The sequence below is a fragment of the Suncus etruscus genome, chromosome 12 (assembly GCF_024139225.1).
Source record: "Suncus etruscus isolate mSunEtr1 chromosome 12, mSunEtr1.pri.cur, whole genome shotgun sequence".
Lineage (NCBI taxonomy): Eukaryota > Metazoa > Chordata > Mammalia > Eulipotyphla > Soricidae > Suncus > Suncus etruscus.
Genome location: NC_064859.1, coordinates 60,318,030 through 60,462,208, shown reverse-complemented (window position 1 = coordinate 60,462,208; position 144,179 = coordinate 60,318,030).

The following is a 144,179-nucleotide window of genomic DNA, read 5'->3' as shown; positions in this document are numbered from 1 at the left end:
AATATCCAAAATATACAGGGCACTGACAGAACTTTACAAGAAAAAAACATCTAATCCCATTAAAAACTGGAGAGAAGAATTGAACAGACACTTTGATAAAAAGAAATGCAAATGGCCAAAAGGCACATAAAAAATGCTCCTCGTCACTAGTCATCAGGGAGATGCAAATCAAAACAATGATAAGATACCACCTCACATAGCAGAGATTGGCGCACATCACAAAGAATGAGAACAATCAGTGCTGGCAGGGATGTGGAGAGAAAGGAACTCTTATCCACTGCTGTGGGAATGCCATCTACTACAGCCTCTATGGAAAGTGATATGGAGGTTCCTTCAAAATCTGGAAATTGAGCTCCCATTTGACCCAGCTATTCCACTCCTAGGGATATACCCTAAGAACACAAGAATACAATACAAAAACCCCTTCCTCACACCTATATTTATTGCAGCACTGTTCACAATAGCCAGGCTCTGGAAACAACCAAGATGCCCTTCCATAGACGAATGGCTAAAGAAACTGTGGTACATATACACAATGAAATATTATGCAGCCGTCAGGAGAGATGAAGTCATGACATTTTCCTATACATGGATGTACATGGAATTTATAATGCTGAGTGAAATAAGTCAAAGGGAGAGAGACGCAGAATAGTCTCACTCATCTATGGGTTTTAAGAAAAATAAAAGTCATTTTTGTAACAATCCTCAGAGACAATGAGAGGAGGGCTGGAACACCAGCTCACTCCATTAAGCTCACCACAAAGAGTGGTGAGTACAGCTATATAAATAACTACACAGAGAACTACCATAATCAAGTGAATGAATGAGGGAAGTGGAAAGCCTGTTTGGAGTACAGGTGGGGGTGGGGTGAGATGGAGGGAGATTTGGGATATTGGTGGTGGGAATGTTGCAGTGGTGAAGGGGGTGTTCTTTACATGACTGAAACCTAATCACAATTATTTATGTAATCAAGATGTTCAAATAAAGTAGAAAAAAAAAGCTTGGCACAGACTTTAGATTTAAAATGGCTGTAAGTGACAAAAATGGACATTTCTCAACTTTAGAATTAAAAAGGTTATAAGGGACAGAAATGAACATTTCTCAATAATGAAAGAATATGTACAATAGGAAAAAAAATCACACTCCTAAACAATTACCAGCCCAATGAGGGAGCAGCAAAATATTTAAAACAATCGGTCATAGATTTTAAGGAGATATCAGTAGTAACACAATAATAGTGGGAGACTTCAACACTGCTTTTTCATCCCCTCAATAAGTGAAGCCGGGTAAAACCCAACAGGAATATACTGGCTCTGAAGGAAAAAATGGAAAAGAGTGGCTTAGTATATAAACATAGATGTATAAACATATATACTTGAAAACTAGATATTTTTTTCCAAACCATATAGGTAATTCTCTAAGATTATGTGCTAGACCATAAAACACAACTTCATAAAATCAAGAGGATAGAAATTGTACAAACTACAGTCTCAGATGATGATGCACTGAAAATAGAAGTAAATTAAAAATATACATAGAAAAAAACCTTTAGCATCTGGAAATTAAACAGGTCACTACTATCATAGACCAAATCAAACTATTCTTCATAACAAACAAGTACGAAGAAAAATAATTATTAGAAATTTTGACACACTACAAAAATGGTACTAAGAGAAAAATTTAAAGTTTTGCAAGCATTTGTCAGAAAGGAAAAAGATACCTACATAAATAATTAAATGGCACAGCTTATAAAATTGAAAAGTGATCAACAAAATGAACCCAAAATAGGTAGATAGAAGGAAATAATAAAACTCAGAGCAGAAATCCAAAAATTCATTTGAAAGCCCAATGAAAACGAAATTTGATTCTTTGAATAAAAAATAAACAAGATAAATAACTATTTGCAAATCTCACAAAGAAAGGGAGAAAGAAATTTAACCTAATAAATGAAAATGGTGAGGTTACTCAGATACTACAGAAACTCGAAGGAAAATTAGACATTACTTTGAGAAACTATGACACAAAACAAAAGAACCTGAAAGAATGATAAATTTTTGGAATCCTATAACCTCCTATTTTTGAAACAAGATGATCTTGCATATCTGAATAGATCTATCATTATTGAGAAAATTAAAATGGTAATCAAAAGTCTTTTCAGGGGCTGGAGAGGTAGCACAGTGATAGGGTATTTGCCTTGCGCATGGCCAACCCAGGACAGAGGTGGTTCAATTCCTGGCATTCCATATGGTCCCCTACCCATGCCATGCCAGGAGCGACTTCTGAGCACAGAGCCAGTAGTAACCCCTGAGCGCCTCTGGGTGTTACCCCCCCCCCCACCACCACCAGAAAAAGTCTTTCTAAAACAAAAGTCCATGCCCAGATGGATTCACTAGTGAATTCTTTCAAATCGTTCAGGGGAATGTACTGTGAATCCTTTATAGGCTCTTCCACAAAATTAAAGAAACAAAATCATTGCAAATATTTTTTTACAAAGCTAACATCATACTAGTGTCAAAAGTAAACAGAGATGCAACAAAAAGAGTTGTGACCAATATTATCCTTGATGAATACAGATGCAAAGACCATCAATAAATTCTAGCAAATAAGATCCAACTTTTCATCAAGAAGGACATATACCATGACTAATAGAATTCATTCCAGATATGCAAGGATGATTTAACATATGCAAGTCAATCAACATAATACACAATATCAGTAAAAGGAAAAGGAAAAACTATATGATCATAACAATAGATGCATGGAAAACACTTGTTCAAGATAAAATACTCATTCAGTTCATGATACTCATTCATGATAAAAGCTTTCAACAAGATGGGAATAGAAAGAATTATTTCCAATATAGTCAAGCCCATTTACCTAAAGCCCATGTCAAATATACTCAATAGGGAAAATTTGAAAGCCTTTTCTCTAAAATCTGGCACAAGACAAGTCTGCCTCCCTCTCTCAACACTCCTATTTAACATAGTACTGGAAGTACTTGCCATAGTAATGAGGCAAGAAAAAGATACCATGGGCATTCAGATAGAACAATGAAGTCAAGCTGTCACTGTTTGCAAATGACATGACATTTTATTTAGAAAATCCTAAATACTACCAAAAAATTTTAGAAACAATAGCAAAGTGGCAGGTTACAAAACTAACAGATAAAGTTAAACATCCTTCTTATAGATAAGTAATAATAGAGAAGGAATAGACATTAAAAAATAACTACTACTGGGGCCGGCGAGGTGGTGCTAGAGGTAAGGTGTCTGCCTTGCAAGCGCTAGCCAAGGAAAGATCACGGTTTGATCCCCCGGAGCCCCATATGGTTCCCCCAAGCCAGGGGCAATTTCTGAGCGCTTAACCAGGAGTAACCCCTAAGCATCAAATGGGTGTGGCCCAAAAACCAAAAAAAAATAAATTAATAACTAGGCCTATTCATAAGTACCACAGAAATTCAAATACCTTAGAGTCAACTTAGTAAAGAGGTAGAGGACATACACAAAGAAAACTACAAAACACTGCTTCAAGAAATAAAGAGAAATGGGGCCGGAGCGGTGGCGCTAGATTTAAGGTGTCTGCCTTACAAGCATTAGCCAAGGAAGGACCGCAGTTCAATCTCCCGGCGTCCCATATGGTCCCCGCAAGCCAGTGGCAATTTCTGAGCGCTTAGCCAGGAGTAACTGCTGATCATCAAATGGGTGTGGCCTGAAAAACCAAAATAAATAAATAAATAAATAAAGAGGACAAAAAGAAATGGAGACATATACCCTGTTCATGAATTGGGAGGAGAAACATAATCAAAATGGACATAGTCCCCAAAGCACTATACAGATTTAATTCAATCCCTTTAAGGAGACATGATATTCTTTAAAGAAGATCAAAAACTTTGAAAATATATTTAGAACAATATCCACAAATAGCTAAATCAACACTTAGGGGAAAAAGATGGGGAGGCATCATTTCACCCAACTTTAAATTCTACTACAAAGCAATAGTAATTAAAACATCATGCTATTGGAATAAAGGCAAACCTTCAGTATAATGGAATATACTTAAGTATTTGGAGATAGACCCCAAGGCAAATAATCCATTAATCTTTGATCGAGGGGCAAGAAAAAAATAGCAAAATGCAAAATAGAAAGGAAAGTCTCATCAACAAGTGATATTGGGACAGCTGGTCAGCCGCATGGTTAAAAGTGAACTTAGACCTCTCTTTAAAACCATGCATAAAGGTCAAATCAAAATGGATTTAAAAAAAAGGCAGGAGTGATAGCATAGTGGTAGGGCTTTTGCCCACCCTGAAGGGACCTTGGTTCTATCCACAGTGTCCCATATGGTCTCCGAGTAAGGAGCGATTCCTGAGCACATAGCCAGGAGTAATCCCTGAGCGTCATAGGGTGTGGCCCAAAAAGCAAAGATAGATAGATAGATAGATAGATAGATAGATAGATAGATAGATAGATAGATAGATAGATAGATAGATAGATAGATAGATAGATAGATAGATAGATAGATTAAAGACCTTGACATTAGACTTAAAACTATGAGGTATATGGAAGAAAACATAGGCAAAAAAACTCCACGACATTGAGGCTAAAGGCATCTTCAAGGAGGAAACACCACTGTCCAAGAAAGTGGAAGCAAAGATAAACAAATTCAAGTACACTAATATGAGAAGCTTTTGCTCCCTAGAGGAAATAGTGACTAGAATACAAAGGCCACATATGGAATGGGAGAAACTATTCACCCAAACCCATCTGATAAGGAGCTAATATCCAAGGTATATAAAGTAATGACAGAACTTAACAGAAAAAAATCATCTAACTACATGCATAAATGGGGAGAAGATAGGAACAGACAATTCCACCAAAAAGAAATACATATGGCCAAAAGGCACAAGAAGAAAATATGTTCTACTTCACTAATCCTTAGGGAGCTGCATATCAAAACAAAAAGGTATCATCATACACCAGAGAGAATGGTACACATCACAAAGAAAAGAACAACCAGTGCGGGTTTAGATATGAGGAGAAAAGGACTCATTCACTGCTGGGAGGAATGCTGTCTAGTCCAACCTATCTGGAAAACAATATGGATTTTCCTTAAAAGAAAATACTGGAAGTTGAACTCCCATATGATCCAGCAATGCTACTCCTAGGGATATATCCTAGGAACACTAAAGCATAAAACAAAAATGTCCTCTTCACTCCTATCTTCATTGCAGTACTATATTATTATTATTGCTCCAACACCTATGTTAGTTCTTTATGATGTGTTAGAGTTTCTTTAAATTTTAATTATTCTCATTTGTTTATTCTTGCTTTTGTTTCATTTGCCCCCAAATTAATTCCCAAACAACATCTTAGATATTGAGGTCATGGTTTCACCTACATTTTCTTCTATGTATTTCTTTTTCTTTTTTTCTTTTTTCTTTTTTTTGGTTTTTGGGCCACACCCGGCAGTGTTCAGGGGTCACTCCTGGCTGTCTGCTCAGAAATAGCTTCTGGCAGGCACGGGGGACCATATGGGACACCGGGATTCGAACCAACCACCTTAGGTCCTGGATTGGCTGCTTGCAAGGCAAACACCGTTGTGCTATCCCTCCGGGCCCTCTTCTATGTATTTCTTGACTTAAGGTCAAATTTACAAATCTTTAATCTGTTGTGAGTTAAATTTTGTCTCTAGTTTTATTTTTCTTTTAAGTTTCTGTTTAATTTTGTCAAGGCTGTCTGTTGAAGGCACTTCATTTTTTTTTTTTCCATGTATGATGTTGGTTCCCTTAATTCAGTTTTAAGGCCATGTGTTTTGCTTTATTTCAGAAATCTTTGTTGTTTTTCATTACTTATTTTTCCAGTTCCATGGTTATTTTATCACTGTTTCTTTGTAAATTAGTTTGTAACAAGGGGCATGGTGTTCCCATTTTTTTTTCTTTTCTTGTGAAGGGTCCATATCTGGTTATTCTCAAGGCTTATTTATGGCTCTGAGCTCGGGAATTATTCCTGGAGAGGATCAGGAATGATATAAGGTTTGAACCCAGCTCAGGCACTTGCACAACCCTACTTGCTGTGCTCTGGATCTGAGTCCTAGTTTTCTTTACTCTTCAAATTTGTTTGGCTCTCTGGTTTGCTTCAATATAAATTTTAGAATTGTTTTACTATTTTTTATTAAAAACTGTCATTGGTATTTTGGGAAATATTTGTTTAACTTACATATTGCTTTATGTAAGAAGATAAAATGAATGTACTAACTCAATTTCTTTGTATCTTCTATTTCTTCTAGTAAGTTCTTATATTTTCTTTTCTTTTTTTTTACAGTCACACCTGGCTGTGCTCCTGGCTTACCCCTGATTTTACACTCCGAGTTTGTAACTGGCTAGGTTTTGGGGATTCAACTTGTGTGAGACAAGTGTGTTACGCATTGTACTATCGCTGCAGCCTCATAATTTTCAATGTTACAGGTCTTTTACCTCTTTGTTGGATCTACACATGGATCTACCTTTATGTTGATGCTATTGCAAATAGTATATTTTCTTAATTTCATTTTCTTCCAAATCATTTGCATAGAGAAATCAAGCTGTTTATGTGTACTGTGTCCTTGAAGATAAATCTTGTGTTTTTATCTATATATCTATATATATATACCTATATATATATAGGTATATATATAGATATATATCTATATATCTCTTGGAATTATTTTTAGATTTATTTTTCTTCATACTCTTAAATTCCATATCTACATAAAACTTCATTTTTCTTTATATTCAGTTATTTAAATTGAAAATATTAAAGGTTAATTTTATGTTACATTAAAATACTTTAAAATATTTGCCTTTTTTCAGGTTTGGGTTCTCTAAATTTAGGGGATAAATTTAAGGGAGTATGTTAGATCTTTTCTGCCCATTTCTATTATTTTTCTAACTTCCTTAATTGCTGCTGTACTCACTGTATTAATAAAATCATCTCAAGGCTTTCCTTTAAATTAGATGTCTATGTTTACAGTCATGCATGTCTATTTTGTTACAAATTATTTCTGATTTTTCTTTGCTCCTTTCTTCTTTTTCTTTTTAGCTAAATGCAGTACCTTTACATATTTTCTATTGTTACGAAGATTGTAATTTGTGTGTTCTCTATTTGACTTTACAGAGGAATATCCTGGAGTCTGAAGCTAGGTTGTACACATCTTTGTTCTCAATCTATCTAGGACATTTCACTCTCTGGATTTCTTAATTTATTTCTGACAGAGTTAGTCCCAAGAGTTCGAGGTTATTCCACTTTGGCCTTCAACTGATTCTCACATGTAATAGACTTAAAATACATCTTGCTGATTTTAAAGTCCTATATATTTTTCTAATACACTCAGGAAGTCAGAAAGACTTTTATTTTTTTCCCCCAATTTCACCTGATAATTGCTTATAGTACTAGTCATCACTCTTATTCACTCTCTGGGTTGAGGAGTCACATTTCTAAGAAATGCCATTGCATCAACTTCTTTCCTCATTCTTCTCCTGGCAGGAACTGTGTGAAGAAATTTTCTGTGTTTTGTGAGGTCATGTTGGATTCTCTTGTGTTTGATTGTTTGTTTGTGTTTTTTTATCTTTTAAAGATGATGTGAGGTAATATCTAATGTTTTATATTGGTGTTAATATTTTTTATATTTTTGTTGCTTTACTCTTGTTTTTATTGTCTCATTGAGCAATAGAAGTTTTCAGCCCAGTGTGACTCCTGAGGGTGCACAGTCCATTGTGAGTTGCTCCTGAGGTTTAGCTCACTGTGTGAACCAGGGCTACACATGCTCTACCATGAAGGATAGTTCTTTTATGTTATGCTTAAAATTTCATATGATTTATAAAATTATCGTAAGTCTCATGTTTTAGGAGACTGTCATCACAGATAATAGGGAACCGACTTATGAAGCCTATTAGAAAATCATCTCACACCCTCAAGAGACATTTGGCTTCATTTCAATATTAAAACACCCTTCTGGGGTGGAAACTTAAAATACTAATAAAAAGTGCATTGATGTCCACATTCATGCTCCATCCCTCTTCCAGCAGTTATAAAAGTAAGCCTATAAATCCCCCAGGAAATAGATTTTTATGAAGCTAGTTAACTGTTCGGCCATTGAATAAAGATTTTGCTGCTCTAAATTTTCTTTTCTGTAATCCAAAATTTGGCTGGGAAATATCCAAATTATAATCAAGTTTCCTTTAACATGAACACAATTTAACCTATTCTACCTTACAAGATAATTATAATATATTAATAATACTTAATAATCATGAATAACAATTAAGAATTTATAGTTATTAATTATTCGTTCTACTCAAAATACTTAATACTCAGGAATTTTTATTTTAACTTATAATAACTGGTTAATTTATAGGTTTACTGTTCTTACTTTGTGTATTGTTGATCCACCCATCCTTGAACAAACTTTTTGGGTTTTGGTTTTGAGCATACATGAAGATGTTCTGGGGTTACTACTGGCTCTGTTCCTGGCGAGACTCGGGGGCCTAATGGGATGTGAAGGATTCAACCTCAGGTCAGCCATGTGCAAGGCAAGCTCCTTACCCACTGTACTCTTGTTCTATCTCTAGTATAAATTTCCTATGTGTAACTTCCCAGAAATCAGAAGTACTTAAATGCTAAGTAAAATGTTGCCATTCAAGTTGAGTTAAGGCCTGTATCCACAAAATGAGTTCTAGTTACAAAAGGAAACTTAATTAAAAAGAAAAGAAGTTTCTTGTTGCTATAATAAAATTCGGTTTCAAAACTTACAAAGACTAAAAAAATTTTTTTCTTCTGAAAAATCCAATAGTCAAATAATGGGTAAAATTATCACAGGATGTCTGTTCTGCCTTTATGCTATTATTTATTTATTTATTGCCTTTCAAAACTAGAGGTTATAAAATTGAGAGTAAAATTAAATTATGCCTGTTGTGTCTTAATTAACTAAATCTTGGCACATTTCTATTTGTGTATTCCAGCTGCGCACATCAACAATCAAACATTTGAGTCTATAAGCTTGTTTCTTGGCACAAGTCTTAAAGATCTGACTGGTTCATAGCTCTCTGAACTCTTTCTTGATCTGTCACGCTGTTTTTTAAAAGTCAAGTAAAGGGCCTCAATGTGAATTTTTGAATAAAATGTGAAAAATGGTCCTTGAGGGATATGACTGAACTGAAAGATTCATATCTGATGGCTTACAGATGTTCAGAGAATTGCTACAATGATTAAAATTCAGATGATGGTAAATTTTTATAAGTAGTAAAATTTTTATGCTTTCTAGAAATAATGGATACTCTATTATTCAACACTAAGATGGAAAATATGCTCGAATTTTGTAACATTTTGGTTAGGTTTTTGATAAAAAATAAGACTTTAGAAAGCATAAATTCTTCATCTCTTTCTATAGAAAGTGCTGTTTAGAAATAAGTATATGAGGAGCCAGTGTGATAATACAGCAGCAGGGCACTTGCCTTGCATGAGAATGATCTTGGTTCAATGCTCAGAACCCCATATGGTTCCCTGAGCACTTCTGGGAATTATCCCCAGTACTGAGTTAAGAGCAAGGCAAGTGGCCTAAAAATCAACACCCCAATAGTCCCTATACCCCTGCAAATTAAAATTACTTTAGGCAAACTATTAAGACCTGGGTCTTTGTACTGAGATCCTGCCTCCTGCAAGACTTAGGATTTTATTTGCATGTCAAATTTCGAATGTAAAGAGAAATAAACTGAGCTTGCTTCATTCTAGTGACCTTTGTATCAACACATTCTCACGAGTAGATTAGATGCCTGGATAGGCAGTTATATCTGGAGATAATTTTAGGGAAGAAATTGTTGGGAGTGAGTCACCTCATTTTATTTTACTCAAAAAACACTTCTATATTATTAGTTCTAATTTCTTCATAAAATAAAAAGTTTAAGCTATACAGTGATTTATAGTTTGTGAATTACACCTTTATTCCCATTATCTCTACCTCACAAAAAAGTATGGGTTAGATTTCTGTGGCAGGAATTTTATTTACTAAGAATTATTGCTTTTTTTCTTTATTATCCTAGTCTTGGCAATGATAATGTGTGTCCTCCTTATTTCCAGTGCCTAGATCTCAGGGGATGAGTCCTGCTAACCTGAAGCAGTTAGGTAAAGCCATTTCCTCTTCTTATCTAGGTGTGTTTGTGTTTGTGTGTGTGTGTGTGTGTGTGTGTGTGTGTGTGTGTGAGAGAGAGAGAGAGAGAGAGAGAGAGAGAGAGAGAGAGAGAGAGAGAGAGAGAGAGAAATGATGGTCTGGTTGTGGTACACAGTCCAAGCCATATTATATGGACAAAGACATTAAAAACTGAAGAAATATACTTTCCTATTATAAATGTAAAATAATACAAGAAGATTTTGCCCATCAATTTTGTTTAAAACATTAGTTTGAGTACTGAAAGACTGAAGTTCTGACACTGTAGAAGGTATTTGATGATGGCTATATGGATTCTTCTAACCTCCTGAATGACAAAGATGAAAAAGATACAGTTTGCCTAGTCTGGAAATACCTTCATCCTCATGTCTGGTTAAATGTAACAGGAGGCATTATATAAGCTATCTTTAGCGAAGTTCACTACTGTCAGCGATTGCAGTCATTAATTTTAACAGGTTCTTTAGATTGGAGTGCTAAGATTATTAAAGCAGGCAAAATGCCTGATGGTGTCAGCTGCTAGATGGCATATTCTTAATCCATCTTTGGATGCCATATCTCCTTTCAGAATGCAGTGACATTTTTATGAAGTCACAACAGCTTTCTAACTTGGCTAATATTTGATCCCAGGTAAGCTCCTCATTCATTTATAAATGTCATTCCCTGCCCTGCATGTGTGTTATAACGATTTGCAGAAAGCAGGTGCTTAGTAGCAGAAAACTGATGAAAAGTTCACGTTTGGTGCTTTTTTCTCCTTTTTTCCTACCACATCCACAACCACACTTCTACTTTTACACAGTTATCAAACCACTTATTGATTCTCGCTGTCTGACTTCTTATAGGATTTTTGAATTCTTGGGAGTTTAGGTGGTCATTTCCAACTGTTCTCTTTGCTCAGCATGATGAAGTTTGATTCACTTCACATTAAGTACAGCTTACTATGACTGAATCTGATGTTAAAGGAAATACGAAGTCAAGTGTAGAAGGCAGCTTGTGGGAGTAAGGGAGACCATTTGCAGAGCTGTAAGTGGTCTGAGTCTATGTCCTGGAACCACTACAGAAATTTACTAGGCAAGTCACAAATTTCTCTTGTTAGTTTAATTGGACTACATTATTATCTTTCACAGTTGACTTAGTGATTCTATTAACTTAGGCCTAATTTTATTAATTATTTATTATAATAAGCAGTGATTAAATGCCTATTGTTTGACCGAGACTAGGAAATTCTCTTGAAGAGAGTGAGTTCATTGAAGAATAAGAATGTCAACAAATAAATTTGATAGCAATAACAATCTAACCAATCTATGTGATAGAACAGAATAGCAGAGGAGAAGTTTTGATAATTATTCACATGGTACAACCTGAATTTCTGTGTACTTCACAAGGATTTGATGACTTCCTTTAGAAATCACAAAAATGCAGGTCACCAAAATAAATCAATATTTCCATATCAAGAGAATATCAATTAGCGTAAAAATTATGAAAGCCTGTCTCTAATATAGGCAGCGGGTATGGGAGGAAAGAGATGGGGGTATTGGTGATGGGAAGGTTGCACAGATGAAGGGGTTTTCTTCTTATGACTGAAACCCAACTACAATTATTTTTGTAATCACAGTGTTTAAATAAAGAAATAATTAAAAAAATTAAATTTAATTAAAAAAACTAAAAAAAATGTATGTCACCAAAATAAAGCAATATTTTCATATTAAGAAAAATATCAATTAGTGTAAAAATTATGGCAATTTAAAATTTGGATTGAGAAAATTTTCTATATAAAATTAGAATAACTGGTAAAATAACATCACTGAAAATATTACTGTAAAATTCGTTAAACCATGAAACATTTTCTTATTAATAATAATATTTGGGAAAGTTTATAGTAACTCAAATCTCACTCGATGCAGTTATTATCCTTACTAATATATTTATGTATTAAGTTATTTATATGTGAAGAGATTTCATATGAGGATTAAATATGATGTTAGGAGCAATCATGTCTCAAAAGTCATCTGAATATCCCTCATCTTGTTTAAGATTAGCCTGCATTGCCATTAGCAGTGAATAAAAGTCTTTTTTTTTTTCACAATGCCAACACTGGTTGTTCTTGTTCTTTGTGTTGTGTTTTTGTTCTTTGTGGTGTGAGATTATATTCCATTGTTGTTTTGATTTGCATCTCTCTGATGATTACTGATGTGAAGTATTTTTTTCATGTGCCTTTTGGCCATCTGTATTTCTTTGTTGAGGAAATGTCTGTTTATTACTTCTCCCCATTTTATGATGGGGTTAGTTTTTTTTTTCTGAGTTCTAATGGTGCCTTGTCATTCTCAGATCTCAATATCTTTTCAAATATGTGAATAGTTTCTTTCATTCCCTAGTTTGTATTTGTATCCTAGTCAGTTTTTTTGAGGTATAGAAGTTTCTCCATTTAATGTGGTCCATTTGCTTCCACTGTCTTGGCCAGTGCTGTTTCCTCCTTGAAGATGCCTTTAGCTTCAATGCCATGGAGTATTTTGCTTACATTATCCTCTCTATACCTATGGGTTCAAATCTTATAGCATGATATTTAGTCCATTTTGCTTTGACTTTTATGCACAGTATTAAATAGAGGTCTGAGTTTGCCATTTTTGCATGTTGCTGACCAGTTTTTCCAACATCACTTGTTAAAGAGGATTTCCTTGCTCTACTTTGTATTTCATGCCCATTTATGAAAGATTAATAGATTGTATACTTGCAGGTCCATCTATAGACCCATTGTTCAATCATATACCTACAGGGATATTCAAGTTTACTTCATTGGTCTGAGAGTCTGCCCTTTTTTCAGTATCATGCTATTTTAATGACTATGGCTTTATAGTATAATTTAAGGTTGAGAAAAGTGATTCCTCCCATCTTCTTAGCTATTTGTGACAATTCTATCCAAATTTCAGGAGTGTTTATTTTAATTCTCTGAAAAGTCTCATGAGTATTCTTATAGGATTAAGAATAGCATTAAATCTGTACAATGCTTTGAGAAATGTTGTCATTTTAATGATGTAAATCCTACCAGTTCATGGGCAAGGCATATGTTTCCATTTCCTTGTGTTCTTTCTTTTATTTCTTGAAATATTGTTTTGTAATTTCCTTTGTATAGGTCTTTCACTGTAGTTAAATTGACGCCTAGATACTTGATTTTTTGAGGCATAATTGTTAATGGTAGGTCCAAATACAATGAGAGCATATATATTAAACAAAGGAAGGGGGTTGTGTTCTGAGGCCTTTAGAAGAGACTCACATAATGAAAGTAGGTGATTTATATTACAAGTGATATCAGATGTTTTTTCATTAGATGCCTCTTCTGTCATATAGTATTTCTTGCTAAAAATCCATATTTAATACAAATCTGTACTTCTGAATAATACCTCCTGCTTATTGACAAACTAAAAAATATAACTATAGCTCCAAATATATGTTTTTGTGTACAAATAGTTTTAGATCTGTGTCCCAATGGAGAAGCAGAGGTGTTTTTTAGTGTGTTAGTTTGAATCACAGTGAATGACCAAGTTATAAAGTTATTTGTGGCAATAGACTTGAAAAACCTAGGTAAAATTTAGAACTAACTTTCATTTTCTGGAGGAAATACTTTCTTACTCCTGACTGGGTTCCATGGCTCCCTGAGAAATCTAGTAGCAAGGATCATCTGCCACACCTAGCAGAGCAAATTGGGACCTAGGTGCAGTTTTATGATAACAACCCAGTGGGGCTGATGAGATGTAATATCTGTACTTTGCAGAAGCTCATTGCAGACTCACTAGTTCTATATTTCCCAGATATATTCCCAAGTAATAGATATGGGTAGAGAGGAAAGCTTTAGATTTTCTTATTGAGGATACATCCTCTCTTCCCCCCCCCCCCCATTCACATAATCCACCCAGAAAACCCTACTCCTCTACTGAGTAAGGGTAGAGTCTCCTTTGGAACATGTAATCACCTTAGATCATGGAAAACAATCTTATTTTAAGTTGTTCAAAAAGTATATGATTGGAGGTAATAAAAACAAAGTAAAAATATTTTTGGAGGGGGTTTAAGTCTTTGGTCTTTCCTCTGACTCTCTGCTGTCTCTTCATGGATCATTGAACTTTTCCATGTCTATGCTTATAAATCACCAAAACTGACCTTGCTAAATGTAGTCTTAGAAAATATTGCCATAATATATTAATGAAGTTCATTTAAATCTTCTCATATTTCTTTGCAGAAATTGATTATTAAAATACAAATGTGATTAAGATCAAATATGTAATTTTATATTGAATATTTCTATGGATATAAAGACAAAAGATTTCAATTTTGTCATTTAAATTTAACACAATCCTATATTATTGAATTGCTTCCTAGGAATAATTACTAATTTTTTTTATCTGTTCACTTATATTCCTTCATAATTGCATGTTTTTATTTTCAAATATTCAGAAGTGCAATATTTTTTGTTAAGAACTAGTAAGCTTTGGGGGTTAGATTTATAATAGAGTGGGTAGGGCTCGTGCCTTATGGAAACCTGGATTCAATCCAAAACACCTCATACGGATCTGTGCCCCCTATACTCCAGCTTACCAGAAGTGATATTTGAATGCAGAGCCAAGAGTAAGCTCTAAGCACTGCTGAGTGAATCCCAAAAGCTAAAAATTCAAAAAAAAGAGAGAGAGAGATAAAGAAATAGTTAGCTCTTGTATCCTGGGCACTATTTCCTTTAAGGTGCAGAAGCTTCTCAGCTTAATATATTCCCATCTGATTATCTCTGCTTCCACTTGTTTGGAGAGTGCTGTTTCCTCCTTAAAGATGCCTTTAGTCTCAATGTCATGGAGTATTTTACCTACATGTTGTTCTATATACCATATGATTTCAGGTCTGATATCAAGGTCTTTAATCCATTTGGATATTACCTTCGTACATGGTGTTAGCTGGGAGTTTGAGTTTGCTTTTTTGCAAGTGGCTAACCAGTTGTGACAACACCCACCTGGATACAAGAGCCACCACTGAGTGGGAGAAACTATTCACCTAATACCCATCAGATAAGGGGCTAATATCCAAAGTACACAAGGCAATGACATAACTTTACAAGAAAAAAATCTAATCCCATCAAAAAATTGAGAGAAGAAATGGACAGACACTTTGACAAAGAAGAAATACAAATGGCCAAAAGGCACATGAAAAAATGCCCACATCACTAATCATCAGGGAGAGGCAAATCAAAATAACTATGAGGTACCATCTCATGCCACAGAGATTGGAGCACATCACAAAGAATGAGAACGAGCAGTGTTGACGAGGATGTGAAGAGAAAGGAACTCTTATTCACTGCTGGTGGGAATGCAATCTAGTCCAACCTTATGGAAAGCGATTTGGACTCTCCAAAACCTGGAAATTGAGCTCCCATACGATCCAGCTATACCACTCCTAGGGATATGCTCTAGGAACACAAAAATACAATACAAAAATTCCTTCCTCACACCTATATTCATTGCAGTGCTATTTACAATAGACAGACTCTGGAAACAAGCAAGATGCCATCAACAGATGAATGGCTAAAAAACTGTGGTACATATACACAATGGAATATTATGCAGCCATCAGGAGAGATGAAGTCATGAAATTTTCCTATACATGGAAGTGGATGGAATCTATTATGCTGAGTGAAATAAATCAGAGGGAGAGAGATAGACACAGAATAGCCTCTCATCTATGAGTTTTAAGAAAAATAAAAGACATGTTTGCAATAATCCTCAGAGACAAAGAGAGGAGGGCTAGAAGGTTCAGCTCACAACATGAAGCTCACCACAAAGAGTAGTGAGTGGAGTTAGAGAAATAATTACACTGAGAACTATCATAACAATTTGAATGAATGAGGGAAGTGGAAAGTCTATCTAGAGTACAGATGTGGGTGGGGTGGGGAGGAGGGAGATTTGGGACATTGGTGGTGGGAATATTGCACTGGTGAAAGGGGGGTGTTTTTTACATGACTGAAACCCAACTACAATCATATTGATAATAAAGGTGTTTAAATAAAGATATTAATAAAAAAGAAATAGTTAGCTTTTGGTGTTTAAAGAAAAAAAATAAACTTATTTTGTTTATAGTCCAAAACTGAGAGAGGAAGGGTTTCTTTTTTCCTAAATATCTGTCTATGTAGGGAGGAAATATTAAGTCTTAAAATGTCAAGTGTAGTTTACTATAAAAATACATACTCTAACACTTATTGTTTTGATTAATCTAGTGAATAATTTATTACATCCATCCATTACTTTATATCAAAAATAGCTAAATAATTCTAAGAAAAATGTCTATTTTTCAATAAAATTTTATAAGTATTTAGGGAGGTTGGGAAACTTGAATTTAAACTTACAGTTTCTATTTGATTACTATAATTATTTGGGTAGACACAACACAGTTTCTTTTCATGGCTAACAAAACAGACTTTCATTTTCCTGGAGATTTCAAATCTATTCTTAAACACACTCTCATAAAGAGCTTATACTTATCTGAAAAGCACTTTCTATTGGTCCTATAGAGGGGATTATAGAAAATCAATTTTTGTTTGGCATTAAGTACTAACATTAAGTTGGACTTAATTACATTTAATTTCATTTGACCTTTTAGAGAGTTAGTGGTTAAATTATAAGATAAACCTTATATTTGTTGCGCTTGAGATTTAAATTTATAAGTAAAAGGAAATGCACAGTTTTTTCTCTGTTCAAATGCAGCTATCTTTGATGATTTTTATGATAGTCTAAAATACAAAATATTCTCAGTCTTTGAAAACCAGCTCTTAATGCAAACCATGTATTTCATTTCCATCTCTGATAAATGTATCCTATACTGATATGTGTTATATTTTGTCTTCATATACTTTCATTGTCCTCTAGTTAGTGTCTATATAGTTTATAAAAATACTGACCAGTTGTCATTTCTACCAGAAGTGGATGAAAGTTTATTTTCCTCACTTGTCCTCAACATTGGTTCTTTTGTGTGTATATGTGTTGGTGATGTATGCATCACAGTAATAGCTCACTGTTGTTTACTTTGATGCTTACTGGCACTGAACATTTTATATGCTATTTGACCATTCCTTTATCTATCCTTTGAGGAAGATTCCGCTCATTTTTTCCCATTTTTTTCTTGTAAATATTTTAATGTTATATATGTTGAATGTTAAGTTTTTGTCAGATAAACATTGAGAAAAGATTTTCTTTGAGGATGTAGTTTCTTTATTTTTCTTCTGGTCACCATTTCCTTTGTAGTGCAAAAGAAGGCTCTTAGTTTGATGTAGACCCTTTTGTTTATTTTTGCTTTTGTTCACTGGGTTCATGGCACTGAATCATTGAATCTGCATCTAGATCAAATGTCTTGAGGTGTCCTACCTATATATTTCTCAATATAATTTCTGGATTATAGTTTAATATCAAAATATTTTATACATTTTGACTTGACTTTTGTGCATGGTGTTCTAATAGAGTTCTAATAGAGTTCCTCATGTGACAGACACATTTACCTAGTACCTTGCTTCACTTCATGCTTTTTTGTTCCTTTTAAGTATTAAGTATCCATTTCCCTAAAGTATTAAGTATCCATTTCCCTAAAGGTCTGGCTCAATTTTATTCATGGTATGAAAGTTGATTCTTATTCAAGTATCACATTGTTTGATTCCTATTTATATAATTTTACTTTGGGGAAGAAGAAAGCCATTTTTACTATGCTCTGTTTTGACTATTCTGAAAGTTTTATTATTCCATACAAATTTTAACAGATTTTGATATATCTTAAAATGTCATAATTATTTTTATTGTGATTGAATTAAATCTATATAATATTTTGGACAAATTTACCACTTTAATGACATTGATATTTACAATCAATAAACATACCTTTTTTCATTTCCTTTTGAACACTTTGATTTCTTGCAGTAGTGATTTACAATTTACCTAGTAAAATTTTTTTACCTTTTAAATACTTTCCTAGGTATTTAATTTTCTGAGTACAACTATGAATGGAATTCTTTAAATGATTCACTCTCTTGTACTTGATTATTTACATGTATAAAAGCTAGACAATTTGTGCATTGATTTTGCAGTTTCCACTTTATGTCTGCTTATGTTTCTATACATATAATGTTTCCAAGAACTTTTTACATAGGAAAGGTGAGATAAAGTCTGTACCATACAAGTTATCAGAGCAGACTCTCATCAGCTTTTAACTTCCCTGGACATCTCAAGTAGAAATGTAGAGAGGAAATCAGTTAGAATCTCCTCTTGATGATGTGTATCTTCTCCCTACTTCACATGAGCCACCAAAGAACCCTACTTTTTCAAGAAGGGGTCATATTTTCCACACATAACAAAAAATATCATTCTACTCAATACAACATTTTTTTATGTTGGCAGAAGTATTTATTGTATAAAATTCAACTTGGCACACTTTATCTTACATGCTGACCGCAACACACACAACATTGGATGTAAAATAAAGCATTTTTTAGATCATGTTATTTCTTTATTTTTTTCTGAATAAAACACATTTTTGATCATAATGACTTACATATCTTTCACAGTAGTATTTTAGGTACATATTAACATTGAATCAGGGGAATATCCATCACCACCAGTGTTGTCCTCCCTTCACTCCTGTTCCCAAGCATATATCCCTTTCTCCATCCTTTATCCCCCAGAATGCTAGTGTAACTAAAAGCATATATGTTAACACTAATGTAAACCATTTTTTTTTGCAGTTCCAGATATTTTTACTAGTCATTTCTTAAAGGTTTAGAGTCAAAAGAGCACTGTATAAACAATGTTAGAATGGCAATTATCGTTTGCATGGGTCCACCAAAGTATGGGGGTCATAGAAAGGAAAAACTTTTGGCCTAAGTACAAGGAGACCTTACCCCTGAAGTTTCCTGACATAGACCATTTTTAGGCTCCAAGAAAACTAGTTTGTCCAATTCCGGTCATTGTCTGTAGTGCCCATACAGTTATATTTTTCACAGTCTCTATTGTTGGTATCCTCTTTCTGTACTGAAGGTTCTGGAATCTGTATATTCTACATTGAAATCAGGATGGTGCCAAGCGGCGTCTAATTTCAACTCAGAATTAAAGGGCAATGCAGAAAGCCCTGTCCAGTATGCAGGTCGTTGTTGTTTAAATCTTCTCAGTGTTAAGGGAAGACTCTTTTGAGTAAATCGATGTCAGAGCAGCAGTAGGTTCTTCCCTGGTAGAGAATTGCTTCCAGGTGATGTCATAGACAACTTTGGATGTTTCATAGATGGCTTCCCTGGTTCAGGGGTGACTGGAAAATGCCCAAACCTCTGAGGCCTGTGCCAGGTCATCATGTCAATGTTCAGAGTGTAAGATTCCATTGCACCACTAGATTTGTGTGTTCCTATCTCTATTAGATAAGAACTTATTTGTATGTATAGTAGAAAATAAAGCATTTTTAATCTAGAATCTGGCTCTTCATTCTTAAAACTTTTAGATGCTTGAGAAATAATAAAGCTGTTTTCTATGAGCTTCTACTTTTCCAAACCTTTAAACTAGATATTATATTTACTCCATTATAACTTTCTTTGTAAATATGCCAAGGTTTATATTTCTATTATGAATTCATACCCACTCATACCTCTAGACTCCCTAATCTGTAAGTGTTCCTGTGAGTTATCTTCCTTTTATACATACTACTTTTTACATACAACTTCTATCCCTAAAACACACTCATAGCATGTGCAAACAGATCCTTAAATATTTGTGTATTTTCTTCTTACTTTTTTTAAAATGATCATTTCTTACAGGAAAATAGATATAAAATCTTCAATAAATCCAAGGAATAAGCTACAACAATCATTAGATGTATCAGACCTCATAACCAAATGAGATTTATCTCAGGGATTTAAGGATGAACCAATGTGTAAAAACCAATTAATGTGATAAAACATTAATTAAAAAAAGACAAAAAAACACACCTTGTATCTTATTGTAAAATTTTAACATAGAAAATTCAGATCTAACATTTTTACAGGGAAAGCTAAGGTAATTGTGCTAAGTAAAATAAATAGAATTAAAAATTATTACTGACTTTTCAGTAACCAAATAATCAAATATATCTAATTTTTCAGGAGAAATTTCTTCCCACTATCCTGCTGAAAAAGTCTTGTACCTCTTTAAGAGGACACACCTTTGTGATATCCTCAACTATTCTTTCGTCTCCTGTACCTAATCCCCTCCCATGTTTTATATTGATGGGTCAATATCAGGAAAAGAAGGTATAACTGGCCCTTCACTGACCACAATAATTCATACTAATTACAAGTCTGCCCAACACGTGGACATTTATTTTTATTTTACAGAATATGAACAGCTAAATCAAATATCCTGACAAACCAGAAAACTAACACATAGAATTTGTAAGAAGTATGGTGGTGGAGCAGGAGAGATAACATAGTGATAAGGTGTTTGCCTTGCATGCAGCCAATCCAGGATGGACAGTGGTCCGAATCTCGGCATCCCATATGGTCCCCTATACCAGGAACTTTTTCTGAGTTCAGAGCCAGGAGTAACCCCTGAGCACCCCCAGGTGTGACCCAAAAACAACAACAACAACCAAAAAAAGAAGTACGGTGGTGACAGTAGAAAACGCATCAGATGAATAACTAAAGGGATTTATTTTATTAGTGTGATAATCACTGAAACCTTGATGATTTTTTCTGTATGAAAAACATAAATGTGTAAAGCTAAACTCAATGAATTTAATATTATCTTGAACTAATTACCAATCCAATGAAAGTATAACAAAAAATTAGATCAAAATTTTACAACATGATGTCAACATGATGAATTCATATCATATCATAAGGATCCCCCTAGCCTATTTTCAATTGAGTGATAAAAATTCCTAATGTGTTGTGCCTTTTAGTGTCTGAATATTGTCTAAGTTTTTCACTAATGCTAACTATTTAATCTGATCCATAAAACAATCTTTACCCATGACCTTTAATAGAACATTTGTTATAGTACTTGTGATATTCATTACATGTTTCCACTCATCTATTTTATTTATTACTCATAGTATTCTGTCTTTATCAATGAGCCCTTAGATGTCAGAAAATAAATCTTACTGGACTTGGAGTTTTGATATAATTGCTAAAAATGTAAAGGTGTTTAGTATGTTCATAATTGATTTACTTATAATATTATAACTGATGACAAAGCTGTGAATATATACTTGCCTTACTAAAACACATTTTCCTTTATATTTTCATGTGTCATTTTTCAAAGAAGACATCCAAATTATTCTGACAGATTTTTTTCTTTATGATTGAAAATTCACTCACATTTTCTTAGATAAAAAAAAGCAAAATAAGTATCAAAGAACATTCCCAGCACACCTGTGTTGGCAGACTGTCAAAATCTCCATCCCTGACATTAATTGGATTATCTATTGAATGGAGGAACTGAAGAAAAATACAATGAGAGAAGATGACTGGGAGAGAATAAATGCTTTCCTGCCTATCAGCAATGATAAAAATGACACCTGAACAGTTATCTTTTCTTATATACAGATTACATCAGATAAGGTAACCTATGTATTGCCATATTTCTAACATTCACTTCTAAACACTTAGGCTTTCTTGAAAAGTGAAAAACAAAAAGAAGAATAAACATTTAAGCTATAAAAAAAACTTTCTGGTGGAAGGGGTTAAAAGCCACTAAATAGAAAGCTATTTCCAAAGATTTTAAATGCATGCTGCTTCTATATGAAAGGCATTTTTATCAGGGGTGATATAAAATATACTCCAATTTCTTCTTTCTAGTATTTGAATAAGGTAAAGATAAGAATGGCAAAGAAAATCACCCGTATCACTTCAAATGTTATTATAATCAATGTTCAAGTGAATTCCTATTTAGGTTTATACAGTCATTAAGAAAAATGTGACTAAAATGTGCTCTAATGTTTGCTTAATATGATATAAATTTGTGAAAAATGATAAATATTAACTACCATTTTAAATAGATTTTCCTGGTTTTGTAAATCAATCATGTACAACATATTTTATATAGTTATTCTTCATTTACAATTTTAGTCAATTACATTAAAAGTAAAATTATATTCAGTCATGCAAGCACATCTTTATTTGAAATTCTCAAGGTATATAAGAATTGGACATATGTTTTCATTTATGTTTTTGGTAAAAAAAATTTGTTGCTAGCTTGAATCCCAAGTTAAATCATGAAATTAAATACAGAATAAAGATATTTAAAAAGACAAATTTATTCTGTATCAAATAAGCTTAAAGGAGAAAGATATTGATAATGATGGTGTTTGTGTGATTATATCTGATAGAATGATCAAGGTGAGTATTTAGGAAGGAAGGAGATAAGATTGTTATGAAGTTCTACTATAAACTAATCCATTTTCATATATAGATATTACTGACAAAATGCTACTATCAAAGATGCATTAAAATAAGTCGGAAAAAATAAGAATATTTTTACAGGGCAAGAAAGTTGGCTAAGTTCAGTCTATTTGAAAAATGGTGATATCCCTAATGGATAAGGAAAGAGAGAAGAACATGAAGACTTTCTCAGATTATTTCTGAAGAAGATTCCACTGGTCTTAATATGGTAGGAAGATTTGTATGAAGAGAGAACATAAAGATTATCCAAAAGAACTCTAATGTTCCTCAGGAAGTTAAGGACTGCCAATATCTTGACATTTTAATCTATCTAAAGCATGCTTCTTAGTTGAAGAGTGCTTTGGCTTTACAACTAGGGTGGAAACTTGTTTGTCTGTATATCATATAGTCTTTCAAGAAAGCATCTCTTTATAAGCATTATTAATATATGTGATTTTTAAAAGTCATAAAAAACAATGAGCAGTAAGTCTTAAGAGATATTTCTTATCTGTTTTGTTTTTGGGGGGGCCACACCTAGCAGTACTCAGGGTTACTCTTAACTCTGAGCTCTGGAATCTGGAATCACACCTAGTGAATAAAAGATATTTCTATAGAGAATATGCAACTAAAGATGAACTTATATTGAAGTTCTAAAAAATGAGAAAAAATTCCATTTTTGAAAAGCTGAACTCATATTTAAAAATGTCATTGAATGTCTTTAAAGTAACATATCAAAATACTATGTTGTAATAGAGATAAACTTATTTTGATTTTAGAGGATTAAATCATTTTATTCTAATTTTCTCAAAGAGAAGTACACAGAATTATTATTAATCTCAATGATTCATTTATATATAAGCCTGATCTCTTATAAAATGGTTTTTAAAAGGAAGATAGTTAGAAATGAAAATGTATAAAATACTCTGGCATTTTTTTAGGTTTTACAGATCTTATCTGTATATTATATAAACTCCCTATGAAATCATAAAAAATAAAAATATAGCATCCTTATGGTAATAAAATAATACAGTTCAAAACCTGTTTAAGGTACTCTACATAAAATGAAATAACATGAAATTATTTTATCATCTCATTTAGATGATTAATTCTAAGTGATACAATTGCCTTTCTGTCAGAACATTCAAGACCCTTGATCGACTTAAATTATAATTAATACCTTTAGTTGACACTTGTTTGGCTCATAAACTACATTAAAGACTTTTACTTGACTCAGAACTCCTCATATCAGCATGCCATAATTCTATTATTTACTCACTTTTATCTCCTCCAGAATGCTTCCATGCGTTATTTGATACATCTTCTGGGTATTCATTATAGCGCTTACTTGATTCTGATTTTTAGTAGAGTTGTCATGTTTCTATTCTATGAAATAGAAATTGTTCTTGAATCAACAAAATGTTCATATTTCAAGAAATTTACTTAGGGAAACTGTGGAGGGCATGGTATGGTTTTATGTGGTGTGTGTGAGAAAGAAGATTATATGGATTTCTGCAGAATGAATAGAGGCATGCAATAGCATTTTTTGAACAGCATTTGGGGGCTTTAAGGTTCATGGCCAAACTGGAATTGTTGGGCATTTGGAAACTCAATTTTTAGTTTTTAAAAAAGTGCCCTATTATTTTACAAAAAGGTGAACCAGTCAGCATTCCCATCACCTGGATACTGTCAGAGGTATCCTTTTGCCGCATATCAATACTGATTGTTTTTGTGTTTTCTGATGTGAGCTTGTCTCATTGGCATCAGTTATCTCATTGTTTTTATTTTCATTTCTATGGTTACAAGTGAAACAAAATATTTTCACATATATGTTAGACATTATTGCTTTATTAAATGAGTGTTGAGAGAATATATTCTACCAGTCTATTGGGTGTCTTTTAAATATGGTCATCATTTCTTTGATGGAATAGAAGCCTCTATATTTGATATAGTTCTTTTTATCTATTTTCTTTTCCTTTTTATATATCTTTATTTAAGCATCTTGATTACAAACATGATTGTGATTAGATTTCAGTCATGTAAAGAGCACCCCCCTTCACTAGTGCAACATCCTCACCACCAATGTCCCAAATCTCTGTCCATCCCACCCCACTCCCACCAGTACTCTAAACAGGCTTTCCAGTTTCCTCATTAATTCACATGGTTATGATAGTTCTCAGTGTAGTTATTTCCTAACTGCACTCACCACTCTTTGTGGTGAGCTTCATAAAGTGAGCCGGAAGTTACAAATGTCATTTAATAATTGAAGGTAACTTTACAATGAATCTTGTGAAGTGTTCTAGCTATGTTTTTCTTAATATATTTTGTATTCGTGTCTGATATCAAAACTTTTAAACCATATTAATTTTGTTTTGTGTATGGTTTAGAAAGGACTCATATTATTTTATTGTGCAATCAATTTAATTTTTGAACACTTGTTCAAGAAAATTCCTTGCTCTACTCCTGCTTATTGCTTTTTTATCAAAGATCAAATGTTTATATACTCCATAATATGTCTCCATACTTTCATTTCTTTCTATTGGTTGGAAAGTTTATACTTATTCACACTGTTTTGTATACTATAGCTTTATATTATATTTATATTTATATAATAGCTTTAAATTGGGGAAAGAGATGCTTTTTATCTTATTCCAAGAACTACTTTAAAAGTATATAATCCAGCTGAGAGATTTGCAACTGAAAGTGTCTGAGGGACCTTGCACCTTGTGTATTTCTCTTTCTTTCCATCTCCTCAAGCTCTCCTGAGAGAGCCAGGAAGGGCCCAGCAAAAACTGTCTCCTGGAGAGGCACCCAGACTGAAAGGCCAAGAAAGACTGAATGAGTGAAAATCGGCTACCAGGGGCACCAGACAGAGAGGTGATTCCTTTCGTCTGTGAATGTGGGAGGTGTCTACCTGCTGTGAGATTCGCAACTGGGAAAGTCTGAGGGCACCTGTTGGCTTTGCCTGTTTGTCTTCTCTTTCGTCTCCTGAAGCTCTCCTGAGAGGGCCAGGAAGAGCCTAACAAAAACTGTCTCCTGAGGCTCCAGAAGAGCACCATCGCAGCTGTTTTGCAGCTGTTTTGCACTCTTTCTAACTAATGAACCCCTCCAACAACACGCAGAAAAAAATCACACTAAAGTGTGACAATGGGGAAACCTTGCAGGCAAACACCATGCACACAGAATGAAGATGATAGCTCTGATTACACAAAAATACCAACCATTTGATTATTCTCTCAGAGAAGGAGTTTAGAATAGAAATATGGAGGATCCGCATGGAAATCAAGGAAAACATAGCTCTAGCTGAACAGAACACAAAGACAGAAATCAGAAAACTCCAAAATGAAATAACAGATCTGAAAAACAGGATAGCTCAACTGAAAACCTCAATGAAAAGCTTCTCCAACATGGTAACAGCAGCAGAGGACAGAATCTGTGAACTGGAAGATCAAATGCAGGACAACTCCATACAGCAGAAGAGATTGGAAAAGAACCTTAAGGCAAATGATCATACAATGGAAAAAGTACTCAAGAAATGTGACTAGATGAAAATAGAAGTCTTTGATAAACTCAACAGAAACAATGTAAGAATCACTGGAGTTCCAGAGGCCCAGGAAGGAAATCTCCAGGAAGAATCAACAGTCAGATATTATCACAGAGAAACTCCCAGAGCTAAAGACTGCATGCAATAAAATCCTGCATGCCCAAAGAGTACCAGCTAAAAGGGATCCGAAGGAAAACACCCCAAGGCATATCCTAGTCACAATGATGAATTCCACAGATAGAAATAGAATACTGAAATCAGCAAGATCAAAAAAAGATATTACATTCAAAGGAGCATCTTTAAGATTTACAACAGACATGTCACAAGAAACTCTCAGGGCCAGAAGACAGTGGTGGGATATTGTGTCAAGACTGAATGAAATGGATGCTTCACCTAGAACACAGCACCGAGCCTAACTCACTTTCAGGTTTGAAGGAAGGATACATAGCTTAACAGATAAGCAACAGTTCAGAAACTTTTCAGATGTAAACCAGCCTTAAAGGAAAAACTGAAAGGTCTACTTTAAGACAAGAAAGACCAACAGACACACTAAACTTATACACAAAGATGACATTCAATTCCATGACAATCATCTCCCTCAATGTCAATGGACTAAATACACCAATATACAGAGTGGCTAAATGGGTCAAAAGATGAATCCAGGGGCCGGCGAGGTGGCACTAGAGGTAAGCTGTCTGCCTTGCAAGCGCTAGCAAAGGAAGGACCATGGGTCGATCCCCCGGCATCCCATATGGTCCCCCCAAGCCAGGGGCAATTTCTGAGCACGTAGCCAGGAGTAACTCCTGAGCATCAAATGGGTGTGGCCCAAAAACCAAAAACAATAAACAAAACAAAACAAAAAAGATGAATCCAACCTTCTGCTGCCTACAAGAATCATACCTGAATATTCAGAACAAACATATTCAAAATCAAAGGCTTGAGAAAAATCATCCAAGCAAACAGCACACTGAAAAAATGGGGTGGCCATGTTAATATCATATGACAGAAACTTTAGACTCAGAAAAACTGTAAGGGACAAAAATGGACACTCCATACTAATACAGGGATATGTACAACAGGATGAAATTGTTCACGACATGAAGCTCACCACAGAGATGAGTGCAATTAGAGAAATAACTACATTGAGAACTATCATAACAATGTGAATGTATGAGAAAAATAGAAAGCCTGTCTAGAGTACAGGTGAGGGTGGGTGGGGAGGAGGGAGATTTGAAACCTTGGTGATGATGCTCTGGTGGAGGGGAGGTGTTCTTTACATGACTGAAACCCAACTACAATCATATTTGTAATCAAGGTGTATAAATAAATATAATAAATAAACAGTATATACTCCATATAGCTTTCAACAACCTTTGATCTAAGTCTTTAAAATATTATGGATGTTTTTATAGGGAGTGTATTGAATCTATATAATTTTTTGGTAAAATTCATTTTGAAGTATTAATCTATTCAACACATGAGCACTTAATGTACTTTTTTATCTTTCATCTTTACTTTTTGTAGTGATTTACAGTTTTCTTCGTATAAGTATTTTACCTCTTTTGTTAAACTGATCCCCAGGTACTTGATCTTCTGAGACATAATTGTCAATATATATTCTGTTTCATTGTTTGCATATATAACAGCCATGTGATTTGAACATTTATTTCTTTTTGTATTCTTGTCTGTTTTCCAGTGGCTTTTTTAACCAGATTCTGCTGCCAAAGATTTGATCATAATATAGATCTAGAATTCTCCATTTCATTGACTTTCAGGGTTTTTTTTTTTTTCTGCACTTTCTATCTCAAATACCTTCATGCCAATTGGCTGGTTTAAATTCTAAACAGTTTTTCACTCATTAAATATGATCAGCAGCCCCGTCTCTTTGCCTGCAACAGTTTTAAACATTCTCTGAGAGCTATAAAAATTAGATAATAGTAAAGTAAATAACCAAACAATCAAGTAAGCTAAGTTATAAGTTTAATGCAGTATTTATGAAAAGCACTATAACCTATTCTGCTAGACAACTGTTCTTCATTCTATATTTAGTCCCAATATGTAATTTAGTCACAATTATGTTATGTGACTAGACGAATATCTTTTCCTTTCTAAGTTTTTGTCTGTAAAAAATAATTTAAATATGAGATAGTGTATGCTATTCTTTTGGAAGGGAATTGATTTTTAAATCATTTATTATTATTCAGAACTTAAAATTTATGTCAATCTTTGTTTGACTTTTTTTTTCGTTTTAAAAGTCGTCTTTTATGCTGGAAAATACAGTACTAAAATAGCTAAACACACATCCTGATGTAGGCAAAACTAGGCAACTAAACCCCTATTCTGGTTTGTATACAATACATATCCTTTAACTCTTCTACCAAGTGTTGGATACTTGGGCTACAACTTATTAGCAAATGATGTCTCTTATGCCTAGATGGAGTTAATGAAATATCAATAAATTTTAAACTTTCTTCCCAGAGAGAGTTGGGTAAATTTTTGTAAGTGTGTAATCAAATACTGAGAAGCATTTTCAGATAAATTGGAACTTGTTCATATTATTTATACCAGAGGAAGAGTCACTAATTCTATTGTTTACAAAATATGGATAAAAAGTTCACTTCAAAATCTTCTTAATGTTCTTTTTAATATCTGCATTCTGACATCAGTATTTAGAATTATCTTAGTAAACACTAAATTGCATCTCTTATAAATATGCAACCAGCATCAGAATAAGTCATTATCTAAATTTATTTTATTGCCAGAAAATACTCTATGATTCTTAAGTACTTTGAATTCTATCTCAGTTACAAATCTAAATAATAAATAAAAAAATTCTAAAATAACTTAATGCCTGAAGTCTTGGGAGAAATAATATTAGAAAAATAATATTCCTTATATGTTTAATATAAAGAAACAAGTAATGAATTATAGTCAATAAAAGTAAACCCCTCAACATAAGATATGATATTAAAAGGTTCGAACGTCCTAATCTAGCTGCCCGACGCAGAGAAATTAAGAGGCTGATGAGTCCCAGCAAATGCTTTGAAAAGTGCTTTAATACTGACCATTCGAATGGCCAGGGTCAAAGTGCCCCACCAGAGAAGGGGGACAAAGAGACCTCGTGGTTCCCTAGTTTCCCCCTTATATAGGATGGGAAGTGGGAGGGGAAGGAGAGTCCTTGAGGGCTGGACTTCCGCTATGGTAACACGAATCATTGGTGAGGTAGGGGTAAAGGTGGGGCCGAGGCAGTGACGACTTCCTTAAGGGTGGGGCCAAGATAGTGGCGACTTCCCTTAAGGGTGGGGCCAAGGTAGTGATGACTTCCCTAAGGTCAGGACACCCGCCAAGGCTGGTGGGGGGGGCTGATTTCCCTTTTCAATCCCCACTTCTTGTAATGAGGCTTCTAATCCTAGAAGCCAATGTGATCAGGGGCCTCCACTTCCTGATATTCCTGTTCAGAATTATTTGCATGAGCTAACCCTTGGTATTGCTGGCATAATACCATAAGTTTAACTTTCCCAACCTGGGCTCATATAAATGTAGTGAGGCGATTATGCATGGGCCAATGGCTACTAGAAGTAAAAGGCCCAGGAGGGGCCCCAGTAGGGGTATTAGATAGGGGAGAATCCCACCCCATAAAGACCATAAGGGACCATCTAATAGCTCCTGTCTTATTTTGGCCAACTTCTCTTGATGGTGTTTGATTCTGCCTGGCACTATTTATGACTTGTTAGTATAAAAAACAACATTTTTCTTGCAAGGCCACGCAAAGCCCTTCTTGCTCTGCCAAGATCAAATCTAACCCTCGCCTGTTTTGTAATTCCACTTCAGCCACTGAGGCAGATTTATATACTGTCTTCACATCTGAAATTAACTTTTGTGAGAGTTTGTTATTCCTGTTTAGCCCCACTAGCCCTGCTCCCCCAGTCACCAATTTACCTGCTACTTCTGAGCCCTACCAGTAGAGTGCTCAGACCTAGGAGTGCCTCCTAAGAGATCTATGCTAGGCAGAGGGATGGGCTCTGTTCCCGGGATGATGTCAATGTTGGGGAGCACTAATGCTGGGATGCATATAAGCCAAATTTTCACCACATATTCATACCCGTTCCTGAGGTAAATACCCTGGGCTAGAGGGAGCAGGCAGGACTTCTGAGCACTGAGTACCTTCTACCTGACCCAGGTCTACAGATTTGGTGCTGTTATGCGAATAACAAACAGAGGATTTAAAGCTAAAAAAAAAAAACAAAACAAAAAAAAAAACGGGGCTACCTTTTGACATAAGCACAGCTAGAAGAAGCAAAGGTTAGATTACCTAGTTAGACAGGGACAGCCAGAGGCCAATTACCCCCCCCAAGAGGGAGGCAAAAGTTGAGGTTTTGCTTTACACACCCATTTCGGCTCTCCCCACACACACATGGGAAGAAGTAGGGGACCGGAGGTAAGCAGTTCTAGTTTCACAGAAGCCTACTGATGAGTTGATGCCCCCACCCTTCAGTCACAGGGGTTTCCATATAGTCTTTTTTTACCAGTTCATCTGGGTGTACGACCTGATTAAATCCTCCCTCAGCAAGTGCCAGGGAGAGCGTTGCCAGAGTCAGTGAGTGCATTAGGGCTGAAGTGTGCCTGCCAGACCCGTATCTTGAGGGTATCCTCAGTGTGCTCCACTTTCCACTCATTATGGTTGGGATCAGCAGGGGCAGGTTTTAGATGGAAGGCATGAACCCAGGAAGCATGCTGTCCACCTTAACGGCAGTTGGGGTGACAGAAGGACAACATGAGGTCCTTTCCACATAGGCTCTAGTGTCTGCGAGCGGTACCGTTTTACCAGAACCTGGTCTCTCGACTTCTGGAGTTCATATGCCTGTCTGAGTCCCTTTCAGACTTGGCTTTGTAGGGGGCATCAATGGCGGCCAGCCGAGCTGCTAGGAAAGTGGAAGGGGGAGAGAAAAACATCATAAGACTCAGAAAACATTTGCACTGGGCAGGGCGCCATATGGTTGCTGCTGTAGGAAGACTAGGACTTCTATTCTGGTCCTATGAGCTGAATCAGCTGGATCTTCAGGGTTTTCTTCTCATAGGCTATGAATTTTACAACAAAGATAAGGAGGTTTCTGCTTCCTTTTCTTCCTGCAACTTAAACAGCTGTTGGGGTAGAGAGAACAGTAGAGCCCTAAACTCCAGTTGTCTTTCCTGCACTGGGTTAGACAGAGATGAAGAAATTTCATTTCTAGTAATAATTGTTTTACTTTTGACATTACCAAGAGAAGCATAATTTTTGCTACCTGCTTTAACCTCTGGGATAGATAGGAATAATGTTATCTTTAGTTGTTAACTTGGCTTATTAATTCCTGTGGCCTTTCTTTTACCCTTATTTTCCTCATAGCTTTTTCTGTTAACCATTTTGCTTTAGAGATTTCATCACCCTAGAAGTCATTAAAGGGAACGTGGTTGAAGATCAATTTTCTGTAGCTACTTCAGGCTGACAGGGGACTGCAGTTTCAATCTCTAGATAGGGTGAAATCTCATATTTCCTTAAAGGAGCAGTTAACTGGTTCACTTTTGCAGTTTTAACACCTGAAAAGGATTAGATTAATTAGACAGGGGAATATTACTTAACCCACTCAGGCCTTGGAGCAGTAAATAGCACAACTTGAATGGCACAGCTGTCCTTATTGTCTGTAATGATAGCACAAATTAGACAACAGAAAACACAGCATTATAACATTATGAATAAACACAGCTCTGAGTTACTTCAGTTAGACTAACATTTGCATTTACAGTTTATGATCTGGTTTAATACAACTAGTAAGAGCATTTTCACATAAGTTACTTCAAGGAAGTGGGTTTTAAGTTAGGCCCACTAGAATTTTAATTAGCTACCAAAAATGGTTTTTCTCTCCACCTTTACCTTGTACCTTACCAGGTATTTGAATAACTTGGCTTTTTCCTTTGCACATATACAGCACTGTTGGAGAAATCTCCATCTGGGGCACCCCCATTACTTACAGCGCTTTTCTGAGGATAGGTTGTAGACACAGCAGGGTTGTCACATTACAGTCACTCAGGTTTGGCTGATGAGTTGGTCAGTTCAGCATGAGGATTTTGTAGCTGGCTGGCTTGGGCATCTCACCTCTGTAGGAATTTTTAGAGGTGACTTGTCTGTTCCACTCCTCTCCAGGTTTGGAAGAGACTGACCTCAAATTCTCTTCTCCTGAGATTGAGGGTGGAGGGTGAGAGCAGGGCCCACAGGCTGTGGTCAGTCAGTGCTGCTTCAGAATCTAGGAAATCTTCAATTTCCTTAGTCAGGCCATTTATCTCAGTCTCTTTCCGGTCTTTTCAGCCAAATGCTTAACTGTGCCTGCTTGTCACACCACCTCAAATCCAATTATTCCTCTGAAAGAGGGCTTTGGGGTCCCCTCACTAATTTTTGGATTTTCTGTCTGCATGGGGATTACTCCTCATGCAGAGAGGAAAGCCATTTGCTTGTATCTTGTGCAAAGCAACATGATGCCGCTACATAAAATGGTACTAAAAGATTCTGGGAGAAGAGAAAAAGCAAATATTACTTAAATTACTCAGATAATTTTAGAATTTTTTTACAACGAAATCTTTCATATATTTTTCTTAAAACCATGACCAATTTTATAAAACCTCCTGTGATACAAATATTAATGTTCTTGGTAACAAATAATGAAAAATTGCAAAATAATATTTTAATTATGCTTAATTATACATATAGAAATTTAGTTAGTTTTCTGAACTTGGTTTGCAGGCAGAAAACACCAGCAATTTACGTTACACAAATTAATTTTGAAAACCAGAAAGAATGAATGCTCACTACTTCTGGCAGAACATGCTTAAAAACATTTACACTTTTTTTTAACCTAGAGACATATTAATAATTTGATTTGATTTGATTATACAGATTTTTCCTAGTATACATTTTTAATTTCTTTTGCACCACTTTCCTTTCTGCATGCAAGGCAAATGCCCTACCACCCGGCTCCTTCTCTTTTCCTTTCTTTTAAAAACTTCTCCACTCATCCTTTAGCAGTGGTCAAACCTCCACGTGCGCCAGTTCTGCTGCTAAAAACCTCCACGTGCACTGAAAAACAAACAAACAAAAACAACCACAATACTTTGCAACATCCTTATTTTTTTTAAGAAACCTTTAAGTTAGAAATTTAAATGCTCAAAATTTTTCCTGCCTTCCAAACCATTAGCTAGATTTTTCTTTTGATATGTAAATGATTCACATTCCCCAGCCAGGTGAGTTTGGGAGGACAATAGTTTGCCCTGGGGCGTGGTGAATTCCTTCAGGCTGGAGAGTTTAAAAAGCACATTTTTGTTTTCTTCAGCTAGAAAAAAAGTGGCCAGTTGCTCTTTGTTTTTTTTTTTTTCTTCTGGGCCTGAACGCGTGGCAGGGAAGTTGGGCGATCGCAAAGTCCAGAAATTCTCCAGGGAAAATTTATCCCCGATGGCCATTGAGAAATCTGGGGTTTGCAATTTCCAACACCCTCCGCCATGTTCCTAGAGTTTCTTTCCATGGTCAGACCGAAGAAAAACATAGAACACACAGACAAAAACAAACAAACAGACAGACAGTGGCGCCACACTGGAACAACCAAATGAATGCGTTCAAGTAATCTCTGCCCAATGTCCTAGTGTCAGAGTAAGTGGGGTGGATTGAATTTGTCTCATTTTAGCACAACCTTAGAAAGAGAAAATGGGAAGGAATCAAACTTGTAGAATCGCCAGGAAGGTGGACAGGCAAAGGAGGCAGTCAGAGGGGAGTCAAACGAACATCCAGAGACACAACTGTAAAATTCACAGATTAATTCTCGACTGTAAATACCAACAATAAATTCAAGACTATGCCAAATTAATTCTCGACTGTAAATACCAACAATAAATTTAAGACTATGCCAATAAGAACCAAGTTCTTGAGCTCCACAAATCACAGGCAGACCTCTCCCAGCAGCCCGGGAACGTCTTCCCGCTGCTCTTACTGATCCCTTGGGGTACCACCAGGGTCGTGACCTAAGCAGCCAAAGCTCGTCAACTTCCCTGCCCACCTGGAATACGCGTCAAGTGGGGGACCACACACACCTGGAAACACATCAAGTGGGAGATCCCTTAGTCACGCGAGGGACTCGAACCCTCCTGTGATACAAAGTCTGCTTCTACTCGGTTTCCACGTCGAGCAAAGAGCTCATAGCCTCAGCCACTAAGCCACCACAAACTCAGCTTCCCACTGGACACAGAATACAACATAATCTTAGACTAAGACAGACACGAAGCGCTCACACAGACACATCAGAACTCACCAGACCACCTGTTCATAGCTCTGTACCGGGCAGAATGAGGACTCCTGGCTGGCTCGCCAAACTGAAAGGTTCGAACGTCCTAATCTAGCTGCCCGACGCAGAGAAATGAAGAGGCTGATGAGTCCCAGCAAATGCTTTGAAAAGTGCTTTAATACTGACCATTCGAATGGCCAGGGTCAAAGTGCCCCCACCAGAGAAGGGGGACAAAGAGACCTCGTGGTTCCCTAGTTTCCCCCTTATATAGGATGGGAAGTGGGAGGGGAAGGAGAGTCCTTGAGGGCTGGACTTCCGCTATGGTAACACGAATCATTGGTGAGGTAGGGGTAAAGGTGGGGCCGAGGCAGTGACGACTTCCTTAAGGGTGGGGCCAAGATAGTGACGACTTCCCTTAAGGGTGGGGTCAAGGTAGTGATGACTTCCCTAAGGTCGGGACACCCGCCAAGGCTGGTGGGGGGGGGCTGATTTCCTTTTTCAATATTACCACCAAGAAAAATGGAATAGAATAGAATTTTTCTTAAAGTGCTAGAAGTTACAAGACATTATGGTAAAGGTATAGGTGTATGACTTTGTACACCCTAAGCCTATCATTAAAACTATTATAAAAAATAAATACTAAAATTAAAAAAGATTCATTTTTTAAAAAAATAATTTAAAAATGGGGCTGGAGACATAGTATATCAGATAAGGCACTTGCCTTGCAAAACACAAAACTGGTATCTATCTCTTATGGTCCTCTGAGCTCTGATATGATTAATTCGTGAACCAGGAGTAAACCCTGAACTCATATGGTGTGAGCAAGAAACCAAAATCATAATAATAATAATAATAATAATAAATGAATAAATAGAATTAGTGTATCTGAGGTACAAATGCAAAATAAATCTATTTGAACCTTGGCTACATGGCAATTTAATTTATTTTATTGTATTTTATTTTAATTTTGAGACAGGATTGCTTCAGGCATCTTGCATCTCACATCTCTAGTGGGCTGAATTCCTTAACGAAAAGAAAGCGGACACACGAATGAACAAATATGAAATATGAAATAATGAAACCACACAAAATACATTGTATGGGGACCTACATCTGCAATAGATATGAGACAATTTTATTCTCCAGGCTGGGAGTATATAAAGGGTAAAGAGACGGTCATATCATGAAAGAAATGCCCATATTTGTTTCTCTCAAATACAGAAACTATCAATGTTCATTGCTTGATTTTAAAACAAATACATATGGCTTTAGGTGGTTTGTAATCTTAGAATAGAATAGGTTTCAATTAGGAGCCAGAGGATAAAAGGAAGGCTAATTTCTTGCATATCAAAGTAGTTCCTGGCCCTAGGTATCATTACTGATGTAATTTAAGGGATAGCAGGAATCCTGGTTTTCTTCCTAATAACAAATATCCTTAACCTGAGGGAATAATTTTCTAGCTCGGGGCTAAGCCCCATTTCCTATGGTCTGGTTATAGAAAGAGATAAAACTTATGAAAGAGGTACAGAATTACACCTAGTAAATAGCCTAATTCTACACTGGCCAAACTGTTTGTTAGCAGGTATTCAAAGTGACAGGGTAAGTCCCTGAGGCAAAGTTATCCTGCTGTGGCACTCAAAGACAAGGAGAGAAGACATTGTCTTGAAGATGCTATGTTTTGACTTGGCCTCTAGAAGTAAATAGGCTGACAGAAAGAGATTGAGCCTGTATTACTTGGTGCAGAAATTTCTCTGGAAAAAGGAATTTGATAGATGCCCTATTTTGGCCTGTAATTTATACAAGGGAGAGAATATGCCAAATAATGACCAAAAATATAATGCCAAGCATCTCTTCGGAAATTCCTCAACCATCCACGCAGCGGGAGAAAAGCATCCACAGCAGGCCCTTTGAGGAACCCCGTGGGGGTTATTTTAGTTCTTCCCACCAGGAAAATCTGAGGATACATCTGGTGGGCTTGAAAAGTTAAAGTGTGAGTTAATGGTGAACGGAGCTGTTTTTCTTATTCTTTTAATGTTTTACTTAAGTTGTCTTTCTGATGAGTTACTGCCTAAACTGTCTTTACTTAACTTGTCTTTTTTGATGAGCTAGGGCCCAGATGTAGTCTTTAACTTCCCGTGTTTTACAGCCCCTGCATGGGCAATTCCCTTTATCTCAGTAGGAGCCCCTGCGAGAGTATGTTTTACAGCCCCTGTGCGCCAATTCCCTTTAACATGGTAGGGGGCCCCTGTGCAGTTTATCTAAATTTCGCAGGTATGTTTAAATAATGCATTTTCCTTATCTTACAGCCCCTATGTGGTCTGTATTTCCTGCCCTTTACTACCTGTTTCTCTTCAAAGCTTGTCTTGATCTTTAACAATTACTGACTAAGAGTGACTTTGTTTTTGCCTGAAAAGTATATAAACAGACTGGACAACGGCTCAGGATCTTTTGCCTCTGTCCTGTTATGGACATGCTTTAGACCCTGACCGGCCAGAAATAAAGAACTCGCTTGAGTATTTGCCTGGGCATCAGTCTCTACATTTCTCTGCATCAGGCAGCTAGATTAGGACATCCAGACCTTTCAGGCTGAGCTCCCTAAAAGTTTATGTATGCCATGGCACAGAATATATTCTAGGATATCTGGTGCCAGACCAGTATATTTTGCTGAACTAGCCAAATATTTATTTTAGAATTACTTATTATGTATTATCTACCTTCAGGAGATGACATTATCTGCAACAAAATTACCATTTTCCAAAATTCATTGACCAACTAGAAGGCACTAAAATCTAAATAAATTTTTTGGAAAAAATTATCAACGTGGTGACATTTTTCCCAGTCTTGACATCATTCAGTCCAATATTAGAAAATAATGTCACATAAATTTTTATAGTGGATCCTATTAACCTTTCTAACCAATGTATGTTGACTTTATTTTGTGGCTAAATTTTTTTTTCTTGAAGATGAAAAAGCATCATTTTTAGGAAAATGAAGAGGGCATTTGTTTATCTTTAAAACATCCTTCTATGTACCTCTACTTTGACTGATTTGTAATTTGACCAAAACAATAGTACTGAGAGTCTTTTACTGTGCCAGATATGGGAATGTATCTCTTTCCAATATTTCTGTCTTTGTCTCACCCCCTCTTTAAAATTTTCTATTATTGACTAATATCTCCATTCATTTATAATCAGCACTAAACTATATAAATATTCCCCTCAGCCCTAGGTCAGCTATGTGTTAGCCAGTGAAGAGGCAAGAGAAGTATAAAAATCTATCATAATAAGGACCAATGTGACAGCATAATGAGTAGGATGTTTGCCTTGCATGCAACTGACCTGGGGTCTTTCATCCCATAGCATTCCAGGAGTGATATCTGAGCACTGAGACAGATGGTTATGGGCTTAAAACAACAAAAACTATCAAAATATATTTTGGGCCATATCTGTATTTACTATTATTATTATTAACTCCAGAGTAATGAATGCTTATTTACCACTAAGTGATATAATTTATCACTTTTTAATTTTCTGCTACCAAATTTATATTAAGGAGATTATTTATTTTCCAATTGTCCTTAAAGTTTCTGGGCACTGATAACAGAGCTATGTTTCTATTGCTTTCTGCCTATCTCTACTATCTTATGTAAATATTTAGCAGGTTAGGCAAGCAAGGTCCCTTAGAATGATGGCAGCATTGCCTCCAAAGCCAGTATTATTTGGTCACTTATTCATAATTCTATGCTTAGGGATCACACCTGGCAGTGCTTGAGGGGATTATATGTGGTACAGTAGATTCACATCAAGGTCAGCTACACACAATTGACTTAAATACTTAAATAAGTACTATATCTGTAACTCTAATTTTTGTGAGGGATGAGGGGCTTCCAAGCAATATTCAGAGCCTGTAGCCCCATCACAATTCTCTGCCAGTCAGTTTATTAACCTGGATTAATCTGGCTACTAAACTGAAGTAAGACCGAATTCTCTGCAAACCTTGAAATTTGTGAGGTGGTGAAGAATAGCTGTTACATTGTGGATAGAGGTCCTGCAGTGTTGTGGGTTAGAGTGAGGCATGTAGCTCCTCTAGAATCTAGCTGGGGTAAGTAGACAATTTGTTGGATGTATTTTATTCTTCACCAATCCTTTCTCAGTTAGTTTTAGCAGCAGTAAATCAATCACATATACATCTATACATGTTATGAATATGGTTTGAGGAAAACAAATATATTTCTTCAATACATTTAAAATTATATTGAATTAAGAGGTAAAAAGCTTTCTAATATTTTTTACATATTTAGTAACCATAAAGTACAAACACTGCATTCGTATAGTTGGCAGTTCAAAAATCTCATTAATAGATTTCTATTATTGCCTCTTTTACTTAATGAAAATATTATTCTTTATATACCATTGAAAGCATTTTCTATGTTCACACTGCTCATTTTGTGTACTATTCTAATAGATTGAAGAGACAATCTTCCTTAAAGAAGGTCATAAGAAGTCGAGAAGAAACTCAAAGATTATGACTAGTGGGAATAATAATTGTTTTGCAGAGTATAACTCTCCACACTGCTTTGTGACTTCTAACCTTTTATGAATGTTTATGTATGCACCTCTCGAGTGGATTCTGTGTGAAACAGCACTTGACTATTCTTAAGATAATCTTTCTTCCACTAACCTAACTATAAATCAATGAAATTATCTTATTTTATTATTTCTAGGTACTTTACATATTTTTAAAGCAGATCATTTTGAGAAAATGATATTCTTTTGGGCAATGTTAATTATGTTTATCACATACTGTAGGAAGATGTCACAGAAAATGACCTCAAGTGTAGCTGGGTGAAAAACTATGCTCACATCTCTAATAAGTATTATAAATCAAATAAGAAAATCTTACAGCCATTTTTTTAAGTTTTTTACATTAGCTTTGTAAAGTTTAATATTCTTTTAAATACTTAAACAAGCTTGTATGCTCTCTACTTTCTTTTTTCTACCGATACTCATAATTTGGACCTGGATTCTCCATAATTAGGTCATTAAAACGCCTCTTCTTGTAACACTGAAGATCTGGTCATCTGTCACTTTATAGCCAATAAATCATGACAGGTTATAAAAGAGCATTATTGGCAATAAACCAACTGGTTGCTTAAAAGACTAGAGTATTTAGGTTCTCAAAGTAATCATCCAATCTATTTGTCTACATTGAAGCAGCTTTTATAGAAAAATAGATCAGGGGAATATTTTTGAGAAAAGTGGCTTTCAGAACTTGGTGTGCTTCCTTCCCCATTATGTTCCCCTTCTTTGCAAATCTAAGCCACCTGAGTAAATGTTGAACTTCAATTTAGGCTTTTGGAGGTCAATGAACCACTCAGAAGAGTTTCTAGTTTCTCATTTTAAATTCAGATCTTTTTTGTTTGTTTTGTTTTGGTTTTTTGTTTTTGGGTCACACCCGACAGCACTCAGGGGTTACTCCTGGCTCTACACTCAAATTGCTCCTGGCAGGCTCGGGGGACCATATGGGATGCCAGAACTCAAACCACCGTCCTTCTGTATGCAAGGCAAATGCCTTACCTCCATGCTATCTCTCTGGCCCCTAAATCCAGCTCTTTATTTTTATTTGCAGAGGAGACTATAAACACTTTCTCCAACTGCCCCACATTATGCATTCGAGTTCCCCACATATGGGGAAATTGCAGGAATCAATATATCCAGGGTGTAATTAATATGCTTTACCCTGGGAAAGCCACCTTTATAATGTTATCCTCCCTGTTGTAAGTATTTAGCTCTTAAGATTTTGTTTTTACTACATTAGTAAAGAACAACTTATTCTTTTACAAGATTTGTGTTATAATATACCACTTAAATTTTACTCATTCAATCATTATATAATATAAAATATATATAATAAGAAAGTAAATAATTTTAAATCCTAGTAGTAGAAAAACAAAATTTTTAAGTTAAAAAACCATTTGAACTGCAAATTAGAGTTTACTATGGTAAATATTATCATATAGTATTGGGCATTAAAGATTTCTAGATCAAATACATACTAAATAAAAAATGTTCATATAGATTTAAATTATATTTTATGTCATATCAAAATCATTATGTGAGTCACTTACATTAACTTTTATATATTGTTTGTTTGAATATCAATTGAAAATAAAATTTAAGTGGTTATTCTGGCATTTTTATGTGCTAAATCTGGTTAGGCAAATGGAGAAATTAGAATTTAGCAAAAAATTACAAAGAAAATAGAAATATTTTAATATTTTTATTGCAACCCTAGTGAGCACCAGAACCTTGGGATAGTCCAGAGATACCCAGTACAAGGGCTGAGAAGCATTGTATTCATATACTAAAGAATTATGGATTTATGGGTTCTGAATATTGCTTGGAAGCTCCCCACCCCTCACAAAAATTGGGGTGGCAGAGATAGTACTTAAGTATTTTAGTCACTTGTGCATAGCCAACCTTGATTGAATCCACTATACCACATAGAATTCTCCCAAGCACTTCCAGGTGTGATCCCTAAGCACAGACTTATGAGTAAGCACCAAGAATATGGCTGTGGAGTCAATAGAAAATTAAATAGAAACACTCTAGGCCCCAAATATAGAAAGGAGAAGAAAAGAAATTGAGTGGAGAAGAAAGACAAATATGAAATGATGGCAGACAGGGGCCAAAGGGTCTTCAGTGCATTGGTGATGCTAAGAAAGGACTGAATTTATCAGAGTCAACGACAATGAAATTATGAGACTCAAACTTTAACCAACTTTAAAATGTGCTTATTGTATGGCAGGCTGGTCCTGGTGGTGGTGGCTTGGTGCTGGACTCTGGGAACGTTGGTGGAGGGAGGTTGACACTGGTGGAAGAATTGATCCTTAAACATTATATGTCTAAAACTCAACTATGAATAACTTTGTAAATCACAATTGTTTAAATAAATAAACATTTTAAAAAGAAAGAAAACAACAAACAACATCTAAAAATTAAAATTATTACTTTGAACATTTAAAAATGCACATATAAAATCTATTGTAATTGTGTACTTATTTAGTTTTATTGGATCATCATGTTTAATAAAATATACAATCACAAAAATACATATATAAATTTGACATAAATTCCAAAACTAAATTCTTTAATTAAAAATTAAATGTAAATCCTGTATACAAATGCCAGTAATTCTAGTGACTATGTACATCTGTAAAGAGAATCCCATGACAATCAAGTATCTAGGGTTCTAATGAATTTTTACTTATTCTGCTATTGTAGGTGACTTACATAAAATGGGAGAAAAGAGGGAGTAACCTTGAAAGGAGACTCTACCAGGATCCTCTTTCCCACCTTGGTCACCCAAGGAAGTACCTGAATAGTGTAGGGATGTTTTAAGACTACCACAGGACTTGCACAGTACAAAGCTCAGATCTTTTTGTTTGTTTATTTATTTGTTTGGTTTTTTTTTGTTTTTGGGCCACACGCGCTGGTGCTCAGAGGTTACTCCTGGCTATCTGCTCAGAAATCGCTCCCGGCTTGGGGGACCATGTGGGACACCTGGAGATCAAACCGCAGTCTGTCCTAGGCTAGTACTGGCAAAGCTGACATGTTATAGCTTGGGCCACTGCTCTGGCCCCAAAGAGATACATTTTCAATAGAGAACATAGACTTCTCATATGGAGATGTGCTTCCCACCTCCAATGAGTGGGCTGCTTGCCTTTGCAAAAAAAATTATGGTATTTCTTCCAAATTGCATTCCCTCATGTAGGACTTTCTATGAAGAAGAGGCTTGGAACTTCTTGGTGGTTCACCTTTATATCCTGATCATATATATTCCTTCTGGAGATTCTCTCTGTGATTAAGCCTTCTCTAAGTCTTTGTTAGCAACATTTAAGAGTCCTTTTACACTCATCCTTTTAACTGCTTTAGGGTATTGACAGACTAAATTACTTGAATTACATCTTGGTTTTACTACTTCCTGAGAACTCACTAACAGGCTCTATGCCCTTTCTCCCATCTCTCCCATTTCTCTGCCTGCTTCATTATCATTCTTGAAAGAACAGCTGCATAGAGCAAGCCTTTTAGTTATTGCTTGTCACAACTTCACAGCTCTGAGTTTAACTTAGATTTCCATAAATTTAAATCTAACTTACAACATACAAGAACTTGAGCTATACAAAATTGTCAGTATTTGATTGTTTGACCTACAGAAACGTTTCTGATGTTCAAATTCTAAACTTTACATTTCTATTACTTTTTAAATTATTCTACATGTTTTTGGAGAAATATTTTTGTCACACTTGGTAGTGAGAAATCCTGTTGTTTTCAACTTAATTTCTAAATTTCTCTTAAGATACCCACACAGTTTTAAAAGGAAAACTATCTAATACAGTTTCTTTAAATTCACTTTTAGGGAAGATTTATATTTTGTTATTAAGGCAGTTTTAACATTTGAGATTACTATGTCTACAGAAGAATCTCTCAGTGTATACTGAGCAGGAACAAAGTCAAAAGCATGCTTGTGAATCACTCAATAACATAAATTTAAAACTAAAAACAAATTTTCTTCATCAAGTTCATAAATGTGTTTTGTGCAGTCCCTAGTCCTGCATTACCATCTGTTGAAGGAAGAAAAAGCACTCGCAGTTACTATTTTGGGAGTGAATACTTGTCATATCATCCGGTTTTCTTGGTTGTAATGTGGAACACCAGTAGAATTTTAAATGTAGAACTGGAAGTTAGCACCCCAAGATCACATTTCCCAGTCATAACAGGAAGAGGCTGTTTTAGAAAATTGGCTTAATTTATAAATCATTTTATTTACATCATTCCTATTTCTAATAATGATATCTACCCCTTAGTTTTTTTTCCTTTCCAATTCCCTTCACTTCTCTCTTCTTCCTTCCTCCGTTTTTGCCTTTTTTTTTTTATTTTGATTATATGGTCTGGAGAGAGTGAAGTTAAAAACAGGGGTTATGGGGACATTCTTGCAATAATTTTCAGAGACAAAAGAGAGGAGGGCTGGAAGTTCCAGCTCACTTCATGAAGCTCACCACAAAGAGTGATGAGTGTAGTTAGAGAAATAACTACATTGAGAACAATCCTAACAATGAGAATGAATGAGGCAAGTGGAAATCTTGTCTAGAGTACAGGTGGGAGTGGGGTGGGGAGGAGGGAGATTTGGGACATTGGTGGTGGGAATGTTGCACTGGTGAAGGGGAAGGTGTTCTTTACATGACTGAAACCTAACCATAATCATGTTTGTAATCAAGATATTTAAATAAAAATATTTAAAAAAAAAAGAAAGAACTTAACAAAGTGACTACTGTATAGGTGTGGAGAGATAGCACAGCAGGAGGGTGGAAAAATATATGTATATTACATGTTGACTGTATTTATATTATATATTTTATGTGATGTCTATAATTATAAATGCCTGTTGAGAATATTGATATATCATATATTTCCAATAATTTTTTCAAGGAATCTATGATTTTTTCCATGGATGTGTACCAATTTACATATCCACCAAGAGTTTATAAAGGTTGCATTTTTCTCAACTTCAATATTTGTTGTTTCCAGTCTTTTTGGTATAGGACTGCCATGTTGTAAAATAAGGCACCTCCAGATGTATCTATGGATTTTCTTGGAGCAGTGAGCTGATAAATCCCCAAAAATATTTTAGCCAGCAGGCCTGTTGGTTGACATTATTATATTTCCTAGGTGGATTACTAGCAGTATTTCTGAAATTCACGACATGATAGTGACATTACAATTTCTTTTTTATTATTTGGCACTTTCTCTCCATTGTAAAAGTTAAAGGCCAAAATACGGCCTCAGTCAATGACTCTACTCAGGGAAATTTTCAGTATCAAAAGTCTACAAAGAATTTTCCTACTGGCCAAATAAATTTGCAACTCAAGAGCCCAGGGCCACCTACTTGCAAAGCAGCTTTTCTGGTTTCAGCTTCTAGGTGGTAAACAGTTTCTATCTTCCTTGCTAGTTGCTATCCAGAGAGTTCCTAAATTGTAGCAAAACAAGTTTTCCATCTTTTGTCATAAGATTCCTCCTTTCTAAACTTATCATGCTACTTCCTCCTTCTAAGCAGGGGGTGGGGGTTCTTTTCACCTGTACTGGCTGGTTTTTGATATGTATATTTTAGGTTCTATTGTCTTTGTGTCCCTTCTTTTATGACTTCCTCCTTTGTCAATGAGGAATTCCTTTCATGCCTGAGTCTGGGTTGACTACTTATATATATTATCAACATGGAAGAGTAAAATTGTTGAAAAGGGAAATCAACAACTAGTTACACCAGCCCCCACTGCTGTAACTCATGGAACTTAAAGGTCAGGTTTTGTAACCAGAATTCTGTAATTTTCTATGCTTATACCTGCTTTTTTGTATCTAACCCTTTTTGTCCTAAAAAGGAAGTTTATACCAACGCTAAGCTCATGCCCTTATAAGGAACCTGTATTACCTTAGCGGATGTCATGCCCTTATAAGGAAACTATTATCTTAGAGTGTCTCAAGCGAATGTTCTGACCTTAAAAAGGAATCATACCTACCCCGTCTCCCCCCTCCCCTTCTTATGGTATATAAGGATGAACAAAGAAAGCCACGTGGTCCTTTTGCCTCTGTTCGGTTCTGAACGAGCATTGGACGATGGCTGGCCAGAATAAAGAACCCACTTGAGCTTTTGCCTTAGTGAATGTCTCTTCATTTCTCTGCATTGGAGCAGCATCTGAACTACCGAGCCTTACATTTTCTCATGTCTGTTGAAGACGCGGGTTCCCATACAATTTATTTTGTGTGGTTTCATTATTTCATATTTCATATTTTGCCACCCGTGCAACCCAATCTCCCTGAAGCGGATTCATTGAAATCCCGTTGGCTCTGTAGAACAGAAGCCACCTACAGCATAGGACATTCTAAGCAGAGTGAGGTGATAGCTCATCATTTTAATTTGCATTTTCCAAATAAACACTTATACTGCTGTTGAGCAGTTTTTATGTGCCCATCTGTCTGCCTTCCTTCACAATCATCTTAAGATATTTTCTCCTTTTTTTACTGGGATGCCTATTGTTCCACATTGTTGTTAAGCTGCATTTATTTTTTAAGGGGAGAGCAGTTTGGATAACACCTAGTTTGCTCAAGGCTTCCTCCTAGCTCTGAGGCCAGATATCATTCCTGACAGTGCACAGAATGCTAAGATCGAATCTGACTGGGCAGGGGAACATTCATCCATGCTCAGCATTTATTCCTGTCTCTCCACTCAAGGATCACTTTTTGCAGTGTTTTGAGCACCATATGTACTGCTGCAGATCAGACACAAGTCAGGTACATACTTGCAAGGCAAGAACTTTGCTGTTGGATTATCTCTCTAGATCTTGTTTGGATTCATTTAGTTAATTTTTGTATATGGTTTAAATAGTGACATAGTTTTTGAGTTCTCAATTATATCCTGTTGATCTGTGTGTCTGTTTATGTTCTAATACTGTCTGGGTTTATTCTTACTACTTTTACTTTGTAGCATAATTTGAAGTCAAATACTATGATGACAGAACATGTCACCTTTTGCTCAGAATGGTTCTAATTACTTAATATCATTATGTGATTTTGTATGAAAATATGTACATTCAATGTATGTTCTTTACAATTGATGCACTATAAAAACAATCCAAAAACCCATTAAACAAACCATGGGGGAAATGTGGCATGCAAAAATAAAATATGATTTTTATAAGAAAAATATAAAAATCTTGCCTTTTACTACAGCTTGGATATAGGAAGAGGTTGTCATGTTGGATGAAATAAGTCAGGAGAAGGACAAATACCAAAATATATCATTCATAAGTGGTTTACAGAGAAATGATATAAACTATATCAAATGAAAACAAACTCTTGGACTTTTAAAAAAGAACTAAGGTCACTGAAGCAGAGAGATAGTAAAGACTAGAAGTGAAATAAGGACACCAGTAGACTTATCATTTAGGTTTCCTAAGAAGTATATAATCATGTAAAGTAAAAGCATAGTATTACTGAAAATCATGTTATCTTAAAATATAATTTTAAAAAGTTTGAGAAGTTTTGACATTGATAATGGGCTTGGCATTGGCATGAAAATAGAAAAAATGTTACATACTATATCAGCAAAAGAAAAAATTGACATGCTCATATCAATAGAAACTGAAGAAAGATCCTACCATTTAACACATTTATAATATAAACTCAATATATTTATAATATTATGATAGTACTTAACATAATTATGATCATAAAAATCCATTTCTTTATGATATAAAGCATGGGTCTCAAACTCATGGCCCACAGGCCATTTGTGGCCCTACATACAACATTTTGTGGCCCTGCCCTAGATGAATCTTTTTTTGTTTTGTTTTGTTTTAGTTGTTTGGGTCACACACCCCAATGTTCAAGGCTTACTAAGGACTTTGCACTCAAGAATCACCCTGACTTTGCTTCCTGCGGCCCCCATGTAAATTGAGTTTGAGACCCCTGATATAAAGTAATAAAATGCAATACTCCCATTTACTTAAAATAGTATGCCAAAGTATCAAATTTTAACTGATCAATTTAGCAAAGGAATTGAAAGATAAAGACATGAAAATTATAATTCACAATTGATGGAATTGTGACATATTAAATAGAATCATATTCACGTATTAGAATAATCAATTATAAATATTTTATATCCTATATAAACTATTGCACAGGTTAAATGCAGTTCCCATCAAAATTCTATGATGTTATTCAAAGATATAAAATAAATTACTAAAATTTATATAAAATCATAAAACTCCCTAAATAACCAAAGCCATTCTTAGAAACAACAAAAACAAAAACATCTATTCTTAGAAACAACCACAGATGATACCCAGAAAGAGGTGCAGACCAGCATGGAGAGCTGAACTCATACCGAGAGGCAAGCTAGCAGCACACTTCCAAGGCCCAGACAGGATCCAGTGAGAGATAAAGACAAGAAGTAGGCCAGAGCAGTAGATCAGTGAGTCTGACATGTAGCAAACCTGAGTTTGATCTCTTGCCCTACATAAAGTCACCTGAGCCTTATGGGGAATGATTCGTAAGTGCAGAGCCAGGGAAAAAAAAAGACAAACTTGGTGATCCACCCCTACTCTTCAGAGGTTACAGCAAGCTATGCAACACTTGGAGACTCAGATGGGATTCAGTGAGAAGTATAAAGCAGATAGGTGAGATTCCTTTTCCTTAGAGGGGTCAGCAAGGTCACACACCTTAATCATATTAAGATATTTTCTCCTTTTTTACTGGAATGCCTATAGGATCAACAAGATCTGCTTAATGAGAAGAGTAGAGATATCCTCTAGTCAATGAACTGAAGCAGAACACATAGAAAACATCACACTACAAAGGACATAATGTGGAAGCAAAGCAGAACACCTCCATGCTTAGAGAATGAAGTTGAGAGCCCTGTAGACCCACTAAGTTTCTGCAACCAATATATCCTCTCCAATAAAGACCTCTGAGCATCACTGAATGATGTCCAAAAACCAAAAACCAACAAACAAAAAGAAAAGAAAAAGAAGTCAGAAGCAGAAGAGATAGCATGGAGGTAGGGCATTTCCCTTGCATGCAGAAGGATGGCATTCTATATGATCCCCCGAGCCTGCGAGGAGCAATTTCTGAGCATTGAGCCAGGAATAACCCCTGAGCGCTGTTTGGTGTGACCCCCCCCCAAAAATGAAGTAAATTTCAAACAGACACAAATATAAATTTTAACATCAGGAAATTAAACAGCTCAATACTGAACATCAATGGGTAAGAGATGAGATCACAGAGAAAATCAAAAAATTCTTAAAACAAATTAGAATGAAGACACAAATTATCTCTCAGACTATGTGGAAACAGCAAAAAGGCACTAAGAGGAAAATTCATAGCTTTGCAAGCATTTATCAGGAAGGAAGAATGGGCTTACATAAATAATTTAATGACATAGCTAAAATATTAGAAAAGGATCAATAAAATGAACCAAAAATAGGCAGGCAGAAGGAAATAATAAAGTTTAGAACAAAATTAATGAATTGAAACTAAAAAGATTTAAAAATTAATGAAAGTAAGAGATGGTTCTTTAAAAAATAATAAGTTGGGGCCAGAGAGATAGCATGGAAATAAGGTATTTGCCTTTCATGCAGAAGGTCATTGGTTCAAATCCCAGCATCCCATATGGTCCCCCAAACCTGCCAGGAGCGATTTCTGAGCATAAAGCCAGGAGGTAACCCTTGAGCACTGCTGGGTGTGACCCAAAAACCAAAAGAAAAAAAAATGTCAAATAGGCCATGAGCAGGAACCACAAAGAAAGGCAGAGAGAAAAAATTTAGACAACTAATTAGAAATGAAAAGGGGGAGATTACTACAGATACTGCAGAAATTCAAAAGGTAATCAGAGATTACTTTGAGAAATTTTATGCCACGAAACAAGGGACCCGGAAAAATGGATAAATTCTCAGCCTGCTATAAACTCCCAAGTTTGAACAAAGATGATCTAGAATATCTAAACAGACCTATCATTATTGGTAAAATTAAAATTGTAATCAAAAACAAAAGTTTATGCCCATATGGATTCACTAGTGAACTCCTTCAAACCTTTAAATAGGAATTATTGGCAATACTTTCAAGCTCCCCAGGAAATGAAAAAAGCAGAAACATCCCCAACTATTTCATATGAAGCTAATATCACTTTGATACCAAAAGCACAGAGATGCCACAAAAAAGAGAACTACAGGTCAATATCCTTACTGAATGCAGATGCAAAGATTCTCATCAAAATCAAAAAGGATTAAAGACCTTGATATAAAAACTGAAACTACAAGAAACATTAGAAGTAAACCTAAGCAAAACTCTCCATAACATTTAGATGAAAGGCATCTTCAAGGAGGAAACACTACTTTCCTAGAATGTGGAAGCAAAGATAAATAAAGGCAAATTTATAAAAACTTGTAGGCTTCTTTATTTCTAAGGAAAGAGTGAATAGAATAGAAAGGCTATCCAAATAATAGCAGGAACTGTTCATTCAATATTCACCTTATAATGTTCTAATTTCTAAGATATACAAGGTCTTGACAACTCAAGAAAAAAATATTTAACCCCATAACAAAATGGGAAGAAAAAAATGAACAGATATTTCCTTCAATGAAAAATACAGGGGCCTGAGTGATGGCAGAGCAGTAGGGTGTTAGCTTTGTATGCAACTAACCTAAGACAGACCGTGATTTGATCCTTTGGTGTCCCATATTGTCCTCCAAGCCAGGAGTGATTTCTGAGTGCATAGTCAGGAGTAACCCTTGAGCATCACTGGGTGTGGCTCATAAAGCAAAAAAAAATTAAAAATTAAAAGAATACAATGGCCAAAGGGCAATAAAAATGCTCAACATAACTCATCATCAGGAACATGCAAATCAAGACAACAATGAGGTATCATCTCACACTACAGAGTCTGGAACGCATCATGAAGAACAAGAACAACCAGTGCTGGCGCAAATGTCAGGAGAAAGAAACTCTCACTCACTGATAGTTTTGATGCCATCTAATTCAGCTTTTTTGGAAAACAATATGGATATTCCTCAAAAAGCTGGACATTGAGCTTCCATATGATCCAGCAGTACCACTCGTAGGGATATGCCCTAGGAACACAAAAACACAATATAAAAATGCCCTCTGCACTCCTATGTTCATTGCAGCTCTATTTACAATAGCCAGAATCAGGAAACAACCCATGTGCCTGACAACAGATGAGTGGCTAAAAAGACTGCAGTACATCTACACAATGGAATACTACACAACTGTTAATAAAATGATGTCATGAAATTTGCTTATAAATTGATGTACATTATAATTATTGTGCTGAGTGAAATGAGTCAGACTTTGAGAGATAGACATAGAATAGTCTCATTCATCTGTGGCATGTAAGAAATAAAGTCATTATGGTAAAAACATTAAGAAACAATAGAGATGAGGGTTGTGAGGATTACACAATGATATGATACTTGTTATAAAAAAACTTCCATGACAATGATAGTTGACAGTGATCACTCTGGACATATCCAGGTGCTGAAAGTGTGTAAAATGTCATTCATGGCACCTTCTTATCGACAATAATGCAAACCTAATATTAGAGAAGAAAGACAAAGTGTGAGAGAGAAAGAAGCAAAATTCCTGTCCCAGAGTCAAATAGGGATTGGTAGATGGTATGGTAATGGGGGACATGGTGGCATGAAAGTTGCACCAGTGAGGTATGGTATATATTCTATGAAACACCACTGAAAACATTTCTGTAACCAGTTTTTTTTTAAATAAAGATTATTATAAAAATAAACACACATAAAAGAAATAACAACAAAAATTTCACATACAATTTGAATTGTCCTGGGTGCTGCTAGAATTCTTCAGGTGCAGCCAACAGGGATGGTAAGGAGAGTTATGAGGGAAGGCAATGAGTGTGAGAGTAATAAAAGCATCTACCCTAGAGAAGATGTTTAGATACAGAGCTTTACAATGTAGACATATTCACTTTATCTTCTCTTTCTGCTTATTTTCTCAATAGAGAATAAAATATCCAGATTCCTAAAATTCTGGACTGTAGTTTACTCCACATAGATTTTATTTTCATATGGTAAAGCATTCACCTCCAAAAAAATGTTAATAATAAGAAGAAATGAGAATATGCAAGAGGAACACAAAAGCTTAGGTTGTTATTTTGAGTTTGCCAGGAGTTTCTTGAGAGTTCATATAATTTTTTTACTTTATTGAAATAAAATGACTTGCACAGTTAACCCTAATACTTTTGTTTCCAGATAGGCAAAGGAAAGTTATTTAAAAATAATAAAAAAGGAAGAGAAGAAACTATCAAGATAAAAATTGCATTATCAATCACATTGGTGAAAATTATTGTATCTCTACTGAAGTCACCAATACTATATCAGAAGGTTTAGTAAGATTTTGTTGTTAGCTATCCATTCTTTTGAACTGATGTGTTCCTACAGAGATGAAAGTATTAAACAAATGAAGTTGTCTAGTAATTTAAAGCACTATTACTGATACTGCAGCTTGTATGGGGGCATGTTCTCAGCTAGCAGGCTTCCTAGAAAGAGTAGGATGTGAGGAGAGGTGCCTGCACTTGCAGCAAAAATTCCTGGTGATATCAGCTTCCAGTCATACCTGAAATTTGGTCAGGTTGGCGTCTCGGAAGGGAATAGTAGATGGGTGATGAAGCAGGGACATCAGTAAAATGATTATTCTGGGTGACGGTCACTGCTGGGATGACTTCAGCAGTGCAGGGATTTGGCCTACTCTCTCCTTCCAAGATAGCCAGATTTATGCTGCATAACCAGTGTACTCATGATTCTTTATGACTTGGTTTACATCTCATTTGAGAAGAATGAGTCTATGAAGCTAGCACAGTCTGAACATAGTGACTTTATTTATGGGTGTGGTTACAGTTGTCAGGCCTCCCGGAAGAAGAATACTGGGGAGATTCCCACACTCACTCTAAAAACACTGGTGATATCATAAAAAACACTGGTGATATCAGCTATAAACTGTCAGACCTGAAATTTGTTTATAATGGAGTCCCCAAAGGGAATTGTAAAAGGGCACTGAGGTGGGGCCATAAGTAAAATGGTAATTCTGGGTTACGGAGACAGCAGGTATGGATTCTTTAGAGTGGAGTCTAGGCCTCTTGAAATCACCAGCTTTTAACTGCATTTCCGAAATATGATTTTCCATGGCTTGGTTTACATCTCATTCAAGAAAAGATATGAGTCTATGGAGTTGGCTTTATGCAAACAAGGCAGTTGTATTTTTGGCCATGATTACAGCTGTCAGGCTTTCAGAAGATGGAGGCTGCCCAGAGATATTGTTTTTGTGTGTTGTTGTTTTTTGGGTCACACCCGGCAGCTCTCAGGGATTACTCCTAGTTCTGCACTCAGAAATCACACCTAGCAGGTTTAGGGAACCAGAATCTATCCTGTCTTGACTGCTTGCAAGACAAATGCCCTACTACTGTGCTATATCACTCCTGCCCACAGATAATTTATATCTTTAAGCATATTGCCAATCTTATCTCAGAATGTGTTCCTGTTCCTACAACTATGACTACACACAACAGTAGATATCATTTTTTAATATTTTTCTTCAAAACATATTCTATGTAATATTATACCATATATATCCAAAAAACAGACTCTACACTTAAACTGTGACACATATTAGAATCTATAGAACCTATGATTGTTGGGTATATATAGAATACACCATTTGGCTCTCTAGCATATTTTTAACTTTTACTATACATGTTGTTCCCCATTCTTCATGATTACTCATAGAACATTTACCAAATCCAGTAACCAACACATATTTTTATGTAATAATTGATGTCTAAGTACTCAAAAGAAAAACAGAAGTAATTACAGGTTATAAAATTTGTAAGCTAAAAGACCATTAAAACTATGGTCATTCTAAGAAAACCACTTTTCCTTGCCTGGAGGAATGAGACAGTACCTAATGACACTGCTATTACAAATTTATTCATTGTTTCTAGATGGTATTCAATACTACTGACGTCACCAGACAATTGAGTGTAATCAGAATAAGTTAAACTTAAGCAGTTAGTCGGTTGTAAAAAATAAATGCACTACTGATATAGATATATCCTACCTAGAGCTAATAGTGTGAAAGCTCATACTACACATCAAATAACACCCATTTCTATCTTGTTTTGATAATTCCATCATTGTTAGCAACACTTATACCGCTCAATTTAATTTGACATATTGTCAAATTGCTTATATTTTTACTATAAAATGCATCCACACTTCACAAAACTATACTCTCAGAGAGTTATTTTTCCTTCCAGAAAAGAGAGTGGCTAGTTTGTTATCATAAAAGCCAGTGTATAATTAATTTGGCCCTAAGATCTTATTTTAAAGTGATGTACTGTTACTCTAAATGTAAAACAGAAGCTCTCAGGGATACATAAGCATTGAATTTTATCAGGACTTTATCATCTCAGTTATTCTGTCAGAGACTCTGTTACTCTTTTAGAAGGTAGAAAAGGAACTCCACTGTTTTAAAAGATATATTTTTATTTTTTTTAAGTAAAAGCAGGTTTATTTCAGGGTCTTGGAGAAAAAGAAGTAGATAAGAAATAGTAACAAACCCAAGAGCAAAAGTGTCATTCTAACATCAAAGTAAGAAAGTTAAAATCCCATATCTCAAGAAGGAAAATGCATGTGATATGTGCTGTGGGAACAATGTGCATGGACTGGTAACATACATGTGCCTTTAAAACACATCTTGAGTTCCCTTAGAAAAAATTATATCCTCCATCTCATGCTGGCTGTGGATATTGAAACATCAATGAAGCAGAATGTACCATCAAAGGTAAAATTAATTAATCTACTAATGTTTTAGAATCTGTGAAAGCATTCTTAGAAAGATAGATGTATATCTCCAGAAAGTAGTGCCACAAGAGAGTAAATAGCACATGTTGAATGGGTGATAAAAATAAAAATAATTGTTTTGTTGTCTTTTTAAGAATTCCAATTTTATTGCTTCTCAAACTTTTATATTCTTAGATTTAATTCTAGGTGTCCATTGCTATTAATATAAACCAACGGCTTTGCATTATGTCTTTAAACCTGAGACTCAAGCATAAATTAATTTTTTGTTATTATTGTTGTTGCTTTTTTTTTTTGGACTTTGTTTTGTTTTTATTTCGGGGCTGTGGTTATAGTTGGTTGTTGTCGTCTTTATTGCTGTGGTCTTTTTTTTTGGTTTCTTTTGTTTGTGTGTTTTTTTTTTTATTGTTGTTATACTTTTCTTCCTTTTTACCTTTCTCCTCTTAAATTGATATTTATAACCTCTTAGAAGGACTCCTCCCATTTTTTGCTTGTTTGATTTTTGCCCCCCACTTTTTTTCTCTCCTTCAAACAGAACCACATAACTTGAACCATCTTATTCTGCCTCACAAATTGAGGGGGAAATAGTAGAGGGCACCAATAACAAACAATCGTATGAACATTGAGTAATAAAAAATTATCAGACTTAAACACCAAATCCAAAGCCAATGGCAACACAATCAATACCCAATCTACAACAAATTAGACACAGAGGGGACCACTTATACTAGCAGCCTGGGGGTCACAGGAGGGGGTATGGGATACATACTGGGAACACGGGTGGAGGGAGTACAACATTGGTGGTGGGAATGTTCCTGATTCAATGTCACTATGTACCTAAAATATTACTGTGAAAGATTTGTAATCCACTTTGGTCAAAATAAAAATTATTTAAAAAATAAACCTAAAACTCAATTCTTACATAAATATTAAAAATTTTACTTGTATATTCCAGAGAAAATAGTGTCTGTAAAAATCTCCAATTTATCATTCTTCTATGTTCTCACTTCAAAGAGTAAGAACATGTCCCACACTTTTTCTCTGAGAATTTTCTCTACTTTTCAAGACAGATTGTACTGCCAAAATCCTACTATAGAAAGCATTGCTTTATTATCTTTTGTTAGTTCTTTGTTGGCTCTTCAACAAGTCATAGCCATTTTGCTTTCTGTGTCACCATTTATCATGGTATTTTATCTTTCTTTGTTTTATAGATAGTTTAGAACTTTAAAATGCTATTACTTTAGAAATACTTTTTAGTCAAGACCTTGGTTTTCTTCTACCTTCATAGCTTAAATTATTTATTATGTTTTGTAATTTGTTACCTAACATTTGCTCACCTCAGGAATCTGTTTCTCTAATTTCTTAATTATCAAATTCACCTTCTGCCCTCAAATGTCATCATATACTTTTGACTCAAGTCTCTATAGCTCTCTCTCTCTCTCTCTCTCTCTCTCTCTCTCTCTCTCTCTCTCTCTCTCTCTCTCTCTTTCTCTCTCATGGAGCATATTTTCATGTTCCTCTTGGTCATCTCTTTCTTTTTGTTTGTTTGTTTTTTTGGTTTTGGGCCGCACCTGGTGGTGCTCAGGGGTTACTCCTGGGTTTGCAGTCCTAAATCACACCTTGAAAACTTAAGGGATTATATGGGATGCCTGGGATTTAACCTGGGTTCTTCCTGGGTCCACTGTGTGCAAGGCAAATGCCCTACCGCTATGCTATCCCTCTTGGTCATCTCTATCTGTAAATCTACTCTCCTTCCCATGTCCAAATTATAGTCCTTTATCTTTTAACTTCAATTTAATCTATTATATTTTATGCTATTTACTACAAAACAAATATATTTCTTTTGTCTTGGCTATTTTTTAAAATAACTATACACATTTATTCTGTCCTCAGTTTTTGTAATAAAAACATCATTAATGTTATTTGATCTTTTTTCTCTCTTCTCATTTATTCTGCCTCATTGATTGTCTCTCTGATCTTGCCTAGAGCATAACAAACCAATATCTAAAGTATTTTCCAGCACTCCACATTGCCATTTGATACACTATTACCAGAGAATCTATTTAATCTAATCCATCCATCTATCTATCTATCTATCTATCTATCTATCTATCTATCTATCTATCTATCATCTATCTATCTATCCTTGAACTTTCAATTTAAATAGAAAATATAAAACCTTGGTAACTTAATGATATCTCAGTTTGGGAGTTTCAAATATTATTAAAAAATAAGATGGTAAGATAAAGTAAGATGATTAAGACAGGCCAGAGCAAAAGTACAAATAAGGCACTTGCTTTGCTTTGCTTATAGCTAATCTCAGTTTATTCACCAGCACCATATATGTTTACCCAAATACTAGTTGAGATACCTATGCACAGAGCCAAGGATAAGCCCTGATCATAGAAAACATGACCACTGACATTTGGTCAAAGATTTTGCTTTACAGTACAGTAAGTTGTCCTATGAAGTATAGGGAGATAGATGAGTAGTTAATATGAAACTTTAGTTCACCTCTGTTAGAGACTCATTTCCTGATAGAGGAATATGAATCAGTGCAACAGGAGTTCATTATGTTCATACTAAGGGAAAGGTTGTCATCAGCTCTTAAACTGTGAGCTGACAGTTCAATGGCTAATACAGCCAAGTGATTGCATCCTTCTACATTTGCCCTGCCCTCTAGTAAGGGATTCTCAATTAGCTTCAATATGGCAGACATACTCAAGAAATCTTTGAAGAGGAGCCATAGCAATAGCACAGAGGGCTATTTGCCTTGCACAAGGCTGACCTGAATTCAATCCCCAGCATCCCACATGATCCCTGGAGTTAGCCAGGAGTGATGTCTGAGCAGAGTCGTAAGTAAATAAATAAAGAAAAATTTGAAGAAAACAAACAACATTTCTGTCCTTGGTTTTAGTGACCTTTGAACCCAAGTTTATGTATAACAAATGGAAGTCCATTTGTGAAGGTAATGTTGTTATTAACATTTTATGCACAAAAATGAAATTAAAAAAAGTCAAATTTATGGTTCTCATGGTAACTGTAATTCTGCCTCAACTGCACATTATAGATAACCTTGCAGTGAAAGCTATAGTCGCATTTCTGAGGTATTTGGAACACCTTATTTTCTTTTGCTTGCATGCAGTTTCAGAAAAATTCTTTAGTATTCCATTTTTAAAGTATATTTATATTGAATAGTAAATAATATTGCAAATGTCAGAAAAACAGTTAAAATCTGTGGAATAAAACCAAATTTTTTCAACTATGAATGTGCATATGTTTACTCCCTTTTAACTTAAGGCAATGTTAAAGAATACATTAATATTAAAAAGAAAACTCTCCCCAATAATAAAATGTAATGTATGTCTTTATAAAAATGCATATGCACACTCCTATGTGAAATATAGTAGGAAATTTTGATGAAAAGACAAATGAAAAGATAACTCTACTCGTATATTTAAATATTTTATAGAATGTCTTATAGGAATAGCTTGACTCTTTTTGCATCATATAAAAGAGATAAATGTACTATATGAGAAGATTATGAAGTTAGAGTTAAAACTCTTCTAAGAACTAAATTGTAACTTTGGCAAGTATACTGTTGCTACTTATTCGCTGTTCACTTTTTTGTTCCCTAACAGAATGTTAAATATATTTGGATATTTATCTTTATTGAAAAAATCTCAGAGTAAATTATAGAGACATAATCTCGTTAGCCAAAAAACAATAGCATGCTCTGGCTTTGAACATGTGACCCATTTTTAGTCAATAAGAAATACCCATCAAATGAGGTCAAATGAGGGTGTTTCTGGACAAAGTTCCTAAGTTTCTGGGTAAAGTTCCTAAGACCAGGAGGAAATCATCTTCAAACTTGTTATGTTCTATTTCAAGTCTGTGCTCCCTAAACCAGGATAAAATCTAGTCAACACAAAGGCAGTCAAATGAGAGAAAGAGAAAATAGAAAAGGACAGTAAAGTTCAACATGAGCAGAATACAAAAAGAATTCCAAAACCAGGTTTATTTCTTGGTGTTTGCATTATGGAAGCTTAAATTCTTCGATTTTGAATTATCTAGTTTTGTGATTTCTAACTTGGGTACATAATCATCCCTCCAATATAATAATTCATTATACATTGAGTTGCATTTTTTATTTTCTAAAGTGAAATAATTTAGTGTGTTTCAGAAAATATGTATAAATACTATTGTTGAGGGACTAGAGCCGTGGTACTAGCGGTAAGATGTCTGCCTTGCTCTTGCTAGCCTATGACAGACTGCAGTTTGATCCCTCAGCATCCCATATGGTTCCCCAAGCCAAGAGCAATTTCCGAGTGCATAGCCAGGAGTAGCCCCTGGGAGCCACCAGGTGTGGTCCCAAAGCAAAACATAAACATTAAATTAATCATGGAAGCTTTTATTAAAAAAAAAGATTGTTTAGTAGTTTAAGAAAAAGGCACATGAGAACCAGGCAGATAGCTTAAAGTACTAAAGTGCATACTTTGATGCATGTGACCTTGAATTTGGTCCCCAGGAACTCATGCTTCCCCTTCCTTAGCACTATTAGATGTAGCTTGGACTGCATTGTCAGGGTGAATATCACTGGGCATGATTTTTGGACCCCGATCACCACTATTAAGAGAATGCCTGGGGCCGGAGAGATAGCATGGAGGTAAGGCGTTTCCCTTTCATACAGAAGGTCATTGGTTCAAGTCCCGGCATCCCATATGGTCCCCCGAGCCTGCCAAGAGCAATTTCTGAGCGTGGAGCCAGGAGTAATCCCTGAGCGCTGCCGAGTGTGACCCAAAAACCAAAAAAAAAAAAAAAAAAGAGAGAGAGAGAGAGAGAGAGAACAATTAATTAAATAATATTTAATTAATAAAAAGGAAAGGAGAAAGTGATCCATCTTCCATGAGAAATAAGGTACTCAGCTATCTATCTCATGACTTGAGACACATATTGCACATAACTAAGAGTAGAAAGAAACAATAGTACAGAAGAAATAACCAATATAAACAAAGTATATAACATGAGTGAGTGAGAGAGACATCTACTATATTTAATAAATGGGAAGACACTATTACTCTCAAGGAATATTAGTTAAAATAAGGTACACAAAAACCTTATTATTATAATGATGTATTGTGTCCTGGATTAAATGGAAGGTACAGTCTGAAATAACCAACAAAATGTATGTGTTGTTTAGAAAAACTTACAAAAAGCTCTATCTCAAAAAAATTGAAGAATATCTTTTGCTTTGAAGTTTAATTAAAACAATTTTAAGGTAAGCTTTTAGTGTAGACATGTATATATTTGAAAATTATAACTTTGTTGGGAGAACATATGTAAAATCACATAGAATAATAGAACTCTAGAACAGTAGAGAACCAATATAAAAATGAATCATGCATTATAAGTGATTTAAGATTTGTGTACAGTGTAACAGAAAGAAAGAAATGTAGCAAAAAATAGTTATAAATATGAGAGAAATGGGTTTGTAAGAGAGCAGAGAAAATAAGTGGAATTTTTAAGTAGAAGGATGTTCATAAACTAAAATACTACAAGCTTATTACAGTTAAGATTAGGAAAATCAAAACTTGTTATTGTATGGTGACTGTGGTTATATGTGTATAATCCAGGAAAGCTTTATAAACTTCTTAAAATGTGAAGCATATAGCAATGAGATACCATTAAGTAAAAATAGCATGGGGTCAAAATTTGATAAAGTTTGAAGAGGCAAATAAATAGCTTCAGGGGCAGTACTTGGTAAACTGTGACTTTAAATCTTTTCTTTTACATTGATCAGGTAAGAGTTAAGTGTTTTTGTTCCCCCATACTTGGCAGTAACTCATTTCATTGCAATACAAATCTATAAATTAAAAAATATGGAAATTTAGGCATGGCTAACTGCTCTAGTTGCAGCTAGAACAATACATACAAATTATGTGGTTTTCTTTCTGAAGCTGGTATTAATATAATTATCATACTTTGGCTTTTACTCTGACATTTTTTAAAGTTTGCAGTCAAGTAATGTATAATCAACAATTCCTGAGACCTCCTGAAAATGATCAAGTTTATTTTTGTCCACCTATGTTCAAGATGAAGATGTAAACTGTACCAACATCAATTTCAAATTTGTAAGCTCAAGAATTATGAGATAAACTAAGAAAGACTTTGTAATTTAAAATGGTTGATAATAGCATTTTTTATTTCAGCCAAAGTCAAAATAAAAGTTTTAAAAATTTATGTCTAACTGACACTCATTGAAAATGTATTAAAGAGGCCAGTTTGGGACTGACTGCCCCACTTTCAATCACAAAACAAGGAGCAGCCTCAAGGCATTGCCAAACTTCCCCTGAAAAGACATACTGATTAAATAAAGATGAGTATATTTACAGCAGAGCTGTTTACTGTAACAGACTTTTACTAAAACTTTTACTAAAACATATTTTTACTAAAACTAAAACTTATACTTTATGAATAATGATAATGGTCTTAGAAGTAAAGTTTTGATATATGAAAAAATAATAAAATAATGACAAATATTGAAGAAGTATAAAATAACTCAATGTTTTAATAGCAACAATAGAATCTGCTTTGATTTTTTAAAAATAAAAGGGCAGATACAAGAACAGCAGGTAAAGAACAAATATATACTTTATGTTACCAATGAATAACTAGAAATAATTAATAGATTTAGAATAAAACCATGAAATTTTTAAGAGTACTTTTCAGACATATACACAAACTATATACTGAAAATTCATAAAACATTGCTAAAAAGTTAAAAATATCCAAGAAGAGATTTAATAGTCATAGAGTTGACATATTTAAACTGACAATTTTCCTCAAACTATTTATAGATTCAGCATATTTCCAATACAATTCTTAGCAGTGTTTTTTTAAAGATTATAAAATGAATTCTGAAATTTATATAAAAATTTAAAAAATAGAAATAGAGTCATTTTGAGAAAAAAGATAAGAACAAATGTAGAAGAGTCTCCTCAAAATTTAAATTTATACTAAGCAGTTACAATAACTTAGAAAGAGAAAATAATATTGGTATTTAGATAAATATTATATCACTGCAACAGAATATTGAGTCTATAAATAAAATTACATTTACAATTCATTGAATCTTTAAAACAGGGGGTAATTCAACAGAGAAGAGGTCCTTTTAAATGAATAGTCCTGGAACACGGAATATCTATATAGGCAATAATAAACAAACTTGATCTTTAGCTCATTATAAGTCTAAATTAACTTATAAATACTGACCTAGAATAATCATAGGAAAAATAAGAGATCTTATAACTTTTGCCTATATGAAATTTTCATAAAGCAGAAATAAAAATTTGAGTAAAGAAAAATGATAAAAACAGTTAAGCTAAGTCACTTTTGAAAGATACTTTTTAAATAATCTATAAATTATCCAACTATTATTTTTCTAATTAAAAGTAATTTTATTATTTAAGCACTGTGGTTTCAGAAATGTTCATAGTTAGATTTCAGTTATAAAATATATACCACTCTTCCTTCACCAGTGCAATTTTCCCACCACCAATGTTCCTCATTTCCTTCTTCTATTGGCACCATCTGCCTATGTATGGGACAGGAATTCTCTCTCTCTCTCTCTCTCTCTCTCTCTCTCTCTCTCTCTCTCTCTCTCTCTCTCTCTCTCTCTCTCTCTCATTGTCATGAATGACACTTGAAAATAAAAATGAGAAGTCACTGAGAAAGGAAATGTGTATAACACATCCTATCTCATATGGGCTTTATTTGTATCAAGGACATATAAAGACTTCATAATTCGTAATATCAAATAATTTCATAAAAATAGAAAACATTTGGACAAAATTTTATGGAGTCAAGATAACTCAAAATATTTGTATGTTCTAGGTGCCAAATTCTATTCCTAGCACAGTATTTTTCTTTACCACTGCTGGTTGTATGTCTGTTGGACCTCTAATCCTCACTGGAACTGAGCAGCACCACCTATCCTAGCCAAAGCGCTGAACTTACAGACCTCAGAGCTCAGAGCAAGTGGAGTCCTTGCTCAGGGATCATCGGAGTGGTCCTCAGGTGGTACTTGAATAGTACTTGCTAACTTCCCCCATAGCATTTATGAATGTCACATGAACTCATTAATAAATGTTCAATATATTATTTATATATAACTAGCTCTCTGGGACCAGAGAGTGAATATAGTGGGAAGGGTATTTACGTTGCATGCAAGCAACCAGAATCAATGCTGGCAGTCCTTATAATGTAAATTAATTTACACTTGGGAATGATCTATGAACACACAGCCAGGAGACTATGCTGGGGTTTGACCCTAAGTTAGGTTGAGTGTAAACCAAAAATAAACAGAAAATCTATATAGACAACTAAAGTAAAACAGGAAAAATTTAAAACAAGTAGAAGCTAAGCAACATGATTTAGATTAATATTTTGTCAGTTAAGTTGAGAGATAAACGAGTTACATGGAGAGCAATAAAAGGAAAGAACAAGTTATCAGTTCAAATGACTACAGCTGAAGCAGTATTGAGGGAAGCTCATCATAACACAACCTCACCTAAATAAACATGAGAGGTTTTTAAATATTAATGTAACATTACATCTGATTGAAATTTTAAAAAGAGAAAAAACTTAAGTAAAAATACAGAAAAAATTTAAAATAGTAGAAATGAATAAATAAGAAAACAAAAAGATTATATCAAAAATAAATATAACCAAATGATTAAAGAAATAAATGGAATTGATAAAATTTGGTTGACCATATAAAAAGAACTTTTGGATACTAAAAATTATAAAATAAAATTGATAATATAATAATAAACTGGTATATATAATAAACTGATACCATAAGAATTTGGCATTATAAGAAACTAATAATCAAGGGCCAGCACAATAACGCAGCAGTAGGGCATTTGCCTTACTGGGCTGACCCAGGATGGATGAGTTAAATCCCCAGAATCCCATATGATCCCCCAACCCAGGAGCAATTTCTGAGCACATATCCAGGAATAACCCCTGAGCATCACCAGGTGATGCCCCAAAACAAAACAAACAGAAAAAAAATAACAAAAGAAACTAATATGTATAGATATACAAATTAGCCTAAAAATAGGCACATTTTTGGAATCTAACAACCTTTTGACTGAACCAAAAAGAAATAAAATGTTTAAACAGACTTATCACAAAAAAAGAAATTAAAAAGTTCTCTAAAGTCTCTTTAAGAACAAAAGTTCAGAACCACATGGCTTCACTAGTAAATTTTATATAACTTTCATATGTCTATTACCTATCTTGCTCAAATCTTAGAAAAAAATTGAAGAGCAGTAAATGTAAACACTTTCAAATTCATTATATGAGTATAATACTTCTGTGATAAATAAAAGTAAAGATGCAAATCAAAGTAAGCAAATATAATTTTATAATCTATGGACTGATATCTCTGATGATCTTAGATGAAAGTATTCGGAACAACACTAGAAAATTGGCATAAACAGCACATCAAAAGAATATTTTGTTATGCAAAGATGGTATGCAAAGATGGTTCAAATAAATCAGCAACCAAAAATTACTAAAATAGCATTATTTTATGTATAATGAAAAGAGAATTAACAAGATTTTGACCTCCACATATCACAAAATAAGTCCTCTCAATGAGATGAAAATAAGAAATCTACACCTCAAAATAATAATGATCCTAACTAATCCCTATTTACATCATACTTACTAATGAAAAATGAAAGCCTTTCTTTAATATCTCAAACAAACCATATATTCCACTATCACCACTACTTTCAACAGTTTTGAAATTACTAGCAAAGTATTACCATATTTTTCATACTATAAGACGCACTCCCCTCTCCCCCAAATGATGAGGGAAATGTTCGTGCATATTATGAAGTGAATGTCGCCTGGAACTGAAGCCTGTTGACTTAAAAAACTTGCCCTTGGTTTTCTTTATGGGACCAAAAGTTTGGGGGTGTATTGTCAATCTGAGAGCAAATGAAGCTTAAGTCAAGCCAGTATGAAAAATGTTCAGGGTTAAAGGTCCATCTGAAAAATAAAAAATGGAGTTCCTGTTCCTAATAGATTGGGACTTTCATAATATTTCCCCCATTTTACTGGGTCTATGAAAAAGGATAAAAGTATTTTGCCACAAGGTAATATTGGGGTTCCAGGAGACTCTGACTAGGTTATAATTTGTTATCCCTGATTCATATCTATAGTAATAGCATTATTCCAATATGTATTCCAAATACATATAAAGTAATATACACATCTCCTCTTTTGTCTGCTGAATCAAATTTAGGAAAATAACATTGTTCCCCAAGAACTACACACATTCTTGGAGTCTGTTGAGAGCATGTCTAAAGTAGAGTGATTCGGGAAGATACTTCAGCTAAAGAGATAATATATTGGCTGAGAGTACTCAGGGAGGCAATGAAAACGTTAATTATTTCCTGCAGCTGCTTGGAGAAGACATGGGCTGAGATCAGTCCCTACACCATGACCAATTATAAAAGCCAACTCTGATCATGAGCAACAGTCCATAGTGTAAAGAAGTTGAAAGGGTGTGGAGGGGATACAGGTGTGTAGAGGTGGTGTGGTGTTTCAGGGCACTAAAGGTATTGAGTTGAATGAATAAAAGAGTTTAGTAGGGATAAGTGAGCATAGGGAAACAAAAATATTTTGCTGAATGCCAGGTAGAGAAGGATGGAAGTAGAAAGGCTATGTAAATCACAGATAGACATTATGCACAACACAGACAGATATTAGACTAACATAAAGGTGGACACCACACAAACACAAAAACATAATTGATAGAACAATATGTCATGGCTATAAAGTTGATCCATCTCGGATAGTAAATGGGTCAAAGCACTTCATAAATATGAAGCCTGCAAGGTGGTTAGGAAATTTTAAGACAATTACTGTAATAGCTAATTCCTAGGAATCACTGCTAGTGGGGATAGACTTGACTGTAAAGTGTCATAGATTTGACTATGCAAACCTCATTCTCAAACTAATTGGTTTTCCCATATCCTGTCTTAAGCATATTACAAAACCTTTTTCCATATTCTAAAATTCTTAAAATGAGCTCTATAATAAGAGTTAAGAACATTGAGCAGTGTAGGTTGTATCCAGAGCATACAAGATACTTTCTTCTAGACTTCTTTTTTGTTTGTTTGTTTGTTTGTTTGTTTTTGGGTCACACCCGGCAGCTTTCAGGGGTTACTCCTGGCCCCAACCTCAGAAATGGCTCCTGCCAGGCTTGGGGGGACCATATGGGATGCCGGGGTTCGAACCAATGACTTTCTGCATGAAAGGCAAATGCCTTACCTCCATGCTATCTCTACGGCCCCAATTTCTTCTAGACTTCTAAAGACAAAATATTATAACATTTTTGCGGACATATTTAAATTGAAACTAGATTACTCAAGCATTCTTATAATGAACACTGTAATAGAGTTCCTAGCATCCAAATTTCTTTTTATAGATTTCTTATGGACAAAACATTAGAAAGTTATTGCATACATCTTTTAAAGGCTTTGAATTATGCAGCTATGTCCATTGCTCTTGATCTGCTGCAGTATAAAAGAGGATAAAACCTGCTGAGGAGTTCACAAAAGAGATGGGAATATTCAAACTTTGTGATCATCAAATTTAAATAAGTGCTTTCTCACTGAAGTTTTACAGTAGACTGTATAATGACCTTTGTCTGTTTTATCATAGTGATTCAAACATAAAAGAAGTTATATTATTTTCAATGTTTCTAAAGGTAAGTCCATTTAGGTCTGTAATATTTTTCTTCTGCTTATCCTCATAGAAAAGCATTTAATATGTATTAAAAGCATAGATAGTAAATTCCAAATTTATAACTTTTTTAGAATATCCCATTGAACTCAGCAATGACTACAACAAAACTTTCTGTTGTCTTCTTTGGAAAATAATGAGGCAATCTTATAGTAAACATTTGCTTGTGGATGCTAATGAGAGAGATAGATGAATAAAAGTCCAAATGTATGGAACTTTTGTGAGAGATGAAGCATATACTGTGGATCTGAACTGACCTTGAGAAAAGGCTAATGATAATAGACTCATTTAGCTGCTTGTGCATCTCCTAAGCATGTTCTGCAGCTATAGGCATTGAGATAATCATTGTTTTCTTTTTGTGTTTTGCTGTATGTTTGCTTTATTTAAGACTTTATGGAAACCATTCATCAGAAATAGAAGTAATTCATTTGAATCTTATTGACTGTACTCTGTAATTTGATCATTGATCGCTCCAACAGTTATCTTAAAGTTATTTTTGGTTGCTATCCTGCCTTGTTCCTGAGGAGTGCAAGTGATGCCAGTGAAAGGTTTGGTTTGCCATTTTTTGCAGAGTTATCGAAAAGTTTACTAGTGTAGGCTGGGCCATTATTAGTTTTGATGGTATGGGGCATACTCATGACAGAGAAACAGTGTAGTAAAAGAAAACAAATAGCCTTAAACTTTTTCAGAAGACATAGGTATAGCCCACATAAAATAAAAATAAGTGTCAACTACTACATGAAGATATGGCTTGTTTGTAAAAAACGTTAACATGCATGACATCTATTTGTCATAATTCATTTGTCTGCAGACCTTGGGGTTGGCTCCAGCTATATGTGAGGTACAGTTCAAAGGGGCACAAATGTTACATGCCTGATAATTTCTCTAGCTTGCCTCCATGGAATGCAATAATGCACATGAAAGTGGTGAGCGTTTTTAGATAGGGCTTGAAGCTGTTCTACAGAACACATCTGCAGAACTGAATCTTCTACAAATGTAAAAATAGGGAGCTGACAGGTGATCAGCAGGTTCATTTCCTTGGGCCCATGGGCAGAATGAGATCTAATGTGAATGATAAAAATGGATTCAGAACTTTGTCATAAAAGAATTTGCAATTTCTGGAGTAATTCCTGAACCACATATTTATGGCCTTTTTGAAAGGCAATGACAATTCCAAGGAAAAGGCCGACCACATAAGCTGATTCTCTCACCTCACTACATGAGTCTGACACATGAGAAAATAGGTAAATCAATGTGTAAATTCCACTTGTTGAGCAGATTTATATTTTGTAGACACAGTTGTGGTCAGTGAAAGGCCAGTGATATCTTCTTTCCTTGATAAAGAGTCATATATATAAAATATCAGAGCATCAGTTATAGATATGAATGGATTATAAATTATAGAAGAAATTACAGAAGGTGACTCTTTGAAAGGAAAAAAATAATCACTTTTCCAGATTTTCCAGCTGGATAGTGGAAGGAAATTTTTTCTGATTAATCAGCTAAGGCTCTTTAAAGATGTTCAGTGAGAGGCAGAATGGATTCGATTTTCTTTTTTGGAATACGCCAGCCAATGTCATGGGGATCATAACCCAGTAGGGCATGTGCCCAAAGTCTCCTTTAATTACCAGCACATCTATCAATTCCAAATATGCCATAAGGGAGTGAATCTGTTTATTGTTTAAATAGAGCCATTCTAATGGGTCAGATAATTGGGCTATAGCAGCAGTTGGCAATGGGGGCATATCAAAAAGTAAGGCCATACATTTTTTCTAGGGGTAAACGTGAAAATATAGGATTTTTGTATCTTGTCTATAAAAATTCCAATTTCAGGGGGTGTGGGGAAAAATTTAAATATCTTTTAAACTTCAGTTGTGAGCTACCTTGGGTTATCCAGAGTGGAATCCCCCTCTAGAGTGAGATATAGGTTACCTGAGCTCAGATTTGGGAATTTCAATGAAGAGATGTACCCAATTAATATCTTCCAGCTGCTTAAAAAGTCATTAAGTGTTCTGAGATTTTTCTGGTAAATAGAGATCTTCTGAGGATTGAATTTAATGCATTCTAGAACATAGCTCATATATGCATATGTGAGCAGTACCTAAATTTTCTCTGTAGCAACCAAAAAACCAGCCTTTGACAAGCATGCCATCACATCCTCATATTACCTGTGGAGCTCCCTGTTGTTAGAACATGCAAACAATAAAAGTATCCATATTGTGAATAAAATAAGCATGAGAAGGGCATACAACCTTATCAATGAAATATTGGAAAATGGTAGGTGATTTGGCCATTTCCTGAAGTAAAATAATCATTTGAAAACTACACATGCAGGTCCTGTTGTTAAGGGAGGAAAATGCAAAGCAGTTGTGGTTCTCTGGGTGCATGGGTATATTATAAAAGCAGTCTTCTAGGTCTACCATAACCAACAGCCAGTCTTTAAAATAGCCACTGGGGGAGGGAGGCAGGGCTGTATTGTACCCATGGGAATCATAGTAGAATTAACATTCCTTAAGTCAATTAACAGCAGCCATTTGTTCAACTTCTATTGTATCATAAAAATAGAGTTCCATTCTAAAAATATTTCAATATGTCCCATTTTAAGCTGCTTATTTACCAAGTCAATTAGTGCTTTTAATTTTGTATTCTTAATGGGCCACTTTGGCATCGGAGAGTATTGTGGTTTATCTGCTAAATGATGAGGGGTGTCAGGTGCTGGTGAAAAATTAAAATGGATGAAACCTAGTATGAGTTAATGATGAATGGAGTTGTTTTTCTTATTCTTTTAAGGCTTTACTTAAGTTGTCTTTTTTTGATGAGCTAGGGCCCAGATGTAGTCTTTAACTTCCCACGTTTTATAGGCCCTGAGAGGGCAATTCCCTTTATCTCGGCGGGGAACCCCTGTGCGGTTATATTTCACAGCCCCTGCACGGGCAATCCCCTTTATCTAAATGTCACAGGTATGTTTAAATTATGCATTTCCCTTATCTTACAGCCCTCGATATGGACTGTATTTCCCGCCCTTTACTGCCTGTTTCTCTTCAAAGCTTGCCTTGACTTTTAACAATCACTGACTAAGAGTGATTTTGCTTTTGTCTGAAAAGTATATAATCAGACTGGACAAAGGCCTGGGTCTTTTGCCTCTGTCCTGTTATGGGCACGCACTAGACCCTGACTGGCCAGAAATAAAGAACTTGCTAGAGCATTTGATGGGGCGTCAGACTTTTCATTTCTCTGTATCAGGCAGCTAGATTAGGATGTCCAGACCTTTCATTCTGGTGAGCCAGCCAGGAGTCCTCATCCTGTCCGGAGCAGAGCTGTGAACAGGCGGCCTGGTGAGTTCTAAGGTGGATGGGTGTTTCTCTCTTTCTCTTTGTGCCTGCGTAGTCTAACTTTAATTTTGTGTTATATATGCTGTGGTATTTTTTGTGAGTGAAAAACAAACTCGCTCACTTGATGAGGATCCGAGTAGTATCGAGCTGACGGGCTCAATAGCTATAAGGTCACGACCCTGGAGGCGCCCCAGGAGATGGTTGGAAGCAACAGGAAGATGTTCCTGGGTTGCTGGGAAACTTTGTTTGCCTGTGATTTGTGGAGTACAATTGGTTGTGTTGCTGTTATAATTGTTTGTCTTGTATTTATTGTTGGTATACTAAGTTGTAAATTTTTGTGCTTTTGATTATATTAACCCTTCTCTCAAAAATCCCCCGCAGAAGAAAAACTGAGCATCGAATAGGAACACCTTGCTTTAAGCAAACACGAAAAGACTCCTTATCTTTCGTCAGACATTCTCTTTTAACCTACTTCTTTTTCTTCCATGGTTAGCTTGAGCTGTACATCTAACTGCACCTCTCTAACAGAAGAAGAAGAGTTTGATACTTTTATTGGTCTACTTATCCTACATATTGCTTTTGGTCTTGGAATACTATTCCTTTTGGTGATTTGCTGTATCAGCCATTGTGGTAGGGAATTCCAAACCCCTAGATAACATGGGTCAGAATCAGTCTACCCTGCTTACCTTGACCCTAGAGCATTGGATGGAAATCAAAAATAAAGCTAAAATGCGATCTTTTGTGATCAAGAAGGGCAAATGGCAAACTTTCTGTTCATCTGAATGGCCTTTGTTCCAGGTGGGCTGGCCACCAGAGGGCTCTTTTCATCTTCCCCTGGTGCGAAAGGTCAAAAGTGTTGTTTATCGTATTGAGCCCCAGGGGCATCCCGATCAAGAACCTTATATTTTTACTTGGGAGGAACTCTGTGAAAATCCTCCTGACTGGGTTCGACCATTTCTGCCCCCCATGGACTCTGGCCCCACTGCTAATCCTGAGTTACTCTCTTTACTGCCACCTCTGGAACCCAGTATACTCCCTATGAAGACGAAAGAAGAAGATGCCCCGAAGACACAACTGAAGTCATCTCGCATCTATCCAGATACGACTGATTTCTTTCTCTTTGACCCTCCCCCCTACAGGCCCCCTGCCCATACCCCTAACTGCCCCCCCCACCTCTCTGGCTCCAGTTGCCTCCCTGTTGCTGCTCCTGTGGCTCCTCCTGCTCCACCGCCCTCCCCCGTTGGGTCCAGGGCTTCTTCTCCTCCTATGCCACCTTCCCTTATCTTACAGCCCCCCGATGTGGACTGTATTTCCTGCCCTTTACTGCCTGTTTTTCTTCAAAGCTTGCCTTGACTTTTAACAATCACTGACTAAGAGTGATTTTGCTTTTGTCTGAAAAGTATATAAACAGACTGGACAAAGGCTCTGGGTCTTTTGCCTCTGTCCTGTTATGGGCACGCACTAGACCCTGACTGGCCAGAAATAAAGAACTTGCTAGAGCATTTGCTGGGGCGTCAGACTTTTCATTTCTCTGCATCGGGCAGCTAGATTAGGACATCTGGACCTTTCACTGGTATGCAGGGATCCCAATTAAAAAAGTGTGGTCTCTGAACTAGTGAACAGAGAAGGAGCTGGGGGAGAAATGTGATATTCATCATGACACTGATCATGTAGATCTTGCCCCATAGATTCAGAGACAGGATAACTATATATGGTAGGAAGGTGGCCAATAGTCCTTCTCGACCAAATCATTTCAGTCATCTAGCAGTCTGTCAGACAGAAGAAGAAGGCAATGAACCTATTTCTTTTAGGCCATAAAGTGCTTCTTGTACAACACAATTATAGGGTCAGTGCCATGAAGAAGTGAAACATCATATGTCAAACATACCTTTAACTTTTTTTCAACAAATATCAAAGATTATAAATGGGCACTCAGCTTTTCTAATCTTAGATGTAAAGGCCACCACCAGGGAATTAGCAAAGGCAGTTAGGAGGTTGGTGCTAATGAAGCTTCCCATTCTCAGGAGATCAGATTGGGCATTACAAAGTAGAGTAGCAGAGATTGAACAATGCACTCTCCTTTCTCAAAAGTCTGAACAATTTGCACTGAAGTGACAATTATTTTTTTCTCCAACATGATCTCAATACAATACCCCTATATGAATGGTGAGTCCTTTAAGTTTTTGACTACTTCTCCCCTGGAGCAGTCCCAAAGTGACTGATGAAATTTGTAGGAAAACTGAGCTGGTATTATGGTTATGCTCTCAGGGCAGGAGACATCAAATGTGCAACTTCTTGCAGTAGCAGTTTGCAATGAATTTATTGTGCATAGCTAGGTTGCCTGGGCTGTGGAAAGGAAGTGCCAGCAAAATGTCTCCTGATTCTGTGTGACCTGGGACTGTTTCTATACTGAGTTTCCCAATATAAAATTTTATTGGGTCGCTGTCTCAAGAAGGCAAGTCCAGGAGAAATCCTACAGTTTTTTGAAGATGATCTAGTTTGCCACAGTTAAAACATCTTCCTTGAACCTATAAAACTTGGGTATGGTCTCTTTTCCAGTCAAGTGGCAGTTAGTTCAATGTTTACACTTACTGCACCAAAGACAGGGTCCAGGTGGTATCCTCCAGGGAGCAGTATTCGGGTATTATCTGTGTTCCCTGCACAAATAGTCTGATACGCCCGAATTATCCTGATCCTCTGAGCTTATTAAACCTAAGCAGCAAGATTGTCTGCCTGATGTTATATTTAAATAACATTTTGAAATGCTTTTTGGTACCCCACAATGTCACTCCTTTCTAATAAGGCACAGACTGCTTGGCAATATTTATTAGCATTCCCAAAAACTAATTTTCTTATTATATGCTGCTGTGTTTTTATTTTACCTCTAATCTTCTTCTGGATAGCATCTGTAAGTTTTCCCAGAAATTCTGTATATGGCTTAGAAACTTCCTGGAAAATCTCTGTATAGCATCCCTTAAATTCAGCATCATATAATTTTCCCCCAGACCAAAATGCTATCTCACTAACCTGTGCCAAAATATCACAGGGTAGGACATCTTGATTTTTTAAAGTCAGCATAGTGTCCTCCCTTAATTACCAACTCATAAGTCACCAGAACCCCTAACATTTTCCATTCAGGATGACCTAGAGTGTGGGTAACTTAGTCTTAGCTTCATCACTAAGCCATATCATCCAATGCCAAAATTATGAAGGGCTCAGGCCAGTCTTAGATATCATCTGAAAAATTCTGAGAATTCCAAAGCACACCCTCACTCCAGCCAGTAATGAACTCAACACAATATGGTGATGTTGATTCATATGAGGGTCAGGCCTTTAGAACCAATTGATAGAGGCCATGTTCAAGCTCTCACACAATGGAGGATGTTTATTTTCTTGATACCTAGATGTTTCTATGAATCTGAAGAGACAGTAACTGCTTTGTTATGCATATCTCCCTCACCCAAAGTAGTAGATCTAGTAGCTGGTGATTTTTCTGATTTAATGCCACTGGTGAACAGTAAATTATTAGCTCTGGAACAGTTTCTATCTTGAGAACTTGTCATCACTGGGAAGAAACTTTTGTGCATTAATATAGAAGATATTTCAGATATATTCAGATTCTGGAGAAAAGATTCGTATTCTAAATTGAAAAGTACATGTAGATGCACCAAAATAACATCAAAAGTAACATCAAACTACTCAACATGCATATTATCTCAGTAAGAGATATACTAAAAGGTAACCAGGAATTAGTATAGCTTTGACCACGTAGGCCCTGATGCACGAATAAATAATGGCTCTGATCCATGAGGTGATCCTTTTACTAACTATTTTTTGGGTTTTCTCAGATCCCTATTTAGGCATTAGATGTAAACAATGCTTGTGATGTCAGATCCTAAGATGTAGAAGTTTCTGGTGAGGTTGAATTCTGGATAGGTAGATAACTCACAAAGAAGCATCCACAACCACTTTGGAAGAGCAGCTCACTCTATTTCAGTTGAGAAAGAAATATTTATATTAAAAACGAGTAGGGTATGGATTCTGTGTCAGCCAATTGGGTAAAATATAAAAGGAGATTAAAACATGGTATGTGCTTCCATGTTTAGGGACAACAAAGTATAGGAGATTAGGGAAAGCAATATGTGCCGTGGCTAGCTTTGGGTCCAGCTGTGTAAGAGAACTTCTTTGAGTTCCCTTGTGAAGTGTGGGTGACATGAACATGAATGGAGGGATGAGAGACCACACAAATATATGTGGGAAACAGTGCTCTAATTTTTAAAAAGTGTGAGACTAGGTATATATGAGGTAAATTGCCAGTCCAAGTATGAAAAGAATGCTCTCATCAACAAAGCACAGTTATCTTCTATAAACAGAAATATTAGCAGTATACATTGTTTGATATACAAAACAATTTACCTAGCTAGGGTGGTAAGCAGACCTGATGATTACATATTAAGTCCTGAGTTAAAAAGGAGAAGGTTAATTTTAACATCTCAAAGCAGTTCCTGTCTGGATAGCCTCAGATGATTAGGGGATTACCAAGGAGCTGAGTTTTTCTATCATGCTTCTTATTTTTAAGGGGAGAGGTTTTATTGTTTAAGGGACAAATGAAGGAGACAAATTCTGTCTAAAAAGGATGCAATTCTTGTCCTAGTAAAAGTTCAACAGCCCAAAGCTACATCCTGGCCAAACCTTATTCAATGTCAATTTTAAGGTAAAAGTTAGTTAACAAGTACTTAAGTTTCTTTAGAGATATTCCAAAAAGCAAGAAATGTAAGGGCATTTTAAAGACAAAAAAAAAAAAAGATTGTTTCTAAGTGTCTTTTCTGGTGCTGAGTTTTTTCAGGTAAAGAGAAATTGAATTGAGGCTATATTTGCCTGTAAAAAACCATATGTTAGGAAGTAAAAGGTTTTACTATAATACACACAACAGAAGGAAGAATCATTTATAGGCCAATTAACCGTTTATTATAAAGAAAGCAGAATGTCAGTTTCATTAACAGTCATTTCATTCAATTATCCAAGCAGAGAGAGAAAACTCAGAGGGCCTAATGGTGTGATATCTCTCAGGAAGCCTTATCCAGCCAACCACACTTGAGGGAAAAATTTCTCAGTGGGCCTTCTGGTAAAATATTTCTTTAGAAATTTAGAGATTCTTATTACGTTAATGGTGTGGAAAAATGTGTGTTCTGTGTGTAAAAACAGGGGGTGTACTTAAAGTGATTTGCTACAAACTATGATCAAGTAGGATTCAACCCAGTGATCACAGATGGTATAAAATACAGAATCAAAACAACACACCATATCAATAGAAAATAAAAATTATTTGACCATATAAATATGTGCATAGAAAGCATTTGACAAGGGCCACCCATTCATTATAAAAACTCTCAAGAAGATGGGAATGGAAGGAATATTCCTCAATATAATCAAATATACCAAAAGCCATGAAAAACATTGTATTCAATGGAAAAGTACCAAAAGCCTTTCCCTTAAGATCTGGCATAAGAAAAGGTTGCCCACTCTGACCACTTATATTCAGTATGTTACTGGAAGTACTTGCCATAGTGATTAGGCTAGAAAAAGATATCAAGTACATTCAGGTAGGAAAGGAAGAAATCAAGCTTCACTATTTGCAAAAGGCATGGTACGCTATTTAGAAAATCCTAAAAACTACATAAAAAGCTTCTATAGACAACAGACTTCTATAGTAAAGTGGCAAGCACAAAATTAATATGCAAAAATATGTGGCTTTTCTATAAACAAATAATGAAAGTGAAGAGAAATATATATGTAAAAAATTATCCCATACACAATTGTGCCTCAGAAAAAAAGTACTATTACTTAACTAATGAGGTAAGATAACTCTACAATATAATTCAAAACATTATTTCAGAAAGCAAAATATAAAAAAATAAATGCAAATACATCCTTTTTCCTTGGATTGGGAGGATTATCTTATTAGAATGACCATGATCCATAAAGCACTATATAGTTTTAATGTAATTTCTATAATGATATCCATTAAATTTTTTAAAGAATCAACAGTCTGAAATTCATATGGAAAAATAAACATCAACGAATAGCTAAAGCAATCCTTGAGGGGGGAAAAGATGGGAAGCACTTTGCACTACAAACGTTAATAATTTAAAAAAAATGTTTTTGGAATAAAAACAGACACTCAGATAAATAAAATAGATTTGAATATCCTGAGGCAAGCACTCAGGTTTATGATCAATTAATCTTTGATAAAGGATCAAGAAATATGAAGTTCTCCAACAAGTGTTTTTTTTAGAAAATTGGTCATCTATGTGCAAAAAATAAGCTTGAATCTACTTTTAATTCATTGCAAACAAGAAAATAAAAATAAATTAAATACCCTTATATCTGAAACCACAAGGCATATAGAAGTAGTGATTTTGAAACTAAATGCAACTTCAAGGACAAAACACCACTTGCCAATCAAGTGGAAGCAAAGTTAAAAATTGGACTATATTAAATAAGAAGTTGTTATACCTGGAAGGAAATAGTGATCATGATACCAGGACTGCCACAAATTTGGAGAAACTGTTCACCAATACTCATCTGATAAGGGATTAATATTTAATATTATGTGAAAAAATCATCTAACCCCATAAAAATGGGGAGATAAAAGGAACAGAAACTTCTTCAAAGAAGAAATACAGGTGACTAAAAGACACATGAACAAATTTTCCACATTATTAATCATCATGATGATGCAAATCAAAACAACAGTGAGATATTTCACACCTTAGATACTGGCACATAAAATGTACAAGATCAACTAGTACTGCCATGTATAAATGGAGATAGGAACTCTCATTGTTAATATAAATGTCAACTTATACAGCATTTTGGAAAACAATAAGTACTATCCTCCAAAAAATTGAGCTTCCATATGATCCAGAAATACCACTCCTGGGAATATACTGGAAGGGTCCAAAAATACAATGCAGAAAAGGCACTTGCCCTCATATGTTTACTGTAGCACTAAAATATTCACAATAACCAGAACTGAAAAAACCCGAATCCCTAAGAACAGATGAGTGGACTAAGAAGTTGTGGAAAACATACAGAATGGGAAACTATGTAGCTGTTAAGAAAAAATAAGTCAGGGCTGGAGAGATAGCATGGAGGTAGGCATTTGCCTTTCATGTAGAAGGTCATCGGTTCGAATTCCGGCATCCCATATGGTCCCCTGAGCATGGAGCCAGGAGTAACCCCTGAGCGCTGCCAGGTGTGACCCAAAAACCAAAAAAAAAAAAAAAAAGAAAGAAAAAGAAAAAGAAAAAATAAGTCATGCCATTTGCTTCTATATGGATGGACATAAATTAATCTCATTGATATTGAAATATAAAAATAGAAGTATTATTTTAGTACCCAAAGACAATAAAGACAAGGGCCAGGAGGAATGGTCCATGGTTAGAAGCTTGTTACAAAGAGGGAGGAATGAGTTTAGGGCAGAAAAGTTACCATTATGAAAATGATCATTGGAAATGATCTCTCTGTTTAAGAACTGTGTACTAAAAGGAATTAAAATGATATCTTTCATACCCCTTCAGTAACAAATACTGCAAACTACAGTGACTACAAGGAAACAAAAAGAGAGAGATAGAGAAAGGTACAATGTCTACCACTGAAGTAGGCTAGTTGAGGGCTGGTGGAAAACTGTACATTGGTGGCAGGTAATATAAACTGCTCAAGTGTTGGATATTGGACATTATATAAATAAAATTTAACTATGAACAATTTTTAACTGAAAAAATAATATTTTGATAGTAAATATGATAAAATTATGCCTATCAGAAGTGAATGTTTTATGTAGTTATGATTTTGAAATTTAATTAAACAATAATTTACAAAGTTGTTCATAAACAGTTGTTCTATATCTTCAATACCAATATCACAACCTTCCCTCTACCAATATAAGCATTCAGTTTCCCCCAACCTCCTAAACCTACTCCCTTAGTAGAAAAAGAATTTATACTAGATAGCTTGTTACAACATTTAGTCTCACAAGGATGTTACTAATTTCACTCTCTGAGGATTTATTGAGCTGTTTGATGTTAGTTGAGCCTGCCTATATGATTGTTTCCACTCACTGAATTTAGTAGGTTTCTACAAATTTTTCCATCAAAGGTGTTTGGTTGTCAGCACTGTGAAATTAGGAGGTATCTGGTGTCTGTGAACTATAGCAGCTATGAAATTGGAAGTGATTCAGCAGTTTGTTTTCTCCTTGAGATTAGTCTTGGAACTGTGACACTGGGTAATTTGTATGCTGGAGATTGTTGGTTATGAGTGGGGAACTGGATCTCTCAGTAGGGCTAAAACTTCTTTCCACCATGCTGAGGAGGCTCCAGAGATCTCAACCCAGATATCAAGCCTACCTGGGATGACTCAGCATTGGCAAGGTAAGTATAAGAGCCAATGAAACTATACCATTTATAATGGTGGTTCTATTAAGCAACATAAGGAAGTGAATTTTAATTGTACTTCAACATATGATAAATATTGACTTTAATATATGCTAAATATTCAAATAAATTGTGAAATATAATAAAAAATAAGTCTTTGACTTGTGAAAAATACTCTTATTATCTGAATAAAGAAATGTGTACTTTTATTCAGAAATAGCACTACAACTTTTTAATTGTCTTATATACATCTAAAAGTGTAATATTATACCTAAAATTATTTACTATTAAAAAATAAAGTTAAAGCTTAATCTTATGCTATTTAGAGTTGTCTATTATATGTACACATGATGGTACATGGTGACACCTGGGCTGTAGGCCATATAATTTAGGCAACAATTTCAGATTCTGAATACACATTTAGAATGTATTGGCATATAAAATGCACAGAGATTGCTTCGGGCGGGCATGAGGGACCATGTGGGGCACCAAGATTCGGGCCGATGACCTCATGCATGAAAGGCAGACGCCTTGCCTCTATATTATCTCTCTGGCCCCTTCTTTTCCCTCTTCATGTGCTATGCCATGGTGCCTATCTCAAGATCGCGGCGTTTTTTTTTTTTGTTTTGTTTTGTTTTTGTTTTTTTTTGGTTGTGTATTTGTTGGTTTTGTTCTGTTCTGGTGGTGCTTAGCGTTCGCGTTGGAACTCTTAATAGATATTTGACACTGCATTTCGTAGGGGTCGAGTGTTTCACCTTCTTTTTCTCCTTCGCCTCTCAAATCGATGACGAGAGCCTCTAGAAGAATTTTGCTTATTTCCAGCGTATTAGACTTTTACCCCAGTTTATCACTTTTCTCCTCTTCAAACAAAACCACATAACTTGAACTACCTTCTCCTGCCTCCTAACTAGAGGGGGAAATAAAGGAGGCATCAGGACCAAACAGGTGTAAGACTACGAAGTAATAGGATAGGTACAGAGGGGACCACATATCCTAGCAGCCCTAGGGGTGAGGGAAGAGGATATGGGAGGTAGGACAAAAAGGGAGGAGTAGGGAAGACAAACCGGTGATGGGAATCCCCTTTGATCTTGTGTAAATATGTAACTAAGATATTATTGTCAACAATATGTAAGCCACTATGATCAAAATAAAAATTATGTTAAAAAATGCACATTAAGATATGAAGCTGAATGAAGTCATATTAAGTGAAATATTAGTTATATTGGAAGACTTAGTGACATTTCACACTGAGAAAGGTCAATGTATGAAGTGTAGGAGACTAAAATCAGTTAAAAGTAAAAAGAAATCACAGAAAAAGCTGAATCTGTAAAACAAAGTATTTCAATAAGGAACAATGATCATGTGAAGGAAATATACACTGAACATATTCCAGTGGTTTTGACAAATAAATAGAGTTGGTAATTTTGATGAAATAATTTTTATTTTCAGCCAGGCTGAGGATTAAGCCTGACACAGTTAAACTTCAGGTTTAGTGAGGGAAGGGATAAGGTGAGAGCAATGACTGTAGATGAGAATTTTGAAGAGTTACATAAGAAGGCATCTAGTAGAAATTATAAAAGTATAAAAAGTATTTTATAGAAAATTGGATAATTTAAAATGTCTTTTATGAAAGAATAGGTTGAAAAGTCCCCAAACTAGTTACTCTATTATTACAGGTAAAAAATAAATCCAAATAAAAAAACCCATAGGGAATTGGATACTAGAAATAAATATAGAATATTCTAAAGGGGATTAAAAATCCAATTTAATTGATATCCAATATGAGTGAAAGAAGAAATCCATCAATATGACAGGAGGCTACTTGAATGTATTCTGGAAGGTACCTTACTGGATTGAGCCTTTATGCAGAAATGATCTTTTCAGTTTCTTTGACAGAAAGAAAGTAAAAGTATACAATTTCTGTGTTATAGTCTAAAAGCATAAGCCCATATATCAGACTTTAGAAAGCAAATGTTTATTTTTATATGATAAACTCTAGGGATTAGAGGAAGGTCTGCCAAGAAAATACTTAAGTCTCCTGTCATATGTATGCATTTGAACTTACTTTTTCTCTTTGAACTTTGAAACATTTAGAAGTAAAGTTAATATTTTAAACCTTAATAGTTTAAACATTTGAAAGAGTTGGTTCTATTTTGGTAGAAAATTTTTCTACATTATATTCATTCTCTGGTGCAAGTGGAGCCTAGAGCTCCAAAATGAAGATCTGGTGAGAAAAAGGTCTGGAAGCAAATGTTGATGCAGAAAATCATCCACATAGTGAAAAGATATAAGAATGGGTTCAGGAAATCTAGCACTCAAGCAAGGAATACAACTACACAAGCTTTCCACTATAAGGAATACAGCTTAGTGGAGGAAGACTGGAGGATGAGCCCAGCCTTCCTCAGACCCCTGATTTTATCCTATCCCCTAAAGTGGGATAAGAATACCAAGTATGAAATAATCCAATAATCCCATTACCTGATCACACCCTAGTATGGAGTATGAATATTGATCAGGGTAGAACCAGTAATCCAACAGAAAAATGAAGGTCTACAAATAAAATACACAAAAGACATATGCATTCTTTATACAAATGACTGAGTAAAAAGACTTAAAACAGTTTACCCCATGTAAAATGGTGTCCCAAATATCAAATACCTAGGAATCAACCTAACAAGATTGGTGAGAGATCTAACAATAAAAACTTAAAAAGAAGTTGAAAAAGACCTGAGTAAACGGAAAAATATTTCATAATCATGGACTGTAAGTTTCAAAATTATTAAAATGATCATCTTACCATTACATAAATTCAATTCAGTTCCTATATTAATCCAGACAACATTCTTTAAGGATTTAAAACAATCAATTATAAAGTTTGTGTGGAATCATCTCATTATCTAATTTTTAAGCTCTACTACAAAGCCATAGTGATCAAAATCATAGTGATTAATACAGCATGGTATTGAAACAAAGACAGACTTTCATACCAATTGGTCAGAATAGAATATCCAGTGTCAAACTCTCATGTATATTGTCAATTAATATTTGACAAATGACACAAGAACTTGATATGAAATAAAGACCCTCTCTTCAACAAATGGTTATGGAACAATTGAATATTCATGTATAATTAAGGTTGATCCATGTCTCAAACCTCACACAAAAGTCAATTAAAATATATTAAAGAGCTTGAGATTAGACACAATTCTATAAAGTTCATGAATGAAAACATAGGCAGAACAAGCAAAACTTAGACATCAAAGAAGTCTTTGATGATATGGTGCAAATGGTAAGGACTACAGAATCAAATCTGAATAAATGGGACTATATCAAACTAAAACGGTTTCTGTAGGGCAAAACAAAAACCTACAGGCTAAAATTAGAAGACAACTAACTGAATGGGAGAAAAAATTTTTAACTTGCCACATCAGATAACTTTGATATCTAGGATATACAAATTATTCACAAAGGTTATGATCATAAAACCTAAAAAAAAAACATCAAAAATGGGATGAGGAAATGAACAGAGACATTCTCTGAGGAACACCAATAGATGGCCAAAAGGTACACAAAAAATGTTCATTATCACTTATCATTAGGAAAATACAAATCAAGACAGCAATGAGATATCATCTTACATTAGTGAGGATAGCACATATCGAAAGTACTGGGAGGGACAGGAGCAATAGCACAGTAATAGGGTGTTTTCTTTGAATATGGTTGACCTGGGTTCAATCCCTGGTATCCCATCTCATCCCATCCTGAGCCTGCCAGGAGTGATTTCTGAGTGCAGAGCCAGGAGTAACCCCTGAGTACTGAGGGGTGTGGCCCCAAAAACAAAATACAAAAACAAACCAAACAAAAACACAAAAAAGAAAGTACTGGGAACAATATCTGTTGTCAGGATGTGATGAGAAAGAAATTCTCATCCACTGCTGGTAGGAATGCTCTGGCCCAAATACTATGGAAAGCATTGTGGAGTGTTTTCAGTAAACTTGAATTTGAGCAGTCATATGACTCAGCAATCCCTCTTTTGGGTATCTATCTCCAAGACAGAAAAACTTTCATATAAAAAGATGTATGCACACTGTTCCTTGCAGCATTAAGTACAATAGTAAAGACTGGAATCAGCCTAGATATTCAGCAACTGATGAGTGAATCATGAAGATCTGGGACATCTACAATGGAATATTACATAGCTATAACCAATGATGCAAACATGTAATTTGCCACAGCATGGATTGAACTGGAAAATGCTGTGTTAAACAAAATAAGCGAGAAGAAGAAGAATAAATACAGAATGATATAACTTAGATATGGTATTTAGAATAACTTCATGAAGAAATGCAATGGTCTAAAAGGGAATTGTCTTAAACACCCTTGACCCCAGAATGTAGCAAGGAGAAGGAAAGAAACTGAGTGGATAGGGTCCAAGGGCCACGTGGTCTCAGATCCACTGGCGGAAATTAAAATAAAAGACAGAACTAAATACTCAACTCAAAGTCAATAACAGTGGAATCAAAAGACCAAATTTCTAACAATCTAAGCTTTAAATGTCCTGTTATGCTGACAGGCTGGGTGGCAAAAGATGTTATGGCATACAGTAGTGGGGTAAGCCCTGATTCATTGGATTTCTAAAACTCAACTAAGAAAGACTTCATAAATCATAATGGTTTCAATAAAATAAAATAAAATTTAAATAAATAAATAAATAAATAAAAGCTAGAAAAGAAAAAAATAATTTTGATATCTGGAGAGATAGTACAGCAACATGTGCCTTGGCAAGTGGCTAATCTGGGTTTAACCCCTGTTGTTATATGGTCCCTTGAGCACCACCAAGCATGATGCCTGAACACCACTTAATGTGACCCAAAACAAACCAATCCCCCCAAAATCCATTTAATTTTGAGCTCATTTGTAATACCTATTTCTTTTTCAATTCAGATTTTGTGTTTTTTTCTTAACTCTATGTTCTATATTTCACAATAAATCTTCATTTACTTCTTTGATTGTTAAACAATTTATAGGGAGCAAGTTATAAATTTTAATATATTGAATATCTTTTATAATTAAACACTTAATGAGTCTGTCTTTCATCTAAACTTTCTATTTTTAACATCATTCAAACTATTGTATAAAAGAATTTTACATGTAAATATACTTTGTTTTTGCCAAAATAGCTCACTTTGAAGCATACATTCAGGAAAACATTTAATATGCAATACCTTTAAGTAAAATGATGAATGCAAAATGGTTTTGCTTCTATTGGTCTTTGCTCTGCACGATGGAAATGTCACCATCATATTTGATTGACTTTTGGTTTTATCTAATTTGTCTTCAATATATTGCCAATATATTCTATTAAACAGAATACATCTCTATATTGATTGCTATATTCTAGTTCTTAAATAAAAATGATATTATATATCCATGTTTTCTAAATGATCAAATGGTATTTTGCCTAACACACGGGATTTAAAAAAATTAAGATTACAGAAAATTCCAAGAGTGATTTCAATATTCAACTATATTTATATCTGAACCTTTTACAATATAGCTAGTAACTAATAGAGCTATAATATTTAATTTAGCAACCATTACTGTAAAACCCATATACAGTAGGATTACTAATATTTAAAGCATATTTTATCACAAGTGTTGACAAGCATGTGTCACAACTGAAACTATTATGTTGTCTGTGGAAATAAAAAATAGCACAATTTTGCAAAATATTTTCACAGTTTCATAACAAGTTAAACATCTTAATCTCTGTGTGACTAGGTAGATGATGTAATTTTAGGAATTTACCCAATAAAAAAGAAAATGCATGCAAATAATTAGACTTACACAATTATACAAAACAGTTTTATTTGTAATAGCCAAAACAACTTGAAAAAATAAGCAGGTGCATGATCAATTTTGGAAAACTATATAATATGAGTTGATTTAAAGAAACATAACATATTGAAATATATTTGATTATGATTAAAAATCATAACTTAATGTTAATTTAATGCTATCTTATAATATTAATGTTAAAATAAATGTTAAATTATGCTAAATAAAAAAATATCACCTAAGAACCTTTCCCTGACACTTTCAAAAATCCATTGTTTATTTGTTTGGTTTGGTTTAGGATCATAACTGACTGTTTCATAAAATTTCTGTGCTTAGAAATAATTTCCCACTCAGGGAGTGGTCATATGTGGTGCTTAAGATCAAACCCAGGCCAGCCAGGTGCCTGTAAAAAATTACTTTAACTTACTGTACTTTCACTGCAACTCCAAATTTATTTTTAAAGAACTCAATCTCTTAGGTATGCTTTCTAAGAAATTTTATCGGTGACTTGCCATGAGAGTTGGAGCCTCTTAAAACGACAAAAACTCTGCTTTCTTTAGATAAAATGTCTATCAAAATTATTTGATTTATGCAAACTTTCCTTTCTGTTATGAGTAGGTCTGTTCCAAAAGAAGCATTTAACACCTAACAAAGTTAAAAATAAAACATAAATAAAAATAAAAAACACCATATTTTAAGCTTTTAACATAGACAACAAAATTTAATATATTGTTAATAAATAAGAGTTTAAAGCAAAATATTTGCATATCTATAGCCTCCACAGCGCCAGCATTCCTCTACCAATGCAGAAAGATCAATTCCACTCCACCCTTACCCTTTTGGGAACTCTTTAAGTTTACTTATTGTAGTTTGGGTCAAATGTTTACAACAAGACCATTATAGTTTCAAGGAGTATCACCAAGGACCAGAGAAATAGTTTGAAGGACTTTCAAAGTCAGAAACATGGTTTTGATTCTAGCTCTACTTGCCCTTTTCCCTCACCCATCAGTACTGAGTGTCCCCCAAACAAACAATAACAATAACAGATTGTGATTAAAATATATTTCTCAAAACACTGCTTTAAAAAAGTCGGACTAGTACATTTCAGTTCTTTTTTTGTTTGTTTTTTCGGGCCACACCCGTTTGATGCTCAGGGGTTACTCCTGGCTAAGCGCTCAGAAATTGCCCCTGGCTTGGGGGTACCATATGGGAAGCTGGAGGATCGAACCATGGTCCTTCCTTGGCTAGTGCTTGCAAGGCAGACACCTTACCTCCAGCGCCACCTCATCGGCCCTGGAGTTCTGTGGGACAACGGTGAATAAACCTTGAGTTTCATCTATTCTTGTAGATGATAATAAATTAAAAAGAAGTAACAGCATCTGGTATTTAATCTTCTGGACTTCTAGTTCTAAGTTTCTAGTTTTTGAAGATATACTTATGTTCATCAGCCAGTAAGGAATGGGACTCTCAACACATGCGAGTGTCAGAGTTTTGTGTCCTGTCATTAGATATACAAACATTCATTGTTTCAAGTTCTTTGTGTTTTTTATTTTCTATATATTTTGGAAATATTATTAACATTTTTTACAAACATTACTATAACTTCGACTATTATTTATAGGTAAAGATTTACCTATAAATACCTATAAAGTATTTACCTATAAAGTGCTTAGGTAGTTGAAGTGCTTAGGTAGTTGTAATGTTTTATTTTTTCCCTTTTCTTCGGCATTTTACTTCCTTCATGCCTTTTGTTGTTCAGTAAATGTATAAAATAATATATAATTTTGTAGTCCCTGATTGAAGTTCATTATATTTTCATTGGATAACATTTTTGAGGTTGACATTAGGTCTGTGTTTCTTACTTGCACCTACTAAAGAGCAATATATAATTATTATTAGTCTGGTATTAGCAAAAGTAATAGAATGACAAGTCTAGTATTAAATTTCAGTGAGATAAATGTCACACAGTTTTAGAGCTCCTAGTTAATAATTATGTCCACAGAAACATAAAATAAAATTTATCTTTTTAAACTTAGTGAAGTAGATTTAAGTTCAGGTTTGCTTAATTTCTATTTTATCTTTCTTATTGGATCATGGTCACACATTAATCGTAGTAATTTAACAGTACAAAGTAGTCCATAATCTACCTACTTTAAAAATTGTTTTAAGTTAAATAACTTTATTTTAGACATTGGGTTACAGTGTTGTTCATAAAACAATTATTTCTGGCATTCAATATTTCAAAACCAATTACATAACCACTGTAACATTCCCTCAAACATTTTCACCAGTTTACCAAACTCCTGAAAGCCTGCCCCTTGGCAAATAAAATGATTTACTTAATACTGCTTGGAACAACAAATGTTAATGGAGTTGATTTTAAAAAGCTTTATTTTAAAAAGCTTTATTAGGGGCCAGAGCAATAGCCCAGAGGTAGGGTGTTTGCCATGAATGGGACCATGCAGACCAGGGTTCAATTCCTGGCATTCCGTATGGCCCCCGAGCCCTGCATGGAGTGATTTCTTTTCTTTTCTTTTTTCTTTTCCTTTTTCTTTTCTTTTTTCTTTTCCTTTTTCTTTTCTTTTTTCTTTTCTTTTCTCTTTCTCTTCTTTTTTCTTTCTTTCTTTCTTCTTCTTTCTTTCTTTCTTTCTTTCTTTCTTTCTTTCTTTCTTTCTTCTTTCTTTCCTTTCTCTTCTTTCTTTCTTTCTTTCTTTCTTTCTTTCTTTCTTTCTTTCTTTCTTTCTCTTTCTTTCTTCCTTTCTTTTCTTTCTTTCTTTCTTTCTATCTTTCTTTCTTTCTTTCTTTCTTATCTTTCTTTCTTTCTTTCTTTCTTTCTTTCTTTCTTTCTTTCTTCTTCTTTCTTTCTTTCTTTCTTTTTCTTTCTTTCTTTTGTGGTGGTATCACACCTAGCTCTATGCTCAGAAAATCAATCCTAGTAGACTCAAGGGATCATATGGGGTGCTGGGATTCGAAACCATCGTCCTTCTCCATGTAAGCAAATGCCCTACCCTTCATGCTATCTCTCTGGCCCCTGCCAGAAGTGAGTTCTGAGCACACATCCAGTTGTAACACTTGAGCTCCACTGGGTGTGGTCTCAAAACAACAAACAAACAAACAAACAACAACAAAAAGCTTAATTAAAACAATAAGTAACTAGAAAATTGTCACATCTCACAATGGAATCCTATATAACTTGTCTAAAGTGCTGCAAAACTCCTATGTTGCTATCTGAGCATTCTATTATCAGTGTTGTTTGTTGAATTTATGAGGCTTCTACAAAAATTTAAAATCTAATTTGTTATATCCCTACTAGAAAATCAATATTAAAATTATGGAAGCCATAGTTTTATGAAGGGCCAAATGAGTGGCTGCACAGTCTGACTTTTTACATATGTAGAACTCAGCCGATGAGCTCATCTAGTGACAGTGTAGTTCACAGTAGTCCCCAGTGCTATCACCTATGTGGCCAATGTGTCCATGAGTTTTTCCTGCTAGTTGTGCCTCGCTTTCAAGAACAAGATGAATCTATGTTGTTGGTCACTTGCATAGATATGGTAGAAGGTTCTGGATAGTGGTGGTGTGACTTCTGGGACTTCTGGGAGTACAGAGGCTTGGAGGTATTGGGGAAGGGTAGGTTGTTTGGTCTGGCTCTAATCTATGTTCAGAGATGTCTTGAGGGCAAAATTAAGGTGAATTATAACTACCCTAGGCTAAAATATGTATATTAGCCTAGTTATTGAAGAATGGCTAGACAATTGCTTATGTTTAGCCAGAGAACAGATACCTGATTGTTAATATGCAGGCCATAACCATATAATTAGAAAACATCCTTCTTACATCTCAAAGTACAGCCAGTTTTCAGTTAACAACCCCCAATTACCTCATGTGTTCTTATTTAGCATTGGAGTTAATAATCTCTGATTAAAGTCCAGCCTCCATTTAAACCTATACCCTCAACAAGTTGTCTAGTCAATTTTACTCATTGTCTCTGATCAGAGCAAAGCAATCTGAGGTCTAATGGGTTGGTTAACTTTAATTCCTAATTTCCACTTTGGATTTTGGTGCCCATGTGTTTGTTACAAGGCAAATTCAATCTGGATTTTAGGTTCCTCACAAGTGTGCTTGAAATTGGTAAATATCTTCATCTAAGCACTCATAAGTTTAAAAACCCCATCTCCTACCTTGAAGTGGTCTTTAAGTGGCCAATCCAGCTCAGCACTACATATGACACCCTTGGGCATTGCCCAGAATGTTCTTGAGCGATGTAAGCCATAAGCAAAAATGAGTGTGGCCACAAATAAAAAAATAAAATAAAACAAAAATATATTTTTATATGGTGTGGCTATATGAAAAATATATCAGTGGATTAAAAAGAGTATTTAGAAATTAAAATCACACAATTTTATAATATAGTCAACCAGTATTTGACAAATGAGCGAAGATTACTCACTGAAAATAAACTATCTTCACCAACCACTGTCCAGAGGTGGGTAATTATACAAAATATAATAAGAAATAAAATTTAACTTTCTAGAAAATTAATTCTATGTTTATTTTAGACATAAATGCAAACAGAAATAATATTTTTATTTTAATATATTAATAAAATAATACTAATATAAGGAATAATTAATACTAATAATAAATAAAATAATAATAAAAAGAAAAAAAGAAATATTAAATTACTATTAGTTCACATTAGAGAAAATATAGATGATTTGATATTTTGGCCAATATTTTTAGGTAAAAGCCAAAAAGTTAATATGTCACAAAAATTGTGAGTACCTATATTAAAAGGTAAAGCTTCAGTTCTATGAAAAAGCTTTGTTAAGAGAATAAAAGTCATAAAGCAGAAAAAACAAAATCAATAAGAAATTTTTACAGAATATGCAAATAATTTTTGAAGTTTACAGTAAAATAGCAAGTAAGTAAATTGGAAAATAGGGGGCTCAGTGCTAAGATACTGAGGCAGACAGAGAGCACAGCAACAGGTCCTCTTTGTAAATCAGAAGCACTATTTTTGAACTCAGGTTAGTACATCCTGAGGGAAAAAGCAGATCAGGATTAGGAGAGAGGTCTTCTAGCCACTCCAGATGGGCTCCACCAGCCACACAGTCTAAAAATCTGATGCAGAGACAGCAGCAATACGATACTTTTGTAACTCATAAGTTACTCATAACTCAGAAAGTGCATTTTCATACCCAGGTTAGTGCACCCAAGAAAAGAACAGACCACTCTACTTGGCTCTGCAGCAATGCATTTCTTCTAGTCAATGAGCCACAATGCAATGCAAAATAAAAACAACCAGACTATGAAGGTCACAAAGAAAATTAATACAATTCTGCCACAATTAATGACTAAACACTAGTAGATCTAAAGAACCAACCCAGCATCACTCAAATATATAGCCTATTATAGGATGTTAGGAAGAAATGTTGAAAATGTTCAAGGAAATCAAAGAAACTATGGAAGAACAGTCAATAAGTCTTGAGTGGATTTTGAGAGCACAAAATGAGAAAACTTCAAACAAATAAATGACAGAAGCTGAAAACATGGTCAACAAAATAAAAAACACATTAAAGTCATAACCATAAGAGTAACAGCTTCTGGGTTATCTTGAGATAAACCCAGTGGTGCTCAAAGAATCGGTGATCTTGAAATAAGCTGAGTAATGCCTCCAGACAAGAGGCAGAAAATAAAAAAATCTTAAAATAAATGAACAGTTAAAAACAAAAAGAACTTTGGGATGATTTCAAGAGGAACAATATACAAAGCAATGAAATTTTCTTACACATATGGAGAATATTATGCTAAGCAAAATGAGTCAGGGAGAGATAGACATAAGGATGATTGTACTCTTTGGTGGGAATAACAAAAGAAAATAGTTATGATAATAACACTCAAAGCCAATAGAGATGAGGAATAGGGAGGACTGGTTCAGGGTAGGATGTTATGCCTATAAAGAGCGGGGGGTAGGTATTGCAGGTAGGGCATAAAAAATGAAGCACTGTGAGCATGATAGTTGAAGATGATCAAACGGACAAAAAACTGGGTACTTAAAAATAAGTAAATATTCATGATACTCCTTCAGTAACAATATTGCAAACCACAATGCCTAAAAGGAATAAAAGGAAGAGTGAGGAGGATATCTTTCATATAGGCAAGCAGGAGAGAAGGCGTGTAAGGAGGGTAAAAAACTGATGACATTAGTAGCAGAAAATGTACCAATAGTGAAGTGATGGGTGTTGGTTATTTGTATGGGCTGAAAATAAATCATGAACAACTTTGTAATATTATTTCCTGGTGGTTCATTTAAAATAAATATTTAAAAATCAACAATGAGGGGCATGAGATATAGCATGGCCGGTAAGGCATTTGCCTTGCATGCAGAAGGTTGGTGGTTAAAATCCTGGCAATCCCATATGGTCCCCTGAGCCTGCCAGGAGTCGATTTCTGAGCATAGAGCCAAGGAGTAACCCCTGAGTGTTGCCAGGTGTGACCCAAAAACAAAACAAAACAAATCAAAAATTGGCCCAAGATTGGAAATGATATCACATTATTATAATATACAAATAAAGAAACAAGTAGTATAAAAATATTTCTTGTACTATACGTAAATAGGAAGTTTAGAATTAGGACAAGATGATACTTTTGGTACAATTAAATTGTAAAAGATGACACCAAATTCTAAAATGTAAAAGATGACACCAAAGTAGATAAAGCAATGGTTTACTTAATTACTGCTTGGGATGCAATGGTAGATATTTTGGAAGAGAATTTTGATCCTCTTATAAAAAGGACACTCTCTAATTTGATATTCAGCTCATAGTCCTTGCATTTGCACATAGGAATCTGAAGATATTGTACAACATTCCTACTCTTAAATATTTATAGTAACTTAATCATTTAGTGTGCTTTGGAATTTTGGTGTTTGGACTGCACCCTTGCATGAACCTCAAGGTCCCTGGTTGGGACCTACAATGAAGAGCATAAGTTGGAATTTTCTTAATTTTCAAAAACATGAATAAAATCAAGATATATCTTAATTAAAAATTTTAAATAATTTTATTAATCTAATAAAAACAAACCGGTATGCCAAAAAATGACGTGGAAGAAATCTAAGTGCATATATATTCTTAAGAAAAATAAAGCAATCCTCCAAAAAGGAGAGAGAAGGAAGCCATAGTAATATGATTCCAACTATATGATGTTCTGGGAAAATAAACTTTGGAGACAGTAAAGTGGTTGTTGACTTTAGGAGTAAGCAGAGAGGAAAAAATGAATAAGAAGAGAGTATAGTGGACTGAGTGATAGTACACAGGTTTGAACCTTGGTTTAAATCCTGGCATTGTCCCCTGAGACTGCCAGGAGTTACTTCTGAGTAATCAGAGGTAAGCCCAGGAGCATTGTGGAGCTTTGTTTTCCCACATCCCTACCACAAAAATGAGCATAGGATTGCTCCAAAGTGATAACATAACTGGTAGGGGAGTATATGTGGCCTTGCATGTGGCCATCCTGGGCTTTGATCCCCCTACATCCGATATGGTCCCCAGAGCCTGCCAGGAGTGATTCCTGAGGGAAGAGCTAGGAGTAACCCCTTCGTGTTGCTAGGATTGTGGGCCTAAAAAATAATTTAAAAATATAAAAAAGAATATAGGTAAGTATTAAGAAAGTAAGTCAGCTCTATACAATACTAAAATGGAGTTGTGACTTCATTTTTCCAATATGGAATAGGAAATCATTTTAAGGACCTGTTTTGTAATTTTCTTTGTGTTTTGAAACTAAAATAGTAGTTGGAACTTGGCCTTTCAAACTCTGCCTCTTTTTGAAGGACAGTTGTAGAGCAACTGGCCAAAGTCATCTATTAATAACTTTGTATGGATCAAAAGAATCTTTGCTAAAACTGCAGGGAAATCTGTAGTCGGCTAACACAATAATAAGAAAGAGCATTAAAATAAACTTCTTTAGTGATTAGTGATCAGATATAATATAATAATATATGATATACCTGATCTAATATATGTTCTCGTAGAAAAGAACAAAGGGAAAATGGAGAAAGTGTTATGCAGCTTTGTCTTCTATTCTTGAACTTTAAACTTTAGCTCATTTTAGAGCTACGTTTTTTGAGAGGGGGAGATAGTTAAAATTAAGAATTTCATTTGGATGTCCATAGATCTTACAATCTTCTAATATCTTGATATTAACTTAAAACTCTTTTCTAACTGAAAGTTCTTTTTCTGAGTCTAGAGTCATAGTGCAGCAGGTATGGCACTTGTTTATTGGGTGTTTTGTTTGTTTATTTGCTTGGTTTTGGGGCCACACCCGGTGATGGCCAAGGGTTATTCCTGGCTATGCACTCAGAAATCGCTCCTGGCTTGGGGACACCAGGAAACTGAGGTCCATCCTGGTAAGCCGCATTCAAGACAAACGCCCTACCGCTGTGCTATCGTTCTGGCCTCAGTACTTATTTTTTATGAGGGCAACTCGAGTTGAGTTATCCTGGCATCCTATATGGTGCCCCTGTGGGCATATTTAGGAGTGACTCCTGAAAGCAGAACCAGGAGTAAGCCCTGAGCATCAGTGGTTGTGGCCTCAAAAACCAAACAAGAAAGTTTATTTCCTATGCCATTCACGTAACTCTGCTTGTAAGCTAAGAGGAATTAAAATGCTGTATGACTGGCAGATTCCCTTACGTTGTTGTGATTTTTCCCTCCTGTTTACTTGCTTGTTTTCAGAGAACTCTGAAACCCATGAATAAAAGGCTGTAAAATCATTAATGCAAAATAATGTCTAGCCAGACAAAATGACAGATATATAAAATCCTCTATTTCTGTTTTAGACAGAAAGCCATTGTCACTGAGACAAAGACTGCTTTGATAGTTCTAAAAGGGAAAGAAGTAAAAAAAGAAAAAAACCCTTAAATACTTTGCCTCATGTGTAAATACGATCTTTTCAGTAATGAAAGTTCATATATGTCTTTTAGACATAGAAAAGTGCTTAAAATGACTGATAATTGCTGATTTTGGAGAGTTACTTAATGGGGAAAAGGAACTTAAAATAAAAGAATAAATGGAAAAAATATAGCCCTCTCATTAAATTAATGTGTTTTTTTGTTTACTTGTTTTGGTGGGGAGGCAGTGGTGCCAGGGTTTATTACTGACTCATTCTGGTGGGTGTTTGGGGGATCCTCTGTGGTGCTGGGGATTTAACATTGGTTGGACACTGCAAGGCAAGCCCCCTAATCACTGTTCTATCTTTAAAGCACACACACAAACACACACACACATGCATCACACAGACAACACATAAATATGTGTGTACTTATGTGTATTTACTATTAAGAAAAGAAAGAATCATAGATCTTTATATTCAGGATCATTAGAATAAAACTTCTTGCTTTCTTGATCAAGGTGGAAAAAGATAACTGGAAATATTTACAGTCTAGGTAGTGTTATTTTCCCTTTTATTTTTCTTTATTTCCAATTTCAGTTCATAACAAGCCAATTCATGTCCTAATTAGTTAATTAGAAGTTCCTTTAAGTGTACTTCATGTTGCTAAGACTATTACTTCCCTTTCTTTTGTAATTTTTTGGGATAAGGAATTTATACAAATCAGGACTTACTCCTGACTGTGGACCTCTCCTGTAAGGATCAGGGCTGTGGTATTGGGAACTGAACAGGATTGGTTGCATGGAATGCAAGACCCTTACCAGCAGTATGATCCCTCTGTTTCCTGCATTGTTTAAAAATTGCCTATTTTAATCAGGAGTGATTAACTTTGCTCATAATCCTATCATACCTATCACACCTAATCCTAACCTTAACCAATTTCACATACTAAATATATCATATTAATGTCTGTACTAAATTTTCCTATTTTTCCTTGTTTGCACTGCAAAGATCTGTGACAGGCTTCCCCTACATGAGTTCTAAGACTCAGTTGCTCAATGCAGGTGCAACGAGTATTGTCACTTATCTAATGTTTTACCCAAAACTATCATAGAAATAGTGAGGGGCTCCTTCATAAATTACATATGACCTCTTGTGTTATTTCTGTGAAGGTATTCTATCTTTTGAAGCTACAATTATAGGCCTAATGCATGATCTTTCATTATTTCTAAATTTCAGAAGGTAGACATTTTTTTTTAATTTTGGCTAGGACACAGATGTGCCATTGTTAAGATAAAGGGAATAAAATGATTTATTCCAGTGATAGAAAGGAAACACAAATAAGGCCCCTTATATATGGAAAATAAAATCTCTATGAAAAATAGAGATGTCTCTGAAGAAAAAGATTCAAGAACTGAAAAGTTGGAGAAGCCTATTGGAAGGATAAAGACTTTGGTGTTTACTTTAGGACCCTGGAAATTCCCTATTCAACTTTCTCTCATTTCCTGTTTTGTTTTGTTCTCTCCTTTGATGGGAGGAAAGAATAGGAGAGTAGGTAGCTCTTAGAAGGTGCTTAAGCAGCCTCAAAACTAGAATATTTTGCCAGGAGGTTACAAGACACTGCCTTTCATTTATCTTTTATTCTTCCTTTTATTTCTCTTTTATCTTTTTTACATTTAATCATATGGAAAAGGATTTCTATAATACATCCTATCCACCAAAACTAAGGTCATAGCCTCAGATCTGGAATCCCAATTTTCTCTTTTCTGGCAGTATTTGTTGTTTTAATTTCTTATTTATTTATTTATTTATTTATTTATTTATTTATTTATTTAAAACATTTCTATACTTCTTTGTAAATTTTATTTAAAAAAATAAAATAAAATCCTGATGTCAGGCATTGAATCTGGGAGCTCTTTTATTAAGAATAATAAAATAATAAAACATTAATAAAAAAATAAAATAATAAAACATTAAAGAGTGATGTTGAAAGCTTACTGAATGAAATTCTTTCACTTGTATCCTATCTCAAATATCCAAACTGGTTCTCAAAAGATATTCTGAGGACAGAAATTGTGTATTATATTGACTGGCTTTTATGTAGTAGCTAAGCCATTTTGAAATTTTCATATATTTCCTATATTTTCCAAATAGGGAACAGTTATTTTCTCAAAAGTGAAGTAAAATATTAAGAAGAGTGTTGCATTTTCTGTTAATTTTCACATTTCAATTACTCGCAGTGTTATTCCCTACAGTTCCCAGCAAGCTCAAGAAATGACTTCAGAGGAAAGTAAACTATTTTTTTTACATTGGTCTCTACTGTTGAGACTTGGCCAAAGAACAGCTAGACTATTAAAGACATATTCCATGGTATAAATATGAGATGCCAGTTGGTAGATGGCATTGGTATATAAATGAAAATCAAAGGAATGCAACATATTAAAAAAAGTGCCATCTAAAATACTTTCTAATTTAGTATAAACACAATTAAAAATAGTGTTGTTAAAGTGGAGGAAAATAAAACCTCACACACTGGAGTAAGTTATAAGCTTCACAAATATTTAGAGACCTATAGTATTATGTTAATACATGTATCCATCACAAAGAACGATGGTGGGAAGATACACAAACTAAGAATGGAGAAAAGCTCTTCCAATTTCTTCTCAGAAAACCCAGACAGTGATGAAGTAATGAAATTTCTTGCCAAGATATAAAAAATAAGTTTTAAAATTTTCCTGCAGTTCTAAATACTTTTTACTGAGAATGACTAATGAGAAGCTATGAAAAGCACTGAAGATTATTTTGATTAATATGACAAGAATTTCATAAATGAAGAGCATAAAATATATTCTTTCATTTTATAATTACCTTAAATTTGTAGTCTATCTCCTCCAAAAAGTTTATTTAAACATTTTACAATATATCACAGACTTTTTCCTATGTATGCAGCATGACTATACCAATCGGGTTATGTGGGATTTAGGAAAATCTTGTTATAATCTTGACGATGAAATACTATCAGACTTTACTATAATCTCTATAAATAATATATTATAAAACTCAGAGATAGCTATGTGAAGGGCAAACATTTAATGGAAAGGTGTTTTTCCATTTAAGATTATCCTCTTCTCATATGAAGACCTCTCTCTCTCTCTTAGAAGTAGAGGCTCTTAAATTAATGCTTAGCTAAATACAAACCTTCATTTTGTTCCATTTACTCTAGAAATTATAGTCAAATAAATTCTCCTTTGAATGTAATTAAATGTTCTCATTTTCTCCTAGTAATCTGTATTATGCAAACGGTTTCTATAATAATCTGGTATTGGTAATTAAATTTATAATTAAAATAATAATGACCAAATTTATCAAAACTTTACTAAGTGCCAGCTTTTCTATTAGATCATATATATATATATATATATATATATATATATATATATATATATGTGTGTGTGTGTGTGTGTGCGTGTGTGTGTGCGTGTGTGTATCTATGCACACACATATAATGACATCATTGTGAAGACTTATTTATTATCATCTTCAGGATTGTTTTTCTTTGTTTTGGTTTTTGGACCACACCTGGCGATGCTCAGGGGTTCACTCCTGGCTTGGAGGGCCATATGGGACGATAGGGGATTGAACCACCATCCATCCTAGGTTAGTCAGGTGCAAGACAAATATCCTACCACTTGCACCACCTCTCAGGCCCCATTATCTTTGCTTTATAGATAGGAGGTTAGTGAAGAGATATTTTGTTGTTGTTTTGTTTTTTGGTTTTATGCCACACCCAGCAATGTTCAGAGGTTGCTCCTGGCTTAGAAATCGCTCCTGGCAGGTTTGGGGGACCATATGGAATGCTGGGAATCAAACCCAGGTCTGTCCCAGGTCGGCCGTGTGCAAGGCAAACGCCCTACTGCTGTGCTATCACTAATGAAGAGATTTTAAAAAAATAAAGAGATTTAGGGCCCGGAGAGATAGCACAGCGGTGTTTGCCTTGCAAGCAGCTGATCCAGGACCTAAGGTGGTTGGTTCAAATCCCGGTGTCCCATATGGTCCCCCGTGCCTGCGAGGAGCTATTTCTGAGCAGACAGCCAGGAGTAACCCCTGAGCACCGCTGGGTGTGGCCCAAAAACAAAAACAAAAAAAAAAAAAGAAGAGATTTAAAAAATAACACAGCAGCACATTTAGAAAGTATTACAACAGAATTTAAGTTTTAAGCAATGCCACACCCAGAAATGAGACGGCTTTAGTCTCAGTACTATGTGGTCTATCTTGTACTTGGGGAACCTCAACTGAAAGGGAGCCAAACTCAGGGATTTAGGCATGCACAATATGTACTCCTGCCCTTTGACCTAACTCTATAGTCCAAAGTCCTGTTCTTAATTACTATATTAAACATTAATCTATCAGAAGCCAGGATTATAGCACAAATAACAAGAACACAGGCATTGCATGGTTCAGGGCTGTGTTCACTCTCCTTCAGTGTGTAATTTCCGGAAGTAACCCCTCAGCTACTATGTGGGAGTGGTCTCTGTGACATTATAAACAATAGAACCAAAATCTTGATATTAGAACTTTACAAATTTCCATAAAAATAAAGTTAAAATCTTTAATATTATTATGATATTTTAGTTATGATTAATAAATTCTAAAATTATTAATATTTTAATTTTTCACTATAATGGCTAGTTATGAAAACTAATCTATTGTCTTCAGATTTTTTACAGAAGTTTGTGCATCTTTAAAAAATAAAAATACTATTATTGATAGCACGATAGCATGATTTACTTTCTTTGGATATTTATTGAGCTGAAAAAAATGTACCAAAGATTGATCACAAGTAATTTATCTATTTTAACACTACTTTATGGTTTAAAATATAAATGGAAATTGTTTTATCAGGTATATTCACATACTTGTGATATCACAAATTTTAAAATTATTAAGGAAATAATATGATTCTCTAAAAGATGGCATAGAGTATTTTTAGAGTATTTTTTCAACATTTCCTCTACCTTATAACTAGAACACATTTTCCATAGAAATCAAATGTTTAATTATTCTGGGCTACATTGAGTATTTGTCCTTTCTTGATAGAAGAACTCAGGTTACATATGCCAAGTGTGTGCTTGAATGAATTGCTTTATTCATCCTGACCTTGCTATGCCATTGATGCAAAAGGAATATGGAGCTAGGCAATTCTATGCATAACTAAGCACAGATGAAGCATTTAGTAAGACAGGGTGCTATCACAAAGCTTTGAAATGACTTATGCTAAGGTGTGATTTGTATAGCTGAAAAGAGGCAAAGTGGAGACACAGGAGCAGTTTTTCTGAAAGTCATTTAATTAAAAGTGAACAGTCAGTGACTTTAAGCTTCCATGAAAAAAATAGTGGATCTTTACAGTGACTGCTGGTAGCAGTTCTGCTATTCTATTTTTTATTCCATGAAAAGCAAGAAAAGGAAACTTGGAGTCGAATATAAAATACATTCTGATATTAATAGACAAATTGAACTTGTCTTGGTGAATTTTTTTTCTTTCATAAATCAAAAGTTAAAATTGAAGATATATTAATGGAATTTAATTGCATGTGAGTATAATAATATGTGCTAATGAAGCTATTTAAAGGGGCAGTGATCACCTTTGACCTAGTATACAGGAAGAAGAAAGACAGAGGGAGAGTAATGGAGGGAGGTAGCAAGAAGAAGCAGGTAGGAAGTAACACAGAGTAGGGGACAAGAGCTTTGGATATGTAGGTGGTGTTATAGGTCTTTATCCAGAATATAGTCAAAATCATTGAAAGCATGAGAACCAAACCAGAACAACCAAACTAAAAACATGTACCTGGAGCAAATAGCACAGTGGGCAGGGCATTTGCCTTGCACACATCCGACCCATTTTCAATCCGTAGCATCACATACAGTCCTGGGAGCCTGCCAGGATCAATTTCTGAGCACAGAGCCAGGTGTAACCCCTGAGCACCACCCCTGAGCAGACTGGAAGAGCAGATGGGAGGGAATCTAGGACACTGGTAGAGGGAAGTTTCTGCTAGTTGTGAGACTAGTGCTGGATTGTAGTATGCCTCAAACTCAATTCTGAACAATTTTTAAATCAAGGTTCTTAATAAAAAGTAAAACTAAACAGAGGGGAAGTGATAAAATCATGGTATTTTATGTTTTAATTAGCCAAAGAGCATTCACTCTTATCACTAAATTTAAGTAAAAAAAATTGAGACACCTAGATAGTAAATGTAGGAACCAAGTTCCATTAAGAAAAAATTAGCATATGGGATAACGAAAATGACACTGACAATGTTTTAATTAAAGCTTATCCATAAATATATTGATTACATGTCATAGAAAAATTAATACAATCTTAGCTTGGTTTGCCAGAGTGATACTGTGATTCTGAAGGTGTATAATTATGGTGTCAATAGAATTAAAGGGGAAAATTTTATCACTCGATAGATCTCATAGCACTAAAACATATGCTAGAGATCAAAATTTTATTACTGTAGGTAAGATTGTAGTGATAGTGCACTTTACAAAGGTGAGGGAATAAATATCTGTCAAAATGTATGGGACTAAATATCCTGGCCTTTTAGACTAGTACTGGATCACTCCAATAATAGTAATATAAGCCAATTACACTACCCACCATTAAATCATGGCCTAGTACAACCATCAAGACCCAACCTATAGTTGAAATTGTTTGGCATACTTTTGGCAGCAATGAAAGATCTGAAAGGAGGCAGAGGAAAAGTGATGGCATGAAGTCCTCCATCTAAATTCTTTCAAGGATGTAGCTCAGAGTTAAGAATGCATGCTCACATGTATTAGTCCCTAGATTCAGAGAATTGGAACAAAACCATAGTGTCAATTGCATAAATAGAGAATAAACAACATGTTTAAGCATAAAATATTTAGAGAATAGTTAGGAAAAATATGGAATCGTCAAATAAATTCCCCACAAGAAAAATTTTAAACATAAGAAAATTTGCAAACATAAAACTAGAAGAGAAAACAAAAAATAGAGAACAAAGATATTTATTTAAAAACAAATAAATGTAAACAATATAAAGAACCAATAACAAAGCCAGAGATTTTCAACTAAGCAATAAAACTCAAATTTCAGGATACCCAAAAATAGAATATAAATCAAGAGTAAAGGAAGAAAGTTAAAAAAAATTAAAGTCATATGGGGCAGATAAAGGTCTACAAAATGATTCTACACAATACATTACATTTCATTAATTTTTTGTTAATTAAGAAACTGTGATTTACAAACTTATTGATAGATGATAGCTTTATGGCATATAATTTTAACACTAATTCCACCATCTGTGTTAACTCCCATCACTAGTGGTCCCATATTTCTTCACCTACCACCTTGACACACACATTAAAGTTTGATGATTTAAGCTAGTATTTCATGTTTTTCATGTTGTTGAGTCTGTGCTTTCATTGTATAGCTATGCCATGCTCCCATGTCACCAATATAAATGAAGCCAAGATTCCTGTTCCTCTATTACTTCCCATTCTCATCTTTTTCTTTCTCTCCTTGATTTCTTTTGTTCTCTGTCCTCCTTAGGTCCTGAGGTCAAATGTGATCTAGATAGTTCCCCTTAACTACATTACATTTCCTCATCAAGTAATTGTATATACCACATATATGTGAGATCTATGTTGGTCTTTCTTCTTTAGTATTACATCACTCAACTTAATATTTTTCAGTTATAATTTTTCATTTGCAACAAATTGCATGGTTCCATAGTATTCCATTATGTATATGTAACACATATGTACAATTCATTCATTTCTCCTTAGATATCTAGATTGATTCCATATTTTAGCTAATTAACTCATTGTAGCAATAAATAACAAGTTTATATGTTAGTTTTGAATGAACTTTTTGCATCATTTTCCACTTGGGTAGATACTCAAAAATGGAATTGATGAGTCATATAACACAGCTCAATTGTATGTTTACTGAGGACTATCCATACTACTTTCCACAGGAGTTGAAACAGACAACATTCCTATGAGCAATGGATGATAGTTTCTTTTACACCACATCCCTTGAAGCACACTATTTTCAATCTATGCCATTCTCATTGATCTCATTGCTGTCTTGATTTGAATTTTCATAATGATAAGTGATGATGAGCACTTTTTCATGTGACTATTGGTAATAAAAATTTCTGTGAGGTATCTTCTCATTTTCTCTCTCCACTTGATAGGATTTTTTAATTTTTCAACAATACTTTATATATCCTAGATATTAAGACCTTATCTGATGTGTTAAATACAAATATTTTTTTCTCATTCACTTAGTTGATTTGTCACTTTTGTCATTTTTATCACTTTTATTACCTTTTATTACATTTATCACTCAGAAATTTTTATTTGGTGGAGTTCAAGTTACTTTTTTAATATTTTGTTGCTTTTACAAAGGATATAAGATCACTGAAGAGTGAGTAAGAAATGGCTCACTGTGGGCACTGCCAGATGAAGTGCTGATTGCTTCACCTGCGGAGTCTTTGCCCTGCTGTATTTCTTCTGAGGAAACTGAGGATCTGAAGGACCTGTCCTGTGCTCCTCTGACTTTCTGAATCCTTCAAGCTCTCCTCAGAGCCCTGGGAAGAAAACTCCCCAAAAACTGCATTCTGAAGCTACCCAGCGAGCAAGTGAGTGAATAAGAAATGGCTGACTTTACAAGCCCAGAAAGGGGATTTCTGCTGGAACTCAGATGCCAGCACCCCTATCTGCCTGTCTTTTGTGCTGTGCAACATTTTCGCCCTGATTTCATCCTGGGTGTGGCTTATATGCAGATGGCTTGCCTTCCCTGGAGCCTTCCCTGGAGGTGAGTTTACAATCCCCAAAAGGAGAAGACACTGAACTCTGCTGGAACTCAGATGCCATCACCCCATCTGCCTGTTTCTGTGCTGTGCTCCATCTTCGGCCTGATTTCATCCTGTGTGTGGCCCATCTCCTGACAGCTCACCTTCCCTGGAGCCTTCCCTGGAGGTGAGTTTACAAGCCCAGAAAGGGTGGAGCCAGAGGAGCACTACTGCTCCGCTTCACTTCCAGGCTGTGCACATTATTTAGCCAATGAATACAACTACAACACGTAGAAAAACACATAATACAAGTGTGACAATGAGGAAACAACGCAGGCCAGTGCCAGATAGAGAATGACGATGGCAACTCTGATGACTTGAGCATGACCAACCAACTAGTCAGTCTCTTCAGATAAGGAGTTTAGAATAGCAATATGGAATATGTTCAAAGAACTCAAAGAAAGTATAGAAGAGAACACTAATAAGAATCAAGAGAATATGAAGATAGAAATCAGAAAACTCCAAACTGAAATTTCAGGTCAAATAACAGGTCTGAAAAACTCAGTAGATGAATTGAAGAAAAACATGGTTGAGCTTTCCCACGGGTTAACATCAGCTGAGGATAGAATTAGTACACTGGAAGATGAGATGAATAACAATTCCATACAGCAGAAGAAATTGGAAAAAAAGCCTTAAAGCAAACAATCAAACAATGCAAAAATTACTCAAAGAATGGGAACAGATGAAAATAGAAGTCTATGATTAGCTCAACAGAAACAACTTAAGAATCATTGGAGTCCCAGAGACCCAGGAAGAAAATCGAGCTCCCATACAACCCAGCTATACCATTCCTAGGAATATACGCTAGGAACACAAAAATACAATACAAAAATCCCTTCCTTACACCTATATTCATTGCAGCACTATTTACCATAGCAAAACTCTGGAAACAGCCAAGATACCCTTCAACAGATGAATGGCTAAAGAAACTGTGGAACATATACACAATGGAATATTATGCAGCTGTCAGGAGAGTTGAAGTCATGAAATTTTCCTATACATGGTTATACATGGAATCTATTATGCTGAGTGAAATAAGTCAGAGAGAGAGAGAAACATGCAGAATGGTCTCACTCATCTATGGGTTTTAAGAAAAATGAAAGACATTCTTGCAATAATAACTTTCAGACACAAAAGAGAAAAGAGCTTGAAGTTACAGCTCACCTCATGAAGCTCACCACAAACAGGGATGAGTTTAGCTAGAGAAATAACTAAGTTTTGAACTATCCTAATAATGAGAATGTATGAGGGAAATAGAAAGCCTGTCTAGAGTACAGGTGGGAGGAGGGAGATTTGGGACATTGGTGATGGGAATGTTGCACTAATGATGGGTGGTGTTCTTTACATGACCGAAACCCAAACACAATCATGTATGTAATAAATTTGTTTAAATAAAAATGTATCCTCATTTTTACATAAAATATAATAAATTTGCTACTACAGATAAAAAAATCACTGAAGAAGTGGTTGAGTTCCAAATCTTGGAGCATTCTGCCTAAATTTTTCTCAATGTACTTTATAGTTTTTGGTCAAATATCTAGGTCTTTGTTTCCCTTTGAATTGACTCATGGAAGGTGTGAGATATGGATTGAATTTTAACTTCTTAATTTTTGTTAACTGATTTCCCCAGTACCACTATTTGAAGAGGTCACATTTAACTCATTTCATGTTCTCATCCTTTTTTATTAAAAATAACTGTCCATACATATGGGATTTTTTTCTTTTAAGTATTCAATTCTGATCCATTAGTCAGAGAACCTATCTTTGTTCCAGTACCAGACAGTTAAATCACTATTACTTTATAATACAGTTTCAAATTAGGTAATAGTATACTAATTTTTTAAATGCCTTTGAATATTTTTGGTCTTTTCTGATTCCTTTATTATGACTTTTCTAGGTCCTAAAAAAAGCTTGTCTAAACTTGGATGTGATTCCATTGAATTTATATAATAGCTTAAGTAGAATAGAATACTCATTTCAGAAGTATTGATTCTTCAAATCATAAGCATAAAAATATTTTAAGGTAGATCAAACTGGGTCTTTCACATTCAAGGTAGATGCCCTACCAGCTGTGATATTGCTCTGGACCATATTTTACATTCTTATGTTATTCTAACTTTCTCTTGCGATTTAAGGCTATCATGGTATAAATCTCCTTTTTTTGTTAAGCTGATGCCTGGATATGTGATGCTTTGGATACTATTTTAAATAGAATAACCACTTTGATCTCTTTCTATTTTGATTAACATTTTATTTATAAGACTGAAAACAACCCAGGTGCCTGATAACAGATGAGTAGCTAAATGAAACTGTGGTACATCCACACAATGGAATACTATGTAGTTGCTAGTAAAAATAAAATAATAAAATTTGTTTATATGGCTGGACATGGAGACTATTATGCTGAGTGAAATAAACCAGAGGAAAAGGGATATACAGAGATAATCTCACTCATTTGTGGGATATAAGAAAAATAAGAGATAGTATGGTGTTAATACTCAGAGACAACAAAGACAAAGGTCAGAATGTCCAACCTGGGGTACAAACCTTACCACAAAGAGTGGTGAGTGTAGTTAGAGTAGAGAAGGGTCCATTAGAACAATGATTGTTGAAACATATTGCTCCAGAAAAGACCATGGTACTGAAAGTAGAGAAGCTAACAGCAAAGGCAAGACACTTCTCCATTAACAATAGTGAAAACCACAGTGTCAAAAGAAAGAAAGAAGAAGAAGCAATTTGCCTCTTCTAGTGCAAGGCTGGGGTGGGAGAAAAAAAGGAAAAATTGTTGATGAGAAGGGAACACTGGTGAAGGATGGTGCACATTGCATACTGAAACCCAACAATTAACAATTTTGTAACCATGCTGCTTAAATAAACAATTATAAAAAAATAAATGAAAGTCATGAAAAGCAGCAGAAAAAATATTGCAGCCAATTTTTTGTGAATTGACTTGGAAGCCAGATACTTTTCTATATTGATGTTTTTGTTTCTCAGAGCTTTTTGTGGACCATATAGTATTATGTGTTTATTATCATGATATCAGAAAATGGTGATAATTTGACTTGTTTTATAATTTGAATATTTTTTATTTTTCTTACCCAATTGTTGTAGCCAGGACTTCTAGTGCTGTATTGAATGAAAGGGGCTACAGTGGACATCCTTGCTTTCTGCATTGTAAAATAAATCCCCATGGTTTTTGAAACCACTTCATGCACTGCAGGCAGATGAGTCTGAAGCAGATAGGGTATCCATGAAGGATTACTAAACCAAGGCAATCATGAAAAAATCAAGGAGTCAGTTTGCTTCTCTAGCTTCGTGGTATCTCTCAACATGACAAGCTAAAACTCATCTTTATTTTATTAAGCCAATATTCATTCACCAGTATGGGAAATTCAAGAGAGACAAAAGTACCTATCCAGGTGGGTTTTTATATATAAAAGGAGAGATTAAAGGAAAAAAGAAAGATGGAGGAGTAACTATTTTAAGTTAATAGCTGGGTGTCATCTTACAATTCCACCCTTCCTGCTTAAAAAGAAACAAAAACATATGAGAAAAGCTATAAAAAATTGTTCTACTTTTCTCCACTAGAGGCAGGGATGCCAGATCAATTTATAAAAATCGTTGTTATTTTTCATTGGCACAGTACTAATTGGTTGTAAAAGCATCAAAGGTCAGATAGTGTATACATATTTTCAAATAAATCAGCTTTTTCATATTTTTGTCTTATACACACTACAATTTTTCATAGACTTCTCTTGATATAAACATTAGAAACTTTATGCAAATACATTTAATTTAAAAATTCTTAAACATTCTTATATTGAGTAATGTAATGTGAGTCTAGAACATCAGAGTTCCTTTTCTGTAAACTTCCCTAAACAAAATCACCAGAACATTTCTGCAGATATATATAAAATTTGAAAATAAGTTTACTAAAACATTCTTATAATGAGCACTCTAATAAGAATCCACAGTATCCAAGTTCCTTTTCCATCCAATTCTGTGAAAAAAGATATCAGAAAATTTTTGCAGACTTAATTTGAAAATAAGTTGCTACTTAATATACACAATCAAGCACCGCAGCAATTGAAAAACATTCCCAATTGGATAGCTGAGATCCATTAAAAATCTAACAACATTATTCATTTCCCCAGAACTGTGCAAACTAATATTAAACCACTGAAGTTGAATACAAAAGTATCTGTTTGCAGTGGGGCATAGAACAAAATGAGTAGCTATTAAGAATTTATACAGGTAGAACACACAGTTTAAGCAGCAATATAGTGACTGATGCAAATAGAATCAAGAAATTAACCTAGAGGAAAGTTGCAGGCTGTTCTGAAAGCACCTTCTCCTCAGCTGAGCTTCGCCTAGGCTTGGATTCTCTAGTTTCTTCTTCTGTAGTAAACTGCTGAGGGCATTTGGGATGGAAAGGCCTTTAGTTACTGAGCTAGAATTTAGGTAAAGAGACACACACATCTCTCTTTTGTTTGTCTCTATCAAATGAAGTTATCTTCTTTGGCTTTTACTCTATTAGTGACCTCAATAAACTGCTGTAGGTTGTTAGGTTGGTGGGCCAAGGTTCTCACACAAAGCACCTTTGGTAAAAGTAAGGTAGTGAGCCTCGGTCTATGGAATGATGCTCAGAGTCTTAAATTCTCTCCACTTCACTGCCTGCTTCTGTCCTCTCTGAAGTCATCTCTTCCACATTCAGAACAAGGGTTATGTGCACTTATGTTTAAGTGATGGGCTGTGGGTTTCTTATAAGTCACCATCAGTATCTTTTTTGTTTATTTGTTTTTTTGGTATTTTGTTGTTGTTGTTGTTGTTGTTGTTGTTGTTACATCCGACGATGCTCTGGGATTACTCCTGGCTCTGCACTCAGAAATCACTCTTGGCAGGCATGGGGGACCATATGAGATGCCAGTATTCGAAACACCATTCATCCTGTTTGGCTACATGCAAGGAAAACACCCTCCAGCTGTGCTATCTCTTCGGCTTTCACCTTCAGTATCTTGAGGAAAGTTCCAGACTATCTAAAGAGGCTGTTATGATGATTATCCACCAGAGGGTCAAATAATGCGTTATTATTGGGGTCTTTTTGTGTTACCATGTCCTGGGTCCCTGTTCAGGTGCCAGTTGTAAAATAAATCTCCATGGTTTGTGAGACAACACATGCTCTGTATCTCTAACACTAGGCAGACAGATATGAAGCAGGTAGAGTAGCCATAAAGGATTAATAAACCAGTCCAGTCAGGAAAGAACCAAGGAATCAATTTGCTTCTCTTGCCTTATGGTATTTCTTAGCACACCAAGCCAGAACTCCTCTTTGCCACACTGTAACAAGAGGACTTTCTATATTTCTGGAGGAGGCTCATTCGAAGACCCACTAAGATGCTTTTTTTCCCTTGAAGTGGGTGGTTGATTAGAAACTCCAGAGAAATATATCAGAAAACCAATAAGATACTTCTTCTTTTAGTGTGGGTGGCTGATTAGAAATTCCAGAGAAATATCTCATTAGAAACCCACTGAATTATTTCCCCTCAGTGTAAAGGGCCAATGAACTTCATGTTACAGTATTGACATTCTATAACAAACATTTAATTGGCCTATAGATGATTCTCCTTTCTGCCGTGTATTTATAGTAAAAGCTTTTACTTTCTAACATAAGAATTTTTATAGGCAAATATAGCCTTGATTAAATTTCTCTTTACCTGGAAAAACTCAGCACCAAAAAAAAAAGACACTTAGAAACAATTTTCCCCCATCAATAAAATGCCCTTGCAGTTTATGCCTCTTGGACATCTCTAAAAGACTTTGAGCATTTGCTAACTGATTCTTGCCTCAGAACTTACATCCAAAGTTTTATCCAGGAAATAGCATTGGGCTATTGAGAAAACCTTTACCAGGTTGACTTGCATCTCTTTCAGATAAGTTTGTTTTTTCATCAAACTATTTCTAGTCAGACCTTAGGATATTAGTCATCTGTATTGGCCCCTAAAAAAAAACCTGTTCCCTCAGAAAATAGGAAAAGTCAGCTCCTTGAAACATTCCCCTAATCAGTACTGACATCTAGAACTAGCTGAACAGGAAGTGCTTTAAGGTGTTAAAATTTATTTTCTTCTTTCTTCTTCTTCTTCTTCTTCTTCTTCTTCTTCTTCTTCTTCTTCTTCTTCTTCTTCTTCTTCTTCTTCTTCTTCTTCTTCTTCTTCTTCTTCTTCTTCTTCTTCTTGTTCTTCTTCTTCTTCTTGTTCTTCTTGTTCTTCTTGTTCTTGTTCTTGTTGTTGTTGTTGTTGTTGTTGTTGTTGTTCTTCTTCTTCTTCTTCTTCTTCTTCTTCTTCTTCTTCTTCTTCTTCTTCTTCTTCTTCTTCTTCTTCTTCTTCTTCTTCGCCATACCTATTTAACGCTCAGGGGTTTCTCCTGGCTTGGTGCTCAGAAATCACTCCTGGCTTGGGGGGACCATATGGGACGCCAGGGGATCAAACCACAGTTCATCCTAGGCTAGCGCTTGTAAGGCAGACACCTTACCTTTAGTGAAACCACTCTGGCCCCATATTTTATCCTTTTAAGTCTGGATTCTTGAAATATATCTACTTATCAGGAGCCATGTAAATTTTTTTTGTTTACAAGAGAGTCATATTGTAATTTAACATAGGAGAACATTCTTTTCATGCCATAAAAAACTGGCTGGCTCTATCCCTCATATATACCCCCTTATTCTTCACATTAAATTCAGAATACTGTTTTCCCACATAGATTTGTGTGGTCTCTCATTTCTTCATATTTTTACCATATGCCATTATTGCATCCATTTTTCTGAGAGAAGTTAAGGAAGTTCTCTAACACAACTGGACCAAAGCTAGATCATAGTACCTCTTTTTTTTATAAACAAATATACAACCCTAGGAGGGGGAAGGTCTAGAGAGAAAAAAGTTCCTATGCCTGTGGGCTGTTATATATCAAAGGAGAGATTTAAAGGAAAGAGGAAGACGAAGGAATGCTTTTTTTGGGGGGGTTAATAACTGGGTGTCTTCTTACAGTGTCTGATTTCAGAGGAAATGGTTTTGATTTTTCACCGTTAATAATGGAACTGGCTGTGAGTTTCTTATAGATGCTTCTCAGTATCTTGAGGAAAGTTTCCTCCACTCCTAATTTGATGAGGTTTGCTATCATAAATGAATGTTCAATCTTGCCAAAACTCTTCTCTACATCAACTGATGTGATCATATGGTTCTTCTCTCATTTTATTATATATAGTGCACTGTGTTAATTGATTTGAGTGTGTTGCATCAACCTTGTATCTCTGGGTTGAATCTCACTTCATAGGGTTATATATTTTATGTTGTTGAACTTGGTTAACTAATATTTTGTTAAGCATGTGGGCATTGGTATTCATCAGGAAGATTGATCTGAAATTTTCTTTCTGGATATGTCTCTGTGTCTACTTCAGGTATTAGTTTAATGTTAGCCTCATAGAAGCTGTTAAGAAGGATTCTTGTGTCCAATATTTTGGAAGAACTTAAAGAGTAAAAGTAGTAAAACTTTTCTGAAAATTTAATGAACTCTTCAGTGAACACACCCAAGCACCCAAGCAAGGACTTTTGTTCTTGGGAAGATTTTTAATTACTGTTTTGATTTCTTAACTTGTTATTGACCTATTTAGGCTTTCTACTTTCTTCTTGTTCAGCCTTGGCAGTTTGCAAGACTCTAAAAATTTAATTCTTCCAGGTTCTCCAGCTTAAGATAATAATGTTATTCTTAGGAACCCCTCATTATATTTTGAGTTATTGAAGTCTGTTGCAATTTATCCCCTTGATTGAAGTTTTTGGGGGTCAATCTAAGTGGCACCCAATGTTACTCTGGAATCTACGCTCAGAAATAGCTCCTGGCAGGCTCATGGGACCCTACAGAATGCTGGAGATTAAACCCGAGTCAGTCCAGGGTTGGTCATGTGCAAGGAAAACACCCTAACCTTTGTGCTATAGCTCCAATCTCTGAAGTTATATTTTTAACGTTGTAATTCATATAATTAGATATAAATGAGAATTGGTAAAAAGCATATTATGGAAAGCATAATGAGTAGACTCAATTTCACTCCATTAGAAAGGTACAGATCAAAGTTATGAGTTCTAGAAGGTGATAAGATAAAATATATCAGAGGTTATGCTTAAGAAAGTAATACTATGAGAGATCCCAGGCTAAGAAAAAAACTAGGCATAGACATCCATGAAATAATGCACATATATTTTCACCCAAAATTACTTATACCAGCCCCTGCAGAACCTCTACCCTTTTTCAATGCAATAGTAACATAACACAAATTTACTGAGTATGCATGCCTATGGCCAGGCATCATATTTAGGCTTAGTTACTCCCAAGGGGCTGCTAGAAAGGAGTTATGGTATGAGAAGATACTGTATACTAATGCAAAGCAACAGGCCATATGAGTGGTAATTTACTGGTTTATGCCCTACAACATCTCATTGGTATACCTCATGTGCAGGGAGTTTGGTCTAAACATTCAGAGTTTTCTTCACAAATATAGAGGCATAGTTGCCCTAACAGCAAATGGTCATCTCATGCTGCAGATCTTTTTTGCTGCATTCTTAAGCAATATCTACCAATATTGGAATGAATAAGTATTTTCAGTCCTTGATACTTCAACAGATGCTTAATTTTGTGTAGGGATCGTGTTTTGTGCAAGAAAATAATATCAATCTCTATGAAAATATTGTTCCTAAATTTGAACATAGAATGGATCATTTGTTCTTGGTTGAAAGCATTAATTATTTTTAGTAAGATAGATGACTGATCTAATGCTCTTATTTTTCTGAACAGACTTGTGAAAAGGTGAAAGTAGTAATGAAACAGTGAAACTGCCATTCGAATACTGAGAGTAAACACTTTGAACCTATAAGTTAAAAAGAAAACAGATGTCGAAGAACTATTCAGTAAACATACGTAAGTGAGATCAATGCAGTTTTTTCTCCAATTTCTCTAATAAATACTATCAAACCGTTGGAAACTATAAATATTACTACAGAGATGGTTTGTAGTTTCTAGGATGTCTTGACATCAATGATCTGCAAATATCTGACTAGAAAAGACCTCTATCTCTCTATGGGACTAGAAAAGCTTTTGTGCAAATGAGTTTTTACTTTGACAAACTTGTCTTGTACTTTGTACTAAAAAAGTACAGAGTACTGATTGCCAATAGCTGACCTTTGACACCCCAACAGTAGTAACAATGAGAAATTCCAGGCTCTGGTTGATAACTAGAATGGCAGCCTGATTCAGCCAATGAAAACTAGTTTCTAAGAAAAATTCAGTTATTATTATTCATGGAAGTGGTTTCATATTAACCAGCTTATCACAGGCAGCTCACCTTTGGAGAAATTACCCAAGTGTTAATTCATCATGAATGAAGTGGAATTGGTGGATACGGTACTTTTTTATTTGGACTAGTAAAGGAGTAGTGATAAGATATATAAGTGGTCTCAATTGACTTTATGCTAACTATATGTTAATTTCTAATAGATCTTAGCAATGAAGGACCACCTGAAGTTCTGGTACATCAGTGTGGGGAGCATGGAGGTGGTGGTGAAATATCAAACCCACTGCTTCATTTTCTGGAGGCTTCCTTTCCAATCCTGTATGTTTCCTATGGCTTGGAGATCTATGAAGGAGGAACTTTAAAGTCTTAAATGATGAGACAGGAAGGGTAACTCAAAAAAGACCTAAGTACATGAGAACACTTAGTCTAAGAATGTCTTGATGAGTTGTATCTTGTGAATATCTTTAGAAGGTTTGTATAATAATCACCTTTGTTTTTTTACACCTACACACAAAAATATATGTACTGATACATATTATTAAGTTATCAAAAATTAATGACATGCAGAAAGGATTGAAGACTTCTAGGAAAAAATCTACAAAGGCACATCAATCAGGCTTTCATTAGATTTCTTAGTAGAAACCCAAAATAATAGAACACTATATAAATTCATTTTTAAACTTTCAAAAGACAACCAGTAAGCCAATCATACTTTATGTGTCAAAATTGTATTTAAAATTTGATTCAGAAATAAAGGCTTTCTTAGATAAATAAATAATAATAGTTTAGCACTATCAACCGTACTCTGTAAAAATGTTAAAAAGGTTGATATTTTGTACAAAAGATAATAAAATATTAGCAAGTCGATAGATAATAATAAAGCAATAGAGTCAAATACAATGCTTATATGAGACAACAAAAAATAAAAGGAGAATGAAAGGAACAGTACCAGCATAGTTAAGTAATGAAGAGTCAATATCAGCCAGAATTTAAGCATTTTAAATATAGAAAGTTTGATTCAAATTCAAAGATAGCCATAACAAAACTTTGATCAGAGACATTTAGAAGAAATAAATGAGCAGAATCCCAGGGGGAAAATTCACATTAAAAAGAAACAAAACAGAAATTTGCAGGAAGGATAAAAGCAACAGAAATATAAAACAAATAGAACATATTAAGAATCAAGTGAATACAGAGGCTCGGCTGGGCTCAGAACACTCCACATGCCAGGATTTCGTGTGCCTCTGACTGGTATGATGGGGGCTCTGGGCAGGACAGCTAGCCATAGGACCCCTGGGCTGACCACTTAGTCCAGGTGAACAAGATTCCCCCCACACCAGGCAGGTCTTCAGGGCCACGCCTGGTTAATCGGGCCCTGGGGGGAGGGGGTGAGAAATTCCTCCCTAGGCATCCAAAAACTACAGAGGCTCGGCTGGGCTCAGAACACTCCACATGCCAGGATTTCGTGTGCCTTTGACTGTATATTAAAAAAAAGGATCCCAGATTGGACAGATAGTACATAATTTTAGATGTTTGCCTTTCACACAGCTGACACCAGGTGGATCCTCAGAACCACATCTATATCCCCCTGAGCCCTGCCAAGACTAAACACAGAGACATGGCTGAGCACTTAGCTACAATGGGTGTGGTTCTCAGCTTCCCAAATTATGTAAAATAAGTAGCATCTCCATCTTATGTATACAGGTAAGAATACACATTAAATATAATTAAAAAATCAAGTTCAGAGAGAAAGACTGGAGCAGGTAGTTTTCAATGAAAAGGTTCACTTTCACAGAACAAAAACTGCTACTCACAAATACAATTAAGTAAAAAATAAAGCTAAGCAAGGTAATGAAACAAAGATTATATATAGAATATATAGATTATACACATTATATTTTGAATAATATATCAATGAAGCAAGAATAGATCATGATTATCTCTATATCTATTTACCTATCTGTATACACACACCTAACATGATGTCATATAAAATACACAGCATATTAAATACACAACATGATGGTATGCAAATACAAAAACCAATCATTAATATACTTCAATTGCACATTGACAGTGATACAAAAATTGTACATATTAGCAAACTAATTACAGAAATAAGTATATTATCAGTAAAAAGAGGAAATAATGTGACTGTAGAGGTAACTCAGGGGTGTGAGCACATAAATATTTATGATGCATTACATTGTATCTTCAACACTATGTGGATCGCTACCATAGCCAGATGCTTAAAAATAAAGAAATAAACCTATACATAAATGGACAATTAGTCCAGTGTTTTTCAAACTATTTTCAACCCTGGCCTGTTCCGCCTAAATACTATTGGTTGGTGTCCTTAACTCTTGCAGTGATTCACCTATTCCTGTGATTTTTCAACTGTGGTCTCTTGGAGTCCCAGTCATTAGTCAAGAAAATGAATTAAGTATCTAGATATTAAACTGAAAATGTTTTATATTTATAAAATAATATAGGTAATTTATTCAGAACCTCAATAGAAAGAGGAATAAAATTGAATATAAATGTCTTGCAAACAGTAAAATCACACCATCAGAAAGTAAGTTAGTAATTGGAAGAAAATATTGCACATTATACATATTTAATATCCAAAATTATATAAAATAAATTAAGGAATAACATCTATGTTTTATGGTTTTATACTAGTGGTTTTTGATCAATGTAATGTAAAAGTTCTCAGTCAAGAGTCATCACTGAATTTTGTAAATTTTCATTCCCCATTTAAGAGGAAATGCATTTATACTCATTATTAATGACCCTTAGAACACTTATTCAAAGATAAGTGTTGGATATATAATTCTAAGGGCTGGGGATATATATATCTGGAGATATAGAACAGTGCTAGGGCATTTGCCTTGCACACAGCTGACCTAGGACAGACCTTGGTTTGATCCCCTGCATTCCATGTGATCACCCAAAAGCCAGGGGCAATTTCTGAGCACATTGCCTGAGCATCACTGGGTATGACCAAAAAAAAAAATACAACAAAATTATCAAAAGATAGATATAAGGCAAATATATGGGTTAGTATTGGTGATATTCAATCATATTTGGTCTTGGTGTTATTGAATTGGTGTTATTAAATATCCAATCTCTAAGTTAAGATTGCTATACCTAAGATGCTCAACACATGTCATTAGTGGTCAGGGTGTTTGCCTGGCATCTGCCCTTGATCCTTGACATCTTATATGGTTCTCTGAGTTACAGCCAAGAGTAATCCCTGAGCATCACTGGGTATGTCCCCAAAACAAAACACAACAAAGGTGGCATCAAAGTGATACTTCTTATTCTACTATTTTCTATGAAGAAGGGAATATAAATGATTCTCTGTGTTTATTTGGACCCAAGAGAGAGTTAAAGATTCTATTTCGGTCATCTTTCCATTTAGGTCATATGTTCATCGCATTCTTTATGGAAGAGGAATTCTGACCAATTAGAAGAAAATCATGAGCTAGTAAGGCTTTCAAGATAGGGCCAGAGGGAAAAATATTTTTATTCCTCAAAATATAAAGGGAACATGTTTGGGAAAAAATTATATGCTCGCTATCCTAATAGAGGTGTCATAGGAATTGATGAACTGGCAAACAAAGCAAAATAATAAATAAATAAAAACAGATACTGCCCTTTAACACAGTGATTCCATTTTTATTCTTTTATAATAAGGTACTGGGGGATCTTTTATATTTTATTTTATTTTATTTTATTTTTTGGAATACACCCAGAGATGTTTGGTGGCCCCTACTTACTTTGTAACCAAAAATTACTACTGGTGATGCATGGGGAACCATATGGAATGCTAGGGATTGAGCTCCGGTCAGCTGAAACAAGGCAAATAGTATCTGCTGTACTATCACTGACACATCAGGGTTTTATTTTAACAATAACTATGTAAGAATGGAAAACATGAACAGTAAGTTATAATCCCCATTAACAATGTATTTGGAAAAAACATTTTTTTTTGGAAAAAGCATTTTTGACTGACCATTTTACCTGCTGAATCTGCCTAATGAATGCATACATGTGAGTCATACATGTTTCTGAAATATTTTCAATTAAGGAGCATGGAAAGAAACTAAATTGTTATTTGATATTGATCATGTTTTGTAGACTCCACAGAATATAAGAATAAATTAAGAAATTAACTGCAGTGTATTCCCTCAAGTTATAGGAAGGCCTAAGGAGAATCCAGAAACTGGAATTATGAATGACAAGAGCTCAATATTTAAAACTATGTGCTTACACCATGCTATGTATAACAGAAATTGTGGAATCAATTCTGCTCAGGAAGCTGTAAGGCACTCACTTTTATTATATCCATTTTATGTATAGAAAATGAACAGAGTGAAGTTCACACAACTGTTAGTTGTATAACAAGATGAACACCCAGGACTACTTAATTCAAAACCATATTGATGCAGTCAGACTGACAATACAGTTACCATGTGGAGGAAATGTGCATATTGAGTGAGAGTTTGCACATATGAAATGTAGGTTCCCTTTCATGAAATAGAAGGTTCCAGTAAATGTCCTATATTCCAGGTCATGAGTCCTCCAGAGTCTGAAGAGATCACCTATAGAAACACTCAATTTTTACTATGTTTTTCAAAACTCATTTTTCTGGATTTTGGGCCACACCTGATGATGCTCAGTGGTTACTCATAGCTATGTGCTCAGAAATCGCTCTTGGCTTGGGGGACCATGTGGGACATCGGAGCATCAAACCGTGGTCCTTCCTGGGTCAGCTGTGTCATCACTCTAGCCCCAAGATTCATTTTTCTTACCCCAGTTGTTTGTGATTGCTGTTATATGTTGGTGGCAAATTCCCTATAGGAATAATTTGGAGGCATTAAATAATTACAGAAATAGCATAGAGAAAAAAACACCAACTCGTTGCATTAATGTCAGGTGAGTGCCTAAGTCCAATATATATAATATAGTTCAATCTCCAGGCCTCTGTACAAGGCCTATGATGGTGAACAGAACAGTGATTTCTGTCTTCTCGTTCACTGAGAATCAGTTGGTCCTTCCAAGGACCAACCTTGGCCCAAGGACCAAGAAAACAGAGAAACAGGACAGAGTTTAGCCATTATTTGAGGCACATACAGTTCATTATACTAATTTCAAAATCCATTTTACTCGTTAGTAGTCTTTTTTGTTTGTTTGTTTGTTTTTGTTTTTGGGTCACAACCAGCAGCGCTCAGGGGTTCCTCCTGGCTCTACACTCAGAAATCGCTCCTGGCAGGCTCGGGAGACAATATCGGATGCCAGGATTTAAACCTCTGTCCTTCTGCATGCAAGGCAAACACCTTACTTCCTTGCTATATCTCCGGTCCCCGCTCTTTAGTAGTCTTACAGATCTATTCTCCTATATCCATGCACTGTTTTAAGACTCTGTTCTCTCAGGGATTTGTATCCCAGGGGCCTCGGGGGATCCTCCATGGCCCTCAAGTTTTGTCTCCATGGACAGCAGCTCTTTCGAGGAACCCCCTCCTCCTACAGCAGTGTCCTTTGCAGCTGGATGCTCTGTCAGCTTGTCAGCTACTTACAGCTCTACGGCCCTGCTCTTTCTCTGCTGCTACAATAAACCCCACTCACTCTCCACTCTCTACCTCAATTTCTCTTTTTAATTGCTCACAGTTGGAGCTCTCCTGTTCCTTATATAATTTTGCTCACTCTTTTGTTCTCTTTCTGTCTCTCTGTCTCTCTGTCTCTATCTGACTCTGTCTCTCTCTGTTTCTCTGTTTCTGTCTCTGTCTCTGCCTCTCTCTTTCTCTCTCTCTCTCCCTCTCTTTCTCAATACACTCTTAAGACACTGATCTTCTAAACTCCCAGGATGCTCTGGGCTAATCCCAGTAGATACAGTGCAGTGGATACCACCAGGCTGCAGCTCTAGTTAGTTACTTGCTGCTGCTCACATAATCTTCGAGTACTCACTTATAGAAAAGAGAACAAAAAAACTTTTTACCTCCAGATGCTTAAATAATCCCATATTCAAGTGCTCAAGAAATTGTAGTATTGCTGAGTTTCATTCCCAAGGTTCTGACATTTTGCCTAAATTAATGATATATTTTCATCCTGGCATCCAAAATACGCCTCCTTCAGATCAAAAGTCTGTTAGCGTGTCTAGAAACCTTATTCCTTACCATAACCTCCAAATGAGTATAGCCTTAACCCATAAAAAATGCACTATTATTAGCAAAACTATGTTACAACCACATCCTAAATCCTCTCAAACCTAAACTTCTAGTATTTATGTTTAGGAAATTTTTTTAAATAAAATAATCAGATGATAAAATTAGGTGAATTGAGGTTGGGAATGTGTCTGGAAAGACATAAACTTGAAGCACCTGGAAATCCTATAGGTTATATTTGCATATTTATCTAGACTCCACAAATCATATTCCTGGCAAAGGTGAACTGACTATGCAAACATCAAAGTGCACAGATATTCCTGAAATCACAGCTGAAGTGATAGCTCCAAAGACTGGAATAAATGCTTTGCATGCAAGAGAATACTGCATGTTCCCTGAGAGCAGCTCCCAATAATTGAACTGGGAATTGGCCTTGAACATTACCAAGTACTCCTAGAGAGAGTAAAACCATTTTCAACTGCTTTGAAAAAAAATTGCCAATACTTATGAAGATATATAATCATATGTCAATTAACCCTTTAATCACATGTCAGTTCTATTTCTGGGAATCCATCCTAATGCTTAACCAGATGTGTGTTTCCAAGACTGTTCATTTCAGTGTTTTTTTTTTTTTTACCAGAACCCTTAGAATAACCTTCCATACAGAGAAGAATGCATCATAAATCATGTTGATGGCAAAATGAGCTCTGTGTTGATGTGAAGCTTTTATAGTCTTTATTCATTTTTGTCAGTGTAAATATCCATTTGTTACACTGCACAAATGTCATTATGGTTGAATACAAAATCCAAAAACTCCTGAGACTTACATTATACATAGTGTTATCTCTCTGAAATTTAAAAAATAAAAAAAGGCAGTGACTGCTGAACTTAATCTGACTCTAGATTTTTAACAAAGTAATTTGAGCTGAAAATCAGTAACTAAATATTTGTGATAAAGAATATATTGTGCATAGCTAGAGAGTTAATATAGTAAGTAGGGCACTTACCTTGCATGTGGCCAGATCCCTAGCACCACATTGGTGCTCTGAGCACTGTATTTGAGCACAGAGCCAAGAATAAAAATCACTGTTGGTGCCCTCTTAAAATATATGGTGCAGATAAAATAATCACCCGGTGTATTGAAAGAGGCAACCTCAGTTCCCCTTGCCAGCTGATTAGAGTGGCTCCATTTGAACCATCCTCATCCTATATTTTGAACATTCCTACTATTCCCAGGAACTTTATGTTAAACTGAGAGAGTCTATAGTTTCTCAAGGCCATACATGAGGGCAAGGGCCCAGACCTTGGGCTTACTCACAGGAGACTGAGAGGTAAGGACAGGTGGTACCAGGGAAAACAGTGAAAGGAATCCTGAGTAATGAAGCCCTTCTGAAAAAGAGGACAACCTTACTGGCCTACCTGGGGATCACAGGGACTTTAGGTTTATTTTACTAATATGAAAAAAACTCAGCTAACTTCTGAGGAGCAAATGTGACCCTCTTTTACTTTGTAAAATTTATTCACTCGATAATCATCACAATGACTCAATATTTCTATAAAACCTCTACAACAATAAGCCATACTTTGACTTAGTCCTATGCTAAATTCTCCTGAGCAGGGAGATTTATATCTCTTCTGCTTTCAATATCTCTAACTCTCAGTCTGAATATCTTTATTGCTTTCATTACTGAAGATATTGATGAACCTGGGATTTGAGAACCAACACGGAGACCGATGTAGAGACTGCTACTGCATCATTATTATGTGACATACAATGATAGTTCTTTGGACAAATGCTTATATATGAATAAAATATATGGAACAAATAAAACTTATTCATGATTTCTTATTCTGGGAACTGTGATGATTCCTGCCCTAATGCTCTACCTAATGTCCTACTTAATATTCTTGGCATAGCAACTGGCTTTTTGGTACTGGCATTTATAGCAACTTTTAGCAAATGATAACCTTGTTTCACACTACTTGACACTGTCCTTAACTTGAAATGTATGGAAATACATAATTCCAAACAATTGCTTCTGAATTATGAATGCACTCTTTGGGGAGTTTTATAGGTTAGGAAGATCACTAAAGATGTTGAGAATTCAGGGATGTGATCAGGTGGTAGAACACAAGCCACACACATACAAGCCTCCTAAAAATGTGTCTCTGTTAGCTCCCAAACTCCACTAAAAATGTGTCTACCTCCCATCACTGCCTGGAATAGTCTTAAAATAACAGAGTCACAATGTTAGCGCCTACTCACACTTTATTGGAAAGACATGTAATTCAAGCCATGAAAAAATGATAGGTACAATGATATAAAGTTAATCCAGAAACTATAGAACAGAAAATAATTTAACAGAAAACATTGGATTGACACACCAGAAATAAGACAAGCAAAGCATCTGAGTTTCCCTTTATGGTATTTCAGTTCCTCTGCAACCTAGAGCTCTGGAAATGCAAGGTTCTCATTCACCAAAAGTTTCTTTTATCAACCTGGTTGCCTTTCTAAAAACTCTCCCATTATGTTATTGGAAAACTAGCCAAATGTTGAGAGTGGACCCTTGAATTCCATATACTAAATTAGCACCCCCAAAATTCAAATGTTTGTTTATTCAAGTTTCTTTAATATACAGTTTTAAGAAGTTCTGAGTCCCTCTCAGTGTCAAGACCCCTCTCTTTCTTGGTTTTTCCTTACTGTGCCACTCATGTTATCCTTAAGCTGTTTCTCTCTTAGTTGTCCCCTCACTGTTCTCTTGTTCAGTTTTCAACATTGAAGAAGAGAAGGAGATGCACAGACCTGTTCCTGCAGGTAAAGGAAAATACAAAGAGAGCAGATTGTTTAGGCAGCACAAAGAAAGTTTATTTAAAGAGTTATGTGGTCAGGGCCCGGAGAGATAGCACAGTGGCGTTTGCCTTGCAAGCAGCTGATCCAGGACCAAAGGTGGTTGGTTTGAATCCCAGTGTCCCATATGGTCCCCTGTGCCTGCCAGGAGCTATTTCTGAGCAGATAGCCAGGAGTAATCCCTGAGCACTGCTGGGTGTGACCAAAAACAAACAAAAAAACAAACAAACAAAAAAAGAGTACATGGTCAGAGAAGAGACCACCAAAAAGAAAGATGCATTTCACAAGCTCTTGGGGAGTTTTTTTATTATGTATGTCTGATTGCTTAGGTAAGATATTTCTGCTTTCTATGAATATGAAGACCAGCAGGAACATGTAGCCAGTTCTAGGAATCAAGTGGCAAAGTTTAACTACTTTTGGCCTCAATAGTCTCCTAGATACCCTGATGCGAGTAGGGACAGCACAACTGACTAAGCTAGCAGAGAGAGTCTTGGTTCAGCATGCCTTTGAAATAGAGACTAAAGCCAAGTATTTTACTTGGGACTCCACCCTGAATTTACATGCAACTACCTGCAAGACCCGCCCATTCCTGGGAGGGGTCTTGGGAAGGTTAGATAAGGCCTTTGGGAGTAAGAAATGGCTGACTGTGGGGACTGCCAGGTAAAGTGATGATTGCTTCACCTGCAGAGTCTCCGCCCTGCTGTGCTTCTTCTGAGGAAACTGAGGACCTCAAGGGAGCCCTGTCCTGTGCTTCTCTGTCTTTTCTGAATCCTTGAAGCTCTCCACAGAGCCCTGGGAAGCAAACCCCCAAAAACTACATTCTAAAGCTACCCAGCAAGTGAGTGAGTGAGTAAGAAATTGCTAACTTTACAAGCCCAGAAAGGGGAAGCTGCTGAACTCTGCTGGAACTCAGATGCCAGCACCCCTATCTGCTTGTCTTCTGTGCTGTGCTCCATTTTTGACCTGATATTATCCTGTGTGTGGCTCATCTGCATATGGCTTGCCTTCCCTGGAGCCTTCCCTAGAGGTGAGTTTACAAGCCCAGAAAGGGGAAGCAGCTGAACTCTGCTGGAACTCAGATGCCAACACCCCATCTGCCTATCTTCTGTGCTGTGCTCCATTTTCCGCCTGATTTCATCCTTTGTGGCTCATCTGCGGCTGGCGCACATTCTCTAGAGCCTTCCCTGGAGGTGAGTTTACAAGTCCAGAAAGGGTGGAGCCAGAGGAGCTCCGCTTCACTTTCGCGATGTGCACATCATTTAGCCGATGAATACAACCACAACACTGTAAGAAAAACCCACAGTACTAGTGTGACAATGGGGAAACAACACAGGGCCAGTGACAGACATAGAGAATGAACGATGGCAAACTCTGATGACTTGAACATGACCAACCTACCTAGTCAGTCTCTCAGATAAGGAGTTTAGAGTCGCAATATGGAACGATGTTCAAAGAACTCAAAGAAAGTATAGAAGAGAAACACTAAATAGAATCAGGAGAATATAAGATAAGAAATCAGAAAACTCCAAACAGAAATTTTCAGGTCAAATAACAGGTCTGAAAAGCTCAGTAGATGAATTGAAGAAAAACATGGTTGAGATTTTCCGACAGGTTAACAGCAGCTGAGGATAGAATTCAGTACACTGGAAGATGAGATGAATAACAACTTCCATACAGCAGAAGAAAATGGAAAAAAAGCCTTAAAGCAAATGATCAAACATGGAAAAATTACTCAAAGAATGGGAACAGATGAAAATAGAAGTCTATAATCAGCTCAACAGAAACATCTTAGGAATCATTGGAGTCCCAGAGACTCAGGAAGAAAATCTCCAGGAAGAATCAACGAGTCAAGAACATCATGTAAAGAGAAACTACCAGAGATAATGAGTACATGTGATCAAATCCTAGCATGCCCCGAAAGAGTACCAACCTAAAAGAGACCCCAGAAAAAACATCCTAAGACACATCCTAGTCACAATGACGAATCCCACAGATAGAGACAGAATTCTGAAAGCAGCAAGATCGAAAAGAGAAATTACATTCAAGAGGAGCATATATTGAGATTTACTGCAGACCTGTCACCAGAAACTCTCAAGGCCAGAAAGCAGTGGTGGGACATAGTGACAAAACTCAATGAAATATATGCTTCCACCTAGAATACTGCACACAGCAAAACTCACTTTCAGGTTGAAGGAACAGTACATGGGTTTTACAGACAAACAACAGCTCAGAAAATTTACAGACACAAAACCATTCTTAAAAGAAAAACTGAACAGCCTACTTTAAGACAAGACTGACCACAGACACACCAAACTTCGATTGTAAAGATAGGACTAACTCCCAGGACAATTCTTTCTCTCAATGTCATTGGACTATATGTGCCAGTTAAGAGACACAGAGTGGCTAAATGGATCAAAAAAATCAATCCAGCCTTCTGCTGCCTACAAGAAATGCACCAGAATAGTCAGAACAAACATAGACTCAAAATAAAAAGCTGAAGGAAAATCATCCAAGCAAACAACACCCATAAAAAGTTGGAGTAGCCATACTAATATCAGATGATGCAAACTTTATACTTAGGAAAGTTGTAAGGGACAAAGATGGACATTTTGTATTAATCAAGGTATACGTACTGCAGGAAGAAATCACTCTCCTAAACATATATGCACCGAATGAGGGGCCAGAAAAATATTTAATAAAATTGTTGACATATCTGAAAAATAATATCAATAACAATATAAATAAAAACAATAATTGTGGGAGACCTCAACACGGCAATTGTCAACACTGACAGGTCAACCCAGACTGAAACCCAACAAGAATATACTAGACCTGAAAAGAGAAATGGAAGAAAGAGGCCTAGTAGATATACACAGGACACTCACCCCCCAGAAGCTCTGGATATACATCTTCTTTAATGTACATGGGACATTATCCAGGATAGACAAACATGCTAGCACATAAAAAATACCTCCAATAATATTAAGAGGATAGAAATTTTGCAGGGCTACCTTCACATGATCAACCAGGCCCTGAAATTATATGTAAACCACAAAGGGACACAGAAGAAAAATTTAATACCTGGAAGTTAAACATCCTAATACTGAATAACCAGTGGGTCCAAGAGAAAATCAAAACCTTCCTAGAAACAAATGACAATGGAGACACAAACTATCAGAACCTATGGGACACAGCAAAAGCGATACTGAGAGGAAAATTTATAGCTTTGCAAGCACACATCAGGAAAGAAGGGGCATACCTGAATAGCTTAATGACGCAGCTCATAGAATTAGAAAGTACTCAACAAAAGGTCCCAAAAATAGGGAGACAGAAGGAAATAACAAAGCTGAGAGCAGAAATCAATGAAGTGGAAACCCAGAAAACAATCCAAAAGATTAATGAAAGCAGAAGTTGGTTCTTTAAAAAATAAACAAGATTGACAGACCACTGGCAAAATTAACAAAGAGAGAGAAAATTGATAACTTGTATTAGGAATGAAAAAGGAGAGATCACTACTGATATGGTAGAGATCCAAAGGGTAATCAGAAACTACTTTGAGAAAATCTATGCCACTAAAAATGAAAACCTGGAAGAAATGGATAAATTTTTGGACTCTTATCATCTTCCATGGTTGAATGAAGAGGATGTAGCATATCTAAACACACCCATCACTATTGAGGAAATTAAGACAGTAATCAAATGTCTGCTCAAAAACAAAAGTCCAGGCCCAGATGGATTTACTAATGAATTCTTTCGAACCTTTCAAGAGGAAGGTCTACCAATCCTGGCAAGACTCTTTCATTAAATCAAAAAAAAAAGGAACACTTTGATATAGCTTTTATGAAGCCAACATCACCTTTATACCAAAACCAGACAGAGATGCTACTAAAAAGGAAAATTACAGACCAATATCACTGATGAATACAGATGCAAAGATCCTCAACAAAATCCTGGCAAATAGGATTTAACGCCTCATTAAGAAGATCATCCACTACGATCAAGTAGGTTTCATCCCAGAAATGCAAGGCTGGTTTAACATCCGTAAATTTATCAACATAATACACAACATCAACAACAAGAAAAATATAAATAACATGATCATATCAATAAGCGTAGAGAAAGCATTTGATAAGGTCCAACACCCATTCTTGATCAAATCTCTCAGTAAGATCGGAATGGAAGGAACCTTTCTCAATATAGTTAAGGCCATCTACCACAAGCCAGAGGCAAATATTGTCCTCAATGAAGAAAAACTGAAAGCCTTTCCTCTAAATTCTGGCACAAGACAAGGCTGTCCTCTCTCACCACTCCTATTCAACATAGCACTGGAAGTACTTGCTATAGCAATTAGGGAAGAAAAAGATATTAAGGGACTCCAGATAGGAAAGGAAGAAGTCAAGCTCTCACTGTTTGCAGATGACATGATACTCTACCCAGAAAACCCTAAAGTCTCTAGGAAAAAGCTTCTAGAAACAATAGACTCATATAGCAAAAATCAATGGCCTTTCTATACACCAATAGTAATAAGGAAGAAATGGACGTTAAGAAAACAACCCCAATCACAATAGTGCCACACAAACTCAAATACCTTGGAATCAACTTGACTAAAAATGTGAAGGACCTATACAAAGAAAACTATAAAACTCTGCTGCAAGAAATAAGAGAAAACACGTGGAAATGGAAACACTTTCCCTGCTCATGGATTGGCAGGATTAACATCATTAAAATTGCAATACTCCCCAAAGCATTGTACAGATTTAATGCAATCCCTCTAAAGATACCCGTGACATTCTTCAAAGAAGTGGATCAGGCAGTTTTAAAATTCATTTGGAACAATAATCACCCTAGAATAGCTAAAGCAGTCATTGGGAAAAAGAATATGGGAGGAATTACTTTCCCCAACTTTAAACTGAACTACAAAGCAATAGTTATCAAAACAGCATGGTATTGAAATAAAGACAGGCCCTCAGATCAGTGGAATAGGTTTGAAGACTCAAAGAATGTTCCCCAGACATACCGTCACCTAATTTTTGATAAAGGAGGAAGAAATCCTAAACGGAGCAAAGAAAGCCTCTTCAACAAGTGGTGTTGGCACAACTGGCTAGCCACTTGCAAAATATTGAACTTAAATCCCCAGCTAACTTCATGTATGAAGGTTAAATCCAAACGGATGAAAGACCTCGATATCCAACCTGAAACCATAAAATATATAGAAAAACACGTAGGTAAAACACTCCAGGATATTGTGACTAAAGGCATCTTCAAGGAGGAAACTGCACTCTCTTAGCAAGTGAAGGAAGAGATTAACAGATGGGAACATATTAAACTAAGAAGCTTCTGCACCTCAAAAGAAATAGTGCCCAGCCATCTAGTCCAGACTTTTTGGAAAACAATATGGAGATTCCTCCTAAAACTGGAAATTGAGCTCCCATAGGATCCAGCTATACCACTCCTAGGAATATGCCCTCGGAACACAAAAACGCAATATAAGAATATCCTCTACATGCCTATATTCACAAAAGCTCTAATTACAAAAGCCAGAATCTGGAAACAACCCAGATGCCTGACAACAGATGAGTGGCTAAAGAAACTGATACATCTACACAATGGGATACAGTGCAGCTGTCAGGAAAAATGAAGTCATGAAATTTTACTATACATGGATGGACATGGAAGCTATTATGCTGAATGAAATTAGTCAGAGAGAGATAGATAGACACAGAATAGTCTCATTTATCTGTGGGATTTAAGAAAAATAAAAGATAGTATGGTAATAATACCCAGATACAATAGAGATGAGGCTTAAAAGAATCAGCTCATGATATGAAGTTTACCTCAAAGATTGGCGAGTGCAATTAGAAAAATAAGTACATCAACAACTATCATGACAATGATAGTGATAGAAACAGAATGCCCATCTCGAACAGGCAAGAAGTGAGGAAAGAAAAAAATGGAGGGCATTGGTGGTGGAAAGGTTGCACTGGTGAAGTGGGGTGTATATTTTTATGACATTTTTGTAACCATGGTGCTTAAATAAAGATATTAATTAAAAAAAAAAGAAATAGTGCCCAGGATACAAGAGCCCCCCACTGAGTGGGAGAAACTAATTCACCCCAATACCCATCAGATAAGGGGCTAATCTCCAAAATATACAAGGCACTGACAGAAATTTACAAGAAAAAACATCTAATCTCATCAAAAAATGGGGAGAAGAAATGGACAGACACTTTGACAAAGAGGAAATACAAATGGCCAAAAGACACATGAAAAAATGCTCCACATCACTAATATTCAGGGAGATGCAAATCAAAACAACTAAGAGGTACCACCCTCACACCCCATAGATTGGCACACATCACAAAGAATGAGAACATGCAGTTTTGGCGGGGATAGAGGAGAGAAAGGACCTCTTATCCACTGCTTGGTTGGAATGCCATCTAGTTCAACATTTATGGAATGCAATATGGAGATTCCTCCAAAAACGGGTAATGAGTTCCCATATGACCCAGCTATACCAGTCCTAGGAATATATCCTAGGAACCACAAAAATACAATACAAAAATCCTTTCCTTACACCTATATTTATTGCAGCACTATTTACCATAGCAAGACTCTGGAAACAGCCAAGATACCCTTCAACAGATGAATGGCTAAAGAAACTGTGGTACATATACACAATGGAATATTATGCAGCCGTCAGGAGAGATGAAGTCATGAAATTTTTTAATACATGGATGTACATGGAATCTATTATGCTGAATGAAATAAGTCAGAGAGAGTGAAAGACACAGAATAGTCTTACTCATCTATGGGTTTTAGAATAATGAAAGACATTCTTGCAATAATAACTTTCAAACACAAAAGAGAAAAGAGCTTGAAGTTACAGATCACCTCATGAAGCTCACCACAAACAGTTTAGTTAGAGAAATAGGAGTTTAGTTAGAAATAGGAGTTTAGTTAGAGAAGTAACTAAGTTTCATACTATCCTAATAATGAGAATGTATGAGGGAAATAGAAAGCCTGTCTAGAGTACAGGCGAGGGTTAGGTGGGGATGAGGGATATTTGGGACATTGGTGATGGGAATGCTGCACTGGTGATGGGTGGTGTTCTTTACATGACTGAAAACCAAACACATTCATGTATGTAATAAATTTGTTTAAATAAAAAATTAAAAAAAAGATAAGGCATTTGACCAAAGGTATTAAGGCCTTGGCCAGCAATGAAGAGGTAACAGGAGGAGACAAGGCTGGAAAAGCTAAGGCGCAGAGCAAGCTAAAGATAGCATGCGTAAATGGTTAAGATTGACTACACATGTGGTGGATAGGGCATGAATAATGCTGATACTTCCTGAAGCCTGATTGTGAGTGAGATTTCTACCCCTTGCTTTTCTGGACCCAGATACCCACAGGCTGAAGGGGGTTGCAGAGCCACGTGGCCTGGGATGACAGAGAAAGGCACCTCCATGTTTCCATCACCATCCAAGCCCATCTTAAGGGCTGCAATTCTACATTTACTAGAGCCTTCAAGCTGCACTCATGATGGACCTGCTGTTCTGAGATGCCCTGTGTTCTTTTCTATTCCCCTGGTCTGTCCCTCATGCTCTATAGTCACTCAGATTCTATAGTCAGTTCTTCATTACTCTCCTCTGGCTTCACTGGCAATTCTATTAGCCTCTCTAGGAGGGCAAGGCCTCACTGCTCTTGCTCCTGTAGCTTTGTTTTGTGTTGTCCTCAGGTCACATGGGAGAGAACTGCTGCTTTAATTGTTTTTTTTCCTGTCTTCCCAGCCTGGGTGAGGAACTAAATTCGAAGTTTCCAGATTTGTATTCTCCTTTAAGTGTTAAAATCAACCCACTCTCTTTTTCCCCTTATATCCCTCTTACCTCTTTCTTCCTCTACATTCCTAACATATTTGTTGAGAATTTCTTCTGCATTTTGTTTCTCAGGTTTATTTTCCCAATTTCAATTCTAAATTTATATAATATATAACGTGTCTTAAAAATCTGGTGGTTATATTTTCTCTCTGTAACAACTAATTGTAATTTATAATTTGTGTTTAAAGTAGAAAATTTTATTTAGAGTAGAAAATTAACTATACAAAACATTTGGTGAGCAAACAAAAAATATAGCAGCAATGGGTTAGAAGAATTTATATTACTCATGTGTAAGTTTTTATTTTACTATGTATTTATATTGCTATATATCAGGGGTGGTGAACAAGTTCGACACAAAGAGACAAAATTTTAAACTGTGAGAGTCAGAGAGCCACACTGTGCAGTGACCTGCCAAAACAGACAAACACTCACACAAAAGCACATAATTTTAACAATAATATATTAAACACATATTGCATTTTGCCATTTTGAATGAGGGTAAAAATCCTGTTCACCACCCCTGCTATATATCATAAGTAATTCACAAATTCTTAAATAGTTGTTGAACTGTTTATGTATAAGGGACATTATATTTCCAAAATAAATTTTAAATACATATTTGTATATGCACATTTATGAATATATAAATATCTATATAAGAATTTACAATGTAATATTTGAGAAATATGAATAGTTTATGGGCGTTTCTTATTCATTTCTAGAAAATTTTTTTGATTTTTGAGTCACACCTGGTGGTGTTCAGGTGGGTTACCCTTGGCTCTACCCTCAGACATGGCTCCTGGCAGGCTCAAGGGACCATATGGAATGCTGGGAATTGAACCACTATCCATCTTAGTTTGGCCACATGTAAAGCAAACACTCGACTGCTGTGCTATTTCTCCAGCTCCATCATTTCTAGAAATTATTATATTTGAAATTTTATAAGCAAAATGTTACCAAACAAATAAATGCAATTGAAAGCTAAAAAATAACATCTGGGTGGGTGAGGGCGATCACATCAGGCTGTGCTCAGTAAGGAATTACTTCTGGTGGCTCTCAGGGAACCATATACAGTACTTAGGAATGTGCCATTGTCAGCCTTCACAACTTTGAATCGTGAGACTAGGTAGTTCACCAAGAGGAATAATGTAGATAGCCAAGAACAGATCTCTCGGGGAAAAAAAAAACTTGGCATGACAGAACTTTATCACAGTAATCAATAAAAAAGTATTTACAGGGGCCAGAGAAATAGTAGAGGAGTTAAGGCACTTAACTTGTACACTGCCAACCCTATTTCATACTGGGAACATATGATCTCCAAGCACTACTAGAAATGTCTCCTGTATATAGAACCATAAACATATCCTGGACCATGCTCAGTGAGCACTGAGCTTTTCCATCTCCCCAACAAATCACATCTTTTCTGTCTCTATTAATGTTAATTTTTTCAGCTATGTAGAGCAAAACCTTGACAGCATTATTTTCCCCTTTGATGCATATATAAATCATATGTAAATTAAATTGAAAACCAAATAAAAATAAATATCGCAAAATAACCCACTGTGCTCAACCTTTGCTCCTAAATTGACTTAAGATTACTTCTGAAGTTGTTTAAGAAGCTATATGCTATGTCAGGTATAACTAGGAGTTGGATGTATTCAAGAGAAGTCCTTTACACCTCTACTATCTTTCAATAGCTATTTTATTTTATTTTATTTTGGTTTTTGGGCCACACCTATTTGACGCTCAGGGGCTACTCTTGGCTATGCGCTCAGAAATCATCCCTGGCTTGGGGAGACCATATGGGATACCAGGGGATCAAACCACAGTCCGTCCTACTCTAGCGCTTGCAAGGCAGTCACCTTACCTCTAGTGCCACCTCTCCGGCCCCTCAATAGCTATTTTTATTTTCATTAAAGAAAACAACACTAGTTTCAGTTTAGGTAATATGGTTCTAATCTCTGCAAGCAATTTCTCTATGAGATTAGGCCAAGCAGGAGGGCAGTAGCAACATGTTGTTTTGGTTAATGCCTCCCTGATTTCTGGACCCACACATACCCAATAGCAACAGGATTTAAGTTATATTTTTATTTGTCAGACTAATGATGGTCCTGAGTGTTTGTGAATTGGGAAAACTATTGCTCAGATGAAAATAGAAATATTACCTAAAGGCACAGGAGGTAAACAATGACACTGTTGAATCTGTGTTTAAGATTCATCCAAAATATTTTAATAATTAAATATGAATTGCTACAACAGTCTTAAATATTTAAGTTCTTTAGAGACTTTAAAATAGTAGCTGTAAGCTAGAACACTCAGGAGCAAATTAACTAGATTTCTTGGTCTCTGATCTGCATTCCCTGGATACTTCTTGACAGAAATTCTGCCTTGAAGGTCACAGGCAACTGGGTTCTCTATTGACAGATGGAGATTATGCTAAATAAATTCTAACTTTTATTTCATTTCTCTGTGTTTTGTTTTTTGCACATCCAAATAGAGAAAATTTAAGATTATCAAACAATGTCTATAGTATTGGAAATTATTCTGTATTGGGAATAAATACATGATTATATATTGGAACACAATGGATTGAGGATGATTTTCACATTTCTCCAGGGAATTCTGGAGTAGTGCTGTAAAACTACTTGAATAGGTCAACATACGACCCTGTGTTTTATACAACAGCTTCAGTCATGTGCTGCAACTTCCAATTAACCAGATATAAAGCTGTTTGTTAAAAGAAATACAAGGAAGCTGAAAGTGCATTTTTAAAAATGTAAAGCTGGAAAGTCATAAAAACTCATTCCTTCGGTAATTAGCCCCAATTTACCTAAGGCATATTTGCATGTAGTATGCTCATGCTGATAGCCCATCACTACACTAATTTAGTCAAAGCTATTTTTATGATCATGAATTTTCCAACTTAGAAGTTTTTGAAGCTTCTGTGAGCCATTTTACCAATAAGCCCTCAAAGTAGGATTAGATTGTTTCTCAATCTGAAAAATTCAATAAAAGCATATAATTTCTATTTCAGCCTATCATGTGTTGTTAATCAACTTGCACCAAAATTACCTTTACTTTATACATAGGCAGAGTAGTTTATGTGAGATCATTGAGTCTGCACAGTTGGCTCAATGACAAAAAAAAAAGATAAAATTCAATCTAATTCTGCAATATGTCTAATGTCTTATAATTTATTTCCTAATTTCAGACATTTTTAATTTCCCAATTCCTAGGACATCATTTTATTTATATTATATATTATTTATTATTATTATATATTATTTATATTACATATATGTAATATATGTATCTATATTATATACAAGAGACAGTTGATATTCATTCCTACAGTATATTTAAACAATGGATCATGTAGTGTCAACCATCTTCTAAAATTACTAGTGTTGTGTTGTGCTTGTATTACTATGTCCAACGACTTGTGTATAACCACCAAAGATTTGAAGCAAGAAATAAAATAAAACTGAAGGAACCCAGACAATTTTTATTAGAAACAGAGAGAACATTTCCATAGCATAAAAGGAGGTTTCTAAGAATAAAAAAATCTGTGAAGCAGAGAGTATATATCTTTTTATATATATTTTCTAATTATATGAAATGAGAGAGTACATTTTTCTTATTTAGTGGCTATCCTGTATCCTACTTTGGGTCTCTCTAATATTAATGTCTACACAAAGGCAGATAGATTGCTAACAAGGCTACCTCATGGCCATTTGTGTCATCAGTCCTGGACACAGGACTTTTCATTCATCTTCATTCTTAGGAAATAATGCTTTTCCATTTCTCTAGTTTTACCCTGCCTGTTTTGTTATATTTTTTTATATTTTTGTTATATTTTTATTATATAGTATTCATATTTAGCAAAAAACTTCATCAGTTATTGGGGGACAGGGATGGCCAATATTCTAACTACTTCTTTCTGAGAATGGAACATCAAGTCAAGTTACAGGAACTTCTCTATAGGGTCTGTCCAGGGTTCTTTGTCAAGATCTGATGAAATGTCTATTTTGGGCTGCATTTGAACCAAAATATGCAATGTAAAAGAATCCAAATGATGAAAGATTAGCTGTTCTAATGTACCCATGAGGTATGAGTCAAATATTCAATATAGAAATTGAAGTAAAAGAAAATGAGTGAGAAATAGAAAGTTATAAAGACATATTTGAAGGTTTCCACCCCTGATGTAGTCTTTGTTGTCAGCCTAGTTACTTGGTTGGTGAGAACAGACCCAGTAACAAGATTTTTTTTCCCTTTTGAGACATTTGGCTTAGTATTCAGGATAGGGGATGTTAATAACTTTTTAGAGAAGATGAAAATAGAGGGAATCAAGAGAGAAATAAAAATATTATTATAATTTAGAAGAGAACAGTTATATAGATAAACAAGGTCACCATTTACAGATTTTAGCTTGTATACCCCAAGATAAACTCACATTTTCAAAAAGATGTGGTGATAATACTTTTGGGATTTAGTTATAAATTCTAGTATCTATTGGTAGAACTAGAATCTAACTTCCATAAAAATTTGTTCCTAAAATGAAGCACTGCTTTATTTCTGCCTTCATCATTACTATGGCAGATTAAATTTATTTTTTGTAATCTTGGTCATTTTGCATAGAGTGTAGTAATGAGATAATAATGCAGATATGTTTAATTTATAATTTTAGAGTTAGCCAAATTAGAGCTTTTTAAAGGTGACTTTTTAAAGGAGCATTTTGTTTTAGTTCCCAAATGACAGATCTCATGCCAGTTATTTTGGGGTTACTTAGATCCTGTCTTTGTAGGAGAGAAAAACATTCTTTTTCTTGTCTTGTAATGGGCTGTCTCTTTAATATATTGTCCTAATACCAACATATTTTTAAGTTTTTAGACTCTTTTTTGTAGCCTGAATGGCAGAACTGTCTGCTTTAAGTTCCTCTAAAGCAGGACTCATAACAGGTATTATGAGAAATATAGGCAAGAATTTTAGCTCAACTGAGACCCTAAGTTTTATTGATATGATGTTTGGTATGCACTGTTTGTATTCTATGGTTCATTATGCCATATTTAGGTTTCAAAGTATCCAAGCAACTAATTTATTAAACTGTTAGGAGACAAGAGCTCTTTACAAATTTTAAGTAATTTAAGAATTTCCTGTGTCTGTGAAATAAAACATGACTATGAAATATTTAAAACCATGCTAAAGGAAGTCATGCTAAAAGACATACTAATTTCAAGGAGACAGAAAAACAACAGTTTTACTCGTGATAAGAAATAATTTATTCATTTGTTGTAGATCATAGGTCAAAATAATGTTTATAAATTCTGTAGAGATAAAACATAGGCTTGTTGTTTGTTTTAGCATTTGGGAAGCACTGGCAACAAATGTAATGCAAAGGGTTTGCTCCTGTGGTGTTGTGGAACCATATGCAGTATCAGAATTAAACAGGGACCAACCAATTTAATTCTTAAATTACTTAAAATTTGTAAAGAGCTCTTGTCTCCTAACAGTTTAATAAACTAGTTGCTTGGATACTGTGAAACCTAAATATGGCATAATGAACCATAGAATAAAAACAGTGCATACCAAACATCATATCAATAAAACTTAGGGTCTCAGTACCTTAACCTCTGTGCTCTGTATCTGGACCAAACATATGCAATTTAAACAGAAAATATTTGGTTTGTCATTATGTCTTATGTTAAAGAACTTTATTTCCTGAAACTTTTAAACAGTCCACCTTTAAAAAAATGCTATAATTTATCCTAAGTTCCATGTTAAGTTTACATTCTGGAATATCTGTCAAAAACTTTTGTTGGCAGACTTACCTGGATAAAGGGCACTAGACCAATTTTACAAATGTCAAAAAAATTAGAATATCTATAATTAGAGATCTCCTTATAATACAGGTGGCAACTATGCCTATTAAATTGTGACATTCAATTTTCTCAAATATACAGAACTACCCAGAAGTATAATTCTTTGGGACTTTTAAATAACTTTGGAATAATCATATGATTATTTGCATATGTGTGAAAGAAGTTGAGCATTCTTTTGTGATAATGCTTCTCTTGAATAAAGTATCAATAGAGCTGTACATTGTTTTTTTGTTTTATTATTTGTTTTTGGTTCACACCCAGCAGTGCTCAGGGCTTACTTCTGTCGCTGAGCTCAGGGGTCAGTTTTGGAGGTTTCAGGAGATAATATGTGGGATTTCTAAAAAAAAAAACAAAAACACTCCATTCTTGCTGTACTATCAGTCTGATTTTAGCACAAAATGCTACAATCACAATATTATTATTTGAACACAGTGGGCAAAAATTTAAAACTGCAATAAACATCTTTTTTCAAATTCAAAACAAGGTTTGCATAAACTTGGTAACAAATATATTTATAACAAAATATACAAAAATCACATTATTTTAATAATAATATGTATTTTATTATTACACACTAACAATTTAGTCTGAAGTGACTAATTATAGTATTCTTCCACATATTTCCAATACTTAATTTTTAATAGCTGTTTAAGTAAAAAAGTAAATTTATTTAAAAAGTAAAGTAAATTTCTCAGTGGCTTATTTATCTTTAATTATTTTTTGCTTGGGGACCACCCCAGTAGAACTCAAGGAGTAACTCCTGGCTGTGCACACAGAAACCAATCCTGGTGAGTTTGCAGGACCATATGGAATGCCAGATATCATATCCAGGACAGTTAGTAAGTCATTTGCAAGGCAAGGACATCATACACTGTACTATCTCTTTGGCCCCATTCTGGCTTATATTTTAAAGCTATGTATTTCCTACCTTGCATCTCTTTTCTCTCCTTTCTTCCTTCCTTCCTTCCTTCCTTCCTTCCTTCCTTCCTTCCTTCCTTCCTTCCTTCCTTCCTTCCTTCCTTCCTTCCTTCCTTCCTTCCTTCCTTCCTTCCTTCCTTCCTTCCTTCCTTCCTTCATTCCTTCCTTCCTTCTTTCTTTCTTTCTTTCTTTCTTTCTTTCTTTCTTTCTTTCTTTCTTTCTTTCTTTCTTTCTTTCTTTCTTTCTTTCTTTCTTTCTTTCTTTCTTTCTTTCTTTCTTCTTCTTTCCTTCCTCTTCCTTCCTTCCTTCCTTCTTTCTTTCTTTCTTTCTTTCTTTCTTTCTTTCTTTCTTTCTTTCTTTCTTTCTTTCTTTCTTTCTTTCTTTCTTTCTTTCTTTCTTTCTTTCTTTCTTTCTTTCTTTCTTTTCTTTCTTGCTTTCTTGCTTTCTTTCTTCCTCCTTCCTTCCTTCCTTCCTTCCTTCCTTCCTTCCTTCTTCCTTCCTTCCTTCCTTCCTTCCTTCTTTCTTTCTTTCTTTCTTTCTTTCTTTCTTTCTTTCTTTCTTTCTTTCTTTCTTTCTTTCTTTCTTTCTTTCTTTCTTTCTTTCTTTCTTTTTCTTGCTTTCTTTCTTGCTTGCTTTTTTCTTCCTCCTTCTTTCTTGTTTTTCTTCCTTTCTTTCTTTCGTTCTTCCTTCCTTCCTTCCTTCCTTCCTTCCTTCCTTTCTTTCTTTCTTTCTTTCTTTCTTTCTTCTTTCTTTCTTTCTTTCTTTCTTTCTTTCTTTCTTTCTTTCTTTCTTTCTTTCTTTCTTTCTTTCTTTCTTTCTTTCTTTCTTTCTTTCTTTCTTTCTTTCTTTCTTTCTTTCTTTCTTTCTTTTCTTTCTTGCTTTCTTGCTTTCTTTCTTCCTCCTTCCTTCCTTCCTTCCTTCCTTCCTTCCTTCCTTCCTTCCTTCCTTCCTTCCTTCCTTCCTTCTTCCTTCCTTCCTTCCTTCCTTCCTTCCTTCCTTCCTTCCTTCTTTCTTTCTTTCTTTCTTTCTTTCTTTCTTTCTTTCTTTCTTTCTTTCTTTCTTTCTTTCTTTCTTTCTTTCTTTCTTTCTTTCTTGTCATTGGTTTGGATAGTTGCTAGATTGCATATACCTTTTTTGTATCAGTGATCTATGACCTTGAATTAGCACTGACTTAGATAAGTAGTCTCTTTTTTTTTCTTCAAGAAATTGAAGGTTTATATGATGTGCTCTCTCCTGTAAATTTTTACTAAGACTGGTGGCTATTGATTAATCCAGTCAACCTGGATTCGTTTCTTCTGAAACAAGTCTCTCATTAAGTGGCTCTAAATTTTAAGTTACCAAAAATATCAGACATATATTTAGATATCTAAATATTTCTAGATATTTCTAACATATTTTTAATTTTTATTGTGACTGAAGTGCATTACACAGAATTATTTACGGTACATACTGACAATGAATGAAGGGCATTCCCACCACCAATGTTGTCCTCCCTTTACTCCTGTTCCCAGCATGTCTCCCATATCTTCCTCCTTTACCCCCCCCCCCCCAGAATACTAGTGTAATTGGTCTCCACTTTACAGGTTGTTGTAGATTGGGTATCTATTTTGTTGTCATTGACTTTGGGTTTGGTGTTCCAGTCTGATCATTTTTTATTTTCACTACAGGTTGATATGACTGGTCCTGGTATCATCATCCCCCCTCCAACTTATGAGGTTGAATGATTCAAGTTAAGTGATTCTGTTGGAGATAAAAAGGTTAAGTAAAAGAGAAGAAAAATTTGGTATCAACTACCAAAAAAAAAAAAAACCCACCAAATAATATCAACAAGAGTGAAAAAGAAAGAAAAATGTGGAAGAAAAAAGAGGAGGAAAATAATATAAAAAACAAAACAAAAAAAAAACATGAAAAAGGAATGCTGGAGTGGCAGGGTTTGGTGTTCCCCCCACTTTTTTTTTTTTTTTTTTTTTTTTTTTTTTTTGCATAGGCACAGTAAGTATTGGGGAAGGAAGGAAATTTCCGTGGCCTAAGAGATTCAGGATTTCTCCACTCTTGAAGCATACTGTCATGGGAACAACCCCTGGTTCCATACATACTCATTGCCATATCTCAGGTTTTTGTGTGTGTGTGTGTTGTGTGTGTGTGTGTGTGTGTGTGTGTTTTGTCAGGAAACTTTCTTCTCGGTTGTGGATGAGAAAATCAGGCCACTGTAGCTAGCAATCTTGGTATTTGCGCAGGTCCTAGGACAAAGTCTAGGATAGAGTCTTTATGGTTCTAGAGGTTCTGTTCCATCATTGTTGGTGTATTCAGTCTTCTGTATCATGTGCTCCATGTTTTTGCTCGGTCCCTAAGCTGAAGTCTAGGAAATTATGGTTCCAAAGGTTCTGCTCAGTCTCTGTTGTCAAATTGGGCCTTTGTAGTATGAAATCTTGATTTTTGTAGGAGTCCTGGGCTACAGCCTAGGGTAGGGTTTTCCTTATTGGTCTCAAGGTAAGTTCTGCTCAGTCACGGTTGTCAAAGTCAGTTTTCTGTAGTCAGTGCTCTTATTTTTCATAGTTCAAAGGACGATACATTTTCTGATTTCCACTTAGTGTTAGGTGATGTGATAGAACCTACTGGTCTTAGATCAAGTTGTCATTTCCTCGCTGTCCTCGTTTTCATATTAACACCGGCACAAGTAAATCTCCCAATGGAGCTTAGTTCCTGGTGTTGCTGCAGGGAACTGTTTCAGTTCTATGTCTGGGATCTGGGGTTTGAGAATGAACTAACACTGTCCAATCTCGTGGAGATTGAATTGTATCCACATGACATATGTCCAGGATAGGAGGCACCCTTGTGTAAATAGTGTGTGTTCTTATCCTTAGAAGATAAGATCTTGTTTCTGTGTCTATGATTTCCCCTTATTTACTGTGCCTATACAAAAACATATGGTGTCCTTTTGTATTGCTGGTGCTATTCTGGGTAAGGATGACAGGCTACACACATAGTATCTGTGGTGTGGTCTGAGCTTTTATCCCAGGCAAGACATTTTCTTGGTTTTTGTACCAAGCAGCACAAAAACTGGTGAGGATAGAGAAAATATGTATATATAAAAAATAGAACAAATAGATAAAACTGAGATAAAAAATAAATAAAAAAGGAAAAAAAGGTATTTGAAGAAAACAAGTGATGGGGGAGGCTACCTGTATGTTTAGGAATACACATCTTGAGATGCATTATTATAAAGGTATTAAGCTACATAGGCAATATTGGCCTCCCAATTAGGTCTTTTGAGATATTCTTGTAGGGAGTGAAAGCCAAGGCACTTTTTTATATCACAGACCTTGGTCTTGAGTTTGAGATATGATTTGCGGCATTTCGGAGTCCTGTAGTGTCCTTGAGCTGGGGGTTTTGCTGAAGCTGATTCAGGTATCATGCAACAGTCCACGATTTAATGGAGGTGAGAGGAGCCACAAAGCTTGAGTCAGCAGGCGTGTTGGTTGTAGTTTCTTGCTGAGACACAAGATGGGGGGATCGAGAGGGTGTCTTTCATTGAGGAGCTGGATGGTGGTCTGTTGGGACATGAGGTCAGTCTTGGTGCCTAATGAGTTAAGAACTGAGGGTAAAGACGGTTAAATAAGGGGAAGATAATGAATCCGGGTTGGAAGATGAGGGAGAAGAAGGGTCTCTGGGTGGGGGAGGGGCAATATATTAGAGGGGCTATATACATTGTATAGATGAATTGTTTATGGATTAGGCTTGGCAGTCAGAGAGGACCACTGTATAGAAAGTAACGTTCACATATACACTGACTTCAGAGATCTATTTGAGTGCTATCCTCCATATATAGGGTATTCCATTTCCTTTCCTATAAGTAGTCAAGAATTAAGAATATTTTTGGGCGATGTTAAAAAAGGTATTTGTCGCTTTTGAAAATGGTTATAAGTAAGAAAAGACAGCCTTGCAGGTGGTCTGGTATGCATATGGAAATTTTCCTTTGGCAAGCTGTCCTGGCATGGGGGGGGTCTCTGAGCACAGCTCTCGCCTTTGCAGTTTGTGTATGTATAGGGGAGGAGTTTTTCTCCACCCCCACTCCCCAGGGCCCAGGTTACCAGGTCTGGCCCTGAAGGCCATTCTGGCCTGGTGGGATCTAGTACCATGGACTAAGTAGTCAGTTCAGGGGGTCTTTGACAAGCTTTCCAGCCCAGTCCCCCCAACATATCAGTACAAGTGGAACAAAAATCCTGGTATGTGGGGTCTTTGAGCCCAGCTCTCACTTCTGCAGTTTGTGTATGCATAACTATTTCTAAAATTTCGATTTAATTCTTTACTTTTCAATCAAGATATCTTGCCTGAAAATTCTACTTGTATCAGTATAAATGGCTTTATTTTCTCAACATACCAGTCAAAAACCATGCAATGTGCAATTTCAAGTAATTTGCTTTTCTTATTTAAATAACAGAAACTAATTTTAATTATTAAACATAAGAATAATAAAATGTTGTATTAAGTTTTATAACATAGAGATCTATATTATCTTTATACTTTAAATTATAAGCTTGAGGGCCCTGACTAATAGCACTGTGGTAGGAAATTTGCTTTGCACACTGCTGACCCAGGACAGACCTGGGATCTATCCCCGGCATCCCATATGGGTCCCCGGCCAGGAGCATTTTCTGAGCACATAGCCAGGAATAACCCTTGAGCATCACTGTGTGTGGCTCCCCTCCAAAATAAACAAAACAAAAGGTTTAATTCTGATGGAATCAAAGGAAGAGTATATCTGGCTGACCCGGATTGGATCCTTGGCATCTCATATGTTTCCCTGAGCTTCACCAAGAGTGATCTCTGAATATAGATAGAGTCAGTGGTAAAACCTGAACATTTCTTTATGTGACTGTAGAAAAAAAAATTGCATTGGTTTAAATCAGTTTTCATCTGCCACAATTATCTCAGACCATAAGCACTTTGGGTAAAATATTTGTTGTTTAGTTTTTGTTGGCGGCCATAGCTGGTGATGCTTATGGTTAATCCTGGTTCTGTGCTCAGCGATCACTCTTGGATATATGTGGGGGACCATACAAGGTGCAGGAGGTTGAACCCAGTTTGTCCTTGCAAGGCAAACACCCTTCCTACTGTATTATTTCTTGGATACATAGGTTAGATATTTAAACTTTTGTGTTAAAGCAAACAAAGGTAAGGAAAGCGTACAAATAGATGGGACTAGAGTTGGAGTGACAGCACAATGGGTAAGGATTTTGCTTTGCATGTGCCTGACCCTAGTTTTGTCCCTGGCATCCCACATGGTTTCTTGAGCCTGACAGAAGTGATTCTGAGTCCAGAACCAGGAATAAACCCTGAGTGTCACAGGATGTGGCCCCCAAACAAAACAAAGAGATAGAAAATTAACAAACATAATCAGTTTTCATTAAAATTTAAGATAATTGCCAATATTTACAATAGCACAAGACTTTTTGTTCTGAATTAATTTAGATTTGCACTTCTACTTCACTATGTTTTTCCTTAATGTTGCTAAAATCATACCCTTATTTGTAAGACAAACTACTTAGTCTTCAGTTGAAATTGTTTCTTGGCCTGTAAATTAGTTCCACAGCTTTTAAACAGTGATCTCTTATTTTTTATACTTTCTAGACATTAATTGATCTGTTTAATTTTTGTTCTTTTAGGCCTTTTTATTTATTTTTTAGGCCTTTTTAAACAACAGTTTTGAAACACCAGTTTTCTTTTGTCACCATTGTTGACTAACTTCTCCAAGATCTACCCCTAGCTTTTTTACTGGTTTAATAGGAATGTTGTAAAAGGCTTTTGCTGCCAGGCCAAGAATGGAACCAAGTCAACCCATACTGAGCTTACTCTTATCCCCATTTGATATATAAAATTGACTCTACTCTGTGAAGGACCTGAGTTGCCCTGGGCTCTGAACCAGATAAGGCATAGTTGCTTGTTCTTGAGAGTAAGTTCCACTTTTCTTTGACATAATACAAGATCCAGTTTTAACTGCAAGGAACCACCTAAAGTATCTGACTAAACTGCCTAGGGCATCTGACCGTACCTTCCTAAGTCATCTGACTATTTAAGGCTAGGTTTCCATTTCCCAACTATGAGCTTCCCTGTGTAAACCCTATATAAGCTGGTTATTATTACACTGGTGGATCACCTCTCTGGGAGATGGCCCTGGCTGGCCAGTATGGAGCTGTTGGTGGACAGAATAAATTTTTGCTTTGTCCACCAAAAGCTCCAAAGAAATTTTAAGAGATTGTTTGAGAGTTGACTTTGTTCATCCTACTGTGGATGTCTAATCTGTCCTTTGGCTCTTCCTGGCTAAGGATATTGTGTGTGTGTGTGTGTGTGTGTGTGTGTGTGTGTGTGTGTGTGTGTGTGTGCGCGTGCGTGTGTGCGCGCATATGTTGTGTATGCAGAAGAGAGAGAGAGAGAAAAGATCTCCAACAGTTGGGCTATAGGATTTTCATTAGACGCTTCCAAGGAAATGTATGAAATGTTCAGGGAGTGCTTCAAGAATTTGACAGTAATTTCCAAAAACCTGCAGCTTTCTCTCAGCATCTCAGAAAAAAAAAATAATCAAACACATAAAGAAACAGAGTGGATACAAAGTCAAAAGCTGTTATGGAAGCCAGAATGAGCTAGGCAGGTGAGAGCAGATCAATATCATATAGAGTGGAATAAGAAAAGTTATGCCCCCTTTGGGGCATGGAGACAAACTAAAAGGCTCAGTACAAAAAGAGAGAAGGAAGAACTATGGTACAATACCTTACGTCATAAACTGAGTTGCTTCTGGCTGATACTCACCAAATAGATGTCTGTAGACACCAGACTAGAAGCAAGACTGAAAGCAAATATTGTCAAACTCAGAAAGTTCCAACAGAGTGGGAGAAATTTCCTAAGAGGAGAACATCTCAGAATGAGATGCTATTCTCCTTTTTTTATACATTTCTAATTAGGGAGGTGAGCAAAAACTTAAAAAAAATTTTTATTAACCATGGATACTAGCTGTTCTCCTCTCTCAAGATTTCTCTAACTTTGATGCTAAGGCCAAGGCAGTCAGAATGTTACAATGACAAACATTAGCCATTTATATGATTAGGACTGACCTATGACATTCCATTCATCTTTATTTTCTGAACAATAAAATTTATTTTTACCTTTCTCTAAGTTTACCCTACTGCTTTTTAAAAAATTTATTTTATTGAAATTGTTATGATTTACAAAGTCCTTCATAGTTGGAATTCAAACATACTATGAATCTGGGCCTATCCCACCAACAGTGTTGATTTGCCTCCACCAATGATCTCATACTGCATCTATCCTACCACAATTTGCCCCCTGGCCTGCCAGTACAACAGGCCCATTTCAAGTTTAGATTGTTATAGTTCAGATATCTTGATTCTACTGTTGTTGAACTTGGCTAGGATATTGAGTTCTGTCATTTTTTTTTTTATCTCCACCAATGCACTTGGGATCACTTGGCTTCTGGCACCCATCCTTTTTTGTCCTCATTCTTATTTTTAATAGGAAAAAATGCAGAAATATGAAGTAAAACAAAATAATTCATTTCCAAAATTTTTATAAAAAGAGAGAGACCCCTTAACTAAAAGATAAAACGGGGTGGTAGGTTTTAGCATAGGCACAGCAATAGTTGGGAAAAATTGAAAGAAAAAACCTTTGGCCTAAAAACAAGGTGTCCCTACCCATGAAGCATCCTGTCATAGACCAGCGACAGGCTCCTGGCATACTATGTTGTCTAAACCCAAAGTCTTTTTTCATGGTCCCAGGAAAAGTTCTCCTCAATCACAGTTGTCACATTCAGGCTTTAGTTATTAGAGATCTTGGTTTTTGAACAGTTTATGTCAAAATAAGTATGTCATGAAGCATCTTCTGTTTTTATCTCACTGTTAGCTAGCTAGGCAGGGAAATCCACCTGGAAAGCAAGATGTTGCTATTTCAAAATCATCAGAGTGTTATATTAACCTACACTGGAGCAAGTTGGTGCTAGGGCAGCATTAAGATTTTTCCCTGGTAGAATTTTATTTCCTGATGTTGGTAAATTAGCTGTGGCAGTTCTAAAGACAGGGTATAAGGTTTGGTTGTGAATGACTGATGTCTGATTAACTGAAGTCTACGTCAAGTCACTATGACAAATTTCAGGTGAAAGGCCCCCTGCAATAAAATACCTAAGAGTTTCTATCCCATTAGATAAGAAAATTCATTCTCTGCATAGAATTTCACCACTTTAATGTGCCTATGGAAAAAAAACAGGATACTACTGGTGCATATAGGTGTAAAAATAACAAGATATATAATCTATATGGTTCTAACAAAAAACTCAGAAACTAAGAGAAACTTATCTTCTAAAATTTCCTACTAAACAAATCCAAAAATGGGGTGGGGAGAACTACATATATATAGGAAAATAATGAGAATTATATTTATTAAGGAAATACATCTAAAGAAATATACAAAGAAAGTATATATTATATATTATGTGTATAATGTATATTATAATATATATTATATATTCCCTTTAAGTCTTATAAAATAGTCAGGGGGATCTGGAGCACAGATAAGCCTTATATGTGGGCTTGTAGAATCTGAAAAATGACTCACAGCTGTCATGGATTAAGAAATGTCCTTAGTTGAAGGTCTCTCAAAAGCCAAATCAGTAGTGAGCAACAGTCCACAAAGAAGGAAGGTTGGCTTGGATCTGTGCAGATACTGAGATCTCTAGACACAGAGGCCTGATTGTATCACCCAGGACAGAGCAGAAATCTTCCAAACACCACAAAAGCACCACCGGGAGAGTAAATGATCCTGAACAGAGTCTATAGTATTCCCATGACAATATACTCCAAGGACGGAGAAACCCCATATCTCTTAGGCCAAGTGAATTCCTTTTTGAATGACCCCAATATTTACTGTGCCAGGGCAGGAGGGAAAAAACAAAAAAACAAAAAGCACAAAACATTGTTTATTTTTTATATATTATTTTATCTTCATTTATTATTATTATTATTATTATTTACCTATCTATTTTTGGTCAATTTCTCTGTTTGGGTGTGATTATTGAAGTTGTTGTCCCCAGTTATACTTATTTTTCTCTTCCTTTCTGTTCTTTTTTATGTGCTATGCCATGTTTCTTATATCAAGACAATGGCTATTTTTTTTTTGTGGTGCTTATCGTTATTGTTGGAGTCCTCACTGGATATTTGACACTTCTTTTTGTACTGGTGGAGTGTTTCACCTTCTTTTTCTCCTTCGTCTCTCAAACCGATGATGAGAGCCTCTAGAATAATTCTGCTTATTTTCGGCGTATTAGACTTTTACTCCAGTTTATTACTTTTCTCTTCTTCAAACAAAACCATGTAACTTGAACTAGCTAGGCCTGCCAGTTAGAGGGGGAAATAAGGGAGGCACCAGGACCAAACAGGTGCAAGACTACTAAGTAGTAGGCTAGATACAGAGGGGACCACATATTCTAGCAACCCTGGGGGTGAGGAAAGAGGATATGGGAGGTAGGACAAAAACAAAGTTGTAGGGAGGACAATCTGGTGATGGGAATCCCCCCTGATTTTATGTAAATATGTACCTAAAATATTATTGTCAACAATATGTAAGCCACTATGATCAAAATAAAAATTATATTAAAATAAAAAAAGGAAGGTTGGACAAAAATGTCCACTGAGAACAGATCATCATCAGTGACTGGCAACTTATTTCAGGGTTGAGACAGGAGGCAAGCTCGGATGCTGTCCATTTGCTTTGAGAGTCGGCTGACAACTAGTTGTGTTAGGAAAATGTTCTGGTTCCTGAGGAGTTAAGAACTGAGGGCAAAAGGTGTTAAATAGGGAGAAATAAAAAATCAGGGGTGAAAGAGCAAATAGATATAAAAGAATGTTTAAAGTGATAAGCAGAAGAATGTTAAAATGTTATATATACATGGGGAAAGACTATATAAACATAGACATTATGTAAAATACAGACGGAAATTAGACAGACATATAAATGGCCACCACACACACACTCACACACA